We start from the raw sequence: 144179 nt of genomic DNA, 5'->3' as shown, positions 1-144179 counted from the left end.
ACAGAATAGAAAGTGCAAAGGCACTCTCTGATACAACCACCTCATCTGTTTCTGGAAATCAGCAATTTCTTTTTTAATGAGTTTTCTTTCTTTTGGGAAAACAAAGCAAGACTGTAATTGGGTGTTTCTCTTTTGTATGCTTGCTCAGAAACCATTTGATTTTTCATCACCTTTGACTAACATTCAGGGATCCTGCCTTGGAGGAATCAGAATTCATGTCCCTGCATCATTTAATTTTCTCTCCAAACTCTGGCAGCAAAACCTCTCTTTCCTATTTTCTGGATAGGAGTGGTTTAAGTACTTCTTTTGCAAATGCAAGGTTAAGGTTATTTATGAAATCTCCAACACCTTATCATTTCAAATGAGTTACACATTTCCTCTGAGGACCTCAACCCCTCCTCCTTCCCTCCACCCCTCTGCTCCTGCCTTTCCCTCTACCCTTCAACATGGGTGAATCATCTTCATTAGCAAGAGAACAGGATATCACCTTCAGTGTTTGAATGACAAGCAAATATTTCTGGAAAGAATGTGTCAGTCTGAACAGCTGAATCCCAAAGGTCATCAAGGTGATACCTGTCAGCATCTTCCTTGACTAAATATGCATATTATTTACTGATTTTATTTTGTTCTTTGCCACAGGAAGTATTTCCACAGCTGCTGAGCCCCAGAGCACAAAAGAAATCCCTACCTATGTAAATGGTTGAATTGAGGACACCAACATCTGTATCTAAAAAAAGGAGGAGAGCTCACTGCATTTGGACTTTTTAATTCTTCAGATGACAAAGGGTTTTTAGCTTTAAGCCTGTGCATGTGGACATTATACTGAGACCATAGTGGAACTGCATTGTACAGGTGTTCAATTTTAGTGGGGGGTGGGGGGAGAGGAACTGGTACCACTATTCACTCCTGCGGCCCTTCCCCTCACCCTTCCACTCTCTTTTTTCTGATCTGTCTCTAATTTGTAGAAAATTCATAATGATATAGGCCAAGAATATGCATGGGGGGGGTCTCTTCTTTAGGGAGAGGGGTGGGCTGGGATGTGGGGGGAGAAGGGCTGGGGAGGTGGGAGGTGGGAGGGAGAGTTTAGGGTTCTTGGCTTTAGGTTTAACTGCTCTTTTAGCACTTTGGGCTGCGGGAGGGGTAGCTGTTCCAGCAGATTTCCGTAGGACACACACACACACACACACACACACACACAAAAAACACACTGGAGTTTTAAGGCACTGAAAATATTCTTGGTCAATCTGGTTTGTCTCTGTTTGGACTCTGCCCTTCGTTCCTCTAGCTGCAGCTGCTGCCCATGGCCCACACTGCGAGGAGGCTGAGTGTGAGCGTGGGTGATGCCAACTGCGAGGCCAGGCTCCTTCTTAAACAGCTTTCTTAGCCTGCTCACCCCAAGGCATCCCACTGGTAGTGCCATGGGAGGATAACACTGCCTCCTAACCCTGAACAGAACAAGCATGCATTGCAGGCAGGAGGTTCTTGCCAGCAGGAACTTACTGTACTTTGTGCCAGCCTTACACCTTCAGTTTTGGCTGAGAGAAAGCAACACCCTCAGCTCCATGTAGTGCTGATGGCTGAATTTGTCTGGGAAGTCACAGGAGGTCTCTGCCCTTTCAGTCCCCCAAAGCCCTGTCAGTTTTTTGAAATGCACCTTGTCCATAGAATGGGGAGCAGGGAAAGGTCTGTGCAGTTTTCCTGTGGCTTTCTTTGGCACCCCCATTGGCTGCAGATCTGCAAACTCCTGCACTGTGGGCAGAGAAGGGAGAACTTGGCCTGGGACTATTGCCAAGCATTTTGAGCCTCAGCACCACAGGACTACTCTTACACAAGATTTGATTTCTTACCAATAACTTAAGCTTGTATCTTACCCTGCAAGTGGAAATGAGGCTGTAGGACGTGTTCACATAGACTGCAAGGGATCAGCAGGAAAGCAGGAGTAGCACACCACAAAGACACTGGATAGCTGTGTGAAGCCTAACGATGGTCATTACAACTGTTGGTTTCCAGCCCAACTCAGGTAATTAAACCTAGCACCAAGCTTTTGGTTTGGAGTGTAAAGAGAGAAATAATGTAACCAGAGTACACTCACCTAGCCATGTTAGGGGGAGGCAGGTTCATAATCAGTGAGGCACACGTAGGAGGCACCCTGATCACTGACAGAGGTGGATTTTGGTCAGTAGGCATTGCCCATGGCAACCTGAGTCAAAACCAGGAGAAAGCAGCATGGTCAGTGCGGCCCAGAGTCCAGGGCAGGGATTTGGTGGTGGTGGGTTTGAATTTCTCCGTCACAAACTGGGCACAAACCTAAATCAACCCACTTGCTAGCAAAACAAAAATGATCCCAAGGACATTAGGCCTGTAGTAGTTAAAAGATAATCACAGTACAGAGTCCTCTGTCTCTTTCTGCAGTTTCTCTGAGGACTGATAGAAACACAGCAATTTGTATGGCTTTGCTATTATGTTTGCAACTACAGCTTTAAGAAAGATGGGAAAGTTTTGGCTGCAACTGTATAATAGTCCCGACTGAAGTCCAACATTAGCCAACTTATTTTTATAGTAAGCCAATCAAAAAGTTTTCTTATAGTGTTGGAACTATTTCTAATTTTAAAATTACTTTTTTTGATGTACTTTTTCATCTTCTTTTTCTCTTTCGTTAAATACAATGTAGCGTAATGTATAATTGCTATTGTTTATTGCTTTTACAGTCATATTTATTAAACAGATTATGTCTCTAAATAAAGGCCCATGTTTTTGTTGCTCATTTTAGCCTCTATCCCTGACGGGGATCACTAACAATATTAAAACAAGAAGTACCTGATAACCTAAAAAAGATACGGATGCTCACAAATGGGGGGAAATACAGTTCCTAGAATCAAAGGTAACTTTCTGAGTCCACAATTTTATTTCTTTCCAAACAAGCAATGATAGAGCTCTGTGCAGTTCCCTGAAACTCCAGCTCCATTCCCTGTCCATGCTTATCCTTCCCCATACAGTCTCTGTTAAATGTCCCTTTGAAATATATATATTTTTTTGGCTCTGCTTCTGCCATCACTGATGAAGGAAAGTCTGAATTACTAGCATTACTGATTAATTTACATGTGAATAAAATGAAGCCTAGGAAGTTTCTGTCAGCTTGCCATATGGCAGTGGATACATGTTGCTGAGAAAAAAAGAAGAAAACTGAACTTCTCTGCATTTCAAGTCAGGATGCAGCCACCTCTTATAAGAGGATCTTGGTTCAGTGCCCTCTTTTTGTACCTCAGGATGTGAATTTATATATGCACATAAGTATTCAAAGATCTGGGGTTTAGGTATTCTCTGCTACCAAGGCTGTGGTATGACATATTACAAGTCCAGGAGTCCTGGGTTTCCTCATTGGAGGAGGGTGTAGTTTTCATTCCTGGGCAGACCCCAGTGTAATTAACAGTTATTAGCCTAGAATGTTCCAGTGGACACTGCAGCCTTCTCCATTCAGGCTGGCATGGCCACAGTGCAAGTGCCTCGCTGAGGTGTGTGAAGCCATCATCTGCTTTAATAGTTTAAGTACCCACCTGAATTAGCAGGCATCTGTTCTGGCCATAAACAGTAAGTCTGGTTTGGCAAGCATCTCTCTACAGCACTCTCAGATCATTCTCTTCAGCTTGTTGTGTGTCCTGAGGCAGAGACTGATTGTTATTTGTAGTTGTTTTCTGGTTTGTATAACAACACAGTAATTCACTGCTAATGGATGAACACTGTGAGAGTAAACAAAGAATACCAAATACTTATAAAATCCAATATGAATTTTCTCTGAGGATGTTGTCTTCCATTGAGGGAACAAAAAATTAATCATCCTTTTTCAGAAGGAGTAGAGAGGTAAAATATGGTTAAAAAGTCAAATAAAGTATTTTCCTAAATTGATGTTGATTCTCTACCATCATAACATACAGATGAGACAGACATTGTGGCTTCAAAGAGATTTATACTTCTCCACCTAGTAGGACATTTGAGCAACGATGCTGGATTGTTTTTCCTAAAAATCAGTAGTTGGTGTTTAAATACTTTTAGGGATTTGGGCCTCAAACAATTGCTTGCTCTTAATATGTGACTACATTTGATTGCTTAAACTCTTTCTGAAAAGCAGGACTCTTGAAGTACTTGCTAAAGTGCTTATGAAAATGAAGCAGGAATTTCCAGTGACCCTGAATGAACCCTGTCTTGGTCCTGTCAACTTCTGCTGAGAATTTCTGACAATTGCATTTAGCGTGGTACCCAGAGCTGATAACAAGGGATTAGTATTTTATCTGTGTGCTGTCACCTCTCATTGAATGCATGAGAAGTTTCCTTGTCACATTATATCTCTAGGTACATTCAGTGTTTTAAACATTACCCCTGATTGCAGAGCTACCATGTTCATGGTGTTGAAAAAGAAAACTTTATTTTCCTTCAGTTAATGAGATGCTGTCCCTGCATTTCTCCATGAAACAGAATGATAAAGCATGTGAATAAATAATACTTGAGCTAAAACAGATCTTTTTAGTTTAGAGTGTTGGTATGATCTTGGCCATAATACCCAGAAGAAAAGACTGAAGTCAGATTGTTTTCTAATTGATGAGATCAAAGTGCTATTATGTACCCAGTCATTAGCCTAAGAGATATATTTCATCTGCAGTTTTAACTTTAGCTTTTTCCTTTCCCTTTTTTCCTGCTGGGGAATATGGCTTTCTCTCACTGTGTTGGAAGAAGGATGTGAAGGAAATCTGTGTTATATTTTTCTCAGTGGGAGGATTTCAAGATGTATTCCTTGTTGTCTGCATTGTGGTGCAGCTGTCCCAGTGCTGGCTGCTGTGTGCACATTGGCAGTAAAGGTGAAAAAATTAGGGGACAGACTTTTCTTAACCACCTCTGTATTGCAGGCTGGGTCTCACATTGTAATCTTGGGCCATTTTGGTGAGTGGACCTTAACCAGGCCTTCTTTACACACTCCAGAGAAAATAAACTGGAATCTCAAAGTTTTGAGAGTTTTATACTTTTTTTATGGAGAAGCCCTGAGAGATGAAGTGCAAGAGAAGGACTCTTGAGAAGAGAGGCACGACTGCCTCTCTTTGATATAATACAGATGCACAAAAAACCCCTCCCTTTTTGGAACTAATTCCTCCTCCAGCCTTCCCTAAACAAAGCTGGCTATGGTGACATTTCTGGGACTGCAGCTACCCTTGCAAATAATTGCTCCCCAGCCCGAGAGCGTGGGCCACCGGTCCCATGGACCTCATCATTCCTTCTTGTGCCCCCCATGAGGCAGCTGTAGGGCAGAGCTCTGAAATGAGAATTGGACTGACAGCTGCTTCTGCTCTGGCTGCTTGCTGCAAAGAGATGAATAATGCATGTAGCACATTTAAATGTAATGTCACTGAGTGCTTTCAGGGAGAAAACCTTCGACTATTAACCCTGCCTGCATGAGAGGAGCATCCTTGTTCTATTCCTTGCAGAGAGGGGCTGAACCTTTATCTCCCCCCCAGAAGGGTCTGGTTGCAGCATGTCCCCATGGTCTCTCTTTGTGGGCTGCACTCCAGGCTGAGGGTCCCTCCTGGGGCTGAGGCACTTTCAGTGCCGAGTCCTGCTCTTGACATTTTGGCTGCAGCTGGAAACTTTCCTTGACCTCTGAAGCAGACTGTTCACTTGAAGTGATCCCTGCCTGATGTCACATGAGGTGAGTGGTGAGATTCAGCACTGCTGAGGACTGGATGGTGTAGGCCATGTGGAATATTTATACCAGGTATTTCACAGCAAATAAGTTTCCCACATTCCATCCCTGCCTCATCCCACACAGAGTGTGAGATTCAAACTGCTGTAATCCTCCTTCATGCTCCCTGAAGCTACAGCATGTCTAGAGCAATGACCTGAGCTTTCTTTCATTCCTTCTTGTGTGAGGTGAAGCTGTTTGGTCAGAGCTGCAGTCCCCTGAACAGGAGTACTTACAGGTGTCTGTCTCTGGAAAGTGCTTGCTCAAGAGATCCAGAAGAAGCCATAATAAACTCACAGCCAAAATCCTACCCCAGCCTGTGCTGCAGAGTCACAGTACTGGGCATACTGGCCTCTGAGACACTGATTTCTTACAGAAAATCTTGCAGTGGGCTGTTCATGGAGTAGGTTCTCCCCTGTTGCTTCACTGGCTTGTGCAGATGAAAGTTTTTTTCCACTATAGATGAACTTGCAGGACTACCATTTGATTAATTATTGATGTTCCATTAGTGACTAGAGGCCCTGGCACTACTGACTGTCACAGGATGAAAGACAACTTGATCCCAAAATAATCTGCAGCTCAGGAAGGAAATTTCCAAAGCCACAGAAAGCAGTTGGTTTCCCAGATGATGTTTACACTCTGAAAAATGTTTCTTTAATGGACAAGAGAGAGGCCCCCTGTGAGTCCAGAGGTTTTCCTTCCTCACTTGCAGTCCCAAAATCAGCAGTTGGGTTATGATTCTCACTTGTCATCACATTTAGCTAAGCCTGGACCAGGGTCAGAGCCAGCAGGCCCCGTCTGAGCTTGGATGTGGCTGCAGAGAGAAGCTCAGTCTGCCAGCACTGCTCCATCAGAGGGGCTGACCTGCCCATCCATTTTCATTCCTGGGCTGGTTTTTTCCCTGTGTTTTCATACCATGTTGACCTGAAAGCTTAGCACACTGCCTGCTGCTTCCTCTCATTCCAGGAGGGTGCCCAAAGACTTAGCCCACAGCTTTCACATGGCCTCAGTGTCATCTGTAAAACAGAAGCACTTACTTCGTTTACAGCAGTTTTTAAGGAGCCTCAGCCCTTTGATACAGTTATGAGAAGAGTTGTTTCTTCTCAGGCACTGTCAGGATTATTGGACTTAACTTCAGGGGAAAATAAACACTGGGTTATTTTCAGCAAGGCTTTGCTGCTTGAAGTCCCCAGGCACTCAGTGTATGCTATCATATAGGAGGATTACATTTAGCAGCTCTTATAGAAAAAGAAATTATGATCCATCCATAGGAACCTATTTTGCCTCTAAACAATTGTATTAATTAAAAACTATTATTCTTTTCCCTTTCATTATTGCACTTTCTTTTTCTCTTTTGTTTTTTTCCCCCTAATTTCAAAGTTCTGGTTTCAGGGAGAGGAAATTTACCTTCCATCCTTAGTTTTACTTGAACTTTTCCTTTGTCTCTATAATATTTCTCCTAATTATCCTTTTTAATTATGATGATAATGAAGAAGGCAGACATTAGTTTTTGACTTGTTTGAACTAGATGCAAAAAATAGATTATATTTTCTCTCTTTTGATATTCTGATTTCCACATTGTGCAGATCAACATACTAACTTACTCTTTTCCAAAACTTGCAGAAAAAGACAACCTTTACTCTTGAGAAATAAATAGATAACAAGGAGAAATTATGAGTATTTTTAGCTCTGAGGCTGGATGCCATTTTCAGATCTTGGTCTTCTCACTCATATTAAGAAAAAACATGCACAAACTATGGGAAAGCTAGGACTTGAACACCTGGGGAAATAATAATATCATAAATAGCATTATTAATAATATTATTGATAAAAACAATAAACCAAGTAGCAATAATAATAAATTTTAAAGCTTCCCTTTTTATCCTTTTTATTTTCTTACTAGATGATATCTGAAAAAGCATTAACATCATGTCTGCAGAGAATCTCCAGCAGCTATCTACAGACACCTGCTGGCTGGACTAACTGGACACTAGGTAGCCTTTGATTTTGGCATCTTTGAATATATGAGCGATTTTTTTCGAAGAATACTGTAAAGTGTACAGTTAAAAGCAAACTTTTGCAAGTATACAGAGCACTCCTTGTGTGAATTCCAGTCATAATATTCAAAAAGCAAAAAAGGCTTTATTTTTCTTGAAGAACAGAGGAGTTTAAAAGATTTGTTACAAGCCCAGCTTTGAGAGTCCATCAGAGTTACCAAGGCCCATTCTCATACAGCTTTTGGCATCAGATCTGAAAGCTGAAATTATTTACCCTTTGGGCATTTCCACTGGCATGAAGTGCAAGTCAGTGTTTTATGTAGCCACTGCCATGAAGGAAAGCCTGGAAATGCTGCCTGGACTTCAGCACCCCCTGCTCACCTGCCAGGAACTCTTATCAGCTGATAAATGGGGCAATAACCTCCACACCACCACAGTGTCCCATCCCAGACAGGCTGTTCCCAAAGGCTCCTGACAAGAAGATTCCTCCAATCTCTCCACTCTGACCCTCATTTAGCAATTAACCCTTTGCTGGTTAAGTGCTAGGACAGCAATGATGAGGAGTGTTATTGACCCCCCTCTCTCCTCACACACTGGAAATTCCTCACTGCTGTGTTTTTAACACCACATTTATTTATTTTTTTTCCAAGTATGAAGTGACATCAGAGAAAACCAAACAAACCCCAAAACAATGTAATCTGTTACATTATTTTACTAAAAATAATGCCATTAAGAAAACAAAACACTCTTTAATCAAAGTTCCAATTTTCACTTTTTTCTATGACAGCCTTTTAGAAGACATTTACAACAAAGATGAAAAATAAAAGCCCTTTTCCCTTTATCAGAAGATTCTACTGATAAAGTTTGCTAGACTTCTTCCCCTTCTGAATACTGTTCAATCCTAAAACACCAGCTTATTAAGAGTTTGTAGATTTGAGCCAAGTAATACCATCACTCTAAATAATATTTATAATTGCAGCCAGAAGCTTCCTTCAAGGAAAAAAAAAATGCCTGTGAAACATGAGGATGATTCTTACCTTTTTTTCTCCTGTTTGATTACAGTTCTCAGTGGCTGCAAACATCCTGATTATCATATTAACCAGCACAGTTAGTAAAGAATCCCATTCTTAATTAACTTCACTAGAATATTTCCTTAGCCTGAAGACTTATAAGTAGAACTTGTTTGCAAAATCCCTTTCAGCCAAATAACCACTTAACTAATTTAAAATTAAGTATTTTGGTCAGGACATTTCTCAGGGAATGACAAATATTAGTATGATATCATCTAGGGAAATGTTTTCTTCCCAGCTATTAAAAAAAAAAAAAAAAGGAAAAGTAAATAAAGCATTTTTTTCAATTGGATTTTTTTTAAGTGAATTCAGCCCTTGGCCACCTCAGGAAGCAGAATCCTTTGTTTGCACACTGACTGTAAGCACTACACCCCGATCAGATCACTACACCAGCCCATCCTCCTGGGCACTCAGAACAGGAGGCAGGAGCTGTGGAAGCTGTGCCCTTTCCCAGCCTGATTTCAGCAGAGAGTGTGTGCTGATTGCACTGAGCACTAAAACACCACAAACACAACAACTTCAGCCCAGTTATTGCTTTGAGCTTGGTGGTGGTTACCTGAGCTGGGATATTTCCTTTGAAAAGGTACCTATTCTCTAAATTAAAGCTCTCATGCCTTTTTGGGGTAAAGATTCCATTTCAGAAGAAAGAGAATTATGTCAGAAAATAAAAAGTATTGTACAGGGTTCTGTGGAGGTTTCTCATGACAATAAGCCCATTTAGTAACCTGATAAAGCAGCTGTGCAGGAAAGATGAGTCCCTGGAGGAGGTTTAGAAACCACCAGGATGTGTCTGAGTTTGAGCAGAAATTGTAGTGGCCTACCATTTTTCTCCAATTAATCTAATGATAGGGTAGGAAAAAATCAAAAATCAGTGGAAGAGCAAACTGGAAGCTAAGTATTCACATCCTGAAGGAATCTGTCAGTCTGAATGTATCTGTTTCTAGGGCCAGACATTGTTTAAACAGCCTGGTTTTGTAAAATAATAAAATTAAAATGAAGATATAAGCCAGAAATATGTTTTGTTGCTTATGAAGGCTATTTGCCTGCTTTTTAGCAATGCTATGTAATCTCTTGTGAGCAGGGCACTGGGAAGGAAAAGGCTACAATAATCACTACAAATTCTGCATCCTCAGGCAGCCAGCCTACTGGTAAGTTGTTCCACAAATTAGCTGTAGAAATTCTTCCTTCTGGGAGGTGGTAAGTAAGTGGTGAGAGAAAAGCACTGCTTAGGTAACAGGATGTGAGCAGTGTTTTCACTTCTACAGTGCCTTTTCACCCCATTTTCATGCCTCCATGTCATACTCTGGCAATTACCTGCTCATCAGAACAGGTAGTTCAGCTCCCAGCCCAAAGCACTTTATTTATCTTTCTCTGATCCACTCTGAGGGTGAAGCACTTCTTCACAACACTTTTCCTGGTATTTATTGTGCTCTTCCAGATCAGAATTACCTTTTTTTTTCTTTTTTTTTTTTTTTAATCCTTTAATCAAGTCATCAGGAAGAAATTTTTAGCAAGACAAAGGGAGGGCAGACAAAATGGCTCCATTATGAAATGAGAAGAGACCTCGTCCTGCCAAATTTCCAGCACAGTGGGGCTCTGCCCTTGCTTAGGAGGAAGCTGAGAGGGTTGCAGTGCTATGTACAGGAACTGTCTGGGGTGATACTGCTTTAATCACAGTAGGAAAATCAGCTTCACTAAATTGTCATGTAACGAACTCATGAATAAAAACCAGTGAAGCAAAACCTGCTATATGGGGCGACTTTGTTACTTCCTGCAAGTCCTTTCAAACTTAGTGCTGGGGGTGTTGGCTGAGTTTGGATAGAATTACATAATTTAGTCATGGAAAGAAAATAAAAAAAAAAAGATAAGAGACTTATTTGGCCCAGAACTGCAGGGTCACATCCATCCCATGGGGGAGAGATCTTCAGCTGTGACTGGATGTCTCTTGCCTGCTGGGGAAAGACAAAGCAATTTCTGGTCTTCCCGATAAAGAAACTTTTTTGTAAGGCCTCAGTTCCACGAGGTGTTTTTAGTGGGACATGACAAGCAACTTCTCAGAGTGATGGGCTTTCCTAATTGCTTCTGCTCCAACAGACAGGCTGTGGATGAGCCTCTCTCCAGCTAAGCGAGAGGATCTGCTAATTATAGCCCGGGTGTTAAAGTAACCTTTGGCACGAGGCAGGAGCGCTTTAATTAGGTTTCTCTCAGACCTTCTGCTTGTGCTCTCGGTACAAATTGCTGGTTTGTCCCTGCTGCTGTGTGCAGTGAGGGGCTGTGGGACAGCCACAGGAGCAAACACCATGGTGAGCCAGCACCACACCACACGGAGCGGGAGAAAGCCAGGAACAGGTGGAAACCCGGCCTCTGTGGCTGCCACTGGGAGAGGGCTCGGATTTTGCTCCAATTCATCATCCATATTATCTTTTAGAGAGCATCTAATGACTGCTCAGACAGGATATTTTAGCTGTCCACACATTGCAATTGACCTAGAAAAGGTCAATTGATGTCTTACTGAAACCAGCAGGAGCTGATTAAACATGCAGAAATTGTGGTGAATGGTATTGAGTGGGAGAAACCAATGTCATTCCACTGACAACTTCACTAGAAACCTGACAATTTCCAGCTGAAATCATCCAAATGCTCTTGAAATGCACTGGAATTATACCTCTACCTTCAGTGGGTTCTAATCAGAGAACAGAACTGTGTAAGGCATAAAAATTAGCATGTTAGTCTTCAAACATGGGAAAAAATTATATCAGAAATGTATTTTGTTTCACTTAAGCAAATGTGATTCCTCAATTCTACTGCTCTTTCCTCCATTTGTCCTCATGCCTTTCATTATCAGAACGGTAATGTAATAAAGTTAACTTGCATTATTGTAGTAGAAAAATTACACCTGAATGCTTGGAAGATTAATCCCTACCCTGCAAAAGGTGGAGATTAAAATAAAACAAAAACTAAACACCAGAAAAATAAGAAAAAAATACTTAGCTTAAGCATACAAAAAAAAAATACTGAGAGAAGATTTTATACATTATCTTGATAGCTGCAACTGACAATTTCAGGAACAGTGTCAGAAAAAACAAAACTATATTTTGCTTTGTGTTTGCAGGGCTGGATGTGAAGGGAAAAGGGAAATAACATTATGAAATGCCTTAATTTTCTTGATTTAGATGAATACACCCAAAATGCTTGGAGTGATGAATATAACCAAGAGATGGCAGCAGTTCATGCACTATTCATTTACTTAACTTAGTTTGCAACATTATTTTCTTCCTATAAGGTACAAGGAAATTAAGTTGTATTAAGTCTATCATGCAAATTATTTCCATTGTTAAAGGAAAAGGAGGGGCAGAGACAAAGGAGAGAGGATGGAGTAGTCTGATGAAGGCATGTGAAAACTTGCTTTAGGCATACATCTACGGTCTCATTTTGGAAAGAAATTATATCAGTTTGCTGTACAGAAGAGCTAAAACCCAACTCCAGTCAGAAATCTCTTAAGGGTGTACATGCTGTACAGCTACACTGCTGAGGGGTGAAAAACATTTCCTGTGATCTGCAATGGTTCTAGGCCCATGAATCTACATCCCATTTTCCCAGGCAAGGATAACTGCTGCCATCTGGAGAACGTACGTTTGCTTTGAAGTTGGGATGCTCTCAGTGATGCTGCAGTGAGCACCTTCAACTTGGCTTCTCCAAGGATGTGAACTGCTTCAGGCTCAGAAGTGGTGTGCCAAGGAGAGCACCAGAAGGGTCATGCTTGCCTACAAAAATACACTGAGAAAGAAACCTCCCTGTACACGGAAACATTGATTTTGTCTCAATTAGCATACTCAAAGGCACCTCTTTCTTCAGCACTACATATTGTAGCATCTAAGCACCTTCCAGTGGCTTCTACCTTTTTTTATCTATGAAAATGTGACACCTGTAAAATATTACAGCATTTTTGGACAGGCAATAGACTTTAAAAATCCAAAATGACCTCATTCATGAGGGTAGATTACATCAAAGTAAATGTGGAGTGGATGAAGCATTGCTGCAACAGTCAAGGGAAAGATTTTCAATTTATCACATAAAGGACTAAACAGAGAAACAAAGACACACTCCAACCCCCTGATTAACTCAAGGAGGAAAATTTTGTGTTAAGATACTGATTTAAAACACCTTGAAGGATTCAGTACATGCTTGGTGACTTGGGAAAAGATTATTACATCAATAAATGCTTAGATCATAGCTCAGTATTTCAAACAAGTACAGATAATCATAGACTTGTTTATGTGTCAGGTACATACCTAGATAAATATTCAGAAAACCCTGAGTTATCACTGGACTAAATGCCTTTGCATTGTGATCAGGCAGTTCTACCATCAGTCTTGCACAGTCTTAGTAAGTTGTATTTTGTTCCCTTCACCTGAGACACAGGGATAAACATGACAAAATTCAGAATGGAGAGATTCCATATAAAGTGGCTTAACCCCGATCTGGATAGGAGAATGATAAGTATTGCCCTGGTACCACAGTTAAAATACACTGATAATAGTTTCAGGGACTTCATTCACATGCTCTCATAGAGTGACATGCCATGGACTTGTGCAACTAAAGAAAGAAGGCATGGGGATTGGAATTATAGTATATTTATATAAATTTCATTTCTCAAATTTCAATTCCATTTAAACATTAAAAAAAAATCTGAACATGTCAAGATTTATATTGTGAATTAATGTACATTAAAAAATGGTGCCAAATTAGCAATTCAAAATTAATTTAATGAGCAAGGCTCTATAAAATTGTTTGAAAAACATTTGTGTCATCATCCTGAATTTACTTCCTAAGTAATGTGGTACCCTTAGATGCTGGCTTAGAGGCAATAGCTATTGTCAAGTTGCAATTATTTTCAAAATTATCATGGGCTATAAATTCTTAACTTATTATAAGAGATGTTATTCACTTTTTCTCAGTCTTCCACATCTTTGATTTTATGCTAATCTGATGCCATTGATTCTGCCAGGGGCAAAAGGTTGTGAAACTTCTTGTTGAAGGGAGTTTGAAAAGGAATTTCTTGAACAAGTCAATCCACTACTGCCCTAAATGGCAGCTTTGCTTGTTGTAGTCCAAAGCCCCTTGGGGATCCAGGCCTGGAGCCATCAGCTTGTCCAGCCAAGGATGGACACCCACTGTGCCAGGAGCAGCACAGGGTCCTGCCTCTGGCTTTTATTGATGATATTTGGTATGGTTTTATTGATTCTCTAATGCCATGAAATACCTAGAAAAGATTTGGACCCCTAGAAATGAAGCACTTTCCATCCACATAGCTGGATTCAGCTCAGGAAGAGCCTGGCAATAACATTTTCATGCCTGCATTAAGTTCTTGCAAAGCTCTTAGTGGAAGAGTTGTCCCATGGACCTTCACTGCAGCAAGGAGCCCTCTCCTTACAGTTCCTCAGGTTTCTGGGGTATCTCTTGTAGGACTGAGCATTGTCACCTTAAAGTTGCCTCAGTCCATCCAGGCAGTGAAAAGATGCTTAGAAATACTGGACATGAGCAAAACATTCCCGGGAAGATCCCCAAAAAAAAAATTATGTGAGAAAGGCAAAGCATGACTGTAACAGTTGGTTGAAAATGCAGATAGCATGGAAAAAAAATAAAAGGTAGGCTGGGAGAGCTGCAATTTATGAGAGAGTCTTTTCATGTAGTCAAATCTGTCTTAGTGCCAGCAATGTAGGAAGTCAGTGGGTGTCTGATTATCATCTCCTGAAGACAGAAAAATTGCCATTGTAACATTTTTTTTTTTTAAATCAGATGAATTTTAAAATGATAATTGAGTGTATATATAGCAGCATTCTTTGCTTTATTTTTTTTTTTTTTCATTTCCTTCCACCTTGCTTTCTCATTCAAAAGTTTCTCCTTCTCATATCATTGGCAGTTTGAAATAGGAATAATGCATTTTTATTTCAGCTTAAGTTCAGTATGTGCTTCTGAACTACTTGGCAGGGGGTGAGGGGAATCCCTTTGTAATAGCTTCTAAATAAATTCAGTATCAATTTAAACTATTAGAGGAAGTTAAATAAAAATAATTAGGATATTAAAATACTTTGAGCATTTCCAATCACTGGTTTATTGCAAACCTGGATCTTTTCCAAGAAACAATAATAGAATGAATACATTAGACTGTTTCCTTCCACTTAATATGAGACCATTTGCTCATGGAAAGATGATTGATAACTAGCATTATACACAAAACCAGACTGATTTGCAGACAAGTGTGAGGAGGGGCTGGAATAAATGTCACATTAACAAAACATTACACAGATGCACATTCACACACACTAACTGTATTAACCAAATAAAAAAGTAAATAACATAAAAGCTTTCATAGCACCTCTTCTCATTAGAAAAATATACTGACTGTAGTGCAATGTAACTGCAAAATACACCCTGGCACGGGGAAAGAGAGATACTTGGAGATTCTGATTGCTCTAAACCAGTTCAGAACAAAGCAAGTGCAGTGTACAGTGGGAGATAAAAGTAAGCTGATTGCAGTGTCAAGCTATCAGCTCTGTCTTTTTTTCTGATTCCTCGACCATCCTTCTTCACAACGTCACAAATGATGTCTTCAAAACTCTCTGGCCAGCTGGGACTAGGGAGCAGAAATTAGCTGGCACTGTGCAAGTGTCAGTCTGGGGGAGTTTCCACGCTCTTCTCTCTGCCACAGAAAGGCTCTGTCTCTGGTGGCTGCCACGTTCAGTCCTGGGACAGACCCCACTGCAGCCCTGCAGGTGTTTGTGTGAAGCCCTGCTGCAGTGCCAGGGTTACACAGGGCTGTGCAGAGCACGGCTGCAATCGAAGCCCAGCCTAATCTTGAGCAAAATACCTTGCTTGGTAGTAATTTTTTTTGTTCCTTCTGGGACAGAAGGATAATTTACTGTATCTTCCTACCAGCTTTCCCCTTCTTTCTTTTCCTCCCTCCTGAATAAAATGAGAATTGCTGTATTGGATCAGACTAAGTCTGTCTATCTCAGATGGTATCCATTTACAGATTCTCAGGGAAGAATATAAGGAACAACATAAACATTCAGCTACCTGTGGTACAATCCTCCATTTTCTGAAGCAAGAACAAATAGCAAACCCCTCTTCTATTGAATGGAGTCACTGCTTGGGTGATCAGGTGCTCACAAACCTGCAGTATCACCCAATGTGCCCAGTGTAGACACTACACAGGACTCTAGTTCCTGCTGGAAAGATCCTTGCACCTTAACCTCCTGAGGAAATTAATCTGGGTGTAAACAATGTATGCCAGCAGAGACAGAAGGGGAATGAAGAGTGCTAGACATAGCTACAGCCTACATAAATGGGGAAGAGCAGAATTCTTCTGTAGTGGATTTGAAACAAGGAGAAGCATTTTTGAATCAAGTGAACATGATGCTGCCAACAAAAGAGTCCAGGGGAAAATGTGTACTACAGAATAAACAAGAGACTTCTGAGCAGAGATCAAGATGCTGGATTTATTTGGCATTTGACAGTGCTGTAATTGTAGCAGGCCTATTATGTCCAGATCTGACATTTGCAATTCAGGAAGGATATTGCCCATTGCTCTAGAAACAGGAATGACTGAATCACTAAAAAACATGCCCCAAAGGCAAATATTTAAAGAATTAAATCTAATAGATTTTAAAAGAGGTGGAGTAGCTTCATTCCGTTTCATATGAATTTCAGTGGGGAGAATGAGTTTATTACTCAACCTCAGGCTGATAAAGCTACAGTAAACCCAGGGATTAGAATCCAAAATTGAACAAACAATGTGTGATAAGATATACATTTTTAATAGGGAAGATATTAATCATTACAATAGCAAAACAAGAATTTTCACTGTATCACTAAGCAATTCTAGATTAGCATCTAACACTTATAGACTTTTCTTGCCTTTGTTTTCTTCCCCAAAATATTCTTTGAAAAGAAACTTAAACAGAATGTAGTTCAAGCTATTTGCAATATCCCCATTATACAAGTAATCCCTTAGAAGTGCACTTCGGATCCCTTTTGGGCTGTATAATGTAGAAGCTGATGACTCCTGAAATACTTAAGGATGTTCAGCTGCAGCTGGTGGAGCAAAACTCTATCTCTGCAAACATATTTCAGTGCCATGGCAAAGCAAAACCATACCTGATGCAGTGGGGCCACTGATATTTGGAAGTAAATCCCTTGGTTTTTAATTTATATGCCCTAAGATCCCTGTATAAAAAATGTGTTTCCTTTCTCGTAAGTCACCACATAACTCCCTGCTAATCCCCCTCATTTACATTGAGTATTAGCTTTATAGAGAATGGTACTAATTAATCCTGCATAACTGTAATTTAGTGGCTGGGCTGCACAACAGCTTGAGAATTAGTGTGGTGCTGGGTGCTGGGTTATCAGATCCGTTCTCTGGGTAAGTCCTATTATGTTCTGTAGGACAGGCACGGCACACAACGAATTTAATTACACAGCCTTTCAATCAGCTTGCTTGTAAGCCTGGGAACTATCTTCTAGCTCTTTCACTTTACAGAAAGCAATGCTTTTTCTGAAGCTACTCTTCCATTGTACTTGACTAGCTGCTCCCTCTGCTTGGAGACTAGTTATTGGTAGTAGCTAGTGGCCACTGACCTTGCCTGCGAGGTCATAATCCTAGATTACAAACCAGAGTTTATAAATATTCTCTCAAATTGGTAATGATCAGGAGTAAAGATTATGATTTGCAGCAAACAGCCCACTTTCTGAATGAAATATAAATAAACATATCAGAATAAAAATAATTTATACTAATTAACAGCACAGATAAAAAAGTAAATTACAAATAAATAGAAAAATAAGCGAAAATAGCCTTAATCTCACTTACTGATGAAGTGTGATGTTGTCATACATAATTTTTCCCAAAGGGACATTACCCATTAAACATTGTCCATTAAAAGACCTGGCTTACACTCCTGGGTTTGGCAGACCTACCTTAATGGATCCCTCATTTCTCTGCCCGAATCCTCCACTGCTCTTCTTTCCCGGTTCTGTTCAGTTTCCTGACACCAACACCCCCACAGAAAGCCATCCCATGGAGCTGGCTCAGACTGGCTCAGTACTGTCAGTGGATGTAAAGAGCAATCTGAAGCAGTACCTGAAACCTACAGCAGAAGGAAGCAGCCTTTGGAAGTTCTTCTCCAGGATTTACAGTAATGAGGATCCTAGTTTTGATGGCTTGGTTAAGTACTTCAGGTTCATTAAAAGATCTATACTTAGGCCTGCTTATTTCTCTTCTTCTCTCTGTCACATAAGAAAAAAGGGATGGCATAGTAAGAGAGGCTTTTAGGCTAAAATGTTGGGATTATAGAGATATATCACTATATTTCACCAAGAAAAGAAAAAGCAAGCCCAAGCGAGTGAAAACAGTCAGATGTGAGAAAAGCAGCACAAGACTACAAAGGGAATGTTGGAGATACTCCTTGTTTCATTATTTATATTTCCCCACAGTGACAAAAAAACACATTCCTATATTCCATATAAAATATAATGCACTTAATTGATCTAAGTAATTTCAAGGCTGCTGAATAGCAGAAGCCTCCAGAGTAGAATATTCTGACTTAACGATCACATAAAATTGCTCAAAGTATTTTTAATGTCATTGTAATTTCTGAGTTTATTTAATAGTTCAGGGGGAGAGAGGGTAATATTAAGAGTCATCTGCATGGCTTTCCTGGCTATATATAACAAATGAGACATGCCTATGCCACAAGAACCATTATTTTAAAATGGCTGCAGTAAAAATGCAGCTATACTGAGCATTTGCTTTAGGCCATGACACGGTTTAATGAGAATGATATTGCATTAGGATTCAGGACACCTCAGATTTGTTTCTAAGTGTTTGACCTTTTAACAGTCAGATCTCTTTTTGATTCCACTGATTTCTTGCTGTTTCTTTCCCAGCCTCAGCCATCCAGTTCATAAAAACTTCATCTAAGAGCTGTACAGTTGTAATCCACTTTTTACACCTGGAGAGTATATGGTGAAGAAACTTCTGTATAAATCTATGTATGTTTAATACAGAATCATAGAATGGTCTGAGTTGGAAGTGACCTCAAAGATTACCTAGTTCCAGCCCCTCTGCCATGGACACAGACATCTTCCACCAGAGCAGGTTGCTCAGAGCCCCACCCAGCCTGGCCTTGAGCATTTCCAGGGATGGGGCTTCTCTGGGCAGCCTGTGCCAGTGCTTCACCACCCTCATAGTGAAGAATTTCTTCCCAATATCTAATCTAAACCTGCCTCTTTTCAGCTTAAGGCCACTTCCCCTCGTCCTGTCATTGCGTGCTCTTGTGAAAAGTTCCTCTCCAGCTCTCCTGTGGCTCCTTTAGGTACTGTAAGGTGTCCTAAGGTCTCCCTGAATGAAGCCTTTTCTTCTTCAGGCTGAAAAATCCCAGCTCTCTTAGCCTGTCTTTATAGGAGGGGTGTTCCAGAATCATCTCCCTCACATGTTGGAAACAGCTGCCTTTCATCCCAAATCATCAAAACTATGGTAAACTTCAAATGCTTTTTTCTCGCTGGCCTAAGGCCAGACTCCCTTGCCAAAGAGGGTCAAGGGATTGAGAAGCCAAAAGTCACTCTGGGGCTGTTTTGAAGCCCAGGTGGGTGTGATATAAACAGTCTGCCTGGGCAGTTCTTTCAAAACAATGATAACTGCAGCAGCAGCCCATCTTGCTGGATATCTTTACTCTCCCCAGACTTGTGTTTGCCTGCAGTTGAAGTCTTTTCCCCAATTCCTACCAACACTGTTCAGAATTATTTTGCAATATTAAAAGAATTAAGATTTGAAATCTAATTCCACATTCTTCTCTTCTCCTACCCCTCTGGTCTGTTTGAAGTTATTCTAATCTTCTTTCAACCTTCCATTTTTTTTCCTATTGGACTTGTCTAATTTGCCTCATTTCTAAGTCATGATGATATCCTCAAGACACCAATTCATAACTTCCTCATGTTGAAATTGTTCATTAAAATCTAATTTTTACCACCTAATTCTGACTTTTGAGCTAATGAAATCAGAGTAATTATAAACATCCATCTTGCAACATTGCACATTGACATTTGAATAGAAAGACTCAAAATGGAAGAAAAACATCACTGGAGAACTTCTTTCCTCTATCTGTAAAAGAAATCATCTCAATCATAAATATATAGATTAAAATTCTCTCCTCTAGGTTCATCTCAATATTAACTTTACACTGCCATTAAAGTTTGTCTGAACATCAACCATAAGGGACCATATCTAATTTCACATGAGATGTGTTTGGTTTGCTCAGATCCATTATTTAACAAAGAGAACTGAAATACGCAGAAAGAAAGGTACAGCTCATGCTGTATTTGATCCAGAAGTCAGCAGGAGTTTTAACAACTTCCAAAAACATTAGAATATATTGAAGGAAAGAATCACTCAGGAGAACTTTTAGTACTTTTTTCCTACTCTTATTATAGTTGATGATTCCAGATTAGATTAATGGCTGAATTTTACAGGCTCACACTGTACTAAGGCTCCCTGTGACACTAAATAGCTGTCCACAATCTTACAAGGTTGTAAGAAGAAATTATTTATTTTTTTATTTCAATCTTCACTAGAAGTTAGAGACACTGATGTTAATATATGTTAATATATTGTTAATATGTTGCTGCAACAGTCTGAAAAATGTGAGGGTGGAGAAGGTCAGTCAGACCTGTTACAGGTTAAGGTGTTATCACCACAAGATGGGGTTCTGATCTTGGTTGCAATTTTGCAGTGACAGATCCTTTAAAAAAAAAAGTGTAATTTGGAAAGAAGAATGGCAATTCTGCAGATACACCATTTTAAAATAAGCTTTGCAAAATCAGAGGTAAGGCATTGTAAGAATGATCAAATAGGTATATTGTTATCAGAAAAAAAAAATATATTGAAAATTATTTTCATAATGTAATCCATTTGTATAAAATTCCTGTTGTTCCCTGCCTAGTTTCTTGCCAAACAGCTTTGTAAAGTGTGGGGATGCTCACTTCTCATTTGGGCTCTAGTGAGGCAGCCAATCCTCAGATTGCCTTATTGCCTTACAAATAGGCCCTGCTGGGCTTCCAGGTCGTGCCACAGAGCCAAGAGTCTGGATGAGCTGAAAGCCCCAGCCTAAAGCAAAGTTCGTGTCCTGACTGTAATCTGCAATTTGAGAAGCGAGGTTTGAACTCCACTGAAACTGGGAGTTGACTAAAAGATGATAGTAAGTGGAGAAATCTAACTGGTTTTGGGTTTTGTTTTGTTTTTTAATCTAAGGGTTTAGATTTAGATTAGACCTTATTCTAATTTTTCAACATTATGCAAAGCAGTACTTTGCTATTCTGTAGCCTTTTTTTATTATTATTTATTCTATTTTTCAAATGAAGCAGTAGATATAGTCACTAAGGAGAGAATTCCTGGGAAGAGCAAAGATGCCAGACATATTCTTCACTCAAGAGTGCCTCAGCCACAGCAGGCATGCTCTCTCACTCCATATCTTACACAACAGCTCACAAGTTTGTGTAGTGAGGGCAGCTAAAGTCATCATTGCCAGTCCTCACAACGTACAATTACTTTGATTCATGCAATCTGCCTCTGGGATGAGATGTCTCACAGTAAATACATAATAACCACCAAGACAACTATTTAGTTATTATGGCTAGATGATTCTAAATTCACTTTAATCAAAAGCTTCAGAATCGGGAGGTTTGATATCTATTGGCAAAAATACTCCTCTTGGCAATGCAGCAATGGATTCACAGAACAAACCCAAGGGAGACTTGTTTCAGACACAACATCAGCCAAAGGAAATATCCTTCATGGACATTAAGGCACTGCACAGGGAATGAGGATGGTGTGATTCAGCAGCAGAGGGAACAGTCCTGCAGGTAAGAGCAGATTCAGGAAAGTGTTTCCTGAGGATGAGCACAGGATGATCCTCCAGGAATTTGCAGCTGCAATTTTTCAAGCCAGAACTGTGAGCCCAGGTCTGCAGCTTTTTTTGGTAGTAAGTCTTGATGAGATAACTGGTGGGACGCTGACATTGCTTGGCACCCAGGTTTGCAATGACTCTGGATTTATCATTCATTAGCTCTTGTGAAAACAACACCAGAATTTCATCTTGTGGCAGTCAAAAGAAAATGAACATGACACTTCCTTCTACCCAAATGTTTGTCCTGTTTCAAAGCAGGGAATGTTAAGCCTCTATGGCAGCCTGCTGGCTCTGATTTTACTTGGAATAATGCATAAGGGTTACTCTGGAAGCCAACTTTCTTTTGGAAATGAAAAGGCTCTGGAAATTGCCGAAATTGACTATTTAACATGTACAGAAAAAAGTCTGAAACAAAGCAGTCTTACAAGAGCTATAATTTACTTCTGTGCCAGTTTAATGTGCTGTGCTTCAGAGGTGCCGGCACACAGCTTTTCCAAAAGATGTAAACAACAGAATGAATATTTTCAAAACACTGAACTGGGAGAATAGTACTTACAACACTTTCAGCAAAGCTAATGAAGAGAGGATATGGAAAAATGATCCAGACCTTGGAATGTCTTTGCCTTCAATTCAATGCTTAGTCAAGAAGATTTTGATCCAGAAAGGACCAAGTCAGGGATTGACAGGGCAGATAAGCCAAATCAGGTCCCCACTGCAGCCTAGAGCTAAGCAAAGAGCTGGTATAATTGTCTAATGTCCTCCTCTGGGCACTGAGATCCACAACAAAAATATGCAGACACCAGTGGTGGCTTGTCTGTCCCACTGCAAAACCCTAAGGATGGGTAATACTATTCTTGCAGGATCAATCGGGCAGCAGAACTAAGGGGAATTGATCCTCTAGTGCACTCAGGCCTGTTTTCTAATTTTTTTGTTTGATTATCTGAGCCTGTCTTTTGGTCCCACATACCCATGCCAGTAGCCTAAGTGCCTGTTGCCAGCAATTTGTGTAATTCATCGAGAAACCATGATGGGGTTTATTGAATTTATCCCTGCATTCCATGACCTATGATACAACTCTCCATATAATACTATAAATGAGCCATCCCTGCTCACCAGGCTTTTCCCCAAGCTTAGGCATCACAAGCATGAAGAGGCCATGAAGCAAAAGAACATAACTGCACTTTTTAAAAGGTCTAGGCTGGCATCATCTCACCTAAGCAGTAAGTCTGATTAGGGAGTCTGGTCACCTTTACCACCTCATGTCTTCAGTGAAGGAACACGCATTGATCTGAAGAGATATTTTGATCTCAGGTGCAGCTTCTCCTGTCAAGGCTCTTCTCTTCGTCTCTTGCAGTGGAAGTGCATGACATCTGGACATCTGGCTTGAAAACCTCTTTTATTTTTCCCCCTGGGTGTGAACTGATAGTCCATGGTTTTACATTATTCACATTCCCTAGCATATTATCCCTTTTCTCTCCCTGGGAATCCTCAAATTCACCCTCTACTTTAACCTATTTCCATCTCCCACTTTGTCTGTTTGCAGTATTTCTGCCCTTTGATTCTTCCCTTCTTGCTCATTGCACACTCAGCTGTTCAGCTTCTTTCTCTCTGATCGTATATTATGTATTTAAGTGGACAATCATTTGTCAGTTTTCCCAAAATTGAAAGTTACTTACTTGAAGGAAGTAAGAACTAGACGGGAACTTAGCTACTAATACTGATTTGATTAATATTGTTAAGTAAAAAGAAGACAATTTGAAAATATATATAAAAATATAATTAAAAGTTTTATCTTTGAACTGAATTTTTTTTCTTCAAAGGATGTAAACAAGCAGTTTAAAAGCTATTTTTTTTCCCCTTGGAAAGAGATTTTTAAATAATTATGTGACAGTAAGAGAACAGAAGTCGAGAAGAAAGGAAAGATCTCAAAACTATTAATTCAAGTTAAAAAAAAATGCCTCAGTGATATTTAAAATGAGTATTTTACTGGTTTTTAGAATTTGTGTTTGTGTTTTAAAAAGGTTTTTTGCCATTAAACTGTGAGCAATTTCTTAAATCTTTGGTCTACCACAGAAATGAAAGATCTATTACTCACTAAATTTTGTCTTCTGTTCCTCCTTTCCCTTCTATTTTTGAATTGTCAATTGTCTCTTTGTCTGGCTGCCATCGATATTATATTGTCTGTACATGATCTAGTCCCACCTCTCCCACAGTAGCACTCCCTGGTCTATAAACACTAACAAATTAATGCTATATTCGATGGAATGAAGCAGTGCTCTAGGCAGAGATTGAGGGCTAGCAATAGAGAAATCATAGATGAATTTGCAATGTGAGAGCAGATAAAGGAAGGGGATGCAATCTTAGGCTATGGCCAGAGAGACATTACATTATAGAGAAAAAAAAAAAGTCAATAATTTTCCTCTGTACAGCTTGACTGTGGCTGCACCTGGACTATTACACTCATTCCAGGGCGCTAGAAGAGATATTGACAAAGGGGTTTTCAGAGAGAAGTGCTGCAGCAATTGGAGAAACTTTAAATGAGATAAATAAGACAGCTGTGCTCCTCTGGGCAGCAGGGGACAAACAGGAGCATAGCTGGGAGCTAAGTGCATGCTGCCAGGGGGACTGGGATGTGGAAGAGCTTCCAAGGAAGGTCAGAGCAACCCTGATCTGCACCTAGTCTGCATCTACACCTATAGCTACAGCTACAACAACATCCTTCCTTTTCCTTTGGGATAAAACCTTCTGGAACTGTTTTCTCACAACCAAGCTGCATTAGCAACTTCCTCCTTATCTGTGGGCAGAATATTGCCCCTCAGAAGAGGAAAGCTCCAGAACATCTGCCAGAGCTTAGTGGTCTCTGCCCAGCTGCATGGGCTGGACCTTTGCAAGAGCTCAGTCCACTCTTTGTCTGGGAGAGGCAGACACCACAAATGGGTGAGCACAAAAATCTCCTATTTTCACTTCCCAATTTCACATCAGAACTTGGCACAAAATACTTAAAGAATGGGCTACAACAAACAGGATTAATAATAGAATAATGCAAGACCGAGCCAAGATGAAGGTCCTGATATTCTTTGGTTGTTCAAATATGTACTGTGGAGAGCTTTGAAATATCAAGCATTTAAGCAAACATCTTGTAACAGCATTTAATATGTTTGTATCAGATTATGCAGAACATTTGCTTTTCATGATACTTTGAGAAGATCTGGACCGCTCGTGACCAAGCTGTAAATTGTGTTTCTGCAAACAATCTGCCCCCACCAAAAACACACAGCAGGCCACTGCCCTAGTCCCAGAGAGTTCCTCTCCTGGTTTCTGTGGCACATCTGAGGAAGTAAAGCTTTTATGCAGCCAGCTGCAAGGATCTGTGAGTTGAGGACAGGTATAGGAGCTAAATTTCCATTCTGATCATAGGAAGAACTTGGTTTTCCAGTGTTGAATACTTGTGGTGCAGGGAGCACAACATACTGGGAGAGCTGCCACAAAGACAGGAACCCATATCCCCCTAAGCAGGAGGGAGAAGGACCTGATCAAGCACTTACCAGCACTTGGCTGCTTTCTGGAAGATTCCACTCTCCAGTGTCCTCAATACTGCATTTCTTAGCTCTGTTAAGGCCTTAATTTCCTTTGTTGTGCACTGTGTGTCTGAAGGCATGCACAGAGAAGAGTGGTGCAGTGAAAGGCTGGACCTGGAGGCCACATCTCCAGGGAGAGCCCATCCCAGAGGTCAGAGCACGGTCCTGCAAGAGCACAGAAGAAACATGAAGGAAAACATAGAGGATTTAATTGGATGTAACTGACCTGGAAATAGCCCCCACTCAGCTGAACATCCTCGGTGGAGGTATGTGGTGACAGCAGAAATACTGACTTAAATGCTACAGGAAGAAAATAAAACTGTTGTCCTTTTATAGGTAGGACATGCATGTAGGAAATTTTATTATGATAAACAGGAAATATCAAAGTCTAATGTACACATCCAGGAGATATTTGAAGCTAAGAATTAGTTTTGCAGTAAGAAGTAGAACTTGCTAACTGGCTCAACTATCATTTAGGAATCCACAGTGAAATGGCTAATTTATTATACAAATTAGACCAAGGCAGAATAAGGCATTCTGTTTAATCATAAAAATTTGGGGGTGGAAGTCTTTTATTTTTGAGCAACATTGAATATTCTATAAAGTCAAATCTTCTCACTTAAATGAAGGTATTAAAATAGAGGGAAGAAAATGAAAGAGGTCCCACTGTTTCATCAGGATTACTTTCAAGTAGTTAGTCTTTAACTCATTGGGTTTTTCATGAGGAAAACTGTCTCAAGTTTCTCTTGAGCTAACTTAGCTGCTATATGGTATGAGAAGTGGCTAGTTAAATGACTTAAATAAACCAAGAAAGGTCAGAATTTCTTGTCAATATTTCTGCCTGGGGAATAAGTGTGTTTTCTTTTTCTCTGCCCTCAGAATGTAATACGCTCCTAGTAACATTAGCAATGAGTTGAATATATGCTTGACTCACCATTTGGTTCACAAGTGCAGATAATTCTTATCTTCACAGTAAGGAACAGTGTCTACTAGGAGGGAAATCTGCAGCACATTTCAAGTTTTTATCAAGAACCTGAAGTGTGTGCAGCACTATTTCCTTCAAGGAATTTGGTGTGTTAATCTGGTTAGTGGCCAAATTTGTGCGGATTATATTAAAACTATAGTCCCCTCATCAGTAAAATACCTAAATGTTTCTACATCCTAGCCCTTTCTGTGTTTTACCTGGCCTGTGATTGCCTTCTCTACTCAATTATGCTGTGAGAAGGATGCAAAGGTAATGTGCTTCCTTGAACTTCTCAGGTCATCCTGAGCTCCACTGCTCCACTAGAAACAGATGGAGGGAAAGAAATATCAGACACCTGAGTCTGTCTCTCTCCCTGTTCCAAGCAGTTTGAGAGGGAAGCTGTGGAGCAGGTGAGACCAGACAGAGGAACACTCCCTTGTCTCTGGGAAGGCAGCCGGTGAGGTTGGCTTCAGACCTGTTTTTTGCTTTTGTTGTTATTAAAGTTCAGCATGTGACATAATGTATGCATCTGGGCATGCTTTGACTTTTAAAGGCCTGGTTCAAACATTTATGAAGTGAAGACAAACTATCCATTGAGTTCATAGGCTTGGGATTTGGCTTGAACAGATCCAGACTCTCATCCAAAACTTCCTGAATTTGAGAGACGGTTCTGTAAAGAGTTCTTGGGGGAAGTGTAATTATTTTTAATCAATTTTTGGGATTCACAAAGTAAGCTGCTGTTGATTGCATGATTTATACATGCTCTCCACAGACTTAGTGGGGCTTCATGCATTATTTTACAGTGATTTTTGCTTATTATGGGAACTGCATGATAATAGTTGTTTCAATTACAAGCCTATTAGGCAGGTAATTGACAACACAAGTATACTATAAAGTTATACTCTGCTTGCTCCAATACAAGTGCTGCATTGTGGTTTTAGGCAGGCAGTGCTGATAATCAGTGAATAAATTATTACCTAATTAACTGCTTCTGTCAGAATGCCAGCTTCACTCAATAAGTGAGCTGGCCAAGGGTTTTGTTTGTCTCTTTGCTTTCCCCCCCTCTTTATCATCTCCCATGATGAGAAACTGCTCATCTGCAAAGGAGTCTTGCCCAGGCCCTGGCAGCAAATGCATATTGTCAGCTGTAATGTCAATAATCAGATCTCTAAATCAGATCTCATGGCTGCAGAAGGTCACTGAGAAAAGAGAGACAATGCCTGAAAGTGGACTGCAATTCTGATCCTTGAGAGAGGCTTCTAAAGGAGTCAAAGGTATTCAGTTCAGCCTAAACACCCTCAGAGACTTGGAAGAGTTGCAAATGAGATCTCAAATGTCTTACGAGTTTTGACTTATTTTCCTAATGCATCAGAAAAGTCAATAGTGATCAAATCCTGTGTGAAAGGATACACACCAAATACTTTGTTTAAAGCAAAGAAAAAATCAGGACCAGAGTCCAGGTGTTCCTTATATCTTCCTTATATCAATCAGGAGGATGTACAGGTTTTAAAAAGCTCTCATTTATAAAAGACCAAATGCAAAAGAATGGCAAGAACTGTCCTCTCTGAAAACTTTTAACCAGCCTTTTGAGAAAACACTCTATTGAGAAACTGATCTATTTATCTCTGAAACTTTCATTATATGTCAGCTGTGATAGATTTATGATGGAGACAGTAAGTAAGATTCTCATATCTCTTAATTACTCTTACACCTTTTGGCTTTCCTAGACAGCTACATAAGATAGAAGCTAAACTTGTGTTTCTCAAATAAATTCTTACATGTGCTTTTCATCAAATTTTGTCTTAGTACACTCATGACCAACTCAGAGTGCACTTATGAGCTCCTGTTTGGAGACAAATTTCCCATCTCCCATGGTGAGATATCAAAGATTCATTCTGCATTTAAATGTCTGAACTGTCTGCTGTGGAGCTGGAAGTACTGTCATACCAGTTCAGAGAATTAGCAAATCATAATTTTTATCTGGTTGGCACTGTTCTTGTTGCTTTCATCACTAAAGATCACTGCAAATCTCCAACATGTAGTGTGTTCTGTATCATTTCACTCAATTTTACTCCTTTAGTGTGCCCTGCAGCTCTTCCAGGACAGGAGGTGCATGAAATGTCTCCTCTTACAGTAACAACTTCTCTTTAATCTCTGAATCTCTGAGTGTAAGCTGACTTATAATTAGCAGCTTGATCCATTTTGTTCAGAGACATTCTAGTAAGACAAATAAGGAAATGAAATTTGTTTCATCTTTTGCTTCAAAATATTGCTTCTTTTGTAGCAGCTCAGAAGCAGAAGAAAAAAGAAACAAGTACTACTTTGATAGTGCCAAGGTCCAGAGAATATGAGAGCGTTGTTGGGTTGTGGGAACAGTAAAAAAGACAGAAGACTGAGGTCCTTTCTCCTGACTATGTGCAAGTGAATTGCATTGCTGCTTTCTCTGCCCTCTGCTTGGACTGCAGAGCAGGTAGGACCTTCTCACCCAGCATTTGCTCTTCTCTAAGGGCCAGAGCACAGCTAATTAAGAGATCTGCTTGTAGAAAACAAGTCTAGCTCACAGGAGTCATTTGTGATGGACAGGTGATTATCTGCATTAGCCATATTTTAAAGCTGTCTGTTTTCACTGCTCAAGGTTTCTAGGTGCAGTCATCATTACTGACAAAGCAAAGCACTGTGGCACTATAAAATGCAGGTTTAGCTGCAGTCCCAGTTATCCTGCTGATCCTAATCCCACCAATCTTGTAATGGCATGTGATTGACAACCAAAAATCAGCAGAATATTGGATTTCCTACAGTTCAGTAGGCTGCCAAGAAACTTGTTTCAACTTTTCATGATAAAAAACCAATTCCAGTTATAAAGCTCTCTTCAAGATTTCAGTCTTTCAGGGGGTATGTATGCAACACTGTCTATAAGCATTTCTGACTGAAAAAGTCCTTGAATAAGAGGTTCATTTTCTCAGGTACTCTGAACATTCCCAGCACACTGGAGACCAGGCTGCAAATAATTTAATTATTTTTCCATTATTTAACATGTTTATTTATTTATTATAAATTGTATTATTATATTATTTAAATTTATTTATTATGTATTTGCTTTACCTGAGTTGTTTGCTTAAGTTTCAAGGTGCAAGTTCCAAGTTTATTTTTCACTTTAATATTTAATTCTTAGATGCTGAAATAATGTGTGGATTGTTTTTGGGGTTTTTTTTCTGTTTTTTTTTTTTTTATTTATTTCTGTTCACAAGAAGAGACCCACATCCCATTTCAGACATTTCTGCCTGGGAGAAAATGAATGAGGGAAGATGACACTGAGTATTAAAATGATAAATATTTATCAAAAATAGGAGGTTCAGACAGAAACATTTAGGAAAAGAAACCTGGTCATTTAATATCATCTGCTTAGAATGACAATGTTACAGTTTATGTGAGAACTGAAATTAAGATTTCAATAGCTTCTAAATTAGAAAGCGCACATGCACACACACATGCACAGAAATTAATAAAACCCAGAAATAGGAAGGACAACAACAATGGGATGCAGAGGGGTTTTGATTATTTCAGCATGTGGCCTAAAACGTGGCAGATTCAGCAAGATGCAGATTTGCATAATGTAATGAGACTGGAACCAAAGTATCAGGAAGACAGACCGAGTGCTAATTAACTAGACACTGCAGTAAAAGCACCAGCATGGCAGGATAGTGCAATGCAGGAAAGCATTCCAGGGACAAATGGATAGCAGTGTTAATTGCATTAGGAAAAAAACAAGCCCTACTGGCTAAAATCCTCTGGAGCTATTGCTGCAAGCTTTAGCACAGTGCTCAAGAAGTTTTGTGTTAGCTGGAAGTTGTTTGGAGCTGCAGATCCCTGACAATTGCTAGACTGGCAAAGACCCTGATCAGTCATTGTCTGAATGGAGCCAGCCCAAAACTACAGCTAGAACAGCACTGAGATGGACAGCAAGAAGTAAATCCTCCATCCCCTCTGGAAATGCCTGCTGTTTGTAGCTTGCCTTGTTTTTAATCTGTGTATGCAGAACACTGGAGATGCTCTGTAAAGGACTCCATGCCCTCTTTGTTTGGTGTTCTGGCAGGGTGCCATGGCTGCCAAGGGATAGTTTGTCCCTCTTCCCTTATTCTGAGGACTGAAATTTGAGACTGGGATTACTCTCTTGTGCATAGAGCATCCCTAATCACCCAGAAAATCCTAATGGTTTCTTATGCCTTTTTCTTGCCTCCAGGATTCTATAACCGGAGCTAAATTGACAAAAAGCTTTTTTAATAAAAGAATCATTAATGTTTAACTGCTGGCATTAAACTTAGAAATGTATGTGTGTCTGTTTTACACAAATGTCTGCAATCACCTATCAATAATTCAGGCACGTGAGGTTCTTTAGACACCTCCAGCAGTTGTATTAACCCAGTCCTCTCTTTCTTTCTTCCTGAGGACTGAGCAGCTGTGGATGTGTGGATAACTCTAAGAGGGAAGAGAATTCTGCAGGACTGCTCTGCCCCTGTGTGCCACACTCATGGAAAGGAAGAGGAGCAGAATATTAAAAACGAGATTCACTTCATAAATTATAAAAAGAATTTAATATAAACAAAAGACAATTAGGAGACAAAAGAAATAAAGCAAAGGGTTAAAACGGCCTGGTGCCCTGGTGGCTTGCCAGGAACACACCTGGTATCTTGGGAACACTCTTTTTATCCCCTCCTGCTATAATGGTTTAATGCATATTCAAACATGTCCCCTCCCTGGTTCCGCCTTCTTAAAACATGCTTTTGCACAGTTTTTATTTTCTTCTGGTCAGCACTTATTTTTGCTGGTCATCATTATTCTTGCTGATGAGCATTATTTTGGAGTTTGGTTTCCTTTCTTTTGCAAATGGTCACTGTTGATAACCATCCGGGCCTCTCATCCTTCCTTTTGAGGGCAGCTGGGCTTCCTATCTTCTGCTGATAACAGTTTGGGCTCTATTGTTCTCCTGATAACAGCTTGGGCCCCACTGTCCTTGCCCTCTGGGGTTTCCTTGCCTTGTACCTAGGAAATTCTTTTAAGCTTAAGACTTATTAGCAAGAAAAAAGTACATACATAGCTAAAAAGTATTTAACATATAAGATTCATCTACGAAAGCCAATATCACAATACAAATTTATAACAAGAACAAAGTGCTTCCCAAGCCTGAGGCCAGCTGCAGAAACATCTTGTAAACTCAAGCAGCAGTAGACTGTGATTTTAACTCTGACTTGCTCCTCTACACCCAGACAGCTAAAGCACAGCCATGATGATGGTGCAATCTTCTTTTCCCCAGGGAAAGCCTGGCTCTCCCTTAACAGCCTGTTCACAGGGAGCAAAGCTGGCTTAGAAGCCTCAAGGTGAGGCCATTTTCTGGGAAGAGGTCCAGTAAAACTTCAAGACACTTGCTTTTTTGCTTTCATTAGATACATGTTTCTTCAAAGAGCGTGCTAGGTAAGCAGGAAAGATTTCCAAATCCTGCTTAGCAACTAGAAATACTGTGGTGTTCATTAGATGTGTTATATTGTTGCTCCAGGTACTGCCTGCAGAACTACTCCAGCAGTGTAAAAACCTTATTTACAAATGAAATTCTGAAACCTGAAAATAAGAAGTCATAAGCAATAGATGGAACAAAAGCATTTTGACTATCTTCTTTGATAAAAGGAAAAAATTAGTCACAAATAATTTATGCAGTAAGTAAGACATATTAGTTGAGCAGGCTAGCCAAAATCTTTTGTTGACTTGTGAATGACCACACTCCACATACCTAACTCCATGTGAGGATAATCCTCTACCATAATTTTCAGTGGAATACCTTGATTTATTGCATGTCTCTAACACATGGAATTTAGACACTTTTGAAGATCACTTAGAGGAGGACTAGAACTGGTGTTTCTCAGTCGGAAAAGGAAAGAAATGAATCCCAGTCTGAATGTTTTAGTCAAAAGGAAAAGTGAAAAAGGACTGTTCTCCTTGATTATTAAAAAATACCCAAAACTCAGCCCAGATCCTTACATTTCATGAGTTTCTGAGATGTGAACACTGAAGTACCCTTTTCTGTTCATTAGCTGTGGACTGGTGAGGCAACCAGCACCATGGGAAATAAAAAATATTGCCAACTCCCTTCTGGAATATTGCTCAGTAGAGACCCAGGTTCATCTGCAGACAGACAAATAAGGATGCTGAGATGAAAAGGCCATAAATGAAAATCATGTTAAGATGGGGAGAGGTAGTGCAAGGCCACTTCTTTTTCTCTCCTCTTCTTTCCCTTCTTTCCAAGCTCATTAATGTTAATATACATTGAGCTATCCCAGCAGAATTAAAGCTGCTTGTTTTGTATAATGTGATCCACTGCCTCCCTAGCCACTGCCCCCAGGAAAACAGGGAAGGTCAGAGGTTTCTGTACACCTGATAAAAAAAATCCATCAGCTCCATTTGCATTTGATATCAGTGAGAGTTTGGACCTGACATTTCTTCTTCTAATTTCACATCAGTGTCTTCAGTCAGAAGATTCATCTCCTGCCCTGCTCCCATTTCTCCTTAGTGCTGCCAGGTTCCAGGTATGCCTTCCTTCTGGGGACTGCCAAAGACTTTTCCAGAGGTGAAAGCTGGTGTGAAGGGAGTTTCTACTCATAAACAGTGCCCACCTCTGTGGAGATGGGTTCACTCAGTTAGCTGGGATGGACTGTGTCCCACAGCAGGCACGGGGGGAAAAATAAATGTTTTCTGAAAACATGGATGAATGCACATAATGCTCTTAAATTATTTTGACAGATTCCTCTGGGTTTCTACTTCAACTTACGAGGCCCTTCACTAGCTGGTAGATACCCTTCAGGCAGTAAAGGATTGCCCACGGCCATACATTACCTGCAGTATTTATATTATATACTTGAATTCATCCCCACAAATCTCAGGACTAATGCAACATTCAATCATGCAGGCAACACATACAGAAAATAGAAAACAGCATGAGACCACCTCCTTGGGAAAAATCTCAATATATCAGTGCATAGTTGTTAACTTCATTTGTCAAGGTACATGTCATGATCACAGCCACACTGTAGGGCTTGCAGTGTTCACTGATCTCCCAAGAAAACTCAGAAAATTATTGATTCTAAATATCAGATGCTGAAACCCTACAAAAACCCATATATTTGGATTCCATCCCCAATTATTTTTATTTTAATATTATGCAGTGAGAAAAAAAGAACATGAAAAAGATGTCAGTCAAGTGACAGCTGTAATTACCTCTAGAGAAATAGAATTTTGTCCTTTCTTTTGTGGGGGTGTATCTTTAACCCACTTCTTACTCCTCTCTGAATTACATTCCTGGCAATTTTCAGAGGATATATTTCAAACATTTTTTGAAAATGTTTTTATTTGTTAGAAAATGTTTGACTAAATTGTTTTGATTTTTCTGTTTTATTTTATCTTTTATTATCTGAAAGGTTTTTCTCATTATCCCTTGGTACCACCAATTCAGCCAGCCTAAAAGTGTAACTTAAAAAGAAATATTTGCTGGAAAAACAATAACAAGAATTTCCACATCAACACTACATGTTCTCTTTCAGTCAAGTCTGATCTCCTATTTGTACAAAACATATTAGAAATCTTCCTTTCCCACTGTCCAAGTAAATTCTACATTCACATGGAAAAATAATCATTAGATTATACAGCAAATTAGATTAACACTCTAAAAAAAAAGTACAAATCCCAACAGAGAATTTGCCCTTTCTGGTACAAGATCATTCCAATTTGCTCCCAGGCATTTCTCACCCAGCAAGAAATTCAAAGAAAATGCCAGTAATGTTTGATATTTTGAGATGTAGCTGACAGGAGAATCTGGCCCACCAGGTTCTGGTGGGTTTTAAAATATTTTTTGTATTGCAATTCATTGTTAAAAAAAATAAGAAAAATAAAAATGGCCAAGTGCTATCAATCAAAGTTTTAATAAGATAAGAAAAATTATGTTCTCAGTCCATTAAACTTGTGACACATACTCCATAAATGCTCCAGGGAATAAGATGCAATATTGTGATGGTAAAATCTGTGTCTGCTGAAGGGAAGAGTGCCACTAAAATAAAGAGAAACATTGTAAAGAAATGGATATTTTACGGGGTCAGGTACAGGAGGTAAGCATGATAAAATGTTAATTTATATCCTTTGCAGTGCAGAAGGATCTAAACCTTGCTGCTACAGCAGGAACTAATCTGCTGTCAGTGCAGAAGAGCCAGTTCTGGAGAAAGGCAGCAGAGCAGAGATGGACAGACCTCTCTTAGAAGTGTTCTGACCAGCCCAGTGCCTCTGCATCACAAAGTTCTTAGCTGCTCTCTCCCAAGGCCCTTATCCTGGCATGCTGCAATGATTTCCACTGACAGGAAAGTGCTTCCTAGTTCCCTGCAAGATGAGATTCACACTGAGAGAAGAAAAGTGGGATAGCAAAGAGCAGCAGATTCCTGGTTTGGAGCTATTGGGAAGTGGAGCTTTGAGAAGTCCTAGGACACCCTGAGGCAAGCTGGGCAGGACAAGGACACATTCCCTGACAGGTGATGGATACTGCACAGCCACTCCTCCAGCTCTCTTCTCCATCAGCACTGTGCCTGCACCCAGCCCTGCTGGAGCTGGGGGATGATTTCACTTCTCATTTCCAGGCATGATTTTGAGAGAACTAGTCCATATACTTTATCTATTTTCACACCCAGGCATCTAGATTTGGTAAAGCCAGACCACCTTACACCAGTGCTCTCTAAACAAAGCATTCAGGCTCTTTCTTTCAAAATGACATGCTCAGTTCCAGAAAATGTCTCTTCTTGAAAACAGTCTTTTCATTATTAGCATCAGTTTTTCAGTCTGGCAATGAACCAACTCCATTCTTCACTCGACTTCAGCCTTTTGCAAACACACTGGAATAACACACAATAGGATCTAGGACATATCCTTTCTACCCAGGATACTGTTTCTGGACATTTTCTATCTCTGTGATTGCTTCTTCAGTCTAGAGAGAATTTTCTACTTTTATACCCTCCACACCAGAGCAAAGAGAGAGGGCAGTTGCTTCCAGTGTGCAGTTAACAAGAGGAAAATAATGGAAGCTTGACTGCATTATGGAATAACAAGATTCTACCTTTCCTCCCTTCCTTCTTATTATTAATTCTGTTGTCAACTTAATATCCATGAGACAGAAAACTTGGGCAGTTTGGAACAAGATAAGAATGGCAAGATTAAAAATAGAGCCTTAAATGCTGTTCAGTAGTTTGGGAGCATGCTTCATTATAACCTATGGAGGAATTCAAATAGAAAAGCACAGCTGCTTTGGATTCCTGTCCAGAGAAACCGCACAAACACAGCTTGCATAAAAATAAATGCTTTGCATACTAAGGAAATGGCCTGTTATTTGCCATAGAAACATTCTAATCTTATTCCTCCTTTTTTTAAAACCATCTATTATAGAGCCTCAGAGTAGTTCATTCATATTTTTGTTGGAATAATTTTCAGGTCTTTGACCAGTGAATGATTGTGTCCTAGCCAGGACACAGACATGGGAACATCACCCCACAGGTTAATGCTTCTGGTCATCTACTAGCTAATTCCAGAAGTAAAAACATCAAATAGTGTCTTGAAAATCTCTTGAAAAACCAATTCCCTTTATAACAATTCCCTTTTGTTCCTCCACCAATTTCTCTGCTGTACCACCCTCAAACTTTACTAGATTGTATGAAGAATATCTAATGTCAATCTGATATGTTTAACATTCATCTTACTACACAGTGCTTAACAGCTTAACACATAATATTGTTAAGGAGTTTGCATGAACCATAACCTTTTCAAAGTGAAATGAGGCATCTAGGACGTTCAGTATTAGCACTTTTGATCAAAAACTGAATATTGGGGAAAATACCATGATTCCTTAGCAATTTTTATATCACAGTGAAACATTCTTGACACATGTTCTTCTAGGCCAAGTGTAAATTTTTATGCAAGAATTATTAGGTGATGCTCTATGGGTTGTGCCACTTAGGAGACCAGCAAGAAAAAACTGTGATTTGTTCAAAATCTGTTCTTCTGTAGATCACAGACTTAACTAGCATTTATAGAGGGTGAACAATTCTTGTGCTTTGATGAAATAAAATAGCTTGAAACTTGAGAAACACTTGACAAGGTTAAAAAAATGGGCAGTATAACATCAGTGCAAACAAACACTAATGACTGTGAAACCCAGCAGTGACATATTACAAATTCTGTCTCCACAACACTGAACCCTAGAGGACCTTAGCTGTTCTTTACTGCGGACACCACGTTCCTCAGCACAAACCTTAGCATCTCTATTTCAATTTCCTGTGTCAGCCAAAAAGGCAAATGTCACAACTGAAGAGTGCAAGGAATTGCTTCTACACTTTGCTGAGTTTTAATTTCACTGCAAATAAGAGCAAAACAAAATAAGGATTTAGCACCACAGAATACTAGATGTGTTCCTAAAATTCTGGGATCCAGATGTAGGCTGAATTAATTTATGTAGATGAAAGCATGAAAATGAGCAAGATGTCTCTGCAGACTGCGGGATATGACACAACCTCTCTTCAAAAAAACTTCCCAAGATTTTCTTCCCTCTGTCTTGTTCCTCCTTCCCAGGCACGTTCTTTGTGTACTGCTCTTATTGCACCACATCTCACCACTTGGGAAAATGCTGTTGGACATCCTCAGGAGAAGAGAACATTGGTGGGTGCAGCTGGGAAGAGGTGACCAGCACAGTGTAGAATCACAAGCTGAATCAAAACACACATGATATTTTCAGGGCTGCTCTGTGCTCAGACACCACCTGCTCCACTCTCAGTGGCTCTGAATCCTGTAATGTTGCACATGATATACCCTCAAGTTGAGTAATTACCAATATCTCCATTTTGGTGCTGATGCAGCTGGTGATGATCTCCGTGGTGACAGCAACAGGAACCAAGGGAATGGCCTGAAGCTGTGCCAGGACAGGTTTAGGCTGGGCATCAGAAAAAAGTTCCTCCACCCAGAGGCTGGTTGGGCACTGGAACAGCTCCCCAGGGATGTGGTCACAGAGCTCAAGAAGGATTTGGACAATGCTCTCAGGCACATGGTGTAACTCTCAGGAATATCCTGTGCAGAGGAAGGGGCTGGACTCAATGATCCTTATGGGTCCCTTCCAGTTCAGCATATTCTGTGATTCTGTGAATTAAAGGCTGATCTTGTGATGAAGGAAAGAGAAGGCATTTAATTCTTATCCTCTTGGAAAACTATTTATTCACCTTTCAAACTGGGTAATTTAGACAGACACAAGATGTATGATACAATGCTCTGTAATAGGTAAATGGCAGAGAAGATTTTAAACATTTAATTCTAAGCATGCATTCAGCTTGTCTGAAGGAACAGACTGCAGATCAATCTTTAAGTCATTGATGTGAGCAACATTTTCTTACTTTCACAACACTGAAATTGAGGGTAACTCAATCGAAGATGTAAATATTTTTCTCTGTATCTACCCACTCCACAAGATCTCCTAGTAACACACATCTTTCTGTCACAATAATGAGTGCAGTACTGGGGCCTCAAAAAGACCCATCTCTAGAAATGGGGCACAGCAGAGTATGGCTGATGTAGCAGGAGTGAAACTGCTCCAAAATAAACTTTTTGCTTTGGTGATCTGACACAACCTGAGCCATACCTGTGTGCCTGGTGCCCTTTCTGATCTCTCTGCTGAAATGATAATGTTAATTGAGAGAAACAAAAATTATAATGATGACTACTCAAGGCAACTTCTGCCATTTCCTAAGATCTTGCAAACAGTTCTGCCTCAGAAGCAGGACCTAGCACACACAGTACTTTCTGTACCTTGCTGGCCCTGCTCCAGAGAGTTAAACAGACCCTTTTGGTAGCAGGGGCCACTGAAGACCTTGTGGACACGTGCAATGGTGTGTGATGTGCAAATGTTAAAGCTAGAAACAATCTACACCATACAAATGCCTAATATTACTCAGGGGTACAGACCACATCTCTGGGTCCCTTGCATGATGCTGTCTCTGAAATACTCTGTTCTGGTTCTGCAGAAGGCTAATTAGTCCCACTTTCCTATCCAGACTGTGTGATCTCCTGTGCCACTGTTACCCTTAGATCATCTCGCATTGCCTGGAGCATACATGGCCTAATTCAGGTAAGATAAATTTATCTCAAGGGAGAAAGGGCTAATGCAAAGCCTTTTAATGTCTGTTCACTTCAATGAACCTTGTGTCCTAATAACAGTAACAGATATCCACCTGAGGGAGATCTGAAAAAGAAGTGGAGTGATCCAAACAGAAAAGGATACAATTTTTATAAGAGTCATTTATATAGAATATAGATGTGAATATGTATGTGAATATTACTATAAGCCTTTAGGATAAAGATATGTAGGTGAAAGCAGAATATCTCTGAAAACAGCTCCAGGAGACTGTCAGAGAAGGGGATTCCTCTAGAATTAAATGGAATTTGATTGTAGTAAAATGATGAAAAATCTGAAAACAGTTCAACAGCAGGTCTGGTGATGAACCTATAACTTCTCACTCCACCATAAACTGGCCATAGAGCATCTTTATTTACAGGAGAGAGTTTTCAAAGTAGAAACTAGCAGCACATGATTTGGGGCAGCAAGATTGAACAGTGTGTCAGACATTTATCATTGTGCAAATCTGCTAATACAGTCTTGCCTCAGCTTAAATGCAGTCTTCATCAGCTCCTTAATAATACTGCAGCATTTTAAAATGTACTATGTCTACTTAGTAAAATGTATGAAAAGCCCACAGTTGTTTATTTAAACACTGTTGTGTTATTAAGGCCTGTGAACTACCATAACCACCCTGCATTGCAGATGAAGTCTGAGGGCAGCAATTGATCAAGAGCATTAAAAATATGTTGATGCCTGTAGTTATCAATTTATCATATCTACCCCCTGCTCTTTTTGGTAGTGAAATGAATGATGAATCTATTCCGAATCATCAATTCCCATAAAATGTGTAACTCCAAATAGGAACATGCTAAAGAATTTATAAAGAGCACAGTGGGCCTGGATACATTATCTTGTTTGACATTGCTTATACAAGAAACCTGAAATACACAAATTGATTGATTTGTGTATTTCATCAAAGCTTGATTTAATTCATCAAGGGGACAATGCCAATTTGCATTCATCAACAGATAAAGTCAGGTTAGAGTCAAGCTGCTGGTTCAAACCCTGTTTTCATACTGCCTTTATTATACTCCCTACTCTGTTTAAAGGCACAGTTATGAGGCCCCTCTTTTTTGTTTTTTAATATTTTCTGAAAGGTTTAGGGGAATGAGACAGTAATAAAACTTACTCTGTATTCAGAACTTGTTCAATTGGTGAAAGTGAAGGTTGGCAAGGGTTTTCACCTCCGTACTGACCTTTTTACAACCCTAGAGAAGTCTGCCTAGTATGTCTGCAAGCTGAATTAAGGTGGAATTTCTGGGTTTTTATAGAAGATAGGAGAGATAATTCCTGTGCCACCTCCCAGTTGTGCACACAGCCTGAGATATGCAGCCCTCAACAAAAAAACCTTGTGCATCTAAATTCTGTACTAATCTTTAAAAGTTTATGTTACTTTTATTCTACTAACATCCCATGAAATCCTTCCTAATTCTGAAGGATTCAGGAAATCCTTCTCTGCATTGAGCCTGAGCCTTTGTCAGCTCAGGAGCAGTTTGGGAAATCCTTGCTAGAGGAGGGGACCCAGTCCTTACTCATCCCCCTGATATCAGATAAGGGTGATATTTTTCCTGACATCCCCCAGATGAAAGCCTCATGCAGCTCATGAGGGTTATTCTCTGATCTGGCTGACACTCACTGTGCAAAGACAGGTCAGCAGTCATGTTCACCTGCAAAAGAATATGTCCAAATTCAAGACAGGCATCCAAGTCAGCTTAGTTTCAACACCTGTGTTTTCCACTGATTTTAATGAAACTTCAAAAGAGCTATGCTCTTACGAATTTCGTTCCACTTTCCATCAAGTGTCTCCCTAATTGAGAAGTTGCATAATTCTGAGTCTAATTTCAGGCTGATTTAAAAATGCAGTTCTGCTCTTGCGGCAGCTTTATTGGCAAAATACCTTTTTGAGCTGTGTTCCCTTGATTTTTCGTATATAATTAATTACAACAGAGGTTTATTACTTAGAGCATAAGATACTCTGGTGTAAAGATGTCACATCTGTTAGATAAGGGGACAGTGAAATCAGAAGCATTACCTAGGGTTGAGCTGAATGCCAATATTCAGTGGCTCTGATGTAATTAAACAGTACAATGCTCAGTCTAGTCAGGAACACAGGAACAGACAAACACTGTTTAGAAGAGACTGTAATGTTATTACAGAGCCTGATTCAACAAAGCACTTGAACATGAGCTTCAAATTAAGCATACGTTTAATTCTTCTTCCACTACAAAACAAGTTAAAATGAGCATATGCACAGTTGCCTTGCAGAATACATTAATGATGCTCAGAGAAGAAACTTGCAGGAACCACTTCACTGAGACCATTTCATGATCTCTAATGTATCTGTCCATACTGACAATCCTTCTGTGACTATAAAACCTGCTATTATCTTAAAAAACAAAGCAAAACAAACAAAAAACACCACCAAAAAAACACAAAAACAAACCCAAACAAGCAAGGAGCTGAAGGACTGGAGAAAAAAGACAAAGCCCATGAAACAATGTACCAAAATTATTTTGGTAATATATGAAGGCACCTAGTGCACTTGTACAATTTTGTAAGTACACTAAATAATTTTAGCAAATACAGGCCAAAACCTCATAATCCTGAAAAGTTATTTGTGATCTTTTGGGATCCCAGTCATCCCAACAGCAGATGCATGGCAAAGCAGCCGAGTTTCCCTCTTCAAGCAGATATGAAGTGAAAATTAAATTCACATTTCCTGATGCAGAGCAGGACACTATAGCCATGCATCTGACATAGCCATGTCTACCAAGATGACATGGCTATGGTGAACAAAACACCCTTAACATCTGAATTTTTGGGTCTGACTATCACCATAGACTGCCAGGAGCTTAAATGTCAGTCTGAACTTGGTCCAGAAAAATACACCAAATAAAATGGTAACAGATTCACTCATCACATTGCTGAAGTATCTCAGACTCCACTTAAACATGTACAGTTGGCTTATTTCATTAAAATGAAATGAGAATTAAAACATCTCAAAGTTTTAAGAGAAAAATGTGTAGCATTTGTTTAAAAATGCAGTACTAAAACTGAAGAGCCAGTATTTTTTCTCTAGAGCTGAAGAAATTTAACAAGATAAAAATGAGTCAGGGAGAGTTTCAAAAGTACACCAATACCAGTGGAAACAGATAGGAAAAAATAGAGGTAAAATTTTGAGTTGATTAATATGCTAAACTCCTAAATGAGATGAGTCTTGTTAATGAATTAATTTCAAAATTCTACTTGCTTAAATCTTGTTAAAACTCCCTTATATGAATCACTTTTCTGCAGTAGCTGAAATCAATCAAAGTTTCAGAGATGAAATGGCTGAAAATTCTTAGGGATTTACTTTAAATGCATCATTACAACAGGGCACTTTCCAATTTCATTCTTAGTTCCAAGAAACCTGCCAGAGGGCAGGAAAATGCTTGTGACTTCCATTAGCCTTTTCAGCAGGACTGTCATAAATTTATTCCCTATCCAAGGATACATCAACAGGAAGACAGACCACTGTATGTACAAAGTAAAACTATCTGTTACACAGAAGAAAGGTGATTTGGTACCAGTTCATCATCTGTGTGCATAATTCATTATACTATATGATGTGTTTGGCATGAAGAAAAAGGGGAAGAGATGAATAAAAATAATATCAAACTTGTTCTAAAAGCTAAAAGTTTTCATTTCCTAATGAGATCATCTATTCCAGGTAGATGGCTCTGCTCTTTGATAAAACAATTGAAAAATAAATTGCATTTGCAAAAGCCAGCTTGTGCAAATCCACATAGAAGAGGATTATATTCCAATGAAAATACGTGAAGCATATAACTGCAATGACAAGAACACAATAAAGCAAAATAATATTGGGAGTAAATACAAAAAGCTTTGTGATGAAACACTGGAGAATGACCTCAGTGGCTGTCTCCAGGGTTACTTTCATTACATGAAGTTGATTTTAGGACTGAGAAATACTTAGTCGCAGACATTGCCTTCTAGCATTGTTAAGAACTGAGACAGCAGCAAAAGGATTAAAACATAACATGAGAATTGTATGGCTAAACAAGCAGAGACACTTGATGCAGTCCTTTTAGTTATTATTATTACTGTTATTACTACTATGACAATGCTTGCAGATGCTGTCAATCTAAGTGTTGTGATTAGATTGGTTCTGCTCAAGAAACCATAGATGAAATAAAGTAGGAATTGCAAAATGTAGTTTTGTAGGAATAGAATTTATATCTGCTCCGAGTTACCTCATGCCCTGTTCAGCTGAGATTTCACTGGGGAAGGTTTGGTAATATGTAATGGAAATGTGTGACAAAGCTTCTTTGATTTTTCATTTCAAACTGAATTCTAGGCATATATTCCGCAAATTTTAAATGTAGCATCGAATGCTGAAAAAACTTGTGATTTTTTTCTTTGCATTTTTAAATCCATCCAAGCATAACACAATTTTCCTCCTTTGTCCCCAGGGGTTTCTGGTTTTAGTCTTGATTAGAAGAAAAGTAAATGTCATTCCCTCAAAAGCCTACTTCCTGACATGTTTGTACAGTGCTGCTCAGTCCTTCCCTCTGGAAGATTAGGCAGAGGTATGGTGTGGGTGAGGATGGGTTACATGTGCACCCTGTGGGTCAACAGCAGAAACAGGCGCAGAACCCAAAAATCCAGAGGTATTTACTCATCTTTTCAAACACACAGGGACAGACTCCTAATCTAAATACACATTGAAAACAAAGCCTTGCACTGCATCTAAACAAAAGAAAGCATTCCTCTTTATGGAGCTACATTGATATATGTGATGCAAAACAGAAAAAGACCTGGTTTTTAATTAACCCAAGTGTAAATCTTGGCTATTAAAAGCACCTGAACCCCCATATATAATACTAAAAATATTATGTGTATTCCTGATTTAAAAAAAATATAAAGGCATCTAAACATTCTGTATTCAACAATCGCCTCATATTACTTATGGCAATTTTGTAATAGTCTTGCAATTAAAAAAACAGTAACAATAACCCATCCCCCCAAAAAACCCTAAAAATAACCCCAAATCTATTAGAAGAGCTAAGAAAAAGAAAAACAAAACTAAATTTCTGTGAGCTAAGAGATGGTCAATGGGGTGGAATGGAATACCATTTCAAGGACAAGCTCAGAATTGCTGCCAGTCCTCCTGGACATCTTAGCACCAAGAAACACCAGTATGACTGTGCTCCTACATGAATCCATGCCAAAAGACCATCAGTAAGCCTGTCAGGAGGGCAGAATGCAACTGGGAATACCAAATAGGGCAAGAAGCTCTTTGCCTGAGACAGGAGCTCTCTCTGTGTGCACTTGAACTTGGATGCTGAAGAGCTGCTATGTGCTCAAGGTAACAAGGCTTCATGAAATAAGGCTTCAGGGTGCCTTACTTCAGGCTCACCTGTGTGATGCTTCCCTAAAGCTGGCACTGATTTGCACTGCTTTTCTAGGTATTTAGAGCATAGACAAAGAAGAAAGCATGTGTCTGGGATAAAAACCCAAACAGAACAGGCAGGGGATCCTTAGCAGCAGCCATAACCCCAGTTGCTCGAGCAGGAACTATTGGAAGGGCAGAAAAGCCTCCCTTGCACTGTACCATGGATCAGTAAATGACCAGGGTTTTGCATTCCCTGCAGTTTAAAGAGAAAGAATCTCACTGGAAATTAAAGCAGAGTCAGATGAAAACCTAACTGATATCAGCAGGGGAACCCAAACAAAGGGAAGGCAACAGTTCTGTTTGTTTAAAGGCTGTAGGGATGCAAAAGGAAATCCATTTGTCCCAAGGCAGGTCAAGAACTTTAAAAGAATATTTATAGTTTTCCTTTGTGTGTAACTTGGTATAATTACTGCAGTAAGAAGAAGAAAGAAAAATTCAAAGAATTCTTTGTTGTCAAATTTTTGAGCAGGTTCAAAGCACTAAAACTGGTATTTTTATACAGATGCACATCAGATGCATTTCCCAACGCTTAGTGGGCTGAGCAGCAGACACAGTTGCTGCCTTTCTGTGCCAGCTTGGGCAGAAGGGATGGTTTTGTAGTGTGGAGTTATCCAGCCTCATGCTGGGCTGCAAATTCCATGTTCAGCACAGGAACTTGGCTGTCACCCTGTGCATCTCAGGTGGGGCAGGAGGTGCAGCTTCTCACCCAGGCTGCTGAGACCTGTGCACCTGTGAGCAGTTTGGTAGTGCTTTGTGACCTAAACAATTGCAAATAAGTGTGACTGTACTGATGTTACCTGTCTCTACAGGGATGCCCCACCCCTGGAAATGTTCAAGGCCAGGCTGGATGGGGTTTTGAGCAACCTGGTCTAGTGGAAGCTGTCCCTCTCCATGGCTGGGAGTTGCAACCAGGTGATTTTTGAGGTTGCTTCCAACCCCAACCATTCTGTGATTCTGTACTTATGATTTTATTCTTACATATGATTCTATACTTATGGCACTAAATCTAGTGCTGTTGGCTCTAATAAATTATGAAGATATGAAGGGTATCGTTTACCTACCATGATTTTCATGGGAAAAAAGTGGAGTAGGGTTAATTAGCATAAGAGAATTTTGAGAGCAGCCTGTGTCTTGGGAAGGGCCACTGCAAGTGAAGATTTAACAGAGACCAAGGAGTGATCTACATGTTAAACCCTCACTGACTGCAAACATACACTCTTAGCAAGAAGGTGAGCACATCCATGGTCAGATGGACCATCCACCCCCATCTGAAACCCGACATAATTGTCTCTCTCAAGCAACATGTATGCAGTGCAACCCAGACCTGATCACTGCCTTCTCTGTTTCAGGCTTTATTTCCTCCCCCAGGTATCCCAATGGCTGTGCCAGCCCATCCAAACTGCCAGGCTGAGGGACACAGCTCTGCAAGGGACAGTCGTGGCAGAGGATCAGTGTCACTTTGATTTACCCACACTGTGCAGCTGGATGGGCTGCAGGGTGTGAGTGTCCTCCCCTCACTGCTGGCCAAGGGAAGGATTAGAGGGGATGCACACATCATAGCACAGGGTATTGTGGTGGCTATGCCTGCTGGAATTACCCTCCTGCTGACAGCAGGGAAAGTGAAGGGGGAAGTCACCCCCTGAGTAAACTTCATCCTTTCTCACTGATTGGAAGCATACTGTGCCCACACAGGGGGAAAGTTTCACAGATTCTCTGACTGCTTTCATCCCTTGGGCAGCAATGTGCAGAATGGAAATCAGCAGAAATTATTTTGAGAAGATAAAAACCAACCAACCCACCAACCAAAAAACCCCAAGAACCAAAAATCCAAAAAGAAATCTGAAGAAGACAAGGCAAGTAAGGAACCCTCTTGATCAATCCATAGGTGTTTTTCTATCAAATTATGCTGAACACTTACTATATTCCTCCAGGAGCCCTAAAGAGCTTTGATGAGACATGGAAAAACTATGTTGTGAGCTAACAAATACCAGTTATGTCAGGCAATTTGATAAGAGAAACAGCTCCTATGGATTAAATGCAGAGAGCAGAAGCCATTCCTCTCTGCTCGAGTCACAAGCAACTCCCCTTTCCCCATTCAGAGAATAAGCAGCTTTCAGTTTGCCACATGGACAGAAAAAAATTAAATTAACTAGGTGAAATCAACTGGTGACCTGGTCACCATAGCTACAAAGACAAAAAAATTGCTGAATGAGACAGAATCTGATTGGGATATCAGATCATGAGGAAAATCCTTCTCCTGTAAAGGACTCTTCAAGTTATGTTTGCAAAGTTGGGAACAACAAAAATCTAGAAAGTTCTTAAATACAAAAGTTTGGTACAAAAATGAGATACTTACATACACTTCATAATTCTGTTCTTTCATAAAGATTTTGTTAAAATATTCAGTGGCTTCCACTGCAGAGATGGCTGCATTTCACAGGTGAGTGAAACCATCACTGCAGGCAATATCTGTAGAGCACTTGCCGAATTTCTGTAAGCTTTATTATTACTGATTCAATCTGTGTAAGAGGAAAAAGGGCATCCAAATGGCACTTAAGATGGAATAAGGAGCCCTTCATAAAGCTATTAAGAAATTAATAATTACAGGAAGACAGATGTAATTACATCCAGAAGATCAATGCATCTTTTAATGAAGAAGAATTTCAGGACCCTAAATACAAATTGAGATAAGAAACTTCTGAGGCTCTCCCACATATCCCTGCTAGATAAATGGGACCAAGGAACAAAGGAATTACAATGCTGTTACACAAAACAAAATCATTCTGGAATCCTACTGAAAACACTGAGGAAGCTGGTTTGAGCTGTGAAACCATGTCTTCTTTGATGTATGATTTTAGTAGATGTTTACAAATGGTCCTAGCAAAGAAATACTGAGTGTGCTCACGGCAAATGGGGCAGATGACATGAAAAGTTGCCTCCTGTTAAAACACTTGTGTTTTCAATGGAGATGAAAAACCTCAGGACTCCCACAGACTTAAGAAGCTATAAAGAAAGCCTTCTCTCCCACCCTGCAGAAATCTCTAAGCACTGGCATGATGGAGAAGACAAGTCTTCATCATCCCTGGCTCGTGGCTGAGGCCAGGGGACTTGGCAGGACACGTGGAGTGTCTGTGCTAGGGCTGTAGCTTGGCCAGGGAAGAGCAGAGAGAATGTCAAGGCTCCTTTGCCTCCTTCATCTGAATCCTTTAGGTTTAGAATGGACAAAAAAAACCAAACATGACTGAAAGAGCAATCCCATTGAGCAGGAACTTTCTGTCCTCTCTGCTGTGAAGAGAATAGACAAAGGGGAACAATAACACCTGACTCCTGTAGTGACAAATTATATGGGAAATAAGCACAGGGGAAAACAAACTGAATCAGCAAGTCCACGTTATTATTTAAAGAATCCCTACAAACCCCAGCCCCTCCAAGTACATTCAGCTATAAAGCAGATGCCCTTCACACAGGCAAATACACACTACAGCAAATGGAGAGGTTTTTCAAAACACCATAGAGGAAAGAAAAGTCCTCAGACATACCCAAAGCAACCTAAAAGCAGAGCAAGGAGGAATAAACTACTGCTAAAAGTCTGGGGCCCCAAAAGCTGAAAATGGTAAGAACATAAGTATCAGCTTTCACAAAAACATAAACAGAAAACCTGTTTTGTTTTATTGTGTAAAATCACATTGTTTTTGCCAATAAACTCTGAAAAGGAATTTCTTCTTGATCTCTCTTTTTTCTGAGGCATGTCAATACATCTCTGAGCTGTGCTTTCCTTATGACTGCCTCAAAATCTCATACCTTTGCAGCTCATAAACTGAAATAACAGACAATGCTCCTCTTGCTACATATCTTTAGTAGATACCAGACTTAATTACAAGTAACACTTTGTCTGATCAATGGGGGAGTTGGTGGAAAAATATCCAACAAACTAGCCTTAGCACAAAATGGACATTGAAGAATAGTTGCAGCTAAAACATTGCAGAGCACACTGTGGAGAACAATTCTTCATTCACCAGGAGCTTGTTCTGCTCCACATTTGCAGCTGTTACAGCTCTGCAAGCTTTGCAGGAAACCTTTCCATTTGTACCAGCCAAAGATCCAGCTCACAGTGAAGCACATCTGAAAGAATTTCCTGGTCAATACCTGCCTGAAGTTTGTTTCCAGCACTATCAGAAAAGTTCATTATAATGGCAAAAATAAAATACTCTTCTGAAGAGAAAGAAAATCCTCAATTATCAAACTACTGGCTTCAGCAATATTTTTTGAGAGTGAAGGTAAAAAAGGACAAAGTCTCAAGAGATTTTGAGGATTAGTGGGGATTTAATAGGAAATGCACTGCAGACAGCAACTTTTGTCAGTAATTTTGAAGACCTGGATGGTCTGATTCAACAGGATGGAAAAGGCAAAAACTTGACACTGAAAAGTTTACCAATAACAGAATAGCAGCATTATGAAGCAAAAAGCCCCAATTCTTTTCATAGTCAGTACATAGTATCTTTCTTAATCTGCTTCAAATCACAGTTATAATATTACTTCTGAGTGTACATTTGTCAATTGACAATTACAGATAATATGTTGAATTAGTAATGATAAGCTGAATACCTGGCTATGGGGTTCAGCTTTGAAAAACTTGCTGTTCTTAAAGTGGAGTACACTTGAAAATCAAAAACATTCACTGGAAATGAAGAGAAGGATTGCATAGCACATGGAGCCACAAGAAAAAGGGAAAGACAAGTGCAATGCCTCCCTGGACAAAAAGGATGTCTGGAAGATCTTTCCTAGTCCCACAAAGGGTCTTGAAAAGTAAAGGTCTAGCCCTCAAAAGTAAAGTTATGCAATATGGTTATTGATAACAATTTGAAATGTAAAGTTGCAAAGACACAAAGAATGTTGAAGACACAGCAATTTAATGACATGGTTTTCAGTCCAGCTAAATGAGTTTCTTATCACTGAGCTCTTCCCCTTTTATTTTGAGAGAGGCCTTTGCCCAGCCATGAGTGTTCAAATAGGACTCAGAAACAGCTTGTCTAATAAATAAAATGTTATCAGATTTGATAGCTCCTGTCTGTAACATTCCCAGGTAGCAATGGGGAAGGATTAAACCTAGGAATAGATTTTACAATGTGACTGTACTGACCACTGAGTTACCAGGTCACAGAATTCCAATGGATAATTAATACACAAAAACATGACATCAGCTTTCTTTACAAGCATAGGATAAAGTGATGTGTCTTACAAAATGTTCTATTCAATCAGAATCAGAAATGTTTTTCTGTTTGTTTCAGTAATAACCTTCCCCAACTAAATGTTATCAGAGCTGATTTTCCTTTTGATTTGTTGATGTGTGCATAGGATGAAAAATCGATTAGTCATTTCAGCACACAAGTAAGTGTCTTCAGCACTTTTTGTAGGGTAATGAATGTACTTAGAAAGATATGAACTTCAGTGACAAGACCTTTGTGGGGATTTTGGGGTTTTTTCAGTTTTGGTTTTTTTTTCATAATTTATTTAAACACCTATGATGTATGAGGCTTAGGAAAGACATAAGCATCTCAGCCTGCTGCACACTTTATCATCAGAAACATGCCTGATGTGTTTCTGAGAAGCAGGTGGAAAAATCACCTTTGAATTGCTTTGATTTCCATTGTTATGTTTCTCTTTTAGGCTCTCCTCCTCAAAAAAAGGAAAAAAAAAAAAATTAAAAAGGACTGGTGCTGTTAGCGTAGAACTCATGAAATCTCGGACCAAGGTTTTCCATTAACAGGGAAGTGTTCTGCACTCGAGCAGCCCCACCCACACAAACTTTGGGGAAAGGGGTGGGAAAAAGCTGTCCAAGCATCTCTAGTGCTCTGCCTCCTGAATCATGGGGCAAAAAGAACAAAGAAATCAGGTAAATCCAATTCAGTTTTGGACCTGCTATAAGCTGATTTGTGTTATGATGGAAGCCAAAGCAGCCTATCTGTTCTGTGGGCAAAGCTGGACAGGTATTTCATGCAGGTCCACTTTGTTCTATTTGTAGCCTTGAAAAGCAGTGGCCTGAAGTGGCTGAAGCCATTCTGAGAAGCATTTGAGCACGTTAGAGAGTGTCCTGGGAGCTCAGTTTGTGCTACTGGAACAGGACTTAAATGCATGAATCATGGCTGGCAGTGAAGAGGGAATTGTGCTCTCCACTTTTAGTGTTAAAAGGATTACTCTTCACTGCTCATAAAACCTTCATATATAGGAGAAGACATCCTATTGACAAGTATTATTAGTCATGCACAGGCATAACAAAATTAAACTGATTAAGCAAGTGGAGTTCCTTTGCCAATGAACATTATTTTTTTACCACTCAAATGAAAAGTGAGTATGAACATCTCTTTGTTTTTTCCCTCCACCAGACTCTTCAGGACCTCTTAAGAGATTTCCCTTACATCATTTCCAAAGCAGTAATATATTAGTCCCCACAAGGTAGATTAAATGTGAACATCATATGGACCATAAACCCATTTCAATCCCTCATAAAGCAAAACATTGTTTTGCTTGTATTTCCTTTCTCCCCTTCCTCCAATGTCCCTCTCTTACTCCCTGCTCCCTTCCACACTGGCAGCACTTTAAAAACAGAATTAATTAGTCAAGCCAGCTACTCTGGCTTCATAATTCATTCCCCTTGTTTTTTGCTATTGAGCCATGAGGCAGAAGGTGGGTGTCTTGATCTTGAAGGTAGGACAAAGATACAAAACATTTCCATCAGGTGCTGGAAGAAAGGTTACAACCTGCTTCATACAGAATTCAATTAGGAATCACAGACAGGGGAAGCAAGTTTGTATTAATTCCTGCAGATGCCAGAATGCTTTCAATCTATTTCTGTTTCAATTCTTTCCTCTAAAAGATTTTTAACTAATCACAACATTAGTGTAGTTCTTTTAAAACAGTAGGTGATCAATTGAATTTCAATGCCCGAGGAAAGAAATTTAAAGATTCCCAGATGTTTCATGGAAATAATCAAAAAAGATTAAATTGAGAAGCAGTTCTGACACTAACTGAATTATCTACCCAAGTATTTCTGTTGCACTGCTCTCTGGGTATTTTTGTATCATGAGGCATTTTTGTCAGTGAAGTGTGGATAGGCTCAAGCAGGCAGGGTTTCACCTGTCTGTGTAAATTAAGGGCTATAACAAATTACTGTTTGGTATATCCCATGTGGCTTTTAATTCTAAATGTCTGAAGGAAAGGCCTTACCAAAAAAAAAATGACACCTCTGGTCTTTATGTCAGTGAATTCCAGGAGGAAAATGAGGTGATCTTGACTTGGAAATTATCAATTGCTTCCATAGAGGAGGGCCAGATGCTGATCAAATGCTATGTTAAAGCAGAAACTGAATTTTTCTTCTTGGAAACGTTCTGAACTGTCACCATTTTATTTCCTCTAATATTTGAGACGTGTAGGAATGAGCTTTTCTTTCTTCTCTGATTTGTGTGGATGCATATGTGTGTGGGTATAAAAACTGAAGAATCTGAACAAAGCTGATAAATACATAGTTCGAAAAGACATGTTTGGAAATGACAAAACAGTGTTACCAAATAAATTCAAGCTTTCTGTTATTCCCAGATCTAGATATGTCATTTAAATTTGCCGTTCCAACAAATTAACCTTTGAGGCAGTTCGATATTTAACTGACCGCCTATTTTGAAAAAACTCTATCATCTTGGAGTAGTAGCCTGATTTTCTGACACCACCATTTTTTCCTGATGAGTCAGGAACCATCTGGAAGAAAATCCATGTGTTGATGCTTGAAGATAATTTCTTGTGCATGGATTTATACCATGTATTTATGTTAGTGTTACCAAATCCTTCAGTTGTTTTCCGTAAGGTTCAGGTTCCAGAAGTTCATAAGGGGCATGGCTGAATAATTGAACCCATAGCCTCTTTGTGTCACTCAACAATGTTTTTGCTCTAGCTTCATATTCATTGCTGCTGTAAGGAGAGTTAATGAGAAAATCAAGTTGAAGCCTCATCCTCTGTGCAGATGGCACGTATTTGATGGGACAGATTCTCTTGCATGAGATGCTTATTACTTTACTCATTTCATCTACTGTCTGAGTCATGTCATTATTCTAAAGTGCAAAATCTTCACTTTAGGAGTTATTTGAACTGCTTGAAAAAGGATGGGCTCATGATAAATGCACTCAATAAAGTAGATATTTATTTCCCTCCTACTATCTCACAGATTATTGAGAGAACAGCAATGAATTCAAATACCCTGGTGGATGTGTGTGAATAGATACAGGCAGGTGACCAGAACAACCACAAAACTATGGCTGAAATGCAAAGAGTATATTTATTTACTCTTGCAAAGAGGATGACCCTGGCAGCAGAGACACACGAGTGGGAACATCAGCACTGTCAGAAATTCTGCTTCTCAAAACAGACAGAGGATAAACAGCAGCAGGCATAACATACACACTGATATTCTCCAGTATTCCCAACTACAAAGTCACATGAGGGAATCTACTCCCTTCTCACCAATCTTCAGCTTTTAACCCTCTCCTCCCAGCAGTGGGTGCCTTCAAGAGCTGTGCTGGAGATTGTAGTCTGAGAGGAGGCTTCTCAGCCAGCAGTTCTCAGGCTGTCTCCCAAGAACCACTTCATAAACCTGAGGTCAAGCCCCAGAGAGGAGGAGAGGCATGGTTTAAGGAAGCAGTGAGAGAAATTCCATGCAATGACTTGACTGGAAATCTTTTGTAAAGTGTTGGATGCAGATCTGAACTCAGACTTGGATCTTCTGGCCGTTGGTACAGAAACAATGCACAAGAGAAGTGCTACCTGCTGCCCACTCTGCCTTTCCACCAGACCTCACCACCCTCTTTGCTGGGGCAGCAGAATCAGTGGTGTGTCCAGCTCTGAGCCACTGCAATTCAAAGCTTGATGTACTCTGAGGTCCACCTGAGAGGTGCCCAAATCTGCCATCCATCCTTCCAATGGACACCGCAGGGTCCACAAAGCCAGCTCAAGTTTTCTCAGCAGTGGAAACGAAAGTAAATGTCACCATTGTGCGTTAAAACTGATGTTCCTGCTGTGGTGAGAAGCCAGGCTCAGCACACACACAGTTCTGCGTGCCCCAGCCCTGCCCTGCTCCCAGGGGCACCTCTGGAGCTGTGCTGCAGCTCTGCATCCACAGCCTCCCCACCAGCCCAGCCTGCTCTGCCTCTGGAGCCTCTGCCTGCCGAGCCACCACCTGGTCCCTCCGGCTGTGGTTTTAGGGGCTGCCACACTGGAGCCAAGCTTGGAGTAGCTGACAAACGCTGCCAGGGTGATAACTGAGGCAGCAGGAGCCCTGCAGAAAGCAGCTACCAAAATCCTCATCTTCCTCCTCAGTTCCTCTAAGCTGTGTGAGGCTGCATTTGTCCTGGGAGCATCAGTGCTCCTCTGCTGAGACTGCAGGCAGAGGGAATTTAGCCCCATTTGGTTACAAGATGCAAATTAATATAATCCTTTTGTTTGTTCAAGGTGGAGGTACATATGTTCCTAGGCAACCACAGCTTTTGGGGGAATTTTGAAATTCTCTTGATTATCTCTCCTAAGGCATAGACTGAGACCTGACCATTTCAGTTTTCTACTGAATATTTATTACTGTTTTCTATATGGTGAAGTCTAGAGCTTGTTACAACTGGTTCTGAGTTCAGCAAGGAGCTTTATGTACAACCACTAATGCAATCTATGCCTTAGCAATACTAATGATGGATTCACACTGATAGAAAATGGATATTTCCAGCTAAATTCATTAAACCTAAACCTGGATAATCTGCCATGCATTCAATTAGAATTCTTGCCTGCCATGAAGAGCAGAAATATGAAAACCTGCTTATTAAAAACACCCACCCACCTCCTAAAAAAATCCCAAGCTGTCCTTCCAAGGAGGTTGTTCCTTCTTTCTGCCTCCCCCACTGTCACTATTAGCCTGAAAGCAGAGAGCATACGTAAGAATTCCTTGGAGGGATGCAAAGGACAATCCAATGAATAATGCTGTGGGAGTGATTTGTAGCTTTCCCCAAAGCGTGAGCTGATTTGTTATGAATAGAACGCAGCCTGCTGCTCTGTTGAAAGCCAAATCTGTGTGACTGATTTTCTTTTAATGCATTTATGGTAAAGAATGATCCTGCATTTGATTGCGTGACCGATCACCCCGACACATACGGCTGATATTCTACCTGTGCAATCATAATTCTACACGTACCGACAAAAGAAAAAGAAGAAAAGAAAAGAGATGTGTTTTAGCTGACTGCCTTACTTTCTCATTCCACTAGTGCAAAGGCCATCTGATTTAAATTCTTCAAAGACACATCAGTTGGAAAGAAGCATTTCAGGTTATCATTTTAAGATTGTATTTGCAGTGTGGTTTAAAAGGACAGCCTATGTGGATTTTGACTGGGGAGACCATTCATTGGAAAAGTAAAACTTGGTACAAATGTGTGAGATTACATAATTGATTGTTGGATGGTTTTGCTAATTAATGAATTTTAAGGAAGCTTGTAATTTACCTTGAGTAAGCAGATATAAACAAGATCTACCTTTGAAGGCAGAAACTTATTGTCCCTGTAGGATGAGGGGAATTAAATCTTGATTCAGAGTGCTTGAACACAGCCATATATCAGGAAATGAATGGAAATTATTTGGCATGATATACTGAATATAAACCTTGTATTGTCCCTGCCTGTGCTGTCCTGCTACTGTAGAAGACTTTTTTATAACAGGAAGAGCCCACAAACAAGGAATGTTGGCAAGCCTCCATTTTGCAGGGGGATATCAAAGTTATTTCACAACAACTTTGCTGTATCCTCTGGAGAATGGGAGAAAACCCACTGGAAATTGCTTGTGCTTTTAGACACCTGAGAGAGAGGATATTGGAAAACTCCCCCAGAGCCTGACCCAGGGCTGGAAGAGGGAGGTATTTAAACAGATGAAAACGGCAATGGCTAGAGAGTACAGCATAATATCTTTGCCTCCTACTTTCTATTCATTAAACTGAGATATCATTTTGGTTTTCTTTTCTGAGGAATATCATTACCCAGTTCCATTCCATCACTTTCCCAAACCAGAGATAAAACTGGGAAAAGGCCTCCAAAAGTGGCCAAAAGGGACCAGTGACCAAATCTGAGCAGTGTTGGGTCCATATACTCATGCTCAGAGAAAAATCAAAGTCAGCCAGCATTTGAAGTACTTCCTTGTACATTTATTTTTGTTCTATTTTCAGCATCACTACTGCCTGAATAAACTATCCATCACACTCAAAAGAAACTACTCCCCACTCATCATGTTTTGTACAAACTATTTTGCCATCAGTCATTTCAGACATAGAGCCTCATCTGACAATGTTATTTTAACTGTGTTGTTTCTGGTTTTTAACAAGGGATGATAACATCATTATCATGAGCAAAACACAAGCATTACATTAAAACAGACAGTGATGGCTTTAACTGTGGTTCTGCAGCAAATCTAGAAGGAAGAGTGGCATGAAGAGAAGCATGAAGTTATACTGATCTGTGAACAAAGGCTCTGATTGTAATTTTCCAGGGATTTGTTTATAATGATACAAAGGTGTGTGCAAAGCACTTAAGTAAAACCTAAGGTACCAGACAGCAAATTACCACTGCTATGACTACTGCCAGCAGTATTGTTGGGAGTGAGTTTTACACAACATCACACTGCTTCTGGCTGGGAACTCAGACTGTTCACCCACACACAAGTCTGCTACCAAATTCATACTTTAGGCAAATATTGCCTATTAGTTTCAAAGGCACATTAAGAAAATGAAAATATTTTGGAGGTTCTGACCTATAAATGATTTTGTAGTTGGATGTGAGTTTCTCTCAGACAGCCATTTCCCTGCTGAGCAGTGAAATGGTTAATTGGTGATAAATGGGTCAGGTGTAAGAAGAAAGATGCAATCAACACTTGCAATTTTTTTTAAGGGGGAAAAAATCCTTTTGCATTAATTCTCATGATTCCTAAGCAATGGGGACAGGCTGGCAAAGTTTAAATGACTTTAAATTATGCCTATGGCCTTCTACAAAATCTGATTTCAACTCCAATGATTGATGGGTTGCCATTAGTAGAAGAAAAAAAGTTCAGAAACTGAGCCAAGTAAATCAAGAAAGACCTTTTGAGTTTACAATGAACACTTCAACATGATTCAAAAAGTGTTTTAACCAAGATTTCATCTTCATAAATAGATGTTGCCTTCAGAATATGAACTATTCATTTCCATGAGTCTTTTTTGAGCCAGACTTTCATTTGGCCTGAAAAGATGCCCAACTTTCCCTGCCAGCTTTCAAGGCTTTATTTGATTTACTTCAATGACACTGGGGGACTTCAGCTTCTGCATGAGCTCTGTCAGAAACTCTCCTCTTTTTAGATACAGGTGGCTCAGATACATGAAACTTTGAAGTTCTCATTCCACATTTGTTGAAATCCTTTTCATAATAGCTGAAACAATTTTATTTTTATATTTTTTAAAAAAAGGAAACTACTTCCAGGTTCATGAAAATACACTATGAATTCCTGTCATGACTGGCCAACTCACTCCACTGAAAGATACAAAGACAAGTGAAAAAAACTGAAAATTAAATTTTTCCCACATTATTTACAATGAAGTAAAAGGGGAGACTGGTTCACTGCCTCAATGGAACAAGAAAACTGCTTTAATGGTAGGACAATATTTATATTTTTTAAATCAGAAATTTAAAAATAGGGCTTTTTATTTTATCCCAAGTGAAATATTTCCTTTTGATTTTAACCTTTCAAATATGGAACATTTATTTTTATTTTTTTCTTTAGAATGGAGTATGTTTCAAAAAAAATAGTCTTCTGATTCTGAATGTACTCATTTTATTTGACAAGAAAAATATTTTTGTTTACAGAGAGAAGAGGGACATTCTGGCAATTACACACAAGAAAGAAATGGTCTCAGGCAAAATTAGAGCTCATCTGTGAATTTTCCTCCTAGCCTCAAATCAAGACACAGCTGTACCATTTTGAATTTTCTTGTTACACCAGCCTCTCACGACTTTTCTCTCAAGAGCTCCAAAGTGAGCCCTCTGCTCTGACACAGACTCCCTGTGCAAACCAGAGAAAACTCTGGTGTTTTCTGGAGTTTGTTTGGTTTTTTTTTTGCTTTTCAGAAGAAATTATCTGCAATTTGCAAACCTTATCTTCAGAGTTACACTGAATGCCACTTCCTTGGAGTTTTTTGGCTGAGATCAGAAAGTTTTCTACCAGCTGTGCTTTGCTGATGGCCAGACTGCTCTGAGGTGTCAGAGCGAAGAACAGAACAGCTCTCAAGTGAGTTTTTAGCAGACTTGACTCTACTGCCAAAGCCAACAATGTTGTTGCCATTTTTACCATGGAATATGTGTCCATGCATGAAAACAGTCTTGAAAGTACATGTACCACAACTAAGGTAGCATTTGAGAATTCTTAAATTAAAGCAAATAATGTAAAACAAACAGAAGAGCAACAGACAACCTCTTCATTTCCTAGGCCTCCTAGAGAGCTCTGTGACATAAATAAATGAGTTATGGGTAAGCTGATTTCAGTTTGGCTTTGCTCATACAGTGTAATGTAGTTTTTTTGTTAATTAAGAGCCAGAGCATAACCTAACGTTATTTGAGGAATAGGATTATAAAGATGTAATTTTATGTTAGACTGCTGTGTAAATAGGCTCATTCCCAGACTGACAGAGCAGTGAGCATTTTGATAAGATACCTGGAAAGCCTGACTATATTAACAGTACAACCTTCACAATTATGTTATTGTTGAGTGATAGCAACATAAATGAACACACAATGGATCAAAAGAAATGGCAGCATACAGAAGTGCACATAAGCACAAAAGTTTAAGACTGATGCTGAAAGTAAATGAATAAAATTGAGCCTTTAAGTGATAGCCCTTGCAACTCCACATACAAGGCCTTGTGATATTCTTGCCCAGTGAAAAAAACGTGGGTTTGTGGTCAAAAAAGGAATGGTCCATTCCAGAGAGATTAAGGGCTGCTGTGAGCCCCCTTCTCTCTGCATGTTCACAGCACGTTGTAAATACCTCTCCTGCCCAAAGTGCCCAAAATCATCTCAAGCTGATGATTTTAAACAGCTCCTCTTAATGAGGTTGATCACCCAGGCCTGATATGGCACCAAAACCGAATTCCATGTGACACCCCTTCCCGTCCTTGTGCTTCACAGCTAGACCAGAGCATCCCTTGCTGCATTTCTGGCAGGGTTCAAAGCGGTGTTTACAGGCTCAGAACAATTTGTTCCCTCACTCCTGCAAAGAGCCTCTGGGAACTGTCTTCTCCTTGAGATGGGGAGCCAGCAGAGGGAGCAGCGCCACCAGAGCTGCCCTTTAAACAAACTTATTTAGGATTGCTGGAGCAGCTTGGTGTCAGCTCTCTGGAAGATAAGTGCTGCTTGTTGAGTGCTATTTTTAATTAAGCAAAGATAGCACTCCAGCAATCATGGGACTGATGATGCAGCTACTTCCCAGCTTCATTATGACTGAAAACATATTCCTAGGTCTGTCCTGGATTGCTCTTCATGCACCTGTGTAACAGCATCAGCCCCCCTCATTCCCAAGGAGACTGGGATTCAATTCCCTTTTGACCCACAAAAGCTCTTGTGCAAGAAGTTTCAGCAGAGTCAGGACCGGTGTTTTCTGGACTGTCACCGCAGAGTTTTGCAGCAATTTCCAGGCCATAACAGAGTGTCCCACTGTGGCACTCCTCAAGTGAGGCTTGCCTGAGTTTATTCTCGCTGTGCTGCTCCAGCACACCCAGGTCCCTGGCACACAGCAGTGTCACAAAGCAGAGTGTGCAACAGGCAGTGGAGATGGCATTTGACAGCAGCAAGAGCCAAACACTGGTTCTGATGCTGCTGCTCATCTCCAACACAAACTTGGCAGACCCCTGCATCTCCCCTTTTCCTTCAGTTAAGGAGCTGCAGCCTCCTCTATGGACTGCTTTGAAAGATTGTGAAGAAATTGTATCACAGCCAAGTAAGATATTCTCCCTCACTATTTCTGCTCAAACTTGCCTTCTGTACACTGCATGTAAACACAACTCCAGTCTGCATTTAAAGCAAATGCTTTCTCCTCTCCTAGCATAAGGGATTCCATCAGCTGAAGAAAAAATTAGGACATTTGGGATTAGGGCTTTAAAGAAGCTCCACTATTTAGATAATCCATCCCCCATCTCTTTTAATTTAAAACCCGCTTAGAACCCATTTTCAAGTTTCCAAAGCAGCTATAAGGTGCTTTAACACACATGAAGCAAATGAAATTATTTTGTAATGAAAGTCTTGTCATACATCATTAGGATCTTCCTCCTACCTATAGGGCCATTTAGGAAGCTGAATAAATCTATCCAGCTTTATAGCTGTAAGAGACGGTACATTAACTTTGCTGGCCCCAGAGTGCCTGAAGAAATCCAAACACCAGTATTCTTCAAGTCCAAGAGATTTTATATTCCTGCTTCCAAACATTGCTTGGCAGAGGTCTCCAACAGCAAATCCTCCCTTGGCAGCTGTGAACAGAGGTCTACAAGCTTTAAAGAGACATATTTATCACAAAGCACACCAAGAAGTGTGAGCACTGTATTTCTGGCCAACAATAACCTATTGCCTCCTCACATCTGTGTTGTTGGTCTTTTCAAGACAGAGGAACATGATATTCTGGACCCTTATTTAGTCACAATCTCTAGTCCAGGAGCTTGCTGCAAGCTGCAGCAGCTCCAGTCAGCTCTCACAGCCTGGGACTCCAGACCCCAGTCAGTCTGGCCAGGGCAGTGACACTCCAGCATTTACTGCCCCTCCAGCTGGGAGAGCCTCACCCCTCCCAGGGCTGCAGCACCAGCTGGGACACTGAATTGTTCCTAATTAGAGGCTGGCAACCATAACCAGGCAAGCACATATGAATAACTACTAGAGCTTTTGGACACACAGATTTAAAATGAAAAATCATAGAAAGCAGACTAATTTAATAAAAATATGCATGTTAAAAGTATTTTTTTTCTTAAAATACACCCATTAGAATTACTTTCTAGCATTTTCAGCTGTATCTTAATTTGAACCAGAACTAAATTATTTTCATTCCTGTTACGCTAGTATCATTTTCTATTATCCCAGTGGAAAATATGTAATCAAACTAATGCATTTATCCATTTCTGTGTGGGTTCTGTGACATTTTGCTTTTTGCTCTGCTGGAAAACTGGCAGTTGCTTGGTTTCCATTTGTGTTTCCACTATAGCTGGATGAATAAAACATCTTTTTCAAAACAATCATCTGACTCTTTTTGTAAGGTGGGGAGGGGGAAAAGAGGATTTCAAATGGAGGAAGTTTTGTTTCTTTTTTGCAGCTTAGAAAAAAGAATCCCAGATAGGTGACCCACTCTTTGTAGTCAACTGGAATGGATGGGTTGCCTGCCCTGGCATGTGGTGTCTGCACAGGGGCCAAAAACCACAAGCTGGCTCAAAGTACAGGGGGACTGGACTTTATAAGAAAACCACCACTTTTAGGGAGATTGGTAACAGAAATAATATTAATTAGGCTTCCATTTACGTTTTCCATCTACCATTCATTGCATATTTTTCTCACACTTAACTTTAGTGTCTGCTGACTTGCATGAATGCAGGCTGTCTAATAAACAGTAGAGCAAAATCAAGAAAAAGGCTCATTGCAACAGTGGATTCCACCATAAACTGTTTTTTGCTGTTCTAAACTATTCCATACTTTTCTTTGTATGTGTTGTTACTCCTGTGTATTTGCTGAGTCACTAACATGTACTTAAAAAAAAATAAAAAATGGGGTTTAAGCTTTTTTTCACTCCTTCAGTTAAAGGAGATTGGAGAACCCACTCATCATCCACAGAGACTGCACCAGTACCAGACCAGGATAACCTTCAACACCCTCCACAGTAAACTTTTGACCACAGTAATCAATCTAGCTGTCTTTTTATCCCAGCTCTGGAGATGAAATCAGATTTAAACACCACTGATAAACAGCTACAAACATATGGTCATTACACTCTGAGGGATCTCTGTTCCTAAGCCCTGTTGGATAAAGGTCTGGATGCTACCATAAGAAGTTGTTTTTTTCAAAGTCAGCTGCAGGGGAACCTGATCAGGAGTTACTTGACAAAAGAGGGAGTAGAGACTTCCCAAGGGAAATATCCTTCATTTGTCACTATGGCACCTCTGTCTGCTGCATTTTATGTTTGTTTTCCATTAACAAACACTGTAAAGCTTTGTGTAAAGCAAACCTCCTCCAAGACCACACTAAAGAAATAATTACAATACTCTCACATGAGAGACCAATAATAAAAGCTAAATTTGCCTTTAAAATATGAAACTAGTTCTATTCTCCCATTCTTTGCCTGTTAAATATCTATTAAATTGGCCAGCAGCAACTTCAGAAGTGGCTGCTAAACATTTATTGGGTGTTACACACTGTTGCTCAATTTTATGTGCTCTGGTAGGGGGAACACACACACTTGAAATGCACTTAATGTGCAGAGAGGGCAGAGTGAAAGCCCCAGGGCTGCAGTTACCTAATGGAGCATTGCACGTGCTAGTTGAATAGAGAAATGCAAATGTTCTCTCTCACCAGCCTTGCAGATTTCTCTGTGCCAACCTGGCAGTTTGACTTTGGGTTTAAAAGTCTCCTTCAATTTTTAAAATATCAGGTAACACTCCCCCTTGAACAAACTATAGAAACCCCAACAAGTTAAAGCAGTCTGCATAACAACCTGGGATGAAAAACCAGGGAAAGCATAAGCTTTGAAAAGACAGTGGAACATAAAGTCCAAGCTTCTGCTGTTATGTCCCCTGCCTTTCTATACTGAGCTGAGAAGTTTCTGAGATCACCAGCAGAAAGCACTTGTCCCAAAGCAAAACAACATAAACAACCAGTGCTAGGAATTCAGCACAAGAATTAAGAAACACTTCATCATAATCAATGCCTGAATTTCTATAAGGCCTAAAGAACTGCTTGTGCACCCAAAAGTTTGTCTCTTTTTTCAAATATAGCAGCTAATCTTCTAGCTACTTCCCTCTACAGGCAGACTTTGTTTGCCTGTACCACCACATGATCTTGGCTACAATAACACTGTTTAGCTGCCTAGAATATTTATATTTACCTAAAAATCATGCTAAGTTAAGCAAATCTTGAGAAGGAAAATACCCTTAAGAAGAAAAAGATTATCTCATCACAAAGCAGAAAATCTCAGGTACAGCATAGCCTGAAAAGTGGTCAAAGCAAGAGCAAAGAAGAGATAAAGCTCACTTAAAGATTACATTAAAAATTTGCATAGGTTTTTCTGAGTCTTGGTGTTGTATTAGTTGAATAAAAGGCATCACCTTGCTCTCTAGAGAACACTTACTTTGCCTGAGCACTGCCTTTGAAATCTTATCATTTATTGTTGTAATAAAAACATAGTATTTAATACATTAAATCTTAGAAGTATCCAGCTCACAGATTTATAATAGTGACACAGATAAAGGGGACTCTTTTCCAGGAGGGAAGCCTTAAAGAGATACAAGAAATGGAAAAAGAGAACATACCTTTCTTGTCACACCCAAATGTCATGTGGGAGTAAAGCAATTGAGTCCTCATCTGAAAAAATCCCAATCAACCAACAAACCCAATCCCCCCAGTTTCCCAAATCAAATAGAGCAGAGTAGGTAGAGGAAGGCTCAGTCTCACAGGGACCAGGAGTATGAGAGGGGCTCAGTCAGAGAGCACCAAAACAAATCAGGAAAACAATGCCCCTTTTCCTAGTTTTTATAGAAACCTTCCATAACAGGTGCTTGCAGACAAATTAATAAAAGGAGAGAGAGAGACAGGAGCAGGTAGAGAGGAATAAATGGTGCTCAAATGTTTTAGTGCAGCTCTGGTAAAAAACACTATCTGTAAATCAAGAGCCACTGTGATACACTAAAACAGGCTTCTTATGAAAATCTGAGAACTAAATCTTTTATATTCTTGTTGTTTAAAAACCAAGAAGAAAGGATTAGGAAAGAGCCTGGGGAAGGTTAACAACATAGTTTTGCAAATGTTTATTAGGAGCTCCTCCTGAGCAAGATGAAAGGACTATATCTGTTTGATTATCAAACAAACTACAACCAGTCTGCAGCTGCAGCACATTAGGCTTTTATCCAGGCTAGTCCATGGTAACAGATGAGAAACCTTCATCCAGAATGAGGACTGCATAACAGCTTATTGCTTACCTGGTAGTCTAAAATGTCCTTTCCTAGAACATTATCTATGTTTAATTTTTAGTGTCTATCCTTACCGAGCCCCTTGCTAGGGGCTGAAGCTCCCTGTTATCAGTCTGGAACACAAACCCATTGTCTCAGTGATGGATTTTCCTAACACACACCTGTGGAATTGTTTAATGTAGCTGCAAAATATTTAATGTCTGGGTAGGATTGTACCCACATCTTACAGTGTTGGTTTACCATGGTCAGCATTCCAAGTGAAGAGCTGATGTGTTAAATTTACTGAAACCAGCCATAATTAAAGTTCATTTCCCATGGTACAAGAGAAATAGCTCAGAAAAGCAGGCCACAGGGTTATGGGGAATTCTGAGCATCAAATATTGGCTGGCAGCTCCAGGAGCAATGAAAAGTTGGAAATGAATCAACATTTACTCAACTCCTTCCACTTTTACTGGGACCTGCATGACGTTTCCTTCCTCTGAGCTGTCTAAAGGACACAAGATGACATGAAAATGTTCTGTTGCTGGGCAGGGCTCCCTTGCGTGGGGAGGAAAAAGTGAGGAATTGAAAAATGAAGGCAAACCAGCTTCTCCCATGTTCTCATGTAAAAATTCACATTATGATATTGGTCAACACAGAGAAGGTGAAAGTCTCCACTTGTACAAGGCCACTGCTATCCTCTGCTTGTCCTTTCTGCAGACAGTAACATGGTTCCCAAGCCTAGGTGTAACCTTGCCAAGGAATTGCAGGAATCCTAGAGCCACTGGCAGGTGCATGGAAGACAAATGAGTCTAATAAAATACTAAGAGAATTAGTGCTAGGCTATTAAGCCCAGGTCCCTAGTGGTATCGAGGTATTTAAAAATCAGAGGGAATTAGGAGTCTAAATATGTGTGCAGCTTTGCTCCTACAGATTAGATTGTTATACTGAAAGTTTCAAAGCAATCAGATGGGCTCTGGATTTCCCTTCAAAGATCAAATGAGAAAACAAAAACTGGAAATCTTTAGAACTTTTCTCGCTACAGACACGTCCCTTTGCCTTGGCAATAAAACTTTCACAACAATTGTCCTTCAGCTTTGAGATTCCAGTCACCCCAAATACTCTCACCAGAAATTCCAGGCTTCATTCTTTTCTAGAACAGAAGCAATTTTCCTGACCTGATACTTTACTTTCTATCCAGAATTTGGCTACTCAGAGGAACAGTAAGAAAAACTACTAGTATCTCATGAAGAATTTAGAATTTTCCCTATGCAGATCAACAAATATTCCAGAAAATGTGTGTAGACATTTCTGTGGTCCTATTAGAGGAATAGTTGGAGGAAAGATTATCTAAGTAACAAAAAATAATAATAATAATAAAAAAAACCAAGTTAGGTGACCCAGGTCAAGTCTATTTCCTTATTTATTTCCTTCTATTGTGCTAGTGTTTATTCCAGGAGAGAGAAAAATAAAGGGAGAGGGGAAGAGATAGAATGAACAGAAGTAGTTTATAAAAATGTTATAAGAATAATGCTGTTCCCATTATATCATAGAGCACATCTGTCAACTCTATCCATTTCCTCTAGATGAGGTGGAGAGACCTCTGACATTTTAAATGCATCACCCTAATCAAATCCCTATCCTCTGAAATGTTTTCTGAGACTGCATTATAGGTCTGTAGAAAACAATGAATGAATAATACTTTGGAGAACAATAAGTTAAATAGCAGAAACAGAGCTGAAATAACTAGGTTCACCAGCATTAAAAAGCAAGGGAACCATTAATCCCTGAAGAAAAAGCATTTTCAGCTCTCCACCAGTGAGACCTGCAGGGCTCTGGGGAGGAGCTGCTCAGTGTGTTCCCTTTTACCAGGGGGGAACAGGGATATTATCAGCACTTCTCACTCTGCTGCACTGCCTGCCTGCAAAGCCAGACATCGAGTTCCATCAAGGGATGAGGGGCCTTTAAATGCAGTTGTCAGTCTCAGTTTTTTAGCCAGAGGATTTATTTCTTTTCTCAAAGCCCTCGGTGGCCACTTTTCAACCTCAATCATAAAGTGTCCCCTGTCCTTAGGCAGCATTGCTGAAAAAAGGTATAAGATGATGTAAGTCATGGTCTGGTAGCTAAAACCATTTAAAAGTTACATTTTTTGGTTCCGTTACAAACACTGCAACTGGCTTGTTGTGTGATTTTGTATTTCTCTTCAGTCATCAAAACTGGGAATACCTAGTGTGAGCCTGGGCTTCTACAAGCAATGAAAAAAGGGAAGCACATGCAGAAGGCAATTCTTCCTCTTCTAGGACTCGAAATGAAGTCATTTGACATTTATTCCCTTCCTTTGTCCCCACCATTAATTGCAAAGAGAGTGCAGAAGATCAGTTTAGGATCAGAGGGGATTAGTTTCATCTAAACATTTGTGTCTAGAAGTTAAACACCAGTACTCCCCAGACAGAGCTGTAGATATCCCTACATGGTGATTTTTCTTTCTTAAACAAGGGCCTTTTGGAGGAACAAGGCACACAAATAAGCCCTTCTTTCTCTCTGTTAAAGAGAATTCAGGAATGGATTTCATAACAATTATTTTTGTGTGTTTACCACACAGATAGTTTACATTTCCATTACAATTAATATAATTTATATGGAATAATAGCAAGACATGAAAGAAGCAAGGGTAGGAAAGAAAAGAAAAAGAAATATGAAGTTAAAAGGAAATCAAAAGTAGATTGGAAGTACCAAAAAAATCTCAACTCACAGGACTCTGAGAGGACATTCAGTCCATCCCCATGATCAGATCTTGATCCACAAGAGCAGTCCCATAGCAATGAGGAATGTGTTTTTACTCAGCACAAGCATTGCAATGCTATTATCCCAGCTGCTTGGATCCTTGGCATCTGGGACAAGAGTAGTCCAGACTTCAAATAGAAACAACAAGAGATAAGAGAGAGGATCCCAGCAAACGCCTTCATGCTCTGTGGACACATTGCTTTCATCTGCACTGCTCTCAGGGGACCAAGGATTTAGGACAAATGCACTGAATTATTCTGGTCAAGGCAATCACTTTATGCTCTTGTTTCTGCAAAAGAGAAACAACTGAAAACAAATTTCTGCAAAGAATTTAAAGCAAGAAGAGCCGTGTATGACAGCAGGACCAAGCTCATGTGGCACACTTGAATTCATTAGCAAAATCCCAGCTGGAGCTACACTGATTTATTCAGGATTGGTTCAAAATAATAAGAGTAAGTTCACCTAAATAAGTAGTGTCAGAACAAAACTAGTAGTGCAGCCTTCCCCAGGAAGAACCTGCAGTTGATTTGCAACCTTACAGCTGCTGAGCAAGGCTGAGGTTAAATCATGAGCTCGAGCAATGGAACTTGCTGGAAAATTTGAGACACAATAAATTTTGATGGAAGAAGTTGTATGAGTAAGCAATTTCCTACAGAAAATTGTTTGCTTATTTTTTTAAACTTAATCTACTAAACACAATAAATTAATTTTCAGACTTCTCAGAGGGTAATATTTTGATTAGCTGACACATTACTGACACATTAAGTACAGCTTCCAATCAAGAAAAGACAATCTAGAATACTCCAAGGCCCCATAAGAGTTATAGTCCTGTACCAAATCAAATTATTTCCAAGAGGTTGATTTTACCACCTGAACTATATCTACCACAAAATTCTCCTCTGCAGTGTGGCATTCACACGATTGCAACCCTCCCCACAACCAAAACCTTGTCACCCAAACCCAATACAACACTGAATTCCTCATTTTAGCTAGTGAACAGTGAAGTGCTAATACTCTTTATTTCTCAAATACTGATAAAATGGAACCTTATAGCTCTACAAATGTTTCACTAGAAGAAGCAAATCTGGTTTTCTTACCTCTAGACATCTAATCTGTTCTTGGGCATTCTTTGTTCATTATGGCAAGTGTACTTTTTCAAGACTAGAGCAGTGAAAGGAGCCTAATCGAACTCTCAATGTGACTCCTCAGCTGTGACATTTCTTTTGCTAATTCTCTGGGAGAACAACCCTGCAGCTCCTGACAATAATTAAACAGAACCCTGAACAAACTCCTGCTGTGAAAACAAGATCAGACTCTACTCTTCACACTGCTAAGAAGAGTATTACAAGCTCTTGTCTTTATTTTTTTTAGATGCATTTATTTAAAGGTTGTCAGTAAGCTGTGATGTGAATATTGCCTCCCTTGAATTGTCACTGCACACTGAGAAAAATGGTGGCTGTCCTAATTATAAACTATTACTTTGTTCATGGAGAACTGATAGTTTTAGGAGTGGCTCAATCCTTCTACTTTATCTTTTTGCTGACAAAAATTGCTCTTCTTTTTCTGCTCTCTTTGGGCCTTAGGTGAGACAGAGGAAAGCAGGCAGACAGGCCATGCCTTAGTCAGTGGCTGCTGTACTCTGTACAACACTTGGTCTTAGTTTCTCTGGACTGAGCTCCAGCAGTCCAGGACACAGAAAATTTATGTTAGAAAGAAGTGTTGATTAGAGGGAATAATAATAAATTAGAGGGAATAAAAATAAATAAATAATTTATTTATTATAAATATATAATAAGCCATGAACACCATGAACTCCTGAGCTTCTCTCCTTGCCAAACCCAGACTCTCCCACCCTCAGTTCTGTGAGAAAGCACAAGAGGAGCTCCATCCCTTGGAAGACCTGTTTTGTTCCAGATCTGGCTGTTGAATATTTCTTCATGCACAGCCTGCTGGTGCTCCTACCATGCAATATTCTCATTTGAAAACTCCTCACAGGGATGACTAGCTTTCCTTTCATTTCTGCTTATAGTCACTGCCATGAAAAGAGGAGGAAAACCCTGTCAGAATGTAATTTTTTTCATGTCTCAAATGCTTTTGACGCAAAGAGAAAAAAAAAATAAACCAAAATTCCACCAATTATGAAACTTCAAAAGTTTAAATATTGTGGAAAGTCAGTTTATTTTACAATGGACCTGAGAAGCAGCAGATCTCCAGCTGTGCTCCAGCTTCCTGTGGCTTTAGCAGTTTGTCCTGTTTGCTAGGACAGAATTACACATCATACCCCTGTTAGAACCCCTCACTGCCCACTCACATACACCTAACCCTGCCACTGCTCCCAAGCTCAGCACCTGGTTCTGGGTTGCATTCCTTGCTTTGAGAGTGTACAGTAAATCCTAGGACATTTTGCTTGTCCTTTGTACAGCCTGTACTGGACACCTCAGGACAGAAGGATTCAGGGCAAAAAGCACTGTGGGAAACCCAGGTCACCATGACACAAGTGCCCTGGCATTGCTGAGGGGGAGAGAAAGCATCCCTGGAAGGAACACATGGGGCTAAACGCATTTAGCCCATGGTTTTATGAAAGCTTTTGGCATTTCACAAGACCACAAAAAAACCCAGCCATTAGGACAGAGAGGAATTACTTCAAAGGTCCTCAGCATCTGATCTATTTCTTTAAGTAATGACCCTTAGTTTCCTCCTTAAAGTGGGTGTAAATGGGGGTATTATAAGGCTTTATTCAGGCCATAAACAGGCCAGAGAAATCTGAACAAAAAGGAGACTGCAGGAATGTAAGGGCCTCCAATTTTAGGCTGAAGCTCTGATCTCATTTTCTGCCTTCACTCTTCAAACTTTTTATTATAAATTTAAGGAGAGATTATACCATAATAAAGAGGTTATTCAGTGGAATTAATGGCTAGGAAATTTAGAAGTGATTAACAGGAGATCCTTGCTGTGCCATGTGTCATTGGATCATGTAATAATTCGCTCACAGGAGGTCAGCTAGTCAAACACAGCAGCTCAAAGCTGGAAGGGTGCTATTATTTCTATGTCCCCTGTTGTTTCTCTGTCACCACTGCAGCCAGGGAACAGGGGAGATAGTACAGCATGGAACAGAGGAACTAAAAACGAGGCCCTTTCCCTTTGCTGAGATGGAAGTGCAGCTTTATTTCTTGGGGTCCCGTGGAGAAGAAGAGCAGGAGGGAAAGAGGAACAAATATTGATATATTGCCTCTTTTTGAAGGCAGGGGAAAGAGGGTGGATTACTTTCACATAGCCAATAAGGAGAACCAGGGAGAAAGAGATAAGGGAAAGAAGCTCACATTCTACATTTTTGGGCTTACATTCTTTGTGTCGTACCACTTTTTCTAAATGCATTACAACAGGAGGGGACTAATAATCTTTGACACTAACCATAGTTTACCACACAGGCTTTGAGCATGAGCAATCAATTTTCATACTTTGGAGAAAAGCCTACCATCATGAAGAGAAAGCATTTGAAACTGCCTCCTCCATGCTACTGATGCTTAGAGCTGGTCACCCACCCTGGGAGTCACCCTTCCACCTGTTGAGCTGTACCACAGCCATGACCCAACCCTTCAGGAAGCCACTGAAAGTTTCTGTTTCATTTTCCTCAAGCAGAAAGTCCTCCTGCACATGCACACATTTCTTTCAGGTGCTCGAAGGAGAGTGATGCCAAACAGGAGGACAGAGCGAGAGAGAAGAAAAGGCCAATCTTTCCTGTTTTGCCACCTTAGGCAAAGGCACCTGTAAATGGCAAGAAATCAGACTTGATAAGCAGCTATTTGCTGGTCCAATTTCCATAATTTCCATGGAAACCTGTCAGACTGTGCATGCCAGAGTACATGAAAGTAGTGTATGAGAAAGGAATACTGCAGCAATCTGTTTTCCTAAGCTCTCCAGGGGCTTGCTAGCCCCCTTACCAGCCACTCATACCTGCATCCTAATTACACTGCCATCCAGCCAACAAACTAATGGCCATGAGAGGTGAACCAAGGCAAAGATTGCACAAAAATCATGGGGTATAGAAGTATGTAAGAGAGCAGTTCATTATCTGAGAGCTGCACACACAAAATGCATCTGGGGCTGAGCCAGCACTGTGTGCCATACACTCAGATTTAGGTGAATTGAGGTACCTCCTTTTCCTCAAGCAACAGAGCTGGAAGAAAGGTCAGATTTATGAATTCCCAGCTGGGAGGCTGCTTGCTGATGGTTTAGCTGTCATTTGTAGAATTAAAAATCTTTGTGTAAAAGTTTTGGACATGGAAATAGGTAGAGAGAAGTACAAATTTAATCTGCACATTAATAACAATAAGTTAATAAATTGTTTTTATTGTTATTTTTCTCATTAATATTACTATCATCATCATTATTATCATCATGATTGTTGTTATTATTGTTATTTTAATATAATAATAAATTTGGGAGGATATTCCATATTTTGGGTCACTGGTGGAACAAAAAAAGGCGATGAGGTAAGGAACAGCAGTTATTGGAACAGAACAACTCAAACCTGGTAGGGAAAATCAGCCAGTTTGCAAGGCTGGCAGATACTCAGGCAGTGAATGGGCTCTCATGGCAATGAATCCCAAGCAGTGATTGAATTCAGCACAGGATTTCTTTCTCACTTTTGAGTCCTAGTTTATAGACCTCAGGACAAGGTTTGTTAAATTAGGCTATAATTCCTCCATTATAAAATGACATCTTAATGGTTCTGATCTTTTGGAAGACTTTTAGCAGATTAGGAGGTGATGGGATAGGGGAAAAGATTTATTGCAAGCTCAAAGCCATGTGGTAATCCAAAGGGATTTATAGACAGTACTCTTCACTACTTGTGCTGAACAAGGATGTGAATTATTTGATTCTGATAACATGAGAATCCTCTTACAATACAGTATGAGCTTGACAAAATGTGAATAATGCTAAAAAAACATTCAGAAGTAGATTTCCCTCCTTTCCCCTTTAGTTATCTTTAAAGGAGCAAAAACCTGGGTTTGTATAATTTTTAAGCCCCCTTAGATAGGCAGAAGCTCTGAGCAGTGTCTATGGATACAGCTAGTTGGAAAATTCCATCAGAAATATTTTTCTAGCTGCTGGAGTGTGCAAAGTCAGAGAAGTTAAAATTTTGTGCAAGGTTATTAATTTCAGTTTGGACACCCAGGTTTCTTGGATTTGGGTGAAAATTTTAGGTCAGAATAGGGGAAAATCCAAACTCCTGGCCTAGTTCAGGCTAGTTCAGTCAGGACATCCTGCCTGGCTGCATCTGAGCTGCTTTAATTAGTAACTCCCCAGTTGCTTTCAACAGATGATGCATTGCAAAGAGCAAAGTATCCTTTCTGAGACTTGCAAGTAAAACTGCATGGGTAGCCAATAGTTACACCAATTTCATCAGAATTATCAAGACTATGAACAGAGTTTTAACAGCTTGTACATAATGTTGTATATACAATAATAGCTACTTGTTCATTTGAATCTGAAATATTCATGCATCTCTGATTAGATTCTCTTATGAGCCTCATTAATATATAGCTCTGGATTAATTACAGAAATGTTTTCTTTTTAACTTCAGGATGTAGTGAAAAATTATGGTCTTCACACATCAGAGGAGACAAAGGATATTGTACAGATGTGATCAATCCAAGGTTATAGATGATATCTGTGGGAGACCCAGTAAGAAGAGGTAAACCCCAATGCTTCATGCTTGCTTCAGTCGCCACACTTTGAAAATTTGCTCTCAAGAATTTTAAAATAATTGAGAAAAGACCTGATGTTCTCAGCTGTAACAATTGATATTCTCAGCTGGAACAGAAGAAGAATCCCATAGCAGAGATATGGGCACAAGAACAAGTTCAATTGGGAAACAAACAGCTGTTAGTTCAAGAATAATGTAATAGGAATTTTTTTCCCTTAATAAAATCCCAAGTTTAGTCCAAAGGGGCTCTGCTCTTCAGACTGATCTGAACTGCTAGACCTCCCTTAAACCTCCTTAAACGTTTGTCTGGTTTTGTTGCATTTGAGTGCTAAGTCACACAGTAAGTACACGAGAAACTGGGCCACATACAGAAATGATATTTCTCATACCTGAGAGAATTCTAAGATACCCTGGAAACTGGCAGTGAAAGCCAGACTAATTCACTCTCATTAACAGACCTTGATTTTTTAAACAGACATGATAACTAATCATTTGCACAATTTACCATGGAACAAACCAGATACTCCATCACTTGAAAATTTTAAATTAAATTGAGTGTTTTTTCAATGAGATATATTTATTAAGTTGGCAGCACTATGCTTCAGTTGGGTGGGAGAGAGGAGAAAATGCCAGATGGAATTTGTTACTTTGCATCACGAAGGGAGATTCTGCTACCTATCAGACCAAACACCTTTCTTTAGAGGTAAACCGTGACAGAATTTCATTGTTGTCAAAATCTGATTTAACCTGTTATGCATTTTTGCAGAAAGGTAGGAAAATACCCCAAAGAACTAAATATGGAAAATTTGATGTAATTGCTCAGGTGAACATTTTGTGAACCACACAGGGAAAAGTACTTATGTATGCTGCTTTCTGTTTTTTTTCAGACCTACATCTTTGAAAATAATTATATGTGTCCATCACAACTGACAGCTGTTGCATCTTTTGTGATTTAACACAATTCTATACCAAAGGACTCCATTTGATGTTTTGATTCATTTTTTCCCCCTCTGTGTTCTCCCTGTTTGAACCCAATTTGAGATGATAATTGAAAGCCAGTGCCATTTCAGCTGGGGAATATTCCTGCCCTTCTAAAATATGTGTGTTTGTTTCCTTTAGATGTACAATTACGTTTCTCACACAATAGTTGACACAGAGCATAAAATTACTTCAATGCCAAGTTCAGCATTTAGAGTTACATCCTTGTTGTAATGCTTTTAATTAGTCATTACTCATTGCAATGGAAACTTGTTTAATAGTTCTCTCACTTTGATGAGGCTGATTTTCACTGGAAGAAAAAGCAGCTGTCTCCAACCACGCTAAAATTGAGACTGTGGCGAGCCAAGGGGCTGTATCCAGGACACACAAGAATGCTTTACCTCCCTCTGCTTGGCAAGAGCTGCAGACTGCACTGCATGGATTGCTCTGTAATCTCTCTGGGATTGTGAGAGCCTCACAATCTGCACAGAGTCTGAAGGAGAGGCTCCTTATCATGGTAGCTTTAAGATCAAGTTTAGGAAATTCAACAGGGTTAAAAAATAAGGGACACCTCCAAGCAAGTCTCTTTAGAGCTCCATCTGATGAGCTGAATTGAGTTGTTAGGAAAGGGTGAAGTGTAACACGTCACTCTTGAGTCAGGATCTGAGCTCTGCATACCAACTGAGCAAGTTTCTGGATGTTGTTTGACTGGCTCGGGCCAAATGCCTGCCAGACAGCCCACCTGGGAATGGCAGGTGCTCTCCTGTGCTTTCAGTCCTTGTTTTTGGGCTGATGTCAATGAGTTCTACAGATCCCAAGTGCAGTGATGGGGCAGGGCAGCGATATCCCTGAAGGGATTGCTGTGTAGCTGTTGCCATGCCCAGCAATGCCGCAGTCACAGCTCTGCCTGTGGCAATCCCTCAGTCCCTGTCTAGCCAGGGAGACAGGCACCATGGCTGGCTGCTCACCCCTGGCTTGGCTTCTAGTTCCTGAATCCCCTGCTCTCAGATCCCCCTTCCTGCTGGGGCAAACCCACCTTCCCCCACTGCTACCGTGGGCATTCTCCCAGTCCAGCCCAGGGTGGGAAGCTTAGGTGGACAGCCCAGGGCTGCTGGCATTAAATTCCCATCTATGTCCCTGCTCACCCCAAGATCTAAAAGCAGCCCCTGGCACCACTTCACCACTGTAAGAGGAACTTTTTATTTTTTTCTGTTTTTCTGTTTTTGCAGAGGTGCAGAAGACACTTTAGGTTTGTTCATGTCCACCGTAGGTCATGAAGGGAAATAAGGAACTGGAGGATTTGTTCAAGTCATGTTGACTGTCCACAGTCAAATACACAAGACTGAGCTGTAAAAGCGAAATGTTCCTCCATCACTTTTTTTCCTTCCCTCTCATAAATCCTCACACACCACTGGGTTGGTTCCCTGAAATATGATGTTTGCACCTGTACACAATAAACAACTGCAACCCTATAAAACAAGAGAGACCCTTGTCTCACTCCTGTTCCAAGCACCTTGGGAATGCAGTGCATTAGGCAGCGGTAGCACAACTGTCTGTTTAAACAAAATGACCATCAGTCTCTGCATTTGCAGCTCATGCAGTTTCCAGCCTGTTTTGCTGAGGAGGGAACCCTGTCTCAGACAATGATATTTGTTTCAGCCTTATTTTAACTTACAGTGCTGCCCTTCACTTTGGTATTTCATGGTGAGTAATCTGCACAGTCTGCAAGACAGTGGATAAAAGTGGATAATCCTGTCTTGTTGGATTGGGAATTTTTCACCCCCAAATCAGTTTCTATTTCATTTGCCCAAACCAGATAAGAGTTATGGAATTAATAAGATTATATGACAGAGCACCTGTTTGTGCTGTTCCTACCTAAGTTCTGTTCAGCTGGCCAACTTTACCTTAATTTGATGAGACATAGGAGTCCTACACTCAGCCCTCCTACAAGGTGTAGGTAGGTCAGGAACAGCCTCAAGTGAAAATTGTGAGGTCCCTAAATATCCCTACAAATCTGTTTTGTACATGCAGGCTTTTTCATATCGAGTAGGGAAAGCAAGGGCATTCAAGTAATCTTAAAAGATGAAGTTCCTGGCTTGGGGAGGATGTGGGGTTGTGGAGGAGGTAGGAGGAAATCCAGTGTAAGACAATCAAATATAAAGCCCCAAGAAAAACAGACCTTGTTAGGCCTACAGCCTATAGGAACAACTTGTTCATTCTGAATGCTGGGTTCTGAAAAATTGCTGTTTAATTTTGGGCAATGTTGTTAGTTACAACTAGTTTTAATTTTCCCCTTGGGCAGGAATGCCAAATGAAAACAAAACATGTTTTTATTTGGGGTAAATATGCCCAAATGGAAACTGTATTACACATAAATGCTCCTCACATTCTCCTTCATGCACCTGATTTAAGGCCATGGCACCTGTCCTGCTGCTAAGACTACCCCACACACTGTTTTATAACTAAGAAAATTTAGTTTTGGACCCATTTCAAATAAAAATTACACATTTTTAAATGGAATTGTGGTCAAAGAAATTTAGTTCCAGGGAAGAAGTTCTGTGCTTTGTCATTTCCGCCCAACTAGGATGAAGTATGGATCAAAATATTAGAATTTTATATGGAAGAAGAAATCAAATTTATTAATTAGACTAGCTGTAATTCTATAGTTATATAATTCTATAAAATATAATTCTATGGTTACTTAAAAATCACATCTTTGTATCTATTTATAATTTCATAATCTACATAATCCTCTTCAAATAATAACAATTAATGAGTGATGGTATCTTACAAGTAAGGAAATATCAAGAAATGTGTTTCTCATGCAAATTCATTGAAATATTTTGAAATTCTCTTTGACTTCAATGGCCTTTGGATCAGATCCCTGGTGTGTTTATCCAGCTTGAAATGTTCCCAAGATTGTGCTGCTGTGAATGAGAAATAAAGTAATTCAATTCTAGATATTAGCTTAGCAGAAGAGGAAAAAAAAAAATTGAGGTCATGGTGTGGTTGTGAATTTTCTGTTCTTTCTTTGCTGCTTTTTCTCAGCGTGGAAATAGGTAAAGCTTTTATTTCTTCTGGGCAGCAATTATGAGGATCAGGTAACAGGAAGAATTTAATTTAATCAGTTCAATGAATTTTTCCTCATTAGAAATTCATGCAAATTATCAAATTCTAAGCCATCCCAAGATTGCCCTGTTTTTTGGTATAGATGTGTTTTTGGTTTTTTTTGTTTGCTTTTTTGGTGTTTTATTGTTTGGGGTGTTTTCTTTCTTTTTTGAGAAGTGCATAGAAAGGTTTTATCCATGGACTGTTGGGTTCAACTAATTACATTAAGAGCTAATACGATTTCCTTGTTTATACTGTTTGTACAGAAAGATGACTGTCTAATCCTTTAAGCAGTACATTTAATTCTGGTTTCTATTTCAAGTCTTTAAATTGTGTTAACTATTTCTAGTTCTCAAGGTAAACATAGTCTAAATCTTAAATGTTTACTTCTGAGTAGCTCCAAGGATGAAGCTGCTCTGGTTTAATTTCAGACAGGAACATCACTTCATGCTCATTGTTTCTAAGCTGGAGGGCAATGGTGGAAGAGGGGAGAGGCAACAAGAAAACTCCTTTTCTAAAGCAAGTTCAGGACTTAATCTACAAAATTGTCTCACAGTGGGTGGCTAAAGTGTTCATTGCTACACTGCAGCCATTACTACTAATTATTAGTCTAATGTATGTCTATGTGTGTCTAATCTGATCATCCATCTCTATCTAAGTATTTTAGATCATCACATGGAAGTAGAATGAAGTGATAATTGGACTAGAAAATCTGTGTACATTAATTACATTGCCTCTGTTTGGAAGTTATGTTTCTGTTGTATTTCTGAAATAAAACTGAAAGGAAAAAAGAGTTAAAAAAGGTCTGCAGAAATAGACAAATAAATGTCACTGCCTAAAATTGTATGCAGACACCATGGTTAGTTCCTTCTCTGTATTTCCAGGTTTTATTAAAAAATAAAAATTTAATAAAATTTGGGATTCTGACAATTTTCAGTATTGGAGACCTGGAGTTTTGATGGTAGTTTTACACCTCTTGCTCTATTTCACCATTGACTCTTATTCAGATTCTATGTATAGATTATAAAATTTTGATCTGCAATATAGCCAAGTTTGATGTCCCAAGGTATCAGTACCCAAGTAACAGTAATGCTCCACTCTAACATTTTCTATAGGTCTTCTCTAGAAAAACTTTCAGCCCACAATCCATTACTGCTAGGCAATTCTTGAAAGGTGATCTTAAAAAAATGTCCTTATCATTTCTCCAGAAGTCAGCCTAGAAGAAGGTGCCCAGAAATCTGAATGTCACCTGGAAAATTTTCAGGAAGAGTCTGTAAACTCCCCACCCTGAGATGCACAAGTTTTACTGTGCAGCTGTACCCACCACACACTAGATAATGCCCAGATTTTGGTAATGGAGACATCTACGCCTGAGCTAGCTGAGAATATACTTTCAGGACATGCTGTAAGGATAGAGACATGTAAACAGAGAAATTAGTCTTGAACTATCAGTTGTATCCCAGATTAATTAGTTTAAATCACTCCCTTTATTTCCATTTCTACAAAAGAGAGCTGGTGATGCTTCTTTCATTCATCTTGAGCTCCTGTTTAGGTGACAGTCTTAATAACAAAGACATTTTTGTTTGGACATTAATTCATTATCTGAGTTATAACTGGAATCACAGAATAATTCAAGTTAGAAGGGACCCATAAAGATTATCAAGTCCAGGATCCACTGAGCCTATCAAGTACATATTCTTTCTTCATTATGACTACAGGAAACACCCTGAAGGTCATATCCCTGGTGGCTTAAACTAAGCTCTTCAGTCCTCTACAGATTATTATATTCTCTTGTATTAATTAAGAGAAGATTCAAGTGAATAAATATTATGCTAATTTTTGAAGGAGAGTGCAGAAGTTGCCACGGGATTCTCATCAGAATCTATACTGGGACTTTTGTTGTTTAACAAGTGATCTGGAAAACTGAGTGAAAAATGTAGGGGCAAAGTTTGCTGACAATGCAAAATTAGGACTGACAAAATTAAGGCAGCTAAAACTGGAGCAGAGCACGAGGAACTATTGAGTATCTCCTGACACCGAATAAGACAATGATAAAACATCCAGTGAAAGCCAACAGAAACTAATGCAGCTGGGGACACTAATTCTAGCTGAATTATTTGGTGATTGGCCCAGCAGGAAGCTTCTAACAAATTATCTTGGCTATTGCAAATCTGAGTGCCTTAAGCCTGTCCCCAGCTCAACACATCCACCTCCTCATTTCTGTCAGCCTAAAAAAGGCCCTCTTTTCTTGTTTGATGATAGATGGTTTGAGACTGTCTTTTACCTCCCCAGTATTCCACAGACCTGGGTCAGAGTACAGAAAGAATAATTAAGGTGGCAAAAGCAGCAGGAGGTAATTCTTAGTAGGGGGGAATCAAAGAGTTTATAAGGGGGTCATGGCAGGAGAAACAAGACAGATTTGCTGAAGTGAAAATTGTTCATAATTCAGCAAAAAAGATTGTGGAGTGTGTGTGGACATTTCCCTAAACTAAAAAGAAACCCCTGTTAAGCCACAGTGTGCAGCTATGGTGCATCATCATCATCCTGACTCCTGAGAGGAGCTCCTCTCATTCCGTGCCAAAAGGGGCCCGTTGAGAAGGGCACGGAGCAGAATGACAGCTTAATCAGGAAAGCTGGAATGACAGCTGTGCAAGGAGACAGGAAAGAGACTGAAAATTCTTGGCTTCTAAGACAGATGACAGGGATCATGAGTATACAGTCATTTCTCAAAAAATCACATATTATGTAAAGAGAGGGAAAAAGAGATGATGAGTTGCTGCTTTCCACAGTCCAGGAGCAGAGGACACAGAGTATTATTACTGGGAGTCAGAGCACATAAAACTCGGAAGAGAAAACCAATTCTCAGTAAGACATAACAAAATTGTGGACCTTGTTGACACAGTATTTTATAGATGTATGAAAGTATTGATGGATTAAAATAGAAGTTAAATATGATATAGACTTCCTGGTACCTGTTAAATTCTTTAATGGGGATGTAACCTCTATTTCAGTGTTTTCAGAAAATAGAGGCATATAATAGAAACATTTTTGAAAACATCCATCATCATCATCTGGATCAATAAATAACCTCATTGCTGTCAGTCTAAAAACCACCCATATTTTCTTGCTTTTCATTTTTTTTTAACTTCCATCTTAACCTGATAGTTTCCATTACAGTGATGGACAGAAGAAAACAGAGTCAACAGAAATATGCTCATCTTCCCAGAGGATCAGGCTGCCTGAGGTCAGGCCCAGGTTTTCCTGACAGACTACAGAGCAGATAAAGGAGACCCCTGGCTCATTCTTGCTAGTCAAAGCTCACCAGAAGGGGAGAGATGATTTTTAAACTCCTGCCTCTTCCTCTGCTAATCAAGATATAAAATCAGAATTTTGATGAGCCACAGTTTGTTGCAAAAGGGAAAATTGGCAATCTACATCTCTGTAAACCCTTAAGGACACAGTGTAGCACATGCTCCAGCCAACATTAAAAGGCAGAATAAGTGATGCAGGAGGCTGCCTGGATGTTTAAAGGTGCAATATGTTTTATCAAGGACACTATCTTTAGCCTAACATTCACCTTTATTTCCAAACTGTTTTGGACATGCAATTGAAAAATATTATCTTAATCTGGTCCTGAAGCTCAGACCAAACAGTTCAGCTGGACTTCATCAAAACTTTTATATTTCACATTCTTTTTAAATGGGAAAAAAATCCCCTCACTTACAGTTAAGTATTGTCTTGTAAACCACTGATAACACTTTCCACTTTGGTATTTAAATTACCAAAAATTGCATTGCATTTGTATGTAAATCGTAAATTTGTAGCTGAAAAGTTTGGTGCCTAGTTTGCAAATTCAGGTCAATAACTGTTTAAATTCAAGCTGTACTTTAAGCTGATTGCTTTCTGTTTACTACCTACATCACTACTGTGGGTATTGATGCAGAAAGGAAATTCCTTATAATTGCTTGTGCAATTGTGATTTTTTCATTATTGAAATTATCTCCAAAGAAGTTTTTATTATCAACAATCTCTGAAGGCATTTTCTTTCACATAAAGATTGGGTTTGGGATGAAGGGAAAGACAGGAATTGTTGTGAGGGTTTTGATTGAAACTAGAAAACTTTTAGCTAAAATTTGATTTATTAGAAAAGCAATAATGTGTTTTGTTTAAAAGACATTTTCTTCAAAATCATTATGCTTTTATTGATCTGCTTCCATGGTTACATACCATATTTCAATCCATGGAAATGGACTCCCTAACACATCGTTACTTCAGGAATATGATATCTCTTTTGAGCACAGGAATAGATTGATTAGGTTAGCTCCTCACATTTCAGTGATTAACAAAGCTTTTGGCAACCTTCCTCAACATCTGTAGGACAAAATAAATAAATAAAATAAAAATTGAGGGGCAGGCAGAATTCGTGTTGGGTGGAAGATTGCTGATGAAAAAAGACTTATGCTGCATTTAAACACATTTTCCTTGAAAACCTGTTTCCCAGTAGTAGTGCTGTCTTAGTGTAAATTTAGAAGGTTATCATTTTCTAGGTAAATTAGACTGGATATGTACTCTAAATTTTAGGATTTCATACATGTGCTTAGATAAAATGTATTATACATGTCACCTGAAAAAAGCTGTAGTCATCAAGAAGCTATTTATCCAGCTGAATTCCTTTAGAAAAAAAAAAAAAATCTGACCATAAAGAAATTGTTGATTTCTCAACTGGATGCTCCAAAATTATAAGTCATTTTACATTTATTTGCAGGAGCATTCCTGGGGTTTCCAAAGGACTCATTCCCTCAGCTGGTAAGTATACATATATGTTCTGATTATTGCATCGTGTTCAGGGTAAAATGTTTCCCAGAACCAGGCACACCAATGCCCTTAGGTTAAAAAGGAGTTCTATGATCCCTGAAATCACAGCCCCCACATCAGAATCAAGCCAACTGTGATTTAGCTGCCCACAGACAGCAGCTTTTTCCAACACCAGGAAGAATTTCTCTCATGTAGAAGTGAAGAGGATAAATTCTCTCTTGTCAGACTTGGTGTGTCTCTGAAAGCCCAATTATTTTCAAATGCCTGTGGATGCTGGTGAGCGATGGTCAGGAGAGATGTTCATGGGGATGTGCATTCCTCAGCTGTGGCAAGCATCAGATCTCTGGCCTTGGTCCTCAGGAGCCAGAAAACCTTCCTGGTCCCACTGAGTAAGGACACAGGAATGCACTTTTATCCTGGGAAGGGGCAAGGTCTAAAGTTTTCTCTCTAAGTGAGTGACCTGCTAAAAGTAGGGTTAAAAGAGCCCTGTGAGGGCTCTGCTCCCTCTCTGCTCGTTTCTGGGAAGGCAGGACTGAGCCCAGCAGATAAGTGCTTCCCTCAGTGCAGAGATCATGGCAGTGCCATGACCCTCCCTAGGGGAGGAGCAGCTGTATAAAATGGGGATCAGCCAGCAGAAATTCCAGCTCAGAGCTGTGAGGGGCAGGAAGGAGGGATGTACTTTTCCCATAAAGCTATTCAGACAGGGCTGAGTGGCTGCCTGGTTCATCCTCATAAAACTGGATGAAGACATTCCTGGGCAAAGGTAAGGTTCAGGCAATCAGGAGTTCCAAATTCCCTGGATCCTCTCACAATTGCAATCAAAGCTACCAACTAAACAGTGCTGGAGCCTCAAATCCTCTTTCTACCCACTGAGCCATGTCCAGACACTACTGCTATTAGCTTCTACTTGACACAGAATATTCAGAACCAGTTTTACTGAAATCTTCTCAAAACATTTGTTTTCTGGAAGAGGATTAAAAGCCACACAGGCTTTCAAAGCACCTCGTGGAAAACACTGTATTAAAAATACTATATTTAAAATACTACTATTCATAGTAAGCAACCGTCTCTATCCTAGATGTGTAAATAAAGATGGGAATATATAGGAATATCCATATAAACACACATACATATGGGTCTAGAAACACATAAATGGATACACAGACACCATGCACAGAGGTACACACAGGGATTTTGCTTGATAATTGGGAAATTGGTGAGCTGGGGAACCACAACTAATCCAAATCTGCAGAGATAGGCAAGGCACCTTTCTCCCAGGCCCTGAGTTGGTGAGACAAAGGATTCAGAGAGGTCCCTCCCCAGGCAGCCTCTCTCCCCAGGGAGCTGCAGTTCCCAGAGAACCTCACCATACATTGTCCAGCCTGCCTCCCTACTCCTTTTGGAATAGTCATCCCACACAGTAGCTGAACAATCTCCTCTGGCTGCCAGTTTTGTGCATCTTGGCACTTCTTCTCTATTTTTTTTCTGATCACCATGGAAAATACAACATTAAATCAGCATCAGTTGTAAAGTTTCATATTCTGGCACATCCTGGCGTGCCAATCGCTCCAATCTGAGACCCATGCATCAACATGTCTTTCAGAATAGCTAAATCATTCTGGACAAGTAGATGTCTGTAGTAGCTGATGAAAAATGGATGGGCTTGTTTGATATAAACAGACTTTTGGAGAAGGATCTTACTGACTGGCTTGCAGAATTCTCTCTTGGTTGAGGAGTCTCTAGTTCAGTATTCTGATTTCTCCACTCATCACCCTACTGGCTTTCTTATACAACTTTATTCATTTTCCCCACTCTCTTCTTTTTTTCTTTGCTTTCCTGCCATCTCCAGTTTCTGATTTCAGAATGGCTGAGAGCTAAAATTCAGTTTTTCCTTCTGTCTATCAAGTCTTCAGGAGACTGAGACCTGCTCATCCAGAATATTTCCAAAATACACCAGTCCCAACAAATCCAAATGCGTTTCTCCCTGGCTGTGCTGCAAGTAACTTCCCCCCTCCTCTGTTTTGTGTGATTTTCCTGAAAGTCATCAGCAAGAGCTATTTGAAAAGGTCATTTTCCACCTGGAATGAGGCAAAAATTAGGTGACTGGAGAGAGGCAAAGTAGTGTTTTATGAATGCAAACTTCCCCTTCTGCCTGAAAATAACACCACCAGCCACAAACATACATGCTAGAAACTCCACGATTTCCCTGCTCTTGTGAAGGCATCACATGGTGTTTGTTGATTTGCTGTGAATGACAGTCAAATCAAATGTCATGCATTCTGCTGAGCTCAAATGGGAAAAAAACCCAACAAAACAAAATAAATTCACCAGCAAAGTCTGACATGAAGTAAGCTTAAATTCTTTGTTATGTAGTTGCTCTGACTTTAGAGTTTCCACAGGAAATGTCATTATCACACACTGCCCTTTGACAAACGTGGTGGGAGCTGAATCCATAGGGAAAAATGTCCCTTTTAAGGAAGGGTAGTGCCCAGTTTCATTATTTCCACACCTGCAGAGAACAGTTACAATTTTCTCTGTAGTGCCTTTTTTATGATACAGATGACAAGAAAGAACACTGATTTTGAGTGGAGCTTGCAGGCAGTCAATACTAGTGATGAAGCCTTTGAAAATCAGGTTTCCTGCTTGTACCACTGAGCTACAGTCTTTAGGGAAATTAATGGCCTTTTTACACTCAAGTCTGAGAAAAACAGGGGTCCACTTGTGCCCACAGCAAAGGAAAAAGAGAGAAAAATAAAACCCAGTCCACAAATAATGTTTTTTGTGTAAAAGCAGGCTCAAAAGAGGAAGAGCTGGTCCATGGTTTGAGCAGAAGAATGTTTTTTTGAGACAAGCACTAGCTCTCCTATCTGATCCATGGTCTTAAGAGACTGGGGATGTCCTGGCCATGACGTTTCAGGGACGTTCGCATTGCCAAATTATGGTATTCTTGATTTTGCCCCACATACTCTTCCCTGGAATGCTCACCATGACCAGGGGTTTGATCACCTCTTTCAAGGACAGTACCCAAAGCACCCTGTGGTTCTTGGTCTACTTGCTGCTGGGAAAGAAAAGGCAGAAAATGTGTTTTGGTCAGGCAGGAAAAATGAAATATTTCAGGACATATGGGAGGGAAGAGCTGGTGGTGCCCTTGGGAAGAGCATGGTGCTCCCGATTCCACTGAGGTAGTTTTCATCAGGAAATGTCAGCATGGCTGTGCAGAGTGAGAAAGAAAGTGAGAAAGAAAGGCTGAAAGAAGTCAGATTGCCAAAATGAGGCAGCTCTTGGAGCGCTGTGGCCCCATGACTTAGCAAGGGCTCAGAATGTCTTGGATGTGTTACTTCTGTCTGTCTGTCTGTCTGTCTGTCTCTGTCTGAAAAGGGTTCTGTGAAAATAGATGCATTTTAAGGGTGTACACTCCCAGAAGACACACACACACACACACACATGCAGTTTGTTTCCTTGTTTGAGGGGACAGTGTAATTCTCCAGAGTGATGCATTCTTTCAAGAGCTCTTTCTAAGCAGTAAGGGGGAAGAGGCTGTTGCTGCATGATAAGGAAGTTTCTGAGTGATAATTTAAAGATAATCTTTTAAGATGTGGAGCAACCTCATTATGCACACTTCTAAGTGACTTAGATACAAGTTTTAATTATTCCTATCTCTATTTGCAGTTTCCCTGAGAAGCCTTTAAAAAAAAAGCATGCATCTCATAGCTGAACTGGGGCCCTGCAATTCATAAACTGTACTTTAACTTTGGTTGACTGGAAATGGGTCTAATCCAATTGCATTCCAACCTTCAATGGAATAATAATACTGAACAAATAACCCCACAGGCAGTAGGACATTGCTTTTCCTGCCAATCTCAATTTTAACTTGATTGTTTCTTAATGCCATAGGCGATGTCAGGGTGACTCAGGACAATATGCTGTTGAAGAAGAATAGTCTCAAATATTACTCTTAATCCCATTTTATAGGTACCTGTAAATGTTAGTGGTAAGCCATAGCCAGATACCTGTGGGGAGATTTAATAACAGGGCATTATAGCCAGAGGAAAAAAAATGGCAGCCAAGACCTTCTTTTTTCTGCTCCTCTGAGGATTTCTCACTTGTAGGAGTGAAATGTATCATACAAGGTGATAAAGTTGAGTTTAACACCAAAAACCTCAAACAATCCTTTTCCCTCACAGGGTCAGCAGTTGTGAATTCAGCTGTGAAGAAACCTCAGGGAGACAGCCCATTTCACTTGTTGAGTCGCAGAAGAAGGAAAAAAAGCCACACTTTATTTTTAAGGCTATTTTTATGTTGCACAGGCAAAAAAGAGAAAAACTTTGTCAGCTGCTCTTATTGCCTGGACTAGACAGAAACCTTGGGATAACAGCATTGAAACTTAGCTTGATACTTCCTAGGATTGTGTTTGACTTTTTAATGTGTGGCACCACTTTGGTGAACAGTCATACTTGGTTTTTCAGTGCATCTATATCCTTCTTGTGTTGTTTCCAGCTGACAAGCTCAATTATTTTTATCATTCTTAGTCTCTAAACATATATATATACATCTATACGTTTATCGATGCATATTTAATGTATTTTGTATTCTTGATTTCCATCCCAATATCAAGATTCTAGCCGATGAATCTTTCTGTAGGATGACCTGACCATCTGCATTACCAATTATTTCCATCTTCATTTCATCAGCTTATTGGCCTAAGAAGCAGGAGTGTGTTAATACAAGTTTATTATTGAAAATACTAGGTACAATCAATTCCAAAATGTGGCCTTTGTGAACTGTATTAGTTATGTTTTTCAAGCTTCACAATACCTCCTTTCAACACTGCTTTCTATCATCTTCTTTTTTTATTCCTTACTTTATAAGTTATTATTCTTCCATTACACTGAATTTCTGATCCTCCAATTTTCTTTTCCTTCTGTATTTTTTTCCCCAGTTTGTAACTTCTAAAACACTTTTTTAAAGGCAAGAAAACCTACCTTTGCTGTAAGGAAAATTCCCTTATCAAATGCAGTTATTGTGTGATTTATTTTGGAAAGGCCATATTTTACTTGATCCCATTTCTCATCTACTTTGACATGAATTACTCTTTCTATCAAGGTGTTTTAAACATTTGAAGTCTATAAAGAACAAAAAAATGGGCTTGCATCATCGTCTTCCACTTCTTAAATCACTATGTGCTATTTGTTATTCTTCAGTCTTACACTACCATTTGTTAACAAAACAGTCTAATGAAAATAATTTTCTATGAATTAAAATCGTTTAGAAAAATTATTCTCATTCATGGCCACTTCCAAGAGAAATTATACAGTGATTTTTCCACATTTTGAAGCCAATATGGCACTTATCCCAAGAAAGAATGATCAAACCTACTAACACAAGAAACTTTGCATCAAAATGACCACATTTTCATATTTTGTTTTTAACTGATGGATGAGACAGTTGAAATAAATCTTCTTAAAAGTACTAGAGAGCTTGAGGATTTATTAAATTAATCTGAGAAAAGGAACAAGTATGATGTGCGCTATGCAATGTCTTTCAACCTCATTTCCTGCCTATTAGGCTGCAAGAAAAGAATATTTAAGTGTCTGTTTATTAACTGATTGTCAAAGAAACCTGATTATTTCCAGGATATAGTTCTGCACAAGAAAGAGTAAGATGAACTGAAGAGGAACAAAATGATTGATTCATTTCCTTTGGGGGAGGGGAGGATATAAAGTAAAATAATGAAACATAAATGTGTCAGATCCATTTATACAGGATTGATATTTAATTTAGCTCCCTTTGAAGTTGAAATTAAATTTCTTAAGAGGTATTATTAAAAGGGAGATGGAATGTAACCTTCCATCAAGCTACCATTATTTTAATACATCTTTAAAAAATTGAACTTTTTTTCCTGAAGTGTGCTGGTAAATTGATTTATGCAGTTCTAAGCAGTAATTATGAAATGTGCTTATCTAGACACCTTCTGTTGCTATTGATCCTACACGTTATTCTGATGAAAAGCCCATAATTCATAGCATTCTCCATGTTTAGAATTGTTGGAATTATTTATAACTTCCAGTCCAAGGGTGCTGCTAGTGAAATGGGGTTTGAAGCTGATTTGCAATGCACCAAGTTGTCTGTTTTCAGGTCTCGAGCACAGATAGTTACAGCACTCTGCTTTGCAACCCACAAATGGAGAGTGCAGCACCACTGTGGAAGAAAAAAGATCAGTGGAGGGCAGGGGTGAGACTGTCTTTCCAAGAGTTTCAGGAAAGGAAAATGGCTAAAGCAGGAAATTAAGAAACTTGTGGAACTGCTGCAGTAAACAAAACAGGTGCTTTGATGGGTGCTAGGAAAAGAAATTATTAAATCTACTCTAATGTTCATTTGCAAGTGGCAGTCACTTCCTTCAACAACCTGTGATGTTTGTTTTATTTTCTTCAGAGATTTCCAATGAGCCAAAATATCTATTGAAGTTCTAACTGCTACTACTACTAGAAATTATGGGGGGAAAAATAATACCTTTTCTTTCTCAGAGCAGTGAGGACCAAACCAAAGGCTTCCAGTCCTTATCACAAGGTTTGCTCCAAAAATACCTTGTGCAGTCATTGTAGGTGAAACGTCGTGGGTCAGACCTGAGAGGTTTTTCCTGCTGTTCTGCTGTGACCTGAAACCCACAGAGGAGCTTTTGCAGAGGGAGCAGCTTCCTCTGTGTGGGTTTGCTGGGAGGGAGGAGCGTGAGGACTGGGGAAATAAGACTAAAAATGAGAGGACAGGTAATGAATGAACAGCTGATATGGCTCCAGCCACAGCCTGCTCTGGGGGTGTGTGAAACAGGGGGGAAATGTCGTGGCATTTTGCTGTTCCTCGTGGTGCTGCTGGGTTTGCCTGTCCCTGCCTGTGGTTTTATGGGGATAAACACCAGGATTTGTGTCCCTGCCCTGCCAGCATTGACTTCAGGAGCTACCTGGCTTTTCTTTATCCTTTAACACTGTCAGGGTTAAACCTTACCAGAGACTTTTTGGGCACCTTGTCTATCTGCAGGAAGTTCATGTGCCATGTCAGCTGGAAGATGGTGGCATTTATGCTAAACCAGGTAGCAGTGACAGCAGATTTAGTCCATGGGAGGAACATTCTGAGACACAGTGATGGCAACACAAGCTGACAGCCATCAGAGTCATACCATTTATCATCATGGTACCAGCCAGTAGCTTCCAGGACATCTCAAGAGTTCCTTTAATAGCAGATTTCTAGTGCCATAGCAGAAAGAAAGCTGATCTAAATTACCATGGAGATAATACTTGGAAATGTCTGGTCCACATCTAAACACAGTGATAAACAAAACAAGATTTTTATTTTCCTGTCATTATTACCCTTTTGAACGCTGCTTTGGTTTAAGATGAGGACATTTTTCTCATCCAGACAGGCCTCTCAAATGTCTTTGGTTGGCCTTCTATTAATGTGCAATGTTATCCAGAATGAAATTATGATCTGCCACAGGTTCTGTGAGACAACATTGCAGGCCACAGATGACCCAGAGGCTGTAATTTACCCATCTCTCAATTAAGCAGTAAAAACCAGGACATACCCATGGAGCCGTCAGAAACACATGATGTCACAATGTGACGTCACAGCACAAAGATATTCCAAAACAATTCCATAAAGAACTGCACAAACAGGAGCACAACTAGTTGTAAATACTTAACAGATGCATAGCAGTTCTTTTAAAATCCAGTAGAACTTCTTAAACTGAAGCCAGTTGACATCTCTACTGGCACTGATCATCACATGTGAAGATTATACTAGCTGTTAATAAAGCTAGGAGGAAATTACAACTGCAAAAAGAAGTTAAGCCCAAGAGCCACACATTCCATCCAAACAGCTATTGAGCATTGCATTTACAACACAAATTTAAATTTTAAGGTAGTCAAAATTGCCTTTGTTTAAATACAATGTGGGCTTTGTTTGGTTTTTTTGTTGGCTTGTTTTTTAAAGAACTGACCATAGATGTGACTACATAGCTGAAACTTTATTTACAAAAAGGTTTGGAACAGAAGGGATTGTTTCTTGTCTTGTAATGATTTATTTCTAGCTCCATTGTCAGAAAACAAGCATTCAAATAAAGACAACAAAAGAAACAAAATATATTCAAATAATTCTAAAGACTTAAGATAAGACTGCCTTTCACTATCAATCTCCTGGGGCTTTCAGATTAATTTTACAGAACTGTTCAAGAAACACTGAAAATTGTTTTGTGGAGCTCCTTTTTCTTAAGTCGCCAGCTATTTCTAATCCTGTGTTTGACCTGCCTGTTTTGCAAGTATTAAACAAACATATTCTTATCTGATGCTAATCCCAAAATAATACACTCAACCACTCTCAAGGCACTGGATAGGCAAGAAACAGTGTCAGTGTTTATGAAATCAGCTATGTTAGTAACTGGCAGCATTAGGATTAATTTATTTTTCCAAAATCACTATTTTCCCCCCCATCCTTCTTTCCTTTCCAAAGACACCATAATAGGAATCTTTGGAAATTGTTGATCAGCTCAAAGGAAGCTTGGTTCCCTCAACAGCTTAACCAGAAACATTCTCTTAACTTCACGTAAAACTTCTTTTCATCTTCTTTTAGAGATTCTGACTCTTTTCACCTCCAGAAACAACCTTTCTCTACTGCTTCCATTCCTGGTCCAATGTTTGGAAATTTCTGGGAAATGAAATGGTCAGTGAGCTCTTCTCTGCCATTGATCCAGCTCTGCTGCCAGCTGCCCTTGCTCTCTTGAGTGATATTTTGGGTGGCTGGGTAAGAAGAGGGACTGACATTTTTAAACAATGTGATTCTACAGAAGCTCACCCAGGAACTTGGCCATGGGAAGATTCACTCTGATAGAAAGGAAGCAGATTAAAGAGTGAGCTCTGTGGGCTGAGCCAAAGTCTGGGAAAGTTGATGAGAACTGCTCTTCATTGCCTACTGCCTCCTGCATTTTGTATAAGCTCATTAATGATCTTCAGTTGATGTTGGTTGAATGGTAAAATAAAATATCCACTGAGCTTTAGAGACAAGCTGCAAGGAACTAATTATTTTAATGTATTCTGTACCTGGTGTGTCATGGGAAATCAGCAAAGAAAGAAAGGAAATCCCTGACTTAGTGAGGTGCAGGGAACCTCTCTGAGACAGCCTTAAACAGGATAGAAGTTGAGGATCTGTGGTCAGTGTGGCCCTGCAAGCTTTGTCATAACACTTCAAGAAGTGTTTTGGAAGATGTCATCTAAGAAGGAAACTTCTCATATAGCTTAGAAAGCTTTCTTTAGAGCTCGGCCCCTAGGACGATTACATCTCAGAGCACCTCAGGGGCTGCTGCCAATAGAGGCTTGATTTGCTGTCCATCATCAGCTTGCTGTATTTTCTTGGAAACTTTCCTTTAGGCTGGCTCATTATTTTATAATTATTTTACAATATGCCCTGAGGTGACACATGTCTATTTGGGTAGCAACAAGGAAAGGATATTGTGACTGAAGAGATTTGGTAGAGAGTTTTGGTAAAGCATCAGAAATTGAGTTTTGGGATAAATTGCTTGCATTTCAGGTGCAGAATCAGATTGGGTTTAGACCATTCTTTTTATTTAATTTTTTTGGCCAGAGGAGACTTGCCACCTTTGAGAGATCTATTTCAATTTGGCTGTCCACTGAAAAACCGCCAGCACAAGTGTGTGTAAGGACATGTCCACCTTCATCTTTCCTTATTTCCAAGGACAGTCTACAGGTAAAAAGGAAATGGACTTAAACAAGAGTACAAACACTGTGATAAGTTTGGAGGCTGGTTTCCAAAACCAGGTTTTTTTTGCTCTTTACAAATCTCTATAATCTCTATAATCAGCAGAAATACAGACAATCCATCTTGTAGAATATATGCATGACTTGTTAAACCTGTTTGATTCACATTTCATTAAAATGTGTAACATTGAAGGAATCCTATGTTCTATAGGCCATATTTACATGGTTTACATTGATTTTTCTCAACCATATTTGATTGTTATTAAAATATTGTGGGCTTTTTCTCTTGGCTGGCTGAGCTTTTTTGTTGTTTTATAAAAGGTTTACAGCAAAAACAGTATTTGCTGAAGTTGCAGTAATATCTCATGGAAAAAAAATTAGTCTGGAAAACAGAAGTATTCATATGGACTTTGAAAATACCCTTAGTCTAGCTAGAGAGAAAAAACAGGACCATTTTACCAGGAGAGGTGTTAGATTCATCACAAATGTTATTGGATAATGTTATTGGCTGAATAGAAGATTAAATTAATAATACCTGATTGAGATATTTGTCAGGCCATGAGATTGTCCAGTAAAGCAAAATGTAGGGGGGTAAGGGGGTACTACACATTATTCATTAAAAAAAAAGTATTAATCTCTACAATAACCATAGACTTAGTATTATCTTGACACATGGGTCCTTTGTGACGAGGAAGTTTGGTACTAAATCCAGCCCCACAGTGAGTTTTGTCCAGCACACAAAAAATATTTTACACTATTCTCTTATTTATTAAGAGAAGGGTCTTTGTCTTTCTCAGCATTCTGAGTGCACCACAGATACTTCTATTCCTCTTGCATCTTAATGTTAAACAACAGCATTTAGCCAGGGGAAGGTCAGTGGAAAGAGATCGTTCCAGAAGCACTGAGACTCTTCTCCCCTGACCTGAAAGCAGCGCACCTTCCTGCAGATGTCATCACCACATGTCACAGGTGCAAGCTGAGGCAGCACACTGATTTCTTTATTAGCCACTTGCTGAAACACTTCGTTATCAAGCCTCTTAAAAAACTGCCCCTTATGGCACTCCTGATGGTGTGAATGCCCTGTGAATGAGCAGAATTGAGTCATTTAGGCCCAGAGATATTTATTAAAGCCTCCTGGCTTTTAGCAAATTTGCTTGTATGCAGCCTGCTGCAGAATTTCTTCTAAATACTTTTTTTTTTTCCTTTTTCTAATTTACTTTAAAAGCTTGGTATTGGCATTGATAACTGAAGTATAACTTATCTAAATGAGGCAGATGACTTAAAATATATTCATTCTGAGACATGAATCCAGGTCTGGAGGGAAGCAAGGAAACGCTGGAATTGGAAAAACCACCCTTGTAAATGTACACGCGGGAAATTTCCAGAAAACTGGTCTCTCTCCATAGATCCCACTCTCTTTAAAGAGCAAGGCCAATTTGCATCATGTGAACACCTCCCCTTTCTATTCTTCTCAGCATTTTCCTTCCTAAAGCAGCCTGTGCCAGCATATGCTGTATAGTAAACAAATCACGAGTTCCAGTTTATCCCTGTCTCACAGATACTGAAATTACCTCAGCATTCTTTATGATGCAGGTTCATCTATGCCTGACCTTAGATATTTTATTGCTGTGTATGATTTCTCCAGATTCACAGCATGTTCTGCATACCTGTCCCTGAAACTCAAGTGTGTGTTCTGCCTGCCTCTTCTCCCAGGAGCGTTTCTTTTCTTGCTGTCCCCTGTTCTCTGCCTCTCTCTCAGCTCCCCAGACTGTTCCCTCTCTCGCTCCCACATTCTGGTTGCCTCGTATGAGAAGCCTGGTGGCTTTACTAATTCAGCTAAGATGCTCCTTCAGTAAAATTTGATCTATTCCATGTGTAATTTTTATATGAGCAGAAGGGAGAGACACGGCCAGGTCACCACTGACTGTTCACTGGGCAGTACAGTTTCATATTGTTACCTGCCATGAAGAAAAAAAATCAATTGTGTTTTTCTAATTTTAACTAAGACTGTTTGAAAGCACCATAATCAAAGAAAGAGAAATAAATCAAAGAGTAATGAGAGAAGCAATGAATAGTTTTTGAGAAAGAGAAAAAAAAGGGAAGAAAAACAAGAGCTGAAGCAGAGATGGAAGAAAAGCTGTTCCAGCATGCTGCAGGAGAAGAGGGCTGCAGTAACATGCAAACTACTTGAAAGGGCAAAAAGTTTTTCTTAAGCTAAAGTACTCTTCAACTAGAGGGAAAGAGGAGGAGGATATTTTTATTTAACTAACAGTATCTGACAGTATCTTAGAATACCTCCATTTTCAAGGCAGAATTTATAAATGATTTCTAGTAAGGTACACAAACACATGAAATGCTACAGTATTTAAATCAATTAAAGCAATCAGAGTGAAGTAGAACAATTTCTGAGTTTAAAACTTGAAGAGCTTTTTAAATCCAGTATTATCTTTCTGTATTTTCAATGAAAAGACGAGATACTAAATGTTTTCCTTATTGTTTAGTATGTCTATATTCAGCTTCAGCTGAAGTCAACAAGAATTTAGCTCTTCAAAGAATAAATATAAATTATATCCATGTTAAGAAAGAGTGTATAAAACACACCATGGAAATATGGTGTGCTAACTATCACATTTGATAGCATAGCACACAAAGAGAAGAACATTTATTTTTTTAATTATCAAAAGGGAGAAAATTGACATCCTTGTGCCTGGCCATGTTCCATAGATCCCAATTAGATCTGCTGTGCTAACAAGAAACTTGTGCTAAGAACATTTCTCCTTTTTAGCATGCACAATGTGACTTCACATCAAAACAGCAGGATCTGGCAGGCAGCAGCACATTCCTAAGGGGAAATATCCCACATAGCTGTTTTCTAAGGTGAAACACGGGCTGGAGGGACTCAATTGTCACACCACTTGTTACCACCTATAATTGCTTTCAAAGATTCATGTCCTGTAATGATCCAAGACAGTCCTGTTATCTCTTTGCAGTGATTGATCTGAAACATCTGTCATCTACATTCTCCTGGCTAAGAGAGCTATTTTGCTTAGGAATGATGGGGAGAGCCAACACTGTCATTGAGTTACAGTACGTTATGCATGCAAAATCAAAAATGTCACACAGCAGCCTCCAACTGAAGATTTAATGGCATCTAAATAGAAGCCAGTAGCATTTTGTTTTGCACAGTGTCAGTGTAAACATGTTTGTTTACAAGCCTGCTGCTCGGCAGGTCTGACGTGGCAAAGCATCAGCAGAGGATGACAAAGTGGAGCCATTTTCTGATGACTCCAGCCTCTGCCAAATCATTCCTGCTCTGATAGAGAAGGACAGATTCTGAACCTGCCCCCTTTTTGCTAGTTTAAATAATCTGTTAATTACTCTTGCTGTTTATTACTTCACAGAGTCCAAGCTCAAGAAATTTGATTGCCTGGAGAAACTTCCCATTGACCTCAAAGCATTTGTAGGACAAGCTTCTGCACAGATCCAAAAGTCATTAACCCATATGTATCGAATTTCTTACTTTGCTTTAATGAGCAAAGCATGGCAAGGTATTTGTAATGTGTAATTAGTAAAGACAAGCTGGCTCCTCCAGATTAAATAATAACTGAAGGCCAGATTGTAAACAGAACTCATTAAAGCTATTTGGATTTACATTACCCCAGAAGCTAACTCTGGTACAAATTTTGTCTTCACATTCAAATCAGGCAGACACAGCTTATGGAAAATTGGCATTTGTTTTGTTATTTCCCTGTTCACCTTTTCACATTATGGAGAGAACAGGAGAGGAAAATCTGGAGTTGATTTTTTTCTGGCCTGACCAAAAGGCTAGAGCAGGGAAGCTTTGCCTCACATGCAATGCACTGTCCATGTTCCAAAGGACAGACATGGATTCTATGAAATTTTCAGTTATACAGAACAAGTCAGAAATCACCACCTATTTGCTGAAGAGAATCAAGCTTATCTTTAAAAACTGTCTGATTAAAAAAAGTAATTATAAACTGAACTCCAGAAATGTGTATTTTTGTACATGTTTTTGTTAGTGTATGTGCGTGCTCATGTGCATTCATTTGAAATTTTCCTTCAGAAAGTAATGTATATTTTAACATATCAAACAACTTTAGAATTCCACACATCTGAAGACATAGGGAAATATTAGCTTTGATCTTTGGGTCTCCTCATAGGAGCCACAGGGAAATCCACACTTGCTATATCCAGCACTTACCCATGACTGTTGGAAACAAAGAAACCCAGTTCATGTAGAACTTATGTAAATGATCACCGTGACGCATTTTTCATCAAAGTTGAGAAAATGTTGGACTTTAAGGTAAGAGGCTCTCACACAATTGGTACACTAAGAAAAGCATGCATTCCATGGATAGGAATCACAATATTGTGTATCACAAAGACACCAAATACCAACAAAACAGGTTCCCGTAACACACACACACACTTCTATGAAAATTCAAGGTGTTTCCATTTCAAGCAAGTGTTCCTTGAGGGCCCAGCTGGATGTTGGGATCCCTGGCAGTGCCCAGCCTGCCCTGCCATTCCCGATTTCCACGCTGTCCCCGCTGACACCGCACGGCGCCGGCGGCTCCGCTGATGCCCTCAGCCCAGAACATGTGTTTTAATGAACATGGGGGAACACTCAGCTCTCACAACACAGGCAGTGCTGGCAAACACTCAAGGTTTTGTTTTGCTGCTGGACCCCCGAGAGGCACATCCACATGCACACATCCATATTCAAATATTAACCCATGTCGAAGCAGCAATGCGCTTTGTTTCATTCTGCAAGCTTGCAGTGGCTGCAGAAAGCCACCTGCTGATGTCAGGGGAGCTTAGGGGAGAGTCTATAAATGGGTCTGACAAGCGTAACAGGGAGAGTGAGAACTCCTTTTTGCTGTATTCTGGCTTTGATGCTTTAATATTTGATATTTTTGTAAGGGAGCCTGAAATGCAAGGGGAGAGTTTTGTGAATATTTTTAGGCCAGAGAGTCAGCTCAGCTCCCTATTGCTGGGTCAAATGGTGTGGAAGCTCTGCAGCAGAACAAGTTTGCAGCATGTTAAGTAGAAACAATAAAAGTGCATCCTTCCCTGCTCATTCTCTTTTTGCTTTTTTTTAAAACTTCAATTTCAACTAAGAATGGGCCACTGATCAACAGCCAGTGGTTAAACACCTAATGAAGGCACACAGAGAGATCAAATGAACTACTAATGGACACATGCACAGGGGTATGGCCTCCCTGAAAACCCAGGGCTGTTTTCCATGCTATGAAATCCCACTGTTGAGGGATGTTCAGAACACATGTGACTTCATTGAGGCAACACAGCGAATTTTCAAGACTGATCATCACCCAAAAGAAACAGAAAAAGAATATCTGCAAATTCACCTTACAGAGCATTTTACCCCACAGGCAAGAAAAATGGTTGAGGATAGGTATCAAAACACCCTAGAGTTTTGCTTCACTTCACTGAACTGAAAGATTTGTAACTTTGGGTACCTGGAGGAGAATCTAGGCCTGTCCATGTATCTGAGAGATCCTTTCCTCATTGTCACTGCTTTTCCCCCATTTCTAGCAAGACCCAGACCAGAAGTTACACCAGCCATTCCCTTCTGCTCCATTTGGGTCGTGTCTGGCAGGCTGAAAGGATGTCAGGAGGGCTGAAGGCAGCAGCTCTGCAATGCCAGGAGTGAGCTGCAGAACAGAGTCTGCATGGGAGCTGACCAAACTAGCACCCTGGACCATCAGCACAAGTGAGAAGACAATAAATTTCCTTCCTTTACCATCCTTCCCACATCTGCTGTAAATGTGAGGGAACAATCCTTCCTCCGTAGCAGCGATCTTGAACCATTTATTGCAGAAAGAGGAACCTCGCTTTGTGTTCCCCACTGCCACATTCTCCTGCAGCTGGAAGGAACAAATACTTCCAGGAATTTAAATGATCACAAATCTCTATTCTTTCAAAGCAAAACAGGCCCAGAGGAAATGGATGCATCTTGTGGTATCTGAGCTGATGTGTCCTATAGCCAGAAATTTCACTTAAAGGCATCTGTGTGAAAATAGTGCAGGTAACACTTTCCCCTCCACTGATGCTGAGATATGAGGCACACATGAGAAGACAGAACTTCAGAGGAATGAGATTGCTCATGGGTAGTGTAGAGTGCTTTTATTATACAAGATTAGGGAACTACTTATCAGCTGCTGAAAGCAACTCAGAAAACAAAGGTAGTTAAAGGAGTTTATCCTCCCAGCAGGCAGAAGCAAAATCAAAAGCAGTTTCCAGAAAAGATGAGCATGCAGATGTCCTGTCCTTCCTGAGCTAAGCACAGGAAGAAAAAAGCCACTTTATTTGTATCAGACATATCTATTTTCTCAGATGTTGCTGAAATACATATCTGCCCTCTTCAACAGGAACAATAGCAGTAACTGTTTGTTTTTTTTGCAATTTTCCTGTTTCTCACAGCATAATCACCAGGGATCCTGATAGTTTTCAGGATGCAAATGCAGAGAAAAACATGCTTTTAGCAGTAAACCTTGGACAGGCACAAAGATGTTGTTTTTCCCTCTCTCCTTCAAACAGCACTGTCACACTGACTGTTCAACAGGCACAGTAGAGACCCCACAGTTTACAGCTGCATCCACAGTGACCAAAACAAACAAACTAGAGAAACTGCTCTCCAGTGGAGGAGTTATCATATTAACCTTGGTGAGAAAGCTTTGTCTCTCAAGGATGTGGTGCTAGCAGGGAACAGTGCTTGTCTTAGCCAATAAATGCTTTGCCTGTTAAACGAAATACAGTGGGGAGCTCCTGGTGAGACAACCTGTTGTTAACAGTCATCTCAGGACTGGTTTATTTTTTATGCTCTTCAGCTTACCTAACCTGCTGAAGGAGGCTGAAGCCAGTGGCTGCTCTCCACATGAACATTCAAGTCTCTTGAAAAATCAGATATTTATGAGATTTCTCTATTGAAGATATAAGACTGGAAAGCAAAAGGACAAGGGAAAAAAGTCCTGATAGGACGAGGACAAGTTGCCATATCTTCCTGCCTTGCCTTTGAGGTCCAACTGTGTCATTGTCCTTAAGGGCCAATGTCTGCCCTTTATTTGGATTAGAGGCTTATTTAGATTTTCCCTCAGCTCAGTTTCTGAGCAGCCATCAGCCTGTCAGACATTAGGATGATTGCATGTTTAATTCACCAGACTGTCACAGGAGCCATGTGCCCATGCACAGAGGGCCTACAGACATCAAGAGAAGAAAGAGAAGAAAGAATTAAAGGTTGAAAAATTAAATTCACTCATTTAACAGCAAGTGAAAGTTTTTAGGGATGTGCTTCACAAAATGGTCCATATGTGATGATTATTGCATATGACAAAAAAAAAAACCCAAAACAAACGAAAAACCTAACAAACAAACAAAAAAACATAAAAACAAACAACCAAACCCTGCAAATTATTCCAAAGGGTGGATTAAGCTGTGCAAGGTTCCAGAGGAACCATTATTTAATTTCACTGCCTACCAGTGGGTCTGAGGAGTCTAGTTCAGATGGAGATATCTGTACTGTGATCACACATACAATTAACTGAGACAGCTCATCCAAGGCTTATTCCCAAATTATGCATTTTTTAAGAACAGGTCCTGGGGTCATATCTTGGACTTTTGATTTTTTGATTTTCCAACCACTTGAACTTAAAAAGCAAACTATAAATTTCCACTATAAAAATCCACAAGCTGTGGATGATTCAGGAACATGGTGCTTTGACTTATTCCTCTGGTACAGTCACAGAAAATGAGCCAAGAGAGACTTCTGTGCTTTTTTATGTTGTGGCCCTCCAACAGTTGTGTGCTAATGTGGAAATAAACAGCTATGGATTTTCTTTTTAGAGCTTTCCTTCTCATAATCCACTAACATTTGGTCATATTTCTCACACACAATCATGTGTCGTTTGTATTATTCATACACAAACACACACACACACATGAAATCTTTTCCACAAAGTAAGGAAATTGAAATTCTAGTCTATTTAGAATTAAACTGAGTGTGGCTTTAAGTTCTATGAATCAAAACCGTGTCAGATTGCAACTATTGTCACATTTAATGAGTTAATGTCTGTACAGAGTTTTGAGCATCTCAGATATTGTATAAATTGTGTGTGTTATAACGAACTCATTTGATTTCATGAAAAGCTGTACATTTCACAGTATCTAGTTTTGATGCATCTCTAAGGATTTGTCTGACTTTAAAAGTTTTCCAAAGAATGTGATCCTAAAAAACTCTCTTAGCACGGATGGCATTTCTCCTAGGAAAGAAAGCAAGAAGAGAAAGCCAACACAAGTCAGCAGTTCTGTTTCTTCACAGAAACAGTTCACAGTATCTCTCTGAGCTATACCAATAAAAAGATTTTCTTGCCATTACCTGCACAATATATCTGCAATTTTCTTGCATATAAAATTGCAAGAAATTTATTAAAATTACCAGTGTGCACTTCACCAAATATTTCCAATATATTCACATCCAGTATGTGGAAACTTCCATAACCAACAAACTTCCATAACCTGCAGCAAGCCAGGAGCTGTAACATCAGGTTACAGGGGGATGGCTGGACTGATCAATTCTCTATTGCACATAAGGAAATATGTTTTGATAAACAGAAAAAAGTCCTTGTGTTGGATATTTCCCATGTCTTGGCATTCCTGCATTAGCATTTCACAATGGAACACCCAAACTCTAAAGACCAACCAAAAAAGTATACTCAGATTACCTTCACAGCCATTTTTTAAGCAACCTTTCATTTTCTCCTGATCTCTGTAAATAAATAAATAAACGAATAAAAAGTTAATGGTCCTTGCTAATCTGATAGTATATTCCAGCCTTTGATCTCCACGAAGGAAGGATGATCAGAAAAGCATATAATGTACGTCAAAGTCTGACACTGATCGTGTTTGCATTGGTTCCTTCATTTACAAGATTATGTTCATGTGGAAACCTTGATGGAGCAGCATTAAATAAAATAAGCTACTAGAGTAGCTTAGAATGACATGACAGTAGCTTTTTTTTTTGTGAAGATGTGACTCAGAATATTAAAAAAAAAGCAAAAAAACCACATTGAAACTCATTCTAAAAATATGGTCAGGGATTATTTATTTCCAAGTTAAGGCTAAGGATGGAGGGAAAGATAGAGAAAGATCTTTTTCATTTTCCAGTCTTGGAATGTAGTTTGTTAAATTTTCTTCAGGGACTGTGCATTCACTTTGCATTTCCTCAGTGAGCTGTGGGAATCTATTTCTAAAGAAGAGCTCAAGCATGTCCTTAGCCCCAGCTCTTCCTGATAATGGAGAAAGAAAATAGTCCCAGGCTTCAAGAGCACCTTCTCAGTCCACTCTGCTCCCAAGAGCAGGGCAGCACAAGCAAGGAACAAATATCCCAGGCTTTCTTTTCCACTGAAGAAATTGAACAATAAGAGGAAGTAACAAAGAAAACGAAGAAATAACAAAGTGAAGAAATTGAAAAAATAACAAAGTTGAACCAGGACCTCCATTGACTCCAAGAGCTCTACAACTTTAAAATCTAGAAACAGAACAAGATGCCTTGTCTTGAAGGTGAAATGAGGCTGTGGCTCTATTTTAGCAGGAAGGAAGCTGCCACAGAACCTTCTATCTCATCTATATCCCTGTCTGTATCTGGCAGGACCTACAGCTCCAGTCTTTTCCAGAAGAAGACAGGTATTCCTTCCTCTTCCTTTCCCAGAGCAAGATCAATGGAATACACCTGTATCATTAAGACCTTCTGTTTCCCGAGAAGAAATCTACAAAGGCAAATATTTTTATTGACTGAAGCGTTGTTGCTATGTCCTAGTTTATTCTGTGATGCTCCAAGTTTAACTCATACTAGGGACACAGTAACCACAACTCCAAATAAATCTCTCTCCTACTTGGCTTTCTCTCAGCATCTGGAAAAACCATGTGGTTCTTCCTGTATTTTGACCCTTTGAAGTCACAATTCAGTCCATTGCTTTAACTGCAAGAGGGAGACACAGCTAAGAATTGTCTCACATTCACAGTTACAGCAACATCTCTCTGCTGCAATGATCCTTTTAAAAGCACAAAGGTTGTTATTGCACAGAACTTATTTATTTTAGGTCCTGCACTAATGAACTATACTAGAAACTGAGGGCTGCTGGAAAAAGTCCCATCTTATCCGGTTTCTCAGTCTCTGTCTCACATTATCATTCTCTAACACAAATTAAGAATCACATGGATATTTTTCACTTAAAAAAAAGTTTTCCTCCAAATCACTATCAAAATAAGACAATATCATGTAAAACAAGTAGGAGGCTGAAAAAAAAACCAACACAGAAGCAATGAGTCACATTGTTCTCTGGGATACTGAAAGATACACAGCTATTATTGGAAAAAGCATAATGCAAAGCCCTAATCAAAGCAGAAATTCAGCAATTGCTGGAGTGGAACAGAGTAGCAAAGTACATGTAGAGAGCAGCAGGGATGAAGACATATCACTGAAACTCAAGGTGAAAGAGAAATTAGGTTCTGCCATTACCCCAAATGGCAAAGTCTAGTTTGGGAAGGAAACAGTGGAGGGACATTATCATAGCTGGAGGTAGGCAGGGGTGCAGTGACTTCCTTCTGTCACATAAACACCATTCCCTGCAGAGGCCTCCAGTTCTGCAGGCTAATATCTTACTTCAGCAACCAGCTTGTGAGAGGAGAAACAACCTCTGAATCACTGGATTTTCCCTTCAGTTCCTCCATTACAAGGAACAGACTCTTTGTGACTCAAACTTGTGAGAAGGGGTGAGAACATAGCATCAGCAATTAGAGCTGCAGAACCTAAACTTTTATGGCTTGCATCTTTGCTATAGCAAAGAAAAGAATTAAAGGCATTGGGGTAACTTAGCCTTTTTGTTGGAAGAAAACAATTTTCTCACTTGACATAATTCTTCACACAAGGCCAATCTAAATATATAGTTTATTACCATACCACTTATGGTTCTAGAGGAAACAGGAAGCTTAGCTATCTGGACATGATACTGATCAGTTATTAGAAACAACACAAAAAAAACAACAAAACAAGGAACTCTGAGAAGAATCTCATGCATTTTCCACCAGGTACTGTGTATTTGCATTTTATCCCAGATAATGTATTCATTATCTGTGTAACCCACCAGGGTTATTTACCCCCCACTATCCTCTCCACAATGCACAGGCCCATAATGCAGGCACAGGAGACACAAATTGGAGATTATTCTTTGACCCCTGTAGACTTCAGTCGACAGAATCAAGTGATCTGAAAATTAAATCCCTGAGGTTTTTGTGCATGTGAATGAAAGTACAAATTCCAGGTCTATTGACAAGGCCATAATCCTCTTGCACAACTGTATCACTTCAGCTGAAACAATATTAATATTGATGATTGACAATGGATACATCACTGGGAGGGGGAGTGGGACACAAGTTAAAATGAAGGAATTCTAATAATCAAACCACAAATTCTGTAGCACTAAGATTCATTCTGTTGTAAGGTCTATACATTCTGCTTTGTTATTCATGCTACCCAAATATCTTAGAGTGTTTTTCTCGCAACACTGATGTGTACAGAAATTTGAAATATCATAAAAGGGTACCAACCTTATCTAACAAAGCCTATGCTGAAAATCCACACAATCATTGTCCTTGGATAACATCAAGAAACAATCACAGTTACATTATTTGTTCATGACTTGCTGGATCCAGCTCTGGAAGGAATGTTCTTTCTTCCAAAGAGGAACTTTCACAAGGCTTGTAGCACCAAGCAGGGTGGGCTCACCTGAGGACAGACTTCACTGGAGTGTGGCCTATGGCTCTCACTGGTCTACATGGGAACCTCACTGGAGTGTGAAGACAACAAAAGTTTCTTGGTTGCTCTATAGGGATCATTTCTAAAGGCCAGGAACAGATTAAAAAGGAAAATAGCTGGAGTTTTGGTAGTGGAGCTAGATTATGGTGAGAAAATGCAAAGTATTTTCTGCTATTACTAAAAAGAGAAAGCTCAGAAGGAAGAGATCCATGCTGTGGGCTGAAACACTCAAGCCAGGGATAATGTTTGCATCAATCTTCATCTTTCTTTGGCTGTTACTGACACCTCTGACAAGATCTGAGTTGATCTTTTTATTTCTTCCTCATGACATACAACTTAGTGGCACCTGGGTGAGGGCAAGCCCTAGGTTAGAAGCTCATGTAATCTGGCCTGCAATGTACAGGGAATAGTCAGGGAATAAGGACCTTGGCATGATGAGGGCAGTGCACCTGCAACTTCTCTCACTTAGATTAAGCCCTGTGAAAAGGGTCTGGGATCAAGAAAGGTGAAATGACCAAGCAGATCCAGCCAACTCATTAGGAAATGCTCCATAGACCCTTCCTTTTTTAACAAAGCCTCCCCCCCCTTAATTTCCCATATTAAAATTGAATTTACACATCACATGAGCCCATTCTCTAAAACTCTGACATTAGTATGCATTTTAATAGCTAATTAAAAAACTTTCACCTCCTATAATTGCCAATAAATTCCATACAGGACCTTCTTCTTGAGTTCCAAGCCAACTGGGAAGAGAAAAGAAGGAATTTAAAATATGCAACTATTTCAACCCTAGACAAGAGGCAGAAGCACAGATTTTCGTGTTACCTTTTACTGAGGACCCATGGTGGGAATCTGACATTAATTTCAGCCTAGCAGTCTTTCAGAGGCGGTATTTATCTTTCTATTTTGGATTTGTGGATGTCACACTCATTCACACTAACTTTTTATTTGATCATTATTTTCAGAAGTGTAAGGGACAAAATTCAGATTTGCTCATCTTTCACAACTCCTGTTGTACTCAACTGCACTGCAACCAGACACAGCATTCAGAATAAGATTAGGGAGAAAAAAATTGAAAATAATTCTGTTTTCTCTCACAGAATTCTGACAGGCTTTAGGATGTCACTGTGTGATGATGACAGTCACTCATATTCCAAAAAGACCTGAATATATCTATACAGGTGTCCATCTGCATCAGCTTTCTGAAATTTCCTCTGGAAACTCTGTATGCACACATTTCAAGTGCCAGGAGAGAGGAGCAAAGAATATATTTACAGAGTTTCCAATGAGAGTTTATTTGGACTTTATCATTAAGACTCTGTAGTTATGGTAAAGTCTATTTTCCTCAAGCAAAGGAACAGAGAGCAAATATAACAGCAAAGGTTTTACAGATGAGTTACTCTAATTTGACTGAACTATTGCAGTTGGATTGTCTGTGTACTCACATCTTGAGAGGAATATTCTGTATCCTTTGTGCCTGCTTTAACAGGTAAAAAAATGTTGAGATGGAGGATGAGGGATGGGACCACCGTGGTGTTTGAGATGATTTATTGCTCAAGTAAGCCAGGTAAGATATCAGTCTCAAAGGTGTGAGATTTGGAGAGGAGCAACAAGTCAGCCATAGCTCAAGGTTGTCACGGGTTTCTTCCTCACACAGCAATATAGAACATTTTTGTCTAATAGACAGCTCACACAAAACTTGTTTCTGCTTAATAACCTATCACCTTGGCCTAATTCTGCTGCGCTGCATCTTTCAACCAATAAACTGATGGGTCACATACAAACACACACCCCTACTATAGCTTCTAGATCCTTAACCTACCCCATAAGTCACATTATTACAGCTTAAACTTTTCACTAATTTACCTAATATAATTTCTTACTTAGTCAAGACATACTCTTACTTACAACTACAGGAATATAAGTTTATAATTTTTCTACCTAATGTTTGTGTACCTTTATCATTATATTAACCCAAGCTCTTTCCAAGGCTGCAGATTGAACCCTTCAGCATCTGTGAAGTTTCTATTTTTCCATTTTCCACCAAAAAAAAATAAATCAATGTATTTAAGATATTATCATCTTCTCTCATCATCTGATCAAAATTGGCCCAAGCAGGAAGGTAAGCAGGGGAACAAAGATGCTGTGCTAGCAAGTCTAGTTTCTTTAGCTGAGAAGGAGCTGATGCTCACAACTAAAGGTTGTAAAAAGGATACTGATATGCTCTGGAGTTCTCACATGTGCACCTTGGCCCTGCATACATCAGGCTTGGAACTGCTGCATTGAACTGATTTTTTGGTTTTTTTTTTTATAATTTTTTTTTTTGGAAGCCAATGGATTCAACAACTACAGCAAAGACAGATTTCATACAAATCAGGGTTCTACACACTCATGTAGAGAGGGTGTAGGAAAAAACTGATAGTGAAGAAAAAGCACACATAGAACACTGGTGCATAGCTGGCAAAAGGCATAATTTTGGGTTTATATCAGGCTCAGACCCCATATTTCAGGTAGGAAAGAGAGGGCTTCCCTGCCTCTCCCTTAGATTCAGATAAACATTCCTTTCAAGTGTGATTAAACAGAAAAAGAAGACAGTATTAGAATCTGCTCATACCTTACACTGCAGAGAGAATTTATCAGGGAAGGATATTATTGAGGGAGAAAAGGAGGGAGAACTTAAGATAGTTTGGGCAAGAGTTTGGAGACAGATCTTAAAGCCCTGGTTTGGATGCTTTATTACTCTATGGAGTCAGTGCTGAGCTTTCTTCAGCTCCTTCTGATTCCAAAGAGGTAAAAGATCAAAGAAGGCATCAAACCTTCCATGAATTGCAGAACTCTGTTCTTTGTGTCCTACTTCCAAACCAGCAAGATTAAATCTACCATACTGAGGAAGGTGCAGTGATGGGAAATGCTGGAAGTTATGTCTATATTACATAGAATATAGAACCACGTGCCTTGTCATGCCCTCCTTGGGGTTTCATTGTCACGAGACAGAAAAAACCCAACCAACAAACCAGCCAACCAAAAAACCTCAGACCAACACAAAAAATAATTTGTGTGAGAGAGCAGAATCTAAATTCCCTTCACAACACATTTCTGTGAGGGTGTTTATATTGATGCATCTAGAAAATGCAGCAATGCCTCACCTACAGGCTCCCACTGCATAATTCCCGGGGAACTGCTCTCTCCCTAGGCCTTCTCCATTTCACTAGGGTCGTGAAGGAATTAATACCGCTAAATGTAAACACTTAAAAAAAGATAAAAGGCAGTGCCCTCTCCTGGTATCTGCTGCATCTCCACGAGAGGTCTCTGCAGACACAGCTACCGCAGCAGGTGCTGCACCGTGCACAGGCAGGCGGGGAGAGGGGTGGGTGATGCTGGGGGGGGGGATGAGATGGGGTGATGGTGATGGGGGGGATGTGATGGGGGGGATGTGATGGGGGGGATGTGATGGGGGGGATGTGATGGGGGGGATGTGATGGGGGGGATGTGATGGGGGGGATGTGATGGGGGGGATGTGATGGGGGGGATGTGATGGGGGGGATGTGATGGGGGGGATGTGATGGGGGGGATGTGATGGGGGGGATGTGATGGGGATGGGGGGGATGTGATGGGGGGGATGTGATGGGGGGATTTGATGGGGGTGATGTTGTAGGGGGGATGTGTTGCGGGTGATATGATGTGATAGGGGGTGATATGATGGGGGGCTTCACAGCTACACCAGATTTGATGGAGGAAAACTGAGGAAGAGACCAGGAGCATACAGATGTGCTGTGTCCTCTGATACACCACCCCAGCCCCAGAGGCAGCAACAATTGCAGCTCTGGGCATTCCCTCAAAAAGAAATGCATGCAGATGTGACAGATGGAGTTTTTCCACCCTTTCCTTCGCTGCATTAATTTTCAATAAAGACAGGGTGGAAGTAGGAGTGTCCAAGGCTTTTTAGTTCCTTTAAATAACCCCAGGGTTCCTGTTCCTTTATTAGTACTTCTTCCCATCAATAGTTTGTTAGTGCAGGACACTAAGCTGCGTTTTTGGATGAGACAGGCTAACTTGATCATTATCTTGAAGGATGCTTTACTTTTTCTTCCATTCTAAACTTCTAAAAATTAGCACAGCAGACATTGTGTTCACACTCTTCATGTGTGTTTGCTTGTGAATGTGGACTCACATTTAGCTGTCAGAAAATTAGTCATTTTCTGTATCATAATTTTTAAAAACAGAGTCAAAAGAGACCTCACGATTATTATCTCACCCAACCAGCTTCAGGAAGCAAGAATCAGCACTCTGTAATATGTTTTTTATAACAGCAACACAAGAAGTTTAATATTTATAATGATGGTGATTTCCAGCCCTCCCAGGGAACTGATTTCCATCTTCCCCACTAAAAGGTCTCCTGGTTTCTCACCTGTGGCTATTTTAACACCTTTTAAACCCATGTATCCTTGCAGACTTGACCATTTACATAGGAAAAAATCTCAATCCCTTCTTTCTTCCCCATGCCTAAGGACATGCTTTGCTCTTCCCTGCCAGGCACTGAACTGCTCTCACACCAAAAGCACTCCAGAATTAAAGCCCAGGCTACCCTATGCCACTGTTGACTCACTGGGATGGACAGTTTCTCAATTTAAAATGTGAGATATTTTATCTATATGTGTAATATATATACTTTGAATTTATTCTCTTCAATAAAAGACTTGAGGCTTCAGTATGAAGCTGGCATATAAGCAGTATGGGCACTTTAGTCTTGCCTGACTAAATTTTCCAATTAATTTCAGTTTATCACATACCTTGAAAAACTACACTGAAACATGTAAATCAGAAAAGCTTTCTCTACTACTTTTCTTTAAACATTACTGTGTTTAAAGAAAAACTGGAGTCTTTCTCCTCAGCTGAATCAGAAAATCAGATCTCTATACATTGAGAGAAGCAAAAAATATCTGTCCTGGATTCAAGTATTCCCAAATGATGCTTAATCCCAGGCCTCAAACACAGCTGCTTTCTGTGATACAGAATGTTCTTTAGTCTATATAAGCTTTCCTGAGTGTGGAGGGAAAGGCTCAGAGTTTAATGCTCTTATTTTCATGTTCATATTTGGTACAGAAAGCTGATCAGATAGAGGTGAAAGGTTATTTGATGCTTTCTTAACCCGATCAATATTACAGGGCTCCTTATCTCTTTAAGCAGAGTCACTGGTCTGGAAAAAGATCTTAAGGTGCAAGACTCATCCTACCTGCTCAGCTAAAGTAAAAGGCATCCCAAATGCTGGCAGCACTGAACATGAATGTTTAAGGTCTGAAACAGGTTCTGGTTCAGCAAACTGCAGTTTCCTTAGTCCCCAGCACGAGTGGGCATCCAGAGCCTCACAGGCAGAGAGAAAGAGCAAAAATAAAAAGAAGCAGAATAGAATCCCAAACAAAAAACCTACAAAAAAGCAATTGAACAAGCACTTTCCCGCTTCACTGAATTTCTATCCCATGAAGCATTAACCATTTATAATGTATACAGCCTTCTCCCTGAAGGCTTCTGGAGCCTTTTGCAAGAATTTTATGCAAGACTCGGATGTAACAGTGCTGAGTTCCATGTTTACAAAGCTTGACAACAATTTACTTCTGATTTTACAATAAACTCTGTGTGTGTTTGAGTATGAGGAGCTTGAGGTACATGTTTTCCCAGGCTGCCTTCTAATGGCTTTTCCTTACAGAGCAGGTGAGGCACTGTATTCATATCTGTTTTGAAAAGATGCTGTCTCAAACTGGGACTTTCACACCAGGCAAGACATTGATCTCCAGGCTCTTTATTTGAATATGTCATTCTGTATCTCTTGGCTTTCATAAGAAAAAAAAAAAGACAAAAAGCACCTAGTGGAGCCTGGACATTGAGCTGTAAAAATATCCCAGAGAAGAAACAGAAGCAGACATTCAGATATATCCTGTTCCCATCAAATTCTGTGTGTTTCTTATGCTCAGCATAACAGTGTGCATTCTGGTTTGGATTTGACTGGTGTGGTTCAGCAAAATGCACAGGTGATTAGGGACCACCCTTCTCAGGACACTTCTGGTGGCTGCACAGATACATTAGACTGCAATTCCCTAATGCAGGGAGTGGGAGCAGGGAAATCTGGAGTGTGATGGGTGTCTCACAGCCCCTCTGAAGATCTGCAGTGAAGAATGGTCAAACTGACCTAGAGCAGCAAACAACTATCCAAGGTAACTTGTATTATTCATATTCTCTACCTCCAAGGATAAAAGCATGTTTAACAACTCAATTTAAAAGCACATTTTTGGAAGCTTACAGCCACTTCTGAGTAATGGATCTGCATTAGAGCCCTTTGGGGCCTTATGGGAAGAGCTGTTTTCTAGTTAATTTCCATCCTTTAAAGAAGGTCAAAGGAAGATTTGTAGAAAATAACATCAGAAAGAAAGTACATGAACCCATTCAAAACACACAGAGCCAGAGATTGAGTGAGACAAGCATTGAAACATTTTCCCAGTCCCAAGAATGCCTCACTAGACAATGTGGAGCTCGTTCTCTTCCAGTTTGCAGATGAGCAAATGCCTCTGAACTAGGCCACATGGATTTTAGTTCTATCTATAATCCAAGGGGATGAGAATTAGTAGAGACAGGAGCTAATTATGGTACTTGAACACAAGAATCTTAATTGAAATAAATCAATGTCAGCAATGATGGTAGGAAGAAAGAACTGATTGAGGAGATTTAAAATGGAAAAATGGAGACTGAATTACCCTTTTACAGTTTCCAGAGAGTCTGTGACTGGTTCAGAGCAGAATGCTTTTTCACAGGGGAAAAAAACCAAAACAAAGCAAAGAAAAACAAAACAAAACAAAGCAAAACAAAACTCCCCACAAAGCTGCCACCACCACATGCAACTGCTGTGCTTTATGTCACTCACAATTATTGCCACGAGCATTTTACAGATTTGAAACTGGGATGGGTTGCAGTTTTTATGACTATTTGACTGAAAAAATTCAAGGAGATATCTAAAACCTGATAGGGCTGGAATACAGAAGACAAAGACTAATTAAAGAATTGGACTGTGTTGCAGCTCTGTTTTCCATAAACCATGTGATCTCTGGACAGATGGCCATTTGATGTTTCATGGGTCTCTAATGTACCAGGAATTAGAAATATCTCAGAAAAAAAACCCTCTTAAATGGTTTGTTTTGGTTTTTTGTTTTTTTTTTTTTTTGTTTGTTTTTATCTGTAACAAACCTAGTACAACTCATAAAAATATTTCTTACTCAGCTTCTCTCATCAAAAATGAAAAGCACTCATAAGAACTGCATAATCTTAATTTTTTCCCAACCTCCAAAAAATTTTGGTGAAAAAGTTCTGGTACAGATTACAGGCTGATATATTTTCTCAAGTTTCTCTCAGGTTTGTTTCTGCTGCACCAAATGAGGCACAGTCTCCAGTACTTTTGTTTGCCAGCTTTGTCCCTCACTACACAGGTACAGTCTCTTGGATGTGTAATTCTACAGGGATTTACAATGGTTTCATGTGGACAGCAGTGGCACAAATTAAATAGTCACCATCATCTGCTGTAGCCACAGAAAGGTCAGAGCTGGAGACCAGAGCGACTCAGGTACCAGAAGCCAACCATCAACTATTTATCCTCCCACCCAGGTAATCCATTTATCCTTCAAAAGTGGAAATGGCCAAATCAAATTAGGAAAGATCAGCTGGTAACTCAGAATCTGTATTTTCTGCTTAGACTCCACTTAATCCCAGCCCATGGTTTACCTTGTTTTATTTCTTGTTCTACACATTTTCCCTCCCTTCTTGTCTGTCTCTCTCTGAAGCAACACTGTTTGTTACTGACTCTGACAGATGTTTTTATTGTCATGTATCCTCCTTGTTTATTGACACATGGCTAGACAGCTATTAGAAATTAATTAGAGGATTAATTACACCGAAGTCTGCTCCTGCACACAGCACTAAAGGCTATTGCCAGGGCTGGGTTTCAGGTTTCATCCCATTTCTCCCATTAGCCATGTGAAGCACAGCACTGCTCTGTTCAGCAGGGGTGGCACTGGGGGATGAGCTCTGCTGAGGGTCACACTTGAAGGTTTCACCCCCAGACTCCTCAGGCTGGGCTTCACCTTCCAATTATCACTAATGGGGCTGATGTGCAGGGCCTGACCAGGTCAGCTGCCCATGGAGGACAGAGACCTTTCCCAGCCTTGCCTCCATATTCATTTTGTGTTTGCATTTTGCATTATTTTTACCTTATAAATTGTTCAAACCCTAAGGTAAGAGCTAGAATCACCTGATATTCAGGAGGTCCATTTAGGAAGCAAATCCAGAACTCATCACTACTGGTTTGGAAAGTTAAAAAACCCACTCAGGGAAACAATGAAACTGAAATTTATTTCACTTTTTCTCATCTTCCTCTATGACATTGAATGCTCTCTTAGTGTAAGAAGAATGTTTATCCCTAAACTCTCATCACTGGCATTTATTTTTTTTAGAAAAACATGAGTTATCAATATGTTAGCAGCTAGATTAAGGTTTTATTTTGCATGACCCAAATTTGGCCATGAATGCTTTCCCCATATATATCTGCATAATATTTCTGTGCAAAAATATCTCAGTTATCTTTCAGTTTTAATACCACTTCTTGGAAATACAGAGGTCAACAATTAATAAGCTCATTAAAACTTACAAGCTGCTTTGATTAATATTCCTTGTCTAGTTCCTTGAGAAATGTACTGTATCTCCCAGGCTAATGAAGACAAGGCAGAGTTATTTAGGTGTTTGTTAACAAAGCTGATTTGCATATAATTAACTGAAAAGAACTCTGTCTTTACAAGGGAAGCTCTGCCAATCTCTTTTGCTAGGGTATTTTATGTAAACAGACTAAGTCTATGCCAAATAAAGAAAGCAAGTTATGTTCTTAAAAAACTAAATTAACTCAAAGAGATACAATTTTGAGGCTATAACTGATAAAAAGTAAAGCACATATTAGAAAACAAACTGCCTTCTTTCAAATGCTGTTTATTCTGTCATGTGGGATTTTTTTCTTGTATGCTCTCATTCTTTTAATTAGCTAGATTGGTTTTTAGACATTTAAATGAACAAAGACTCTCATATTGGATTGCTCCTTCCTATGACCTACTTATGAAAAAATCAGTAGCATTTCAGCAGAGCCATGCTTTTGCACAGATGTCTCCTATAAGATTGCTTATTCTACACCTGTCATGTACCCCGAAGCTCTGAATATGAAATATTATACAAAATAACTAGTACTTGCAGCCTGCAGGGTGACCAGGCCTTCATTTAAAATATATTTCAATTGAGACAAAAAGAAAGGCATGGGCTTTTAGTCATTCTCTTCCCATTTTGTCATCATGATTTCTTCCCTAAAAGGGTTGTCAGGTGTTGGGAGAGGCTGCCCAGGGACAAGGTTGGGTCACCACAGCTGCCAGTCCTTGGAGCTCATGTGGATGTGCAACTCAGGGACCTGGTTTGTAAACAAGCCTAGCACTGCTGGGCTGGTGGCTGGGCTTGGAGATCTTCTAAACAGTTCTGTGGTCCAGAGGAACACTTGAGGGAGCAAAATCACCCTAAATTAGCAGCTACCTAACCAGTGATGTCTTAAGAATCAGGATCATGAGAGCTGCACAAAAGCAAAATGCAGTTGAATGTGCATGAATCTGTAGATCAAATAATAGAGAGGGACACAAATGCTCCTATTTCATGACCTGTCCAAACTACAAGATCCTGTATGATCTTTTTTGTATCAGTTTTCTAATAGGAAACAGATTTAAAAAAATTAGAAACTTTAACCCTATTGTAACGTTATTTACATCAGGTTATATAAATGTGCCTGATCTCACTAATTACATTCAGCTTCCAAGCTACCCCTTCTACAATTACTCCAATTAAAACAATTGCTCTACTTTTTCTTCATGTCCAGCTGTATACCCATTTCTCCTATTTATTTATGTACAAAATGTTTTATAAAAGAAAACAAAAGACATCACAGTCCAGTTCCTGCAGGAGACAATAAGTTTGAGGAAACTTTCCCAAATAACTTTTTCTACACCAAGAAAAATTCATGGAACAGGAGAAGGCGTTTAGGTCCTTAAATAAGTAAAACTCTCTTAAAGGAGAGACAGAAAATAGTGAGCAACAGAGCTTCCAGATTCCCAAACCTTTCTCTGCTCTAGTTGCTACCATAGCAGCAAGCAGAAGAAAAACAATTATACATATTAAAGGAAAGCTTGTGGACACACTGGCACTTCCAGTTATGGACTTGCTACATGAGATGGACAGAATCTGCCCTCTCTGGGGAAAACATAAATAGCAAACAAACAAGCAAACAGCACCCCCAAATAATCAGCAATAAAAAAACCCAGTGCATCCAGTGTTTGACCAGATCTGAAGAGAAGAAAACCAATCCAAAAAGCGGCCATAAAGGAGCTGGACAGGACGGAAGCAGGGAATGGGAGCAAGGTGGAAACAGTTTAATGAGTCTGAGGGTCTCCCACTCTTGTGTTCTCATTTCAGAGAGGCTTTCTCAGCTGTCTCAGTAGTTGAGAAGTTCAACAGAGCCCTTTGCTACTGCTGACAGCCTGCTGGTGCATGACTGAGACCTGATCTATTTGCAGAGCAAGAAGAGTAAACCGCAAAAAATCAACTTTTGGGGAAGCTGTCATGGTCTCTCTGTTACTGGTCTAACTCACAGCCAGTGACCCCAGCAGATAACAGAAAAAGGAAAACTCTCCAACAAAATGTCCACTTATACCCATGTGAAAAGGCTCCACACCAAATTAAATCTTTACAAGCAAAAATCAAATTAAAAATGGTAGCATTAGTTTTGATTTTTTTAATGCCACAGGGAAGTCAAAACTTCCTTTTGAAATAGGTCTAAATGGGCTAATAGGTCTCCCTTGAAATAAGGTATCTAACACAATATTTATTATTGATTTATTTTAAATGTATTACAACTGAAACACCCTTACTCAGGATCATTTTAAGCTGTAGTGTGAGAATTACCCTGCTGACGTGTCCTACTGAGTTGAGTACAAAAACCAGTGGTGTAAAATGGACAGACCTGTATAAGAATCAGTCTTTAATTGCAAGAATAATTGTCAGCCAGACCATGGATTGTTCAATGGTGTTAAGCATAAAACCACTGGAAATAACCTGAGAGATGAGAGAATGATACTAAACAGTAATTCACCATTTTCTCCTGACCTAGATCACTCTTATTTTCCCTCCTACAACATTTGTAAAACTTTATTGCCTCATAAATACTGCTAAGAAAAAATAAAAGAAAGGAAAAAGAAAAAGATGTCATTAAAGAAAGTATTTCTCTCTCTGTTACTGGATAATTCAAGTCACACTCCAACAAATGGACATACATGAGTTTTATGCCAACTCTTATTTTGCCGCTTCATTATTAATACTAGGATACTTACTCTAATCACAATTGCTACACTCTAGACAGAGTCTACAAAATACAATAAATATGAATCAAGCCATTTGGAAAAATTTACTGCTGGAGAAGGATGAATATTCTGTGAGAAAAACTGTCTGGCACTGTAATGCATGGACCACGTGAGACTGATTCCAGGCTTAGCATCTCAAATCTGAGAGCAAGACTGCTGTCACCAAGCTTTTTCTAGGTAGAACTGTGATAAATACCCATTCTTTAGGAATTTTCCAGATGCATTGTTTATTTAGAAGTTAACTTTAATATGGCAAAGTTTGTGCTGCCTTAGAAAACTGCAGCAGTTCAATGCTGTAAGGGCAGAACTGTGGAAAGGGGCTCAGATGGAAAAGGATCAGGTCCCAAGAACTGACAACCTGCTTTGCCTCGACCTGAAACATGGATGCAGTGTTTACTGGTGTGGGTAGGCAGCCCACAGCAAATCTAATTAAACTGAGGAACAAAAGGACCCTGGAGTCTGCAGAACCATGAATGGAGCCTGCCTTTTAGGCCATTCACTCTGAATGATTTTGTGCTCCTAAGGCTTTCAGGGACTTTCTCTTTGGGAACAATGAAAGAGTGAAAAAGGGACTTTTCTTCTTACTGCAAGGTGAGGGAGTTAGATAATGCACCTCATTAATTACAGGGAAATCATCACCACCTCACATGAAGCCAAAGAAGAGGCCAGACTGACTTTTTTTTAAATTATTGTTCAGTCACAGTGACAGAAAAATAAGTAATAAATCAGAATCAGAGTGCACTTGATGGTTTTATTTTGCAGCTCATCTTGCCATTGTGACAGTCTGACACTAATTAGCACTCAATGCACAGGGGATGGATTGCTGTGGCCAATGGATCTCATTAGCTGCTGTGAAATTTTCATGCCACGATCAAGCACACCAAAGAACAGAGACCCCAGCAAATCTCCTGTCAGCAGCTGTAAGCATCAGCACAGAGCCATGGGTGCATGGATCAAAGGGCACCAAGGAGGTCCACATAGCCAGCTGCCTAGATTTTCATGGATTTATTAACTTATCTCATGAAGGCAGAGGACTTGCCAAAGAGAAAATCCCAGTGTCCACAGTCTCTCAGCACCGCTTGGGTTGAGCCAGCCCATGGAGAGGGAAACTGAGGGCACCTCGAAGCCTGTGGCACTGCTCTTTCATGTGCCTGTGTATTAGCAGATGTGCCGTTCCAGGGGTGACCCAGTTTGTCATCACCTTGGGGACAGGCATGGAAAGACACATTGTGGGCTGCCTGCTCTGACCAGCTGCCTGTTTGTGTCAAGCTTATAAGAAATTGATTCTTCGAGACTTGTCAGGCGTGTTTGTAACTGCCCAGCAGCTCCATTAATAAAAGAGGAAGGGCAGGAGGGAAGAAGAGTCAAGAGAGAGATCAAAACAGTCACAGCCACGAGCACTGAGTGACTGCCTGATCCTCCTTTAGGAAATGGGGCTCCCAGCCTGCTCTCCCTTCAGCTGTGCCCCTCACCTGTCCCCACTGCCTTCCTGCCAGGGGCACTGGCACTGCCAGCCTGGGCACACCACTGAAGGCACACCACTTCATGAACAAAACCCTGAAAGTCAAATGAATCACTGCAACAGCAGAGACTTCTTTGACCTTTTTTTGCTCAAATGAGACACAGCAGTCTCAAAGTTTCCCCCAGCAGCCTGTGTTTTACCCAAAGCACTGCAGCAGGAGAGCCAGCAGTTCAGGCTCCCAGGTGATCTCAGTGGTGGGGTGTGACAGCCCCCATGTCTGAGTTAGCTGGGAACCTGCAGGGATGGGCTTTTCTCACCCCAGATCCCTGGCTCTTGGAGGCAGGCACAGGAGAGCTGTCTCACAGTCATTTAGGTGACAACTGCTGTCCACAGCACAGCTCCTCTGCAGTGGCAGGGGTTTCCTAGCCCAGGGACTACACTCTTGGCACAGCACTTACAGCTCTTCTAACAAGGGTGAGACCAGCTCTGCTTAAAAACATGTTTAAGGGAGAAGCTCATGGAGAGGCTGGCAGGTCCTTTGGATTATGGCAGCTTGCAGGAGGTAAAACAATTAAACAATAAAACACCAGGACTGTGAGTGGATCCATTTTCTTAACACCCCTTCAAGGAATAAAGTACTTATTAGCCTAAATATCTATGCTGAGCATATAATTAGTCCTTGCTTTTTTTAAAAGGTGACTTTTGAACTGAAAATTGAAATAAACTTCCTTCTTAAAAGAGGATCATTCTGTGTAAAAAGGCTGCATGCAAAAAGGTTGCTTTTAATGAAGATTTTGGGTTTTTTCTTTCTGCTGATAATTTCAAAATGTAATAACAGATTAGAATTGGACATCCAAGTAGACTCAGTGATCTAATGGCTCTTTGATTTCTTTTTTTCCCAAAGATATGAGTCAAAATACAGCATTTAGACCTAAGGCAGTAAGAAAAGGTCACTAGTACTATTTTTTATTTTTTTTTTTGAGGTGAAACCCAGGTGTGGTTATTCATATTCCCTTTCAGAGATTTCCTGGTTTATTTAAACCAAGAAGCAAGAGAAATGTCACCTTATGTTTATGGTACAGCAGTCAAGAAGGTAGAGGTCTGCAATCTACCCACAACCTTCCAGGCTCAGCTGAATACATCATCAAACAGAAGACAGTTTCTGGCACACAGAACTGGACCATGCTGTTTCTGGTCAGGTCTGTGTACGTAGCTTATTTATTTATGACATTTTTAATAGATGGAACATCAATATTTGATGTCATCCTATGAATTATTAAAAATCAAGAAAATCAAGAACATGAAATACAAACATCTACTTTTAAGTGACGATGGGGTTGTGATATCCATAAATAAATAATCTGGTGGCCAGTTCCAGCTTTCTGAGATTGAGTTAAATGAACAGGCACTTCAGTGGATTTACAGCATGTTTACAGCCATGTGTGTGGGAGCAGAATCTGACCAAGGGATTCAAAGTTGAGTGTAATGAAGTTATCCCAGAGCAGTGTGTGAATTTTTAGCTCCTTAGAAAATGTATTATTTAAATAAATATATATAAAATCTTTGGTTAGAAAGGAACAAGCAAATTAAATTTAGATTGATGTAGCTCTACTTTTGCTTTTTGGCTTCTTTATGATAAACAACAAAGGCCTAGTTTTACCTCAAAGAAATTTGCTCTAAAAAAAGACAAACAAAAAAAGCTTTTAAAACGTGTGAAACAATATACCTGAAAATAATTTTCTGCAGCTGAACGTTTTTCACACTTTGTGCTCTCATAATTTAATTGACAGGTAATATTCATTAGACTTGCTGTTGTTTCTTTGTTTGTTAAACAAAAAGTGTTAGTTAACCAATGGGAAACACTCTTTTTCTTTGCAGCAGTGAGCTGAGATAAAGGCCACAACAGTAAGTGTCTTTCTTGTATATAATAAGACTTTATTGCCTAGAATGACAAAAGACAAAACGTGGGGGTAACTCTAAAAGCATAGTTTTACAGATGTGGCCTGATTCACAGAGAAATAAAGTAATTAAGGGTGGTAGAGCAACAACTGAATATACTTCTCGTGCATCCTCTGGCAACAAGAAAATTCCTTTGTTCCGTCACAGTTTGAAGAATATGAAACTCTGTAAAATCCCACCTTCTTTTCTTTGTGGATAATGAGACACCAAGGAGGTAAAAGTATGAGAACACAGAGACAGGAGACAGAGAACTAGGGTAAAGGCCATTGAAGTTAAAACTTCTATGATATTTATGTCAAAAGCTACCAAACTACTAGTGACAACTCAACATGGACTCCTGCCACCTCTAATGGAAGACACCATGAGCCAAAATTCAGATTTTGCCTGATGTGTTCTGAATAAGCACAATTATATTAACAAATTGAGGATGCATTTTCTGAATCCCAAATTAGCTTTTTCCAAGTATGTTTGTGTGTGCTTGTGTATGTTTGCAGTTTGGGTAAACAAAAACAATATATTAGCACATAGCACATGCATATGTTCAGACAGTGAATTTTCAGAGTGTCATTTCTCTATTTCTCAGCACTAAGCAGATGCCATCTCTTCCTTGCCTTGTTGTGCTTTATTATTGCTTTGTGAATATATTTCTGAACACCACCTTTGACATCTCTGACTTTCCCAGACACTGTAAATTGTTCATTTGTTTCTGCAGTGAATTTACCTGATTCCCTCACACTTTGAGTGCCAGCAGGACATTGTTGTTGTGCTGGTTTTACCACAACAATGGTTTTATGTGCAGGTCTCAAACACCATTATAAGGCTGCATGGATTGTTATTTCCCAGCAGATGAGACAGGGGTGTGGATAAGTTAAGAGAAATGACTGAGAGCTGACAATGAATTAATGGGTCAGCCCATCACTGCCAAAGTCTTTCCAACAGTTCTGTGAGCATCAGTACCACAACAAAGTGCAAACAGCCTTTTATAACTGAAATATCGGTCCTTAAATGAAAGGACATGGAACTTGCTTGTCCAGCAGCATCTCTTTCATCCTGTCTAGAGCTTGCACATCCCCAAGAGATGGCTACAGTACCATTATTCATCTGTGTATCACACTCAGAGAGGGGTGGGGAGCTCACAGGACTGACCCAGCATGTAACCTGACATGAAGATGTCCCTTGACACTCAGATTTCTAGTAAAGACATGAAGTCACTGAAGAATTCTGCTGGCAATATTGCAGGGGTGACAGCAATTAACCAGAATCCATCTGACACGGGGCTATCTTAAAAAACTGCAATTTTAATTAAAAGCTGCAGCCCATCACAGGTTTGCACAGTACTGTCCTATCTGGTTCTTCTCTGTGGTGGTTGCAAATTACAGCAACCCCTTCCCTCCATTTTAATCAAATGTTGTTAACCTGACATAATTAACTCCCCTTAATTTTTGTTTTTTTTGTTTTCTCTTTTAAAACAGTCATTAAAGAAACAGAACTCAAGTGCTATTTAGTATTTGCCAGATTTGCTGGTGGTTAAATACAATAATTCTTGTCATTAGACATCTCAGGGTTAACCTGATTAATTAAATTATCTCCTCTGGAAAATTTTCCTCCATGCTGACAAAAGATCAAATCCCAGCAGAAAGGTTCTCTTTTTGCCAGGCACAAGTGTGCTGTCAGCGTGTCAAAAGCAGCTGCTGGTGGTTCCCTCTGAGCCTGGCACTGTCTGGATCAGTGGCCTGTTCTGGGGACATTGGCTCCCTGGCATTGCTGAGCTGCTGTGAATTTCACAGCTTCATGACAGCAATGTTGGGGAGCTAAAGATCTGAAGTAGATTTTTCCTCTCTTTGTTCACCCTCTCTTTTTCCCAAGGCTTGCCCAGATGGGTAGGTTTAGCTCATGCTTTTGCTGAACCTGATATCTGTACTAAAGGACTTTTTACTTTGGAGGGGAACATTTCCTCATAGTAATGTTCAGAACAGCCTATTCTTTACAAACCAAAACAGATTTTATCTGATAAATTGAGTGCAGTATTTTGGGACAGACCCTAAGGCTAGAAGGAAGAAAGGATCCATGCAGACTGCTCTTGAGACTCTGACTCTGGCCACAAACCTGGAGAAGAGAAAAAGAGCAAATATACAGAGTGGTTTCCCAAAATAATCTTCAGTCTCCAAACAGTTTGTAGACTGGAGCCTTTTTGAGCCAGACACAGACTTTATGTATTTAATAGCAATCATCATGGAGCTGAGCAGTCCTTTGTCTTCTATAGTGTCCTTCAGCCAGGAATGGGGGAACACTTGCCAAGGCCTCATTGCCCTTCAAGATGCTGGGCAGACAGAGGGGCTGTCAGCAGTGCTCTCATGCTTTTTTGCTACACTGTGAAACTGGGATTTTACTGCCTCAAACTCAAATATTGCCCCATTTTGGTATTGCTGAACTTCAAGCATTTATCTTGGAAGGTGGATTAGGAAATGAGATTCAAGGGAAAGGGGTGAGAGGGGCAAAAACTGCTCCAGAATGTCATACAAGGAACCTAATCTTTAAACATCCTAAATATCAGAGAGTGGGGCAAGTCTGATACTGGCTCAAGGAGGAGCCTCTCCTAACAGGAGCTATTTGCACTGGTCTCTCTGTTTCAGGCTTTCACAAGCTCTTGCTTTCACAAAAACTTGAGGGGTCTGCCCAAGTAGAATCCTACCTGCAGCCATGGCCAACAGCAGCTGTTGTGAGCTGTCTCATTTAATTTCCATGAGTCAGTCACAGCATCCAGCTGGACTCAGAACCTGTTTATGAACCTTCCAGGGCTTGGCTCTGTGAAACCACTCCCAGACCCCTCTTTAGGATGCTTGTGAAATTGGGCCTGTGAATGAGGTACTTTTCTAATTCAAACTTCTCCTTTAATTTCAATCTCATTTTCCTAAAGCTACTCTGATGCTGCCTGGCATCCTGCCAAGCACTCATTCCTTTGCCTGTTTGTCACACATCAGTGAGATTAATGTTGGTTTTGTTTGGTTTAATTTGTTTTTTTAAAGGGGTTAATTACTGATTCTAAGGTTAGGTGCATAGAGTCACTTGTCCAAAAGGAAGCATATTTATGTATCTATATCCTTAAAAATCTCTGTTGTTTTCTATTTCCCCTCCTTTACTTCCAGATTTTCAGCTCTGTGGATTTGTGTAAATCAGTCTCCAGGGCCAGGAATACCATCTTTGGCTAGCTCGATTTGATCGATCTATTTTGGAGCTCAGAACACCATCACAGTAAAGCAATATTTTCTGCAGTGAGTTAATAGGAAAATGGAAATCACTAGTAATAAGAGAGAGGAAGTCTTTATTTTTGAAACAGCCCTTTACCTACATAAAAGACCCTGTGCTGAATTTTTCTTCCTGCCTAGTTAGTAAATCCAGCTTGATTGCGTTTACTGAGGTTGGAACTGGAGACAGGATTTAACCAGGCAAACCTACCCTGCATTTTTATATCTCCTGCTGTCAGAGATGTTCTATACTTACAGCTCCTACATCCTTTTGAGAGTGCAGAAGGCTATGTAAATGTTCATTATTGTTATTACCCACTTTACATCCCTGTACCACATGCCTTTTACAGCATCTGGTCCCCCATTCAGCAAGTTACATAAGCATACGCTTAACGTTAGGCTGCCTAAGTGCTTTATCTAGGCAGAGATAGCTGTTGAAACAGGCTGATACTTTTACCTAAAATGTTTGCTTTAGTGTAGACAGGGGTAAGACCTTCCCTGTTCAGCTGCTTTAATGTTTTAGGTTGAAATTTGAGGCTGGTTATCTACCTCAAACTGATTTTTTGAGGGAATATTTGATGAAAAAAAGATTATGAAAGAATGCCTCAGCTTTCACAGACTCATGCACTTAAACACAATTGCTCACTCTTTTAATTTAAAAAATAAAATACAGTAATTCTGGTGACCATTTAAGTAGGAAATTGTGGTGACCCTAGTTTCTGGAACAGCCACTTGGATTTTTTGCACATTTGCCCTATTTCCTGACCAGAGAATCCAGAAGGATTGCCTTGGGATAGATGGAGGATGAGGGGTTTTTTTATGGCTAAGCCAGTCATCCTCTTGGAATGCTTTCCTGCTGAATAGAAAGCCTTCGAGCTCAGCCCAGGGCCTCAGATGCAAATTCCAGGTAGGCAGGCTGCATCCAGCTCTGAATACATGAGTACTCAAAACCAGTAGCCTCATTTATTTTAAAAATGAAATTGTGAACAATTTCCCCATGCCTCAATTTTTTTTCAATAAAGTCGAGGTTAAAATGTCTTTTACTCCAGAAATGTGACAGGAAAAGAAGCACTTTATAATTTTAGCTGGCTCCAAGACTAAATAAGAAGAAAACCTTCAGGTTGATCTGCAAGGAGAGAAATGATACATCTTTGTGCAACTTTCAGCCAGTGATTCCTGCTTTACAGCCAGGCACTCCAGCTTTTCTTATAGGGTTTGTACACACAAACACACACACACTCATGAGAAACACACAGAGCAAAATCTGGCTGAGGAAATAAACAACCTCCTTCATCAGGAAGCAAGAAAAAACACAATGTCCAATTAAGGGAAGAGCCATTTTTCTCTTTATCTCCATCCGTGATCTGCTTAAATTTTAATCATTTCAGATGCTAGCTGTAACAAAGGTCTGCTTTCACCAAAGGTGTATGATTTTTGTTTTGACACACATCACTGTCCCAGGGAGACAGTAGATGATGAATTTCTTGGCAGCAAGTTCATTAGCTGGAGGCTGTGTATTATCAGCCTTCCACCAGCTCCTCTCTGCTCTGCTTCTCTGGGCTCCAGGTACCAGAATTGTTCCCTTTCACTGTGCTTTTTAAAAACCTCTCAAATTCAAATCCATTCGGTGATCGCATGCAGTTTGCATGTGATTGAGTGGGTCAGGCTTTCAGCAGACTAAAAAAATCATGGGTCACATCATCTGGGAGCTTAACAAATAAGAATAACAAGGAAAGTCAGTGGCAAACAATTTTAATAATTCACCTGTCCATCACTGCACTCACAATTGGAGGAAGATCCTCTCTCCTCTTGATAGATAGGCAGGAGGAAAAGCCCTGTCTCAAATGATTAAAGGAGGCAGTATATAACAAGCTTTCCCCATGCTGAGAGTGCCAAGAAAGAGGCTGGTCAATGATATTTAAACACACATTATCCTTCCATCTTCCTGTCATTTTGTTCTGCAAGCTGTTCAGATTTGTCTGTGCCAGTAAGGCGGTTGTGAAAAGCAGCTGAGCAAACAAAGAGAAAAATCAGTCTGAGAATAGGATTTGGATTTCAAAATCTGTCCCTGGATTTTCTTTTTCCCTTTTTTCCCTTCTTCTTCCCTCTCTTCCCTTTCCAGCCCAATATTCCATTAACTTTTAAATACACCAACACCCAAGCAGAAGAGAAGCAATGCAGCCAAGTGGAGAAAATGCTGCTGCATCAAAGGTTGCAGAGAATTTTAACATATGGGGGAAACATAGCCTCAAACTTTTGTAATTTCCTCTCAAGACAGTGTCTGAAGCAATGGTGGGATGTTTTTATGTCTGTCTGTATGCCCTCTCTGCCTTACACCTTTCCCCACAGGACCAGGCTGTTGAGCCCTTCTGGGCTTAGGCACAGAAAGCACCTGGCCACTGCTATTGCCCAGTCTCTGGGACCAAGGACTCCAGCTCCTGGGTGATTCAGCACCTCTCAGATGTAAAGTTGAGGTTCCCTTATGCCCTCATTAGATGCTGTTTCCTTCTCTGCAGAAGGGATGCTCAGACTGGTGGTTGTGCAGTGGTGCATGATCCCTGTTCCCACAGGGACCTGTCCCAGCCCTGCAGACCCACAGAACAATTATCAGAGGAGTTTTCTCTCTGAAGAGACGTGGCAGGGATGAAGCTGGGGACAGAAGCCTTGGCTAAACTGGACACACTTCAGGATTTATACCAGCCTGGAATAATGCCTAGATTTTATTTGCAATGTGAGTAATCACAAAGACACTTAAAATCAACATGTAATATATTAGAAATGGCTAAACTTACCCTCCTCCCACTTGGATATAAACTGGGATCCACAAAAGGCAAAAAGGGTATTTATTGAGCCTTTCTCTATGACAGATTTTCTTTTTAGCTTTACCATCAGGTTGGCTATGGAAGGAAGGGTGGAGCTGACCCACAGACAGACCCGGATGGAAGAGCAGTCCTGGTTGTAAATGTGAAGATCTGCATGACTCAGCACAGTGCTAATGAAGATTGGCTAATCTCCTGCTTTCTGACCTTTATTATTCTTGACCAGACACTTCAGGTATTTAAAAGGCCAAGATTCTGCTGTCCTCGGGATTAATTGATGCAGTCAGGAGAAATCAGTTGGCAAAGAATTTAGTAATCCTGTTAGATTTTTTTATATTCTGACCCTTTGTAGATTTTAAAAGCATTAATCCATAATATTTGGAGGCTCACAGTATCTTCTAATATGCTTCAAATTTCAGACATATGTGAATTAAGTCATATTTATTTCATTACTAGGAGAGAGAGACATACTTTTGTTTGCAGATGAAAAGGCCTCTGTAAGAACAGAAATGATGATGGAATTTTTGAACCTCAAAAATGCTATTTCCATGCTATTGGAAAGCAACTGCATGTATATAAATCCATCCTTAATAAAAAAAGTGCTTATGACCTCCCTTGATTTTTCAGACAAGTGTATACTTAGAAACTTCTCTAAGGTGAAATGAAAGTGAATGAGGCAAAGTCAGAGCTTTCTTCTAAGATTTCTTTCAGGACCCCTTATTCTGTATGTTTGTATGGAGGCTCTTGACATTTGTAACAGCTGCTAACCATATCAGCTGCAGTTTAGAAAAGATTAGTGATAAGATACCTTCGTAATAGCAACCAGCAGCCCAAATTAGATCTGTGAGAATAAAATGATCTTTCGATTTCACAGTCACACTAAATGCATTGGTTTAGAAAAAAAATCAATTCTTTTGGAAGCAGATTCAAAATTCTGGACTTCAGGAAGTTGCTTTGTTTACTGTGACTGCTCTGATCAGAAGAAAGGAAAATTCATTTGGCTGCCCTCAAAATAAATGAAAGAAAAGAAGAAAAAATTACCTGTGTGTATTGGATTACCAGCAAAATGAGATTTCTACCACATCAAGTCAGGTTAAAGTCCATTTTAGTTTATTAATAGCCAGGTTTAATTCTTTTTAAAATCAGTGATTAGGTGGTGTCTTATTAGTTGAGCTTTGTGTTCAAAGTACATTGTAGACATTAAGCTGTCTCTTTTTTTTTTACATTTCAAAGATTTAAATAAGATACACAAACCCAATCTATGTTATTTACTTTAATGGAGTAGCTTAATTGTTCCCCAGGCTTTTCTGTACACATCATAAATAATTGCAGGACACAAAGAGAGAGCAAAAGGAGCAGGCACATAGGTGACACCATAACCTTCCAGTGACTCACACTGCCACTCCTCTGCATAGAGCAGCATGCATTAAATGCACAGTGCCTCAGACAGAAAATGTTTAAGTCCCAGGCAAGCTACAGATTTATTTTCAAAAGGAAGAAAAAGATGATCACCCCAATTATGCAACTGAGACCAAAAAGCTGTAAAATGGAACACCTATTAGTCACGGTTTTCTTGTGGGTACTCCCAACCCATGGATCTGGCAAGAAAGCCATGGCACAAAATCGTTCCTGAATGCATCCAAAAAGATGATGGAGACCACAGCTAGAGATATGTGTGTGGTGGTGGGAAATGCTGCTCGCTCCTCCCTGCTGGGTGGAAATAAGTGTCTCCTGCTGGAGCTGAGGAGAGCACGTTGGAGGCTTTCAAGGGAAGCGTGTGGGCAGTGAAGCTCCACTGCAGTGTAGATGGAAGGTGGAGGAGTTCACTTGTTGTTGCTCATTTTGGAGCCCTGGTGCCCCAGAGGCCAAGCAGGAATGTCACTGGGTTGTCTGGCAAGGAGATGCTCCTCTGAGGTCAGGCTTTTCATGCATTTCATGTTAATGCCTTTGGCCCCTAGTTCTCATGAGTTCCCTCAGGCCTCCCTTTGCTTGGTTTCTCTAAGGAAATGTCACACACAGACAACTGGTGATAAAGTTAGCTTTTCATAAATATTGGGCTTGATCTCATGGAACAAGCTCAATTACTCAAGAGGAAGTTAAGACTTTTTATTTTTTATTTTTTTTCCTGCACAGTGTGAGTAGAACTACTTAGAAGAGGAGAAAAAATACCCACAAACAAAACCATTTTCCTTAAAGGAATTCCCTCCTGTTGGAAAATAGATTTTTCTGGAAGTGTATTTGAATAATACATGTGTGTGTTTGAGTGTGTGTATCTGTGTGTGTTGGGGAGGAAAGTCTAACAATCTCAAGGCATCCTGCTTCAGCAGTTTTGACATTAAATAATTTGATTGCTCTATCAAAAAAGCATTCTTCTGAATTTAATTTTCACCATAACATTTTACTCTGTATGATTAGAAAGGAGAAGGGAGGGTAGAGGCAGGTCAGTGAAGCTTGTTTGCATATACAATGTGGTGTTTCTGATGGAGTTTTTTTCAATTTTATTTCATAAAATATTTTTCTTTTAATCCTTTTTTTATCCACTAAGGATAGGAAAGCAGCAAATATGGAAACCTCAACATGGTCACACAAACAGTGAGCTCACCCAAGAGATGTCGAGCTTCATGAGTTTTAACAATTTTTCTAGAGCTGGAATTGGACAACTTGATTGACACTGAGCTTTGGTGGGACTCTGGGTGGATCGAGCTCCCTGGCTCTGCTCTGTTACAGGAATTGGGTCTTTTCAGCCCTTGCAGCCGGCTGAAGGAGCTGCTCAGGAAGCCACCGAGCCAAAAGAAAGATGTCTTTTAAATCAGGGAGTTTTAAGTCAGATCCTATTATCAAATATTACTGTGATGAGAGTCAGAAAATGTAGATAGGCAGATGAAAAGACAGACCACTAGAACTACTTCAATATCTTTCTGAAGTAACTAAAGCAAAGGGATAGAGAACACATATATTACAAAAGGAAAGAATCAAATTTGCATCTGCTCTGAGAGATAATGTGTTCAATCATGTGGCTGCTCTTTAGCCATGTTATTTTCACACTGAGCAGATAATGTGAAATTTTTCTGTACTTAATCAAAGCTTTGTCACTTAAAATGAAGAAGACTTGTTAATGAGAGTGATAGTGGAAGACTCAGTACCTGCAGGGCCTGGTGGAAAACTAGGACCTACTAAACCTTCATTAATTTACTTTACTATGTCTTGTTATCATTTACTCGTGCACACACACAAGTTTAAAAGAGACATAAAAGTCACAGTGACATTAAATTTCCTTGATTCTAATATGAAGCACTCTAGTACCTCCTCCACTCCTCGGATTTGCCACCAGCTCATCCTCCTCAGGACATGAAAATGCAGGGCAGGGATTTCCAAGCAGCAGGCAGTGCCTTTGATCAATGGAGTTTGTGTCACTTGACCATATAGAAAAAGCCAGCAATTCACAGAACTTCCCTTCCACAGCTGCAAAGTCTAGTCCCTCTCTGCTGAATTGAGTAAAAGAGCCATCTAAAATGCTGGATTGAGTAAAAGAGCCTGTCTAAACCCAGAGCATGTTTTTGTGTTTCTTGTGTTCTATGCACACCTGATTAAAGCAGATTAACACTCTCCCAAATGGAAAAATGGAATTTTTGTCGACCTCAGAATCTCTACAGATTCAGACTTAAACCACTGCTAAGTTGCAGTTGGCTTTCCAAATAATGTCTCACAGAAAGTGTCAGAGAAAAAGTCCTCACAAAGGTCTTCATGAAATACATGCAGACTATTTATAACACACTGTGACAACACACCTTGTAGGATTAATTTTTCTTGTTGCAAAGACACTCCTGGTCAACCTCAAACCACATGGAAGTGATACCTGTACTTCAGAGGAGAAAGACATTTCTCATTCACAGATGGGATAAGATGGAGAATCTTGTTGGGACAGAATTTAGATGATGGTAAGTACCTAAATTAACTTTAAAAAACCCTATATATATATATATATATATATAAAATAATATATAAAAAATAAAATATAAAATATAATAAAACGCCCTAAAATTTGAGAACAACACGTCCCTGACCCCCATCCTTCAAAACCCCAAAGCCAGCAACTTTACAAATCCTCCACTTGATGTTGATATGGGATGATTCACACATGAATTTGTTTAAGAAAGCAGGTGCATGTAATAGGTATTGCAAGCTCCCAGCAAGACCAATATACTTCACTAATGTCTATGCAAATACTCCAGATCAGCACTCCCAAGACAGATTTATATTTATTCTAAAGCTGGGACCTTGATTGCTATTGAAATCTTGACTTCTTAATCATTCACTGCCATTGAAAGTTGTGTATTTTAAAACTATCAGTTATCTCTCTTTACCTCTCTCTCTTTCTACTAATTTTGTCCCTAAAATTTAAAAGGTGTGTCTTTTCTGAATGACACTAAGATTGACACCTGCACCCCTTCTCCAGTGCATAACCTGTATCATTCTCAAAATGTACAAAGCCATCATCTCACACAGAGCAAAAGAATATGTTAAAATGGAAGAGAATAATTTTTCCCTTTGGCTCACTCCTGGCACCTTTTCCCTTGAGCCATGAAAAGTTGCACTTTATGAGCCTGTGAAGTCAGCAACAGGGAAGTTCTTGAGCATTTCCCAGTAATAGAGATATAAAGAAGAAATAATCTTTAACTTACAGTAATGGGGTACTTTTTGTCAAGCCAGGATGTTATAACCATTTAATTTAGATAATAATGGGGCACTTACATAAGAACAGAGCTTGCTTGGTATACATCATCTTAGAAAATTCCCTCTCTCACCCTCAAACTAACAGGTCATATTAGATGTCATTAATTCAGCAATTCAGCTAAGCAGCTCTAGGGCACTCTTGAACTTCAACCCAGAGCACAAGGGAGCAGAGTCAGGCTGCCAGCTAGTAATTCACTGAAAGGAAGAAAGAAGAAAAAGGAAAATAGAAAGGAGGACAAGAAAAAATGGCCTCAGTTAAACAATGATTTTCATCTAACTGAAGATGAGCTGCCCACAAATGTTAAGAGTTATGGACATTAGGGAGAGAGAAGTGCTTTTAAAAATAAATTGTGCTATGTGCTAGGAGAAATGCCTGTGGTTCCTCACCAACCAGATTTGCTTTGCCAGGATGCAAGCTTGCAAACAAATCTGAGGCAGAAGGTTGTGCTTTCTGGAGTGTAACTCCATCCTCTTGCAAACACAGGATTTAACATCAGGAAGCAAAATGCTTACACTCATCCTCCAACTTGACATCTTCAAGCAAGAGTCTGCAGAGACCAAGTGTCTCCCCCATCACCCCAGCAGGAATCCCAGAAACCCTTGAAATGTTGGAATCCATGAGCTCTAGAAGCTGATGGTTGCCAAGTCATTCTCAAAGAGCCTATGGAGGAGAAGAGTTTGGCTTTCAAAAGTCCTAAAAATCACATGTTTTTTGTGGCTTTGAAGAAGAAGGGTGGAGAAGAGCTACCCAAGTGATGATTTGAGGGAATTGCATTAGCACTCCTTTCCCAGACAATTGTTTTTCACTCATGGTTGTGCTGAATTCAACAGAAAGGTGAATGCAGGTGGATGTGCAAAGTAGGAAAGGGAGGAAATAGAGAATGTATGCCAGTCACTAAAGCTTTCTTAGTGAAGGATAAGTGAGGTAAGGGAATAATAATTGGAAAAGAAAAAGTGTTGATAGGTGGTAGGAAAATCCAACATAGGCGGAAACAAAAACATTTTCACATTTCTGCAACAGCTCTGTAAGGAGAATTTTTAAAGGGGGCCAGAGGTTCATTTCTGACCTGGTGTTAAGCTTCACTGTAATTCTTCCACCTCATTATTCTGTGCACAAGTTTAATCTTTTCTGACAGCAGCTTTACATGGGGAAAGATTTAAACTGGTAGAACAACAGATCACCTCAAACAAGACTTGTCCAAGTTCCTAAAGCCAAAGCAGTCTCAAAACTAATATATGCCAGCTATGCTAATAGCTTTCCCAGTGTTTTATTTAATCAGCATGGCTTGTTCAAACAGGCCTGGATTTACAGTGAAGCCACTAAAATACAGTTTACTTACAAAATAAATGAACAGAGGAATTAAACTCTATGTGAAGAAGTAAAACTATTAGCATCCCTGTTGGCAAAGTGTAGCCACCTGTACCCTTAACAGAAGGTGATATCTAGCTGCAGCAAGTCGGTCTTGTAAGTGTTTCCTGGGTTTACAGAATAATATTGATTGTGAAAAACAAAACAAAAACAAGTGCAGTCAGTGGGAACACTAATAACACCTAAAATCTGTCATTACTTGATTTATTCCCCTTCTCAAAACAAAAGAGTTTTACCCCATATTTATTTTAAATGCATTCTGTTGTGTCCCAGCTGTGTGTTATCTTCTGAAAATGCATCTTTTGGATTGTAATATTTGAACCACGGAAAGGGAAATGCTACATCCATGATCATTCCCTAGATATTTACAGAATCAGACTCCAAGACAAATGGGTATTCAAGTGTACAGAAGAGGAAAAACAAAACACAAACACAATGTGAGCCTTTTGAAAATGAAATGGGAATGAGACTGACAAAAGCAGTAACACTAGCCCATACAGATTATTTGTTTTTACCATCACTAAATCCACTTTTTTGCTAATTTTGAAATTCAAGTCACTATGTTTCCTACAATAAATAATACCAGATCAAGCATCTCTCCCTGGAATTATGCAGACAAAAAAATATGTCAGATTTCATTGAGGGTCTTTAAAAACTCTTACAGAAGAGAAAAATGAAGTACCTCTGAATTATCCTTGCCCTTTGAATCTATCACACTGACAAAATGCATCTAGTGCTTTTTTCAGGGAATATAACAATGCCATGCTCCCCCTGCAGTCCTACAGGCCACTGATGACAAATGTCACTAAATTTCCCCCACCTGTCAATTCCATTAATCCTATATTAATAAAGTCCTTCTTTCTGCTGCAGTGGCCACTGGTTCACAGATAGGATTTGACTTGGGATGGGCATATCAAAATTATGTGTGTGCTTATTGTCATTGTAATGTAACCTCCAACACTTTTTCCCACAAGTCAGCCTCAGAGCTGAATAAGTTCCTGTGTGAAAGAAAAAGCTGGAGAGGTTCTAGGAAAATAGAAAAGCTAAGAAAGGTGATCTTGTGGACCAATATATCCATCTCCAGAATCTGACAGTGCCTTCCTATTGCATAAATTCAGCAGGGATTTCATAAACACTAAGGTTATTTTTCTCATTATGTATAACCTCTTTCAAGGTCAACAACATCACTCTGGTGCACTCATTCCTTTGCTCTTCAGCCTCATGTGTACTGTCATCATCTTGGCCAAAGCAAGAGCAAGGCTCCAGCACTAAATGCTGCAAGTTACCCTGTAGACTTCCCACAAAGAGCAGAGAAACCTGAAAACAGCCCACAGCCTGCACTCTACATCCATTCTCTTCTGGGAAGCGTTTTAATGCAGCTCAGGCTGTATTTTGATTTAAAAAAGCAAAACAAAAACCAGCTACAAGCCTCTCAAAGAAATCCACAGAAGGTTCCAAAAGAAAGTGCTCACTGCTGCCCCAGGGTACAGGTGTGCTCTGCATGTGGGGTATCCATCTGGAGTACTCCATTTACAGATAAATTGACAGTAGATTCCACTCAGGATTGTGTATTCCCATAATAGGATCTTGTAGGACCAGTACAAAGGGTACAGACGGGATGTGTTTTCCTCTATTCAGCTTTTATCTCAAACCTCTCAAGGCAATCCATAAACCTGAACCCCTGCCCTGCCTTTGAAGCAAGGCTGACCACAGCCCTCTCTGGGAGAGCTCTGTGGCCAGGCAGGGATTGCAGCTCTTTTCTGTCACCCTCAAGCTCTGTTTCACAAAACATGGACAGACCAAAATACCTACAAGAGGCATAATACAAGACCATCCAGAATCAGGAGTCCCAAAGTCGTTTCTTCCTAAGCAGAACTAATGAATGACAGGCTGAGAGACAGTAATAAGAATAGCAAATTCATGGATAAAATGGGATTATGCTAATTCAAATCAATTTTGGTACAGAAGACTTCAGCAATATCCTGAAAAATTGTCAGGTTAAACACAGACATACCACTGCAATCTCTTCTGTTGAATTTTTTTTTTCCTCCTCTGTGTTAGTTAAATCTTTGCAATGTAGTTTCCTACTTTGTTATTTGCAAAAAATATTTGCATTATATGACTGAGCCAAATTGGCCTGAAGTGGCTGCACAATGTAATCAGCTCCTTTTATCACCTGTGTGAAACAGTTTTTTGTTTTCAGTTGTGGGGTTTTTTTGGGTTTTTTTCTTCCCAAAGAAATAGTTCTCTGAGTTATGTGGTTAAATACATTAACCTTGTCTCCCTTTAAAAAAATAATCCACTGAATTGTTCTGAGTTTGCCTGACCTGTACAAAAACTTAAAAATAAACAGTGTCAACAGAAGGCTGATCCACTTTGTACAAGGCAGAGACAAATTAAAAAAGACTTTGAATCTATTGTTACATTTTAAAACTCATGATCTTTAAGCCACTTTATGGTAGAAGCTCCTCCATCACCTGGAAAGGGTGTGATTTGCAATAGCAGAGTGTTACAGCTGCAGTCCCAGAACTAATCCATATCCCTGCCCCTTTTAGGAGGCTCGTGACCCACAGGTTGCCAGTAAAAAATGCAGCGTGCATTGGGGAGCAGGTAATGGATGGAACTCTGCCTGTGGAAGGGAACTCCTCCCTGTCCTGCTGTTCAGCCTCTGCACATCAAACTGTCTTTTTGCAACCTGCTCATGTGGGTAAGGCTAAATACACGCTGTGAAGGGTGAAAAATTTCCTGGGAATCACCCCAGTGCTAACCTATACAAAGTAGAGACCCAATCAAATCAATTAGGTGCAACTGCTGTTACCACTTTCTAAGCTGATTGTTTGCAAGCTGTATTCTCTCTGTCTTTTGTCACAGCTGTTATACACAAACCATTCTACCTGATCTGGTGTTTTAGTTTTCAAATTACTTATTGATTCATATACCAGGAAGGGGATATGAAGAACAGATAATTTAAATCTAAAAATATCTTTGCCACACATAAAAAAGACACAGATTTTTTTTCTTTTTTTCTGGATAACAGAGAAGAATAAGTGGTGTGCTGTGATGTTCCTTTGACTGAGGCTTGAGAAAAGTATTGCCATGAACCTGTACTTCAGAATGTCAGAACTCAAGGTATTTCAGCTAAATCAGGGACTTAGTTTTCAGAAAAGGCCTCTTATCTTGCTTCCAAGATTCTTAAGAACACTAAGAACATCCAGGTCAAAGAAAGCTCTTCTTGGGTTTGAAATTTTTGTGTTTGTCATAAAAGCTGCTGTGCTATTTTTTTTTCTTCCCCACCGGGAAATTCATTGCTTTCTGTGAGAACTGTAAATTTGCAGCTTTGCTCCAAAACTATATATAAAATCAGCAAATTTACAGATGCAGTAACTGCAATATACAACAAAAAAAAGCAGCATCACACCAACAAAGAGATTTTTAAGGAGAAATCAGTACAGACATTATTTAGCCATAGGAAACCAACCTTGCATATCATATCCCTTAATGTTTACCATTAGTCTTTGGTCAAAGAGGTTCAAGTCCTGGACAAACATTACGAAAAGGACTGTCATTTCATTTGTTCATTCAGTTGTATTTGTCAGCACAAATATTTAAAAATCCCAAAACTGCCCCATTTGTCATACCCTGGTAACACCCTTCAAGCCAATATATTTTATAGTATTTTCAGACCTATAATCTTGCCTTACCTAGCATATAGCATAACCAATACACAAAAAAAAAGCTTGTTGTGGTGGAAGTTGCTAAATGCAACAACTGGTTTTTAACCAGTAATAAGAGCCTTTTATGCAAATAAATAGAATTTGGAAAGTCAAAGTTCCTATTCCCTCATTAAACAATTGAGAAAGCTCTGCTTTTAAGGCTCAAAGTCTGTAGAAAAATCTACTGACAAAGAGGAGATCTTTGCTCAAGGCATGAATGGTTAATCATGTGGGGGGATAAAAATATGCAGTTCAGGTAAGTTCTTGGAGGTAGCAAGAGAGGAAGAGGGTGGATGACAGAGCTGTGAGTAAGAACCTTACAGGAAGAAGGAAGGATGCTTCATCTGGCACAGACTCTGAGTCTCACACGTGGGGATCTCTGCTCAAGGAAATTGCCTTTCTTTCCACATATACTCCACATGTGTCAATTTAAAAAATAAATATCTCAGGGCTGTTTGATTCAAACCACTTAAGAGAAATAGCCTTGCAAGCCCTAAATATTAGACAACTTGTAACAAAGAGAATCCATTTTTTAGAAAAATAATTATATAGAAATAAAAAGAAAGATCATTCATCATTCCTGCTATAACCTTATAAAACCTCTGTGGGTCAGTTAATACAGTAAAAGAGAATATGGCTTTTTAATATGTTTAATTTTTTTTACTATTCCCTGGAATGGGAAAAGCAATCTTGAGACCAGAACACTCAAAGGGAACATTGTGTCTTTCCATTATTGCTCCCCACCACCCTCAGAAAAGGCACTTGAAATTGATTTCTAGGTAAGTTTTACTAAATAAAATAGTTATTAAATAATTATCTGGGAGGTACATTTTTTGGCTGCTAGTAATTTTAAACTTAATCTATATAATAATTCACTGTTAATTAATTAGCAATAAATGTGGCCTGTATTTTTATAAGGAAGTACAAGTAAAATGTGAATAAGGCAAGTCACAAGCATTCATTACAAAATGCTTCATTCTACAGGAGATGATCTGGAACCTTAAAGCTGGGACAGGCAATCTTCTGATTTCTTGCCACCACCTTGAAAACCAGTCTGAGACCTGAACTTTGAAAACTGTCTTGAAAACCAGTGAGGAGACAGATCCCCCCTTGTGGAGGTACTTTCTGAAGCTTAGTGACATGAGCTCTGATGTCCCTCTGCAGCAAAAGGAACTGTATAATAAAAAACAAAAACCCAGCCAACCAAACAAAACAGAACAAAACCCCCAGACCCAGACCTGGAGGATCTTATACATTAAAGAAGAGGTTTCCAGCTGGTTTCTCATATGACTGCCTGAATTTCTGCTTGTTTCTATTTCTTTTCTGGGTGTTATGCAGCCTCACATTCCAGAGGACCAACAAAGCCACTAAATGGCAAAGAGCTGGGGCAGGACAGGGCGGTGCTGCAGCCTGGGCTTGTGCTGAGGGGGCTGTGGAAAAGTGTGGCTCCATAGGGCACAAATCTCATCTGGAGTTACTCCAATGGCTCCATTTTTATTTTTTTTTTAACCAGAAGGAGGGTTTCTACAGTTCTCACAATCCTGTGAGCAGAACATTAGGGAATGTTCACCATTTTTCAGTGCTCTCCTAGTTTGCCTCACATGCAAGGACAAAATGTGCCTGTTATCCTCTTGTACTGGAAGGAGGTAAAAGCCCAGAGGGCAGCAATTCTGCTAAACCACCTTGTCTCTGAAAAATAATCTGCTTCATACTCTAGCATCACATGAAAGGGATTTTCCAATTCTGTTATTAGATATTCCTAGCTGTTTGAAACACTGGGAGTTGCTCAGCATAGCAAGAAACCTCAAGTAGCATGGCAAAGGACACTACTGCCATGGCAAAACTCAAGTCCTGGGAGCCTGCTTAAAGAAGCTAATTTGAAGATGATGTTTATGATGAGAAGGATAAAATTAAATCTTATCGTCCAAACAGATTTACGGCTTCACATTTCAGACTGAGTGGACTGTCAGCAAAGCCTGCTCTTGAGGGAAACAAGTGGCAGTGCTGAGCTTCAATTTATACTCCCCTTTCTATAGGAAGTGTCACTTTAACAAGCACAGGAAAAGGCTGTACTGTTGAGAAGTCACTAATCTCTGTGTTTCATTTGGAGGATTTCCATTGTAATGCCTGTTAAGCTTGGATTATCATTGCTGTTAGACTGTCAGAGAGCAAACAACAGGGAAATGAACTTCTGATCAGCATATATTACTGTTTTATCTCTGATTAATATTAATGAAAAGTAACTGCAGAGCTACTGCCATGCAAAATCCTGTGACAGCATTATTCTGAAGGCTAGGTGGACCCTGGAAACAACATAAAGTTTCTCTTGTTGGACTGCCCTGATATTTGTGTTCGAGTGTTGAGGGAGCTAAACACAGAAACACTTGATAAAAAACAAGAAAACAATGAGAGTCACTCAGTATGAAATTTGGATTGCCTACCTGCTGATCAACATCTGCCAGATATTACATGGGATTCAATTAATTTTATCCAATTAATTAAATTACATTTCTCCATCACTGGCTTCCCCTGGCACTCTGAGCACCAGCACTGAGAAGTGTGGAAAAGAAGAGGCTGGGTTACCTCAGAAAACAACCCTCAGTCTAAGCATGCTCAGAAAATAAGAATTTATTGTACTGAATAGCATATCCTGGCCTCTTTGGAAGACTCAAGCATGCAGCTATTGAAAGCTCCATCTAAGTTCTGAATGTATAATTCCTGCAGAACAAGTTCTCCTAAACACATCTTTGATTAGCTGAAAATGCAATTATTTTTATAATAGTGCTTTGCAGACAGCTTGTAAGAATATCAGTGACCTTATTTTTTCCCCTTTCCTTCCCTATTTTAAAATCAGTTTCTGTTAGAAAAGCAGATGATTTACTAGGGAAATAAGTGCTTCACTTGCTTTTAAAAAGTGTAAAAGACGGATTGGCTGTGGTTTTAGACACTTGCATCAAAGTAATTACAGCACTATATAAAGTATTGGATTCATTAAGAGGTTCTAAAACAATTTTTATATACTATTAAATAAAAGGGAAAAGAATAATGAATAGAAAGCTATAAACTTTATAACTTGCATTCTCTGTCAAATAAAGTCCTCCTGGTTTTTGTCATGGAACAAAGACCCCTGACAAAGGGTAACGAGGTGCACAATGAAAGAGTAAATAAAGTGTTAGACAGGGACTCAGGAGGTTTGTATGCAATGTCCATCTCAACAGAAGTTCCCATGTGCAGTAGGGCAGTTAATCTATGTATCCATGGAATTTACCCTGTATTCAGCCCAACAAAGGTAGAATTTTCCTTCTGCCTGGTCCCTTCTAATTGCAGTCTGTTTAGAGAGGTCAGAGTCTCATTCTGAGCATCGATTCAGTGCTTACAGCAGTAGGGCACTGTTTTTTCTTAGCTACCAAGATGACAAGATTCTGCTGTTTGAAGACACAAATAGCAACATGAGAAAAGACACTTCAGAAGGTTCAAAATAGCCATAGCACAAACAGGACAAAGTTGATGAGAAAGATGGTTATCAAAGAAAATATTCAGGTAATGAAATCTCTAACCAAGAGCACTGTGTTTGTGGAGAGTGTCTCAGGTGGATTCTAAACTGGATTGGGCAGCACAGCTGGAAACATTGCAGAAACAGTTTCAGCTGTGGGGTTGATGTCTGCTACTGCCTGAATTAATACATCTGTCTGAGATGGCTGCAAGAACTACAGACTCACTCTGGAAATTCAGGCCTCGCTTATTTCTAAAACTAAAGTTTCCTGTGAACAAAGTTGATGCAGAAGAAATGGGCTATCTCTTCCCCACTTGTAACCTTCATCCTATGGCTTGACAATTGGGAAAGAAAAAAAAATACATCCAGGGACCAGCATGCCTTGAATGCTTTATTTTGTCTACTTTACACATTAATTTCCCAAGTGTTTCCTGATTCTTATTTGGTTAACACATTAGGGTATCTAATTCTTATTTGCTACGCAAATCGCTCATTTGCAATCAAATTTCCATCAGTATTTGCTATCTTATTATCTTGGTTAACACCACTTTTGTACTTTACTATTAACTAGAGAGACATTCTGAGGAACAACCCAGTGTTATAAGTTGAGAATACCATGCCTGCATTTTCCTAACAAATAAAATTGCTGTAATGTCACTGGGTCATTCCAGTTATCAAATCCCAGCATCCCAAAGGTTTATCAAGCAACCACCTCAGGCTTTCAGTTTCACTGCTCACACTTCTGCCAGCTAATTAAAACTCAGTAGGACAAAACTTGTACTGCAGCAACTGGACTGAAAGTCGTCTTCACCTGTAACTCAAAGCCACACTGCCCCCACAGAGTGGTGTGGCTGCGTCTGGTGTCAGCTGCTGCACGACTCAGGTGTGTCCGTGTTCTGTGGCACCAAGACGAAGGCAGCACAGACCTTTCCAGAGATACCTTTTTGTGAGCAGGACTCTGTGATTCTCTTCAGGGCACTCTTTCTCCAAGGCCCAGATTCAAACTTACAGGATCTCAGCTGATACCAGTAAGACTTTTTGGTCCCATCTCTGGAATAATCCTGTGAGAAGTAGAAATTCTGCTCCTGACTTAAGAAAGAAGCCTACAGGAGTAGAGCTGTCTCCTTAATTAACAGTACAACATGAAATAATTCCTAAAGCAATGTTATAGCTGTGCACTTCACTCATTACTGCCTTTTTCCCCACTACAAGGCAGCTTCACTTTTCTTCATACCCACAGACTTTCAGCCTGTCATTTTCAATGCATTTCCCTGAATGTTCCCAGGTAATAGTACTATCCTTTTGGTTAGACTTAATACTGCTTTGACATCTGAGCAACTTCTTCCTTCTTATGCTACTTCTGTGATGCATGAAGCTTTCACCTTCCCTCCCATTCATTGCCAATGCCTGACTGCAAACTAAGGAGAATATATTGTAATAGGAGGAATGCAATGGAGAATGATCTGGGTAAAAATGAAAAGCTGAGTTATAGGAGGAGGCAGCAAAGCTATTGAACCACAGATGAGTTTGTGTAACCTACATTTTCAAAAGTCTCTGACAAAAATTAGTTTGAGATCTCTGTGAACACAAAGTCACTAATTTTGAATTTACTAGGAATATGGGCTGTCAGACATAAAGCCACCTAAAGAATCGATGTCCCAGATAACCAAATGACAAGGAAGTTAAGAACCAACCTCATCAAACTTGGCTTTTAATTTTATCCCCCAGGCTTATCTTGGATAATTCAAAATTATACAGATGGGATTTCTAACCAATGAAATGTGCTTTTGAGTCCTGAAAGAATGGCTGCTATAAAGAAGAAAAGATTTGAGAAGGGTGTGATGCTACATACATTGAACCAAATTTTTCCTGCAGCTATTAAATTTAGAGCCTGAAAATATGGAAGTCAGTGGCAAGATTTACAGTAAATTATCCATATTTTGAATTAGAGACTTCTAGATACTTAATAGTAATTGTGAAAGTGTTATCTCTTGGTAAAATGCACATTAATCTTGCTCTTTTCCACTTTAAGAAGGATCATTCCCTGGTTATTATTCAACTCAGTGTTCCAGCAATTTTCAATCCTATCTTTCTCCTACCCTCAATTCCTGCTGACACCAGAAGAGAGGCTGCTTGTCAGCTGGCTGTTTCTGTCTGCTGCTTTTCTCTGGCACTCAGATGATTCCCAAAACCCGGGGATGTGGAGTGGTTTTGCCACATTACCAGGCTTTCACAGTGTCTGACGTGGTTGGAAGGGGCAAAGCAGTGCAGAGGCTGACTCTGACCTTCTCCAGGGCTATCCTGGCTTTCTCCCCATGCCAGATAACCCTGCGAGGCTCCCTGGTGCTCCCAGCTGTGCCTGCAGGAACTTGCTGTAGCACTTGCCCTGGGAGCTTGTGGGAAGATGGAATGAGAGCTGCAGGGAGCTGGAGGCAGCTGGAGAAGGGCCCTCCTTCTCTTGACTATTAATTCATTTTCCTACTTGCTCAAAAAGTGGGTGTTACATGCTGATATCCCTATATACTTACTAATTAGTGTCCCATTAACCTTGAACTGCAGAGCTCCCAGCTGCCAGCTGCAGCCTGTGATATCTTGAGTGTGTGTTTGATGAACTCTGGAGACATTTTCATCTGTTAAATATAGAAAAGCTGAACAGCTTCCCAGGACAGGCAATGCAGCACAGAATCATATGCTTGTCAAGGCCATGTCTGCTCTCCTGACTTCAAACTAATAGAGCTGCAAAGTTAGTGAAACTGTGAAATTCCATCTGGCTCAGACCCAGGCTAATTTCCCAGACAAATATCCATGTGACAGAAATTAGCTGCTCCATTGGGCATTAACCACTGCTCTCACTGGTTTGATGACCAAGAGCATACCATAAACACTATGCCAAAAGTCTGCCACTTAAACTTTGGTGCAGTTAATGTCTTTGTTTCCATATTTATTTTGCTGCCACTGTAAATAGCTCCGATGCCAGCAGATTTCTTCAGCACTAAGAGGAATTAAACAAGCTCAGTACTTCCACAGAAATTAAATGCAAAGGGAATACCATTCGCCATTTACACCAGATTTTAGAAGATCAAGCTGAATATGTATTTTCCAGTTGTTTACTCAGTATTTAACATGTATTTAACCATTATATGTTAACATGCAACAACACAGTTGACACTGAGGATCTGGTAGAGCCACCCTGTATTTTGACTTCCTAGAAGAAAAGAAATAGGGAGTCATGAATGGATTCTGTGCTAATGTACTACTGAAAATATTAGCAGATTAAACACATACTTTACCTTTACAAATAGTGGTAAGTGTTCAGCATACTTAGTCAAAGCAGTGCTTTGACTTCAACTGTTCTAATGAAAACAATAGTCATCTATTGTTGGAAAGGTTTGTATGAGGATAACTAGGTGGCCTGACTATTAACCTTAATGCCTCTGCATGTGTTCAAGGTAAACAGGCAAAGCAGCAAGATTTTTGATATTTTACTTCTTCTGTTTCCTTCTTTGTATCTAGATATTGCTTTGGCTTTTTTTTTTTTCCTTCAAGCTTCTAGCTTCTCCAAAATAGGCCAGACTCTCTAAAGTAAGAATGCTTTGCTCTTGCCCATGGAAAGGGATTGGGATTCTTTTGTATACCATCCATTCAAAAATACTGCTAATGTTATCAACAGTCATTTTAAGAGTCTTAGGAGTGTGAGGGGAATGCTTTCTTCAAGAAAATATTAACTTTTTTAGCTTATATTAATATATAAAATAAAACCAAACACTATGACATGATGTGTAATTAATTGAATTAGGAGAGATGGCACAGGGAAAAAAATAATTATATTTCAACAAAAATTTTGTTTCACATCCTGGGGTAGTTAGATGAGAAAGTGTCCAGTAAAAAAAGATTTTGCTAAATTATTAAAAGTGAAAAAAGTGCAGAACCAAAGTAATATGGATTAATGGAGACACTAAAATCAATATTTTATTGCAGTTGCTAATGAAATATTTACCAGACTAATTAACAAGATACAGTCCTTACACTAACACCTAGGCCGACGTATTTTTCCTTATATTTGTGTTTATATGAAAATCAACTAAGTAAATTCATCTGTGACAATAAGATTCTCATCTATGGATTACACTGGAGCCTTTTGTTTCCATGGTACCTAACTTCCACTTCTGGCTAATCTTACAGAGCATTCTGAGGCAATTGATCCAGCACCCACTGAAATGAATATGGAGCACAAACACTGGAGAGTATGAAAATCAATGCAAAGACTTTCATTAACTTCACGCTATTTTGGCCTGAACTCATCACTCTTTAAGCAGCTATGAAGAATTGCCATCAGGAACAGACACTTCAATGCAATGTTGACCATCTCAGTATGGAAAAGAATAAACTCTTAGAGGCTGGTGAGAATAGAATGTGAGAGAACACCACAAGAAACCTGTTGAGAGATACAAGTAAACTTCCAGTCTCAACACTCATTGCACAGACAGTGACCAACAAGTTGAAAGCAGACAGAAATGATATTTGATGTAGTAAAAAGTGCTTTCTGTCCTCCTCAGTTGGTTTAAGACTGTGGCACAAAAGGGGCACAAAAATACCTTTTTTCATGCTGTATTCAGGCTTGTATTTGGTGCAAATCACATATTTTAAACATCAGCACAAATATTTTAGAGATATTTGCTGAACAAAATTAATTCAAGAGCATGGATGCTCTTCTGCTTGCATAAAGGTTCTCATGAGTGAAATACAACTGGCTCAGAGGCAGTAAAAATACCCACAAACAATCAGCTGGAGACATCTTTAAACATGAATTAGGATATCTTCTTTCCATAGGGAAAATCATCAAATACTTTGAGTCAAACAGCAGAGGAACTTCAAGAGTTCAAGTTTATCCCTAAGCTAAAAGTACAAATTTCTATTTTTTTTCTTCAGGGGCATAAAGTTTGAGTTCCTGATTCTACAAGACCACTGGCTGTCCGCCTTCACAACTCCTTCAGGAACACACCAAGATCCAAGCAGGAGTGATTTGGCAATAAGGCTGAAAACTGGAAACATTTCTCTAACAAGCTTTCAAAACTTAACCTAAAAGGATCTAATGCATCTGTTTGAAACTGCAGCAGAATGAATCAACCTCAATGGGGAAAGCAGAAGTGAAATAGAAATGCAGGAAAAGCGCAACTTTCCTGCTGTCGCTGCCTCCAGGAGCTGTTCCTGTGACATGGGAGTTATTTATGGTGCCCATCTGCAGTTGCCTGCTTGTAGGCACGTCCATCACAGGAATAAGATCCAGCCTGGAGCTCCCAGGAGAGAGTGATCCTTATTTCCTATTTACTGTATCTCATGGATACAGGTCTGCACCGTTCAGGGCTGCCATCCCAATCCCTTTCTTTTGCTCCAGATTTCGGTCATGTGCACATCTCAAACCACTCTACCCAGCACCATAGAAACACAGAGAAATTACACTAGAGCAGAAAAGAATGTCACCAGAGGTCTCCTACATGGCACCTCCAAAGGGAGAAATAATGTGTTCTTCCAGAAGAATTTGAGAGTCCTTAGATATAGGGAGATATTAAGCTGGTAAAGTACTCTACAGCAAATACTCAATCTGCTTTTTGACCACATTAGAAAACACACCTTCCCTAGTAGCAAAGCACCTCCTATCTGCTCCTTCCCATCCCTGTTTATTTCTCAACATTGGTGTCAGGAGCTTGGCAGCATATTTAGAAAGAGGACTCCCCATTCTGCCATGAAAGTTCTTCTTTGACAAATTCTCCTTATGGCTTTTCAAATGCATAATCTGCAAGGGCGATCTCTACATAATTTTTCTTTTGACTGAAGAAAGGCAAAAGCAGAGCCAGGGTTAAACTCAGCAGGAAGCAGTACTTTGCTCACCACATCCTCCCTACTCCTTTTCGCTAATTGCTCACTGATAGTGGTGTAAGTCTCCTCCTTCACAGCTCATGCAATACTCAGCAGGAATAAAAAATCTTCCTCTCTCAGTTCCACATTTCTTTTCTCATCAGTTTTCTTGTCATTCCTTTCTTTTATCTCATCTTGAGATCAATAAACTTACCAGTGTTGTATACCAAATGGACATAACAATACACTATATTCAGCCTCCATAATGCAAGTATTTCTTTCACCACAGATAAAATCTCTGCCTTTCAAAGACCCACAGCCCAGACAGATGACATGCTTACTGAAAACATTTCTAAATCCCAAAGCCAGCCAGTGCAAATATAACCACGGCTCTTCTCTGACATAAATAGTTCCCTGCAAGAGGCCATAGGTTGAAGATAAATTTAAAGAGCATTAATTAAGACACAGGTATAAAGAAAGTGAAGAGACTTAATTCTCTTGCTCTTGATTGAAAAGACAAACACATTGACCACAGATATGCTTGGTTGGAACACTTCTCAGAGCTGATACTGCTGTAAGTCTTTACCAAACTTATGAACCTAGGGGACACTCCCAACACAGCACCAGCATTCTTTGACAGGTATTGAACATAAAGAAAACTGTAGGAGCATAAAATGTTATTTTAAAATCACCAAAGTGGCCTTCCAGGAAGCAGCTGTAACAGAACACCTGCCCAGATGAGATCCCTCCTCAGAAAGGCATCTGGATTGCAAAATGTTACTCTCAATCTATGCCCCAGGTAGGCAAATGCAAAAGTACTCACCTGCACAGACTGGTCTGCCCTCTTCCCCAGGCTCTGCCAGACTGCCCATAACAAGCCCTGCAAGCAAGAAAATCTTAGTGAGTACCTGAAATATTCCTCATTAAATCTGGGGCCACACTTGCAAAATTGGCATCTGCAAAGACAAACAAATTAAGGTTTTGGGACACCCTGGAAATTACCTACATAATTTGGGATAAGTGGTTATAGAAACCTGCTTTAAAGGTAGCAGTGAGTCTGCTATAATCCAGGACCACAGGAGGTGTGCTTTTGCTAAGGAGGATCAAGCACCACCTCTGCTAAAACTGCACCTGGGAACAATGAGGTAATAACACAGCTTTTTAATCTCTTTTGTTTTAAAGCTTGTTTCATAACAGTGGTCTTCAATTTCTATATATCACAGTTTCAAATGCAAAGGTCTGTAACTTAATTAAAAGAGTGAAAATGAAATCAAGAATTAATGACAAAGCCTTTGAAGCATGAGAACATGAGGTGATTAAACCAAATCTTAAGTCTGGGCCTAAGCCAGACATTTGTTATTTTTTTTCAAAAACTAAAAAGCAGAGAGGGCATTAATTTGAATTATTTCTACCATGAAGAATATTTCTACAATATGTATATTGTATATATATATATATATATATATACATGTATACTTAATAAAAATGAAAAAAGTTTCCCAGTTATAATTAAATTACATAAAATCCATTAGTGTCTGTCTGTGTTTAGCTGTAAAGGAAAATGAAGAGGTAGTTCTGTGTATTGAGACATACTTTCCAAAGCTGTGTTTTGAGTTCCATTTTCTTGTGGCTTCATTTCTTTTCACACTAGATGGCACTCTAGAAGTATTCCTAAATTCTGGATTCCTTTCCATTGCTTTTTAGAAAGCCAACAAATTAGTGATTTCCCTCAAACCTTCTATTGTTTACAGCCTACTGAAAAAGGCAAGTGAATTATACAGAGCAGTACAGAAAATTAGCATTGTTAAATGTGTCACATATATCACTAATA

The 144179-nt window shown here is 39.7% G+C and overlaps 1 protein-coding gene across 2 annotated transcripts in view; it reads left to right on the top strand.

The window, feature by feature from the left end:
- The window catches only part of LOC107206988 (VPS10 domain-containing receptor SorCS1), a 261910-nt gene extending 259146 nt beyond the window's left edge, over positions 1-2764 (top strand). For both annotated transcript variants that reach the window (XM_015633576.2, XM_033515613.1), the window contains one exon: positions 640-2764. In XM_015633576.2, coding sequence (XP_015489062.1) covers positions 640-704 — 65 coding nt within the window. In that variant the 3' untranslated portion in view covers positions 705-2764. The remainder of the gene's footprint in view (positions 1-639) is intronic.
- Positions 2765-144179: the final 141415 nt, after the last annotated feature.

Source organism: Parus major, chromosome 6 (assembly GCF_001522545.3).
Source record: "Parus major isolate Abel chromosome 6, Parus_major1.1, whole genome shotgun sequence".
Lineage (NCBI taxonomy): Eukaryota > Metazoa > Chordata > Aves > Passeriformes > Paridae > Parus > Parus major.
This window is presented reverse-complemented; position numbering and strand designations above follow the sequence as displayed.